Below are 124,077 nucleotides of genomic sequence, written 5' to 3' on the forward strand. Positions count from 1 at the left end.
TCGTGGTATTGCGCTTGAGGTCAGGTTCTAACTTCAAATTTGTGGGGTCTCCTCTGCTGCTGATGTTCCTGAGACTCCTGGGAGATAGGATTATCAGGAAGATGGCTGGCCTCAAGTTTTAGTTTCATTTATTTTTGTCAAAGTGGGCTGGTCAGCAGCTGTGTAAAAATAGCCTCTTCTCCCTGTCTGTGGGAAGAAGGGGGATATGATCTCAAAGAGCCATCTTGCAGGTATTGCAGTGAACAGACGAGCACTGATGCCAGATGCGCCTTATTCCTGCATTTTGGTATATTGATGGTGTCCAATTTGAAGCTTTTCCAGTCATGTGTCAGCACTTTAGCTCTCTGTCCCGCTCTCATTCATAACCAGTGCTGCCTGTGTGTTTCATATGACTGTGCCCTCTTACCTGGAGCCAGTCGTTACTCTCAAGAGCAAAGATGTTGCAGTCCTGAAGATAGCACTGTGATACAGGCAGTAAGTGTCCTAAAGAATACAGTTGTGTGAGCTTCAAGCTTTGCAGGATTTATATGGAGCTCTGGTCTCTGCCTGAAAGCAGAGACTAGAATTCTTCTCTTTCCTTTAATGATTAATAAGCAGTTACAAAAGGTTGTTTTGTTTGCTTCTTCAAACTGTAAACTCCACATTTGTGGGTTTTGTTTTGTTTTGTTTTCATACAGGGACAGTTTGAGGACCATATGGCTGTATTGATCAGAACTGCCACTCATTTTGCCAAGTTGTTGTTAGTTTGCATGTGGCCAGGCAGCATTTATGAAAAAGACCTGCCCTGCCCTCCCTGCTACTGCATTGTTTCCAAATAAAGGCATGTATGAAAGGGGAGTTAAGCTTCCAACTGCTGGACCTTAAAAAAAAAAAAAAAAAAAGGACCTTTTACCCATGCATTGAATAGAAGTGATTTATCTGCAACAAACTGTTCCTTCCCCATTGGCCCCTTTCCTTTCTCAAATGAAGTGAAAAAGTCATTTTTAAATTTAAATAATGCAAACTGGTTGTTTTACACTCATGCTCTGTAGCAGAAGTTTTGAAACCTAACCATCAGCCCTGGAGTCACCTAAAACTTATTAAAATGTGCAATCTTTCTCTCTCTCTCTCTCTCTATATATATATATATATATATATATTTATATTTATATTTATATATTTATTTTTTTTAATTATTTTTTTTTACATTTAGAGCAGTTTAAACCTAAAATGCTCAGTGTTCCTGGAAGGCATTAAATAAGTGAGCCTTTCCTTGCATGTAAACTATTATCTATGTGATGAGTGGAGAAGTTGAACAGCTACCTTTATAATGCAAGAGTAGTTTGAGTGACATTGTCTTTTATTATTTCTTAAGCCAGAAGTATTTATCTTTATCCAGGTTTAATACAAGTTTGAAGTGACATAATGGTGTTTTGCTGTGTATGATCTAAGGACATAGCTAACATGAGGTTGTTAGGAAGAGGTAATTTATTAGACCAGCTGGTACGGGGGGAAAAAATGAGACAAGCTTGCAGGCACACCAGCACTTCATCAGGTCTGAAATAGAAGCAGCAGATTTCAAGGTTAAACTGAAGTTATGAAAAACTACTCAGTTTAATCAGACATGCATTGAACTGTCAAAGAAAAGATTGCTGGTATGATATTCCTTAAGTGGACTGGGGAGGGTGGGAAGATATTTGTTTTACTGGAGAAAGAAATAAGGAGTTTACAGCCCGTTAAACAGGGGATGTTGTAAAACCAGTACTTGATGAGCCCGTGGCTGTTCTTGGTATCTAGGGGAATTAGGAAACTGTAGTTCTTTGTCTTCTCTTTGCAAGTTTTTATTTTTGTAGGGTTTTTTTTTTTTGTTTGTTTTTTGTTTTTTCCTTAGAATTACGATTGCAGGATCAGTCATTTGTAGACAAATTGGGTTTATTTAAGAATTGGGTTTATCTAAAGGAACTCTATCAAGCAAATCTAGTTTCAGGTGTTCTTCATCAACTGGTTGCCATCCTTAGCCTATACTGCTAATTTAAGAAGTTACCTAGTAGCCAGTGCATAGTTGTAAAGGTAATGGGAGAAAGAAAAAAAAAAAAAAAAAAAAAAAAAAACACCAAACTTTTTTTTTTTAAGTGCAAAGTATTTACTTCCAAAATCATATAAAATCTGTTCTAAGAAGTATCCCCGAATGCTAGTGGATTTTTTAATCTATTATTTTCCTTAAGAAGAAAACAAATTCAGAGTTGAAATAAAAAAAAAAAGTCAAGGTTTTGCAGAATGACAGATGTTTAACTTGGGCTGCTAACAGAGTTGGCAATGTACTGGTTTTAAGCTTTGAAATAGGATGTTTTATCAATGTGGTTTCAATACACATCTGATGATGCGCTGTCAGTGTATATTGGACTGTACACTGTGGAGAGCAGAAGAAAACTATTTGGTGCTCTTTTTCTAAAGCTTTTCACTATTTTTCTGTAGTGGTATATCCTAAAATGATTAATACTATAGTTAAAGTCAGATTAAACATGTTAAAGTAGAAGTCATTATCTTCTAACTTGCTCGTCTGACTTCTTAGTTCTTTTTAATGGGCTGTCTGTACAAATGCCCTCTAAAATAACCTCTGTATATATTAATAGCTGCATTTTGGGTTATGGTATATGGCTTTATCATGCAAATCTGACTTTCAATATCAATTATAATGCTCTAAAGAATTGATGCTGTTTTGAGTGGTGTCAGGAGTCCCATGAACCAGCCTGTTCATTTTTTAGTGAGTCCCTGCAGTATGTTAAGAGGGAAGATCTGTCTACTCAGCTCTGTGCTGTTAGTCCCACAGGGGCTGGATAGGTAACCCTTGCATTTAACCCAAATGGTGGAGGAGGTCAGAAAAGCTTAAGCTAATTTAGATAAATTACTTGTCAGGAAAGGGGTGTAGCTGTGCTAGCATTTGTCTTTCTCTCCCAGAAGACAGCTTCCTCCAGCCAATTTGAAAAAAGTTGTAATGTATTGGGAGCAGTTTAATAGAAGGTAGGATATATTGAGGGAGAGACTGCAGCATCTTCTGTGATCCTTGATGTTGTAGGATATGGCATATCCGTGTCTCTGATTCCTTGAAGACAGTTTTACGGAACCTGTCAAAGATTAAAATATGTTAAAATATCCCTTTCACGTAAGTCTTCAGTCATGTAAGTCTTCAGTCACCTGGCTATCATTGGAACCAAGATTTTTGTGTTTTGCTCTCAGATTTTTCAAGAAATTACCTGTAATTAGTTGTGAATGCCCTCCACCACTACCACTCTAGTAGTAGTACTACTGCTTTAGTAACATGTCTAATGGGTCTCAGATTTCCCAAAAACCTAAGTTGGATACCAAGTCACCCTAGGACTGGATTTAGGGCATTAGATAGCTTGAGTGTGGCCTCTGTGTAGCAAGTTCACAGGGAAGCTAATATTAGAAGCTAAAACTAATATATTCTTTTAGTATTTGACCAAAAAGAAGTAGCAACACTAGGCACTCGAATAATTTTTGATGTGGAACGAGTTACAGAAAAACTGTAATCTAATTGAAGTTTAATGGAATGTGGCAGCTCTGTTCTAACAGATACAGGCTTTGTTTGTGTATTGGCTAGACATTGTATTAGTAGCTTTTATTTATGGCAGAGGTAGCCAGCATGATCTATAAAGTTGGAATAAGAGTATTTATAGGGCTCCGTCCTGATGCATTAATACTACCAGAGCTTGGGAACAGAGAGAATAAACTGACATAAGACTTGATGGGATTAAAATTGGGGAAGGAAAAAAAGCTGTATGTTATTCTGACATAATGAGACCCAATATCTGTTCTGAGTCCTTATCTTATTTTCCAAACCCCACCTCTTAGTAAGGATAACTGAAAGGAAGTAAAAGACCTGCAGCAGTCTCTAAACTTGAAAACTGAAGCATCCTCAATGGAGCCCACACTTGTTTATTTTCTTCTTAATGTCTAACCTAAGACATTAGGGGGAAAAAAAAAAGTCTATGAACAGAAGTAGTTAAGCCTTTAGGTAAGAAAATAGAAATAAAATGTAAGTTGGGGGAGGGGAAGAAATAAATTAGTTACAGTATTTAACAATGTATGTTACTGGATGTTCCTGTTAAGATATTTGCCACAAAGTAGTGAGCATGGAACACCCTCAGTGTCACACTTCACCCATTAGAAAAAAAGTACCAGAACTAACAGTTTGTTACTAACACATAGAAACAACTGCTTTACTTATTTAAATAAAATAAGGCAATGGTCTACACTGATACAGATTTCTGCCATTCGTGGTGCTGTTTCACCTTGGCATCCCTTCATCTCTTCCTTTCTCTTCCCTGCCTTTCTATGTTCGGAAGTAATTTTTCAAGGTTATTTACCAAGCTACCTTCTTTCTGCTTCTCTTTGCTTCCTAATTACAGGGGTAGGACAGGTGAATACGACTCTTTCAATCAAGAGTTGTGTATTCTAACAGAAAATTTTCTTATAGTCAAGAGATGAAAGGAAAATAGTAAAAATAAAAGACAAAACAAAACAGACAACAACCAACCAACTAAACTTTTCACCTGTGGACCCTTTGTAAAATCCAGTTTCTTTGCAGATGGTTTTTACATACCCTCAGACCCTTCAAATATCAGAAACTGGATGCTTTCACACTGTTCCTCATAATGACTTGCAAGAAATACAGATAATTCTTGGCAAACAAAAAGCTCCCAAAAAAGCAACTAATTGAGAACTTACATATGCCGAAGTGTTTAATAGAATACTTTCACGCGCACATATAGCCTTGAGGGAAGAAAGTGAAAATTTTACTATAAAAATTAAATTTTGCTTTCCAAGTGAAATCGCTATGTCGTGTCCTCTGTAGGAGCAATCATCTAGTTTTGGTCAGCCTTTATTAAATAGCATTCTAGTGCTCTGGATCTCCTTGGATAGGATTTTGTTATTTTACTGCATATTGTGAGCTAATGCAACTCCTGGACTTACTCCAGTCTGTGCTATCTTCACATCTAGACTTTGGGTATAAGCTGCTGATTATGGTTTCAAACTTCCCAGGAAACAAAAATAAAGAGCTGAAGAAAATGCTGCAGCTTTTCACAGTGATCTCATGCATGGCCACATGCTGTCAGGATGTTTTAAGTTTCTTGTACAGAGTTTTAATGCAGGCATACTTTCCATGGGAGTTTAAAATACTGCTGTAGTTTGACTTAAAGCCATTGGCAAGCAATACACTTACAAGATAGTCTAAATGTCTTGAATTGTAGCCTTGACTGAGCTTTTTACTGTTCACTTGACTATGTAAGAACCTGATTTTTTAAGTCAAAACAAGATATGTATATGCTGAAATGCAGTACAAATTGTTATATCACTTATTTAGAGAAGCTGTTGGATTACCTAGCTCTTCTTCTGCTTTATTTTATTCCATTTTTGTATTAGCACTTCTAAAAATCAGGCCAGAAAGGCAGTGAGGAAAACAAGCATCCTGCTTGGACTTTGTGTGGAGTGTTGATATAGAACTTAAGAGTAAATGTGCCAGCAGTGCTGGTGTGCTGAAATAAAGTTCCCAAGTGGCTCCCGGAGGCTCCCTGCTGTAGGAAGGAGGACTATTTTCATGTCGTAAAAATACCTTTCTGCACACTCTGTGAGCAAGGCGTGGTGCTGACAATAAACTAGACGCATTTCAGTGAATTCCTTGTGTTCCTGTCCTGTACATGCTTGGTTAAGGTGCTGAAGCTCAGGTACAACTGCCATTTATTGCTTGGATCACAGATTGTGAGTCCAGATTTAGCTGTGGCTGTGGGGCCTGTGAGAATGATGGGGCATTTTAACAATAAAGCTTCTCATGGTCCATTTACCCCCAAATTCCTTAAAGCTTGCAACATCTCATTGCCCCTGAGAACTGCAAGGCCCTTGATTGGGAGAATGTGTGGTATAGGTAGCAAAGAGGAGTCTTGCTGCAGAACTTGCCCCGTTTCCCTGCTGGGTCTTGCAGCCCCTCCTGAGTTCTGTCCCCCTGCAGCAGCTGAACATATTGATGCTTTATCTGAGCTAGCTGAACATTTAGCTCAGCACTAGTCTGTGTTCACACATGACAAGCCCTATGTAACTGAGGATTTTGTAGCATCACCTGGCACAGGTCTCTGTTCCACTGTGTCATTGCTAAGAAGCATTGTACTGTGCGTGCCTGTGATTTTGATAATGCACTATTCCTCAGCAGTGATTTTGCTTCTTTTAGACAAATGTTACTGTAAGCATATTTTTAAAACATGGGTTGTAAGGCCTGCCTTGCAAAGACCTAGTGCAGCACCCTTCCTGTAACTGGTTGTTAGTGTATTGCTGGAATAACCAATGACCATCAGGACATCTAGGGAGTCCTTCATTCTTTCCAACTCTTATTTGTTCAAGCTGCCTATCTTTTCTGTCTTTTAAGGGATGTCTCTTTTCCATTACACACATTCAGTGACTCTCTTGAAACAACACAGCATTCCTTTGATCCTATTCATGGGACAAACAAGTTGACTGATGAAGGGAATTTACCTGCAAAAGAAAAGTGTCCAAGACTATCAGCATGCTTATACCATCACTCTCCAGTTGTTTGTCCTGCTCCACAGTGTGCTGCTGCAGTTAAGCTTTGTATGCTCCAGGTTGGTTCAGCTCACAAATGTACATCCTTAGCTTCCCATGTGCAGATCTTGTCTAGTAAAGGGGAGAATAAGTATCAAGTCTGCTAGATTTGACAGCCATGTACCAAAGCCTCCTGGAGAAGGAAGACAAACCCCTGCTCAAGAAGGTGGCCTAGTTTGGGAAGAGGGTGGAATGGAATGGGCGAGGGAAGCCACTGCGGTGGGACTGGGTCTCTAATGGGAGAGTCTGTAGTGGGAGCTGGAAAAGAGCCAGTGGAGAAGTGGAGTAGATTTGGAAACACTGAAGAATATAGGTGTGGCGGGATTACCTGTAGGATGGAATACAGGAGGAAGGTGGAAGTATGCAGAAGGCAGCAGAAATAAAATCAGAAGAGGGGGTTTAGAAAGGATGATAACTAGGAGACTAAAAGGAGTAGAGCTGGAACTGGCAGTTCTAGTCTTAGGAAAATGCGTGAAGTCTGGGGCAAGTACAGATGAGCTTCTCCCATGTGGCAGTAAAAGCTGTGGTGTGGCAGCGTGCTCCTTCCCAGCCATCAACCAAGCATCAAGGTTGCACCAGCCTTGGGGGCTGTCCTCTGTATTTTCCCAAGGCAACTCAGGGAGGCTGGACTATAACAAACCACTCAGCTCCACAAGCAACTGCCCTTGTTCTTTCAGTTGTAGGTTGTTTTCTCTGCTCACTACATTGCATTTGAACAAAGTCATGAGGTTTTGCTTTTGAGCTTGAACTGACCATCTGTACACCAGGGGGAGAACACCTCCCCGTTACCTCACCAAAACCCCATCTGTCTTCAGTGAATGTGTGCCTGCAGCACGTAACTGCTGATTACATGGTAGATGTGTTTCCTCTTCTGTGACCAAGGGCTGAGGTGGTAGTTGACTTTTGTAAGGTCACTACAGAAAGTGGCCTGTTTGGGGGAGTGTGTGTGGAAGAAATTCTTCAGCCTTGATTTAAAGTAGAGATCTTATGTGAGCCATTGCACTGTTCTTTCAGCATCACCTTTGATATGCATAGATTTTGCTGAAACTACTTTTCTACCCTCTTGAAGAATTCAGTGAGAACTTTACTCTCTGGCTCTGCACCGGTCAGGTATAACCAAGTACAATAACTGTGCTTTGTCCTGAGCAATGAAAAAGCCATGCTTCTTCGTGAGGGTGACTTCTCTACCACCTAGGTGTCCTTTTGCATTTAAGATATTCAGAATACAGATTTTAAAAATTCTTTTTAATTTTTCCCATCTTTAGCACAGTGGAGGAGATACTGCCATGTTTCTAAACTGTCCCAAAAATTCCTTCCTGAAGCCTGTCTTTTGGAATTCTTAATGTCTGTGAGCAAAGATGGAAAATGGGAGTGTTAGAATGGAGAAAAGTCAGCTGTTACTTTACCTCTGGTTTAAAATTAAAACTGCAAAAGTATGAAAAAATTTGAAAGCATTTCCTAGTGTGCAGATACACAAATGGTCCTAAATTAGTTGCTGTCAAATAAGTAGTCACCTGTGATGGTGTCACAGTGTTTTTTCTGGATGTGCCTGAGTTTATTGAGATTCTCCTTTATAACCAAATGCTCCCCCTGGTACTTTTGAGTTTGTCAGTGTGTATTCTGAGAGACTAGGAATGAATGGGTGAACCCATTTCCTCTAGCAGCTAGTGCAAGCCCGATAGGTTTTCTCTCATCCCAGCCTGGTTGTCTGTGAAGCATGACTGACTTCCATAGTTCAGGGCTATCCTGACTTCTTCCTAAAACTCTGTTATCAGGTCTAATACACTCACACCAGTCCACCTCATTCCTAGTGTGTTGTTTAGTTTCTTACAGCATTCATTATTGATACTAGATAGTCATAAGATCATCTTGTGCTGCTGATCTAAGCAAATTGGACACAAAGTGAGTTAGATTATTTTAGGACTATTTGGGTGTAATTGTGTCTGACTACCCCTTTCTTGAGTGTGTGTGCCCCATTTCTTTGTATTAGTGAAGGATATATTGGGTGAGAATATACTTTTAGCAGAAATTCAGCAGTTCTGAGCCAAGATCTGTGTGTGCATCTGGGCACAGCTTCAACCCAAAACGATAATGGCTAAGCTTACAAACTGCTCAGCATGATTCCCAGCTGCATTTTTTAACATGCACTATTTAAAGAGTGAATTGGCCATATAGGCTATCACTTCTAATTATAATAGTGTGAACACTGAGTTCATTGCAGGAGCAAGACGTAACTGTGGTAGTTTGGTTTCTTTCAGTGGGGTGATAATCATGGTTTAGTTTTACTCTCTCTGTGTTATAAGTTTTTCTAGCTGTGAGAATCATTTGGTAAATGTATCGTTACATCTGGTATACTAGATCGGTATTTAAGCCTTACAGGGTCGTGTAGTTTTTCTAGTACTAAGGCGCTATGATACGGCATTTACAAAATGCAAGAGCTACAAGTTTCGAGGGCAATGAGCAGGGTGCCCAGTTGGCTCTCCAGTGCCCTCCCACAGACCTGTGCTCTCTGTGCCCATCCCTGCTGAGCGGGGACAGTCTCTGCCAGCCCTCTGGCTGCTCACTGGAGATGCTTCATTGAAGGCAACAAAGTGCTTAGAAAATTGGATGCCAATTTTAGAAATATCAGGGTACAAATAACAACTGAAGTGTCCTGGTATTTTACCGTTCAGTGCTGGGCAGGAGGGGAATAAAGGACAGAAATGCACTGTCCCTACTGACCTGTAGGGAAAAAGCCGCTCTGATCAGCCCCTTGGAGGGGACTCACAGCAGCACGGCGGGAGGAGGTGACCCACGCTGCTTCCCTCTGTCTGCCGGCTCTAACCACAGAGCAGTCTGTGGCTTTCCTTGCAGACTCTGTGCTGGGAAAGAGGATAGGATGGTGCCCAAATCTAGCATCTTGAAATTACCTTGGGAGAGGTATAAAGGAAGAACTAGTCTGAACCACAAGAGAGGCAGCGAGCAGCAGAAGCAAGGGGTTTTTGCCAGATAGCTATTCTGGGGAGAGTAAATCATTACTTTTGAAACCATCTGCCTGAATTGCAGTGAGTCTCACCATAACTGATCAAAAGTGTTAAATAATTAAGTAGTAGTGTGCAAATGAGTATCTGTATGTTGCTTTCATCTAGTTCACGTGGTTCTGGTGTTCGACAAGTACTTGTCTGCTGTCTTGGAGCTGTGAAGGTGGCTGTTTATACACGCTGCTGGCCTACTTTCAAGCAATTCATGCAGTGAGAAACCTGATTACTTTTTCAGTCTAGTGGTCCTAAAACGTGCTGTGGTGAAAACTGTACCTGAACTCACTGCAGTTTCACACTGCCTGTGATAAAACTGAAGCATGTCTCCCTCAGCTGTGAGCTGTTGGCTGAGCTTAACCTCTTGCGTAGGAGCAGCGAGAGCTCCTGACCAGCACTCGTCTGCCGCGATTCCCACCGCTCTGCAAGCGCAGGAATGGCAGAGCGGCAGCACAGCTGCTGACAAGGGCTGGCTGAGCCCCCTCCGCCTGCCAAAGGGGTAGGTAGGCTCCAGCTGCTGCTGCGCTGCCGGCTTGCAAGGTAAACACCGGGTGACCTATAAGCCAGCCAGTCAACTTGCGTGTGGCCTTATTAGGCAAGCTGCGGCGGCGGTGTCTGGGGACAGAACATGCTGGATGGCGGCGGGGAGCGTGCAGCCCAGAACAGATCCAGCCCAGACCCCGGGAGATACGACCCAGTACTGTGGCGCTGACAGCATGCTGTCTGAGCCCAGCTGTCAGAGGAACCGAGGTCTGCTTGGCAAATATCAAGAATTTCGCTAGAGATGGCTTTAAAAAATAAAAATCCTTTTGTGTAAATGTTAGTAACTGTAGTTCTCTTTCCTGACGTGTTTTTCATGCGCTTGGTTATAACCTTAGGATGCCAGTTCACATTGTCAGTCCATATACTGGAACGCTTTGTGGTGGCCTTTGCTAAGGAATGTGTTTTCATTTCTTGTGCTGCCTGGTTTCAGAAACACACCTGAACTAAGAGGAATTAATTTTTTTTTTTTTTTTTTTTTTTTTTTGGTATGACTTCAGGACTTGTTTCTTCTCTCTTCTTATGCAGTTTTATGCCCTTTATTGGAAGACTGACTGTTAGTGCATAAAGCAATGAAACTAATCCCAGCAGAAGGGGAATATTGGCACCTGCTACCTGTGTGCAGACCAGGACTTGACTAGGTTACTTCATACCCACCTCATAAAAACTGATTTTCACATGGAAGAAGGCTTTACAAAAAAAAAAAAAAATTATCTTGTCTCTATGTTTTTCCTTTAGTAAAATCCCCACAGATAAATACAGTACAGGCAGATGCTCTGCAAGTTTTCCTGGGCGGATCTGGGAAAACTCTTAAAATCTGACTTGTGACTTGCCGTTAGTGATTGGTACCCTCTTGAGTATGGAGCATGTTTGTGATTTTTGCAGGGGCCTTGGGAATGTATGAGGGCAATAAAGAAAAGACTGTGGCTGTCATGAATTTAAACCTGCTCTCTAGAGAACTTTCTCCAAAACTGCAGCATCACTGTGCTAACCAGATTTTCTTTCCTCATGAATTTTTGCTTAGCAATGCTGGATGTAAATTAAGCCTGGTACATGTGCTTTTACGTAGTGACATTATTTTCAGTGGCAGTACTTGTAGTTGAGCTGTCCTACCTTGACCATCAGCTCTTGAGTAAAGCACATGATTTTTCTTTATATCTTTTACTAAATATTTAATTTTCTGAGAAGGCATTGTAACATGCTATAAACAGGATGGAAGCTGGGGTCATAGATTTGTTGTCTGCAAGGTTGCTGTCTGCCTGAGGCTTAAAAATAACAGTTATATTTCAAGGTAAGTATGCAGGGTTATGATGTGGCCTGTGAAATGTCACATCACAGTGGTAAACAAAATTGATGTTTTCCTTAGATGACTATTGCAAAGAGCCAAAGAACTTTGTTATAAATTCTTCCGTTTGGTATGCATGCCTCTCTCTGCTCCCTTATTGGGCTTTTACTCGTGTGGAGATAGCAGTGCAGAGGTGTTCAAGAGCATCTCGAGAAAACTCAGTAACGTGGCTGGGCTTTTTGTATTGATTAACTGCATGTGGCCACTTGCTGCTCCAGGCAAGGAGACAGCTTTGTGCTGATTGTATTGCACTCTGGTGGAAAGTTTTATGGAATCTGAAGAAACTAGAAGTGTCAGAAGATGGGGTAACCCATCCTAGAAACCCTAGCTGCTTGGTTGAAGGACAAGAGTTTTGCAGACGGTCTCTCCCAACAGCAGGTTTAAGCCCTCAGTTGTTGCAGCAGCAAAGCCCTCGTTCACTGCAGTAGTAAAGAAGCTGCTGCTTGAGTCATGACTCAAGGATGTGAAGGATGTCCACAGAGCCATGGCTAACCCTGTGCCTTCACAATCTGAACTGCAGCTGCTTTATGGTAGGCCATGGTGTGAAATGATCTCAGATGTTGTTTTGCTAGGTAAAAACCCATGTCTCCTCAAAGTCCTTGGGCTGTTTAATCATTTAAATTTTATGTACTGTTGGGAGATCAGTTCCTGCCTTATCCTTGTTTCCAGCCATTTGCTCAGTCCATGCCTAACCCCAGCCCTGTGCAGGCCTGACATCTTCTGTTACTGTTTCAGGCCCACAGACAAATAGGTCTGACTCTGTTTGGATAATGTGCCTCGCTGGTATATCTGATTACCGCATGTGAGAGGGGTGTGTGGCCTTTGAACTTCCTTTAAGGAGCTAGTCTAGACTGATCTTACCCCTAAAGAGGAAAACCTTCAAACTCTTTTAATTTGGCTACAATCTTGCCATACGGTTTTGTGAACAGTGATATGAGATGCAGGAATGTCAAGGGACATTACCTTCATGTTCCTTATTCTGAAAATGTGTTGTAAGATTGAAAGGTACCAAAATCTGCTTTTAGGAGCAATTCATTGCTAAAATTAATGACTTGAGCAAGGTTTCTTCAAATCTGAAATAGTAATCCAGAGACTGAGAGGTTTTTTTAGTGTGCGTGGAAAAACACCTGTTGTTCTCCCTCTTCCCAGAGCACATGAGTAAATAGCCAGTAGGAAAAGACCATCCATATTCTTTTAACACATTTGTCATCTTGTAGTAAAAAACTTAGTCGCATTTATAACACTTACTAATCAGCTTTTTTGATCTCTTTTCATATGACCTGTTTTAAAGTACACCACACAAGCAATGCAGTGCTGAAATTTACCTGAGGACTTGTCCAAAACATAATCACTAGCCAAACAGAAATGTTCTTGCTAGGATCATTATTTGAAAACTGTTGCACAGTGGGAGTAGGGAAAAAAAGCAAAGTGAAAAGGATTGCATTTTCTTTCCATTGGACGGATGATACCATGTCAGGAAACTTCATCCTAGTGTAAAAGTCCATACAAATGACCTCCATTTAGGAGATGAGAATATCATTTGCCCTCATACCTGGGGTTGGATGGAGAGACAAAACTGACTGGCATTTCCAACCCAGAATACATACTGTGTTTGCAAGCGAAGATGCTTGAACATGAAAGGAGATGATAGCTTTGTCAAGTGATTATACTACTGAAGTAATCTTCTGTTAGACTTTTGACCCGTCCTTTGGCTTTAGGCTAAATTATTTCTTGAACAACTTGGCAGAAATTGGTGGAGAGTGGGAGGAAGGGGAAATAAGAAAAGGGAAGCTCTTCCAGTGCCTTGCCACTTACCTTCAGAAACACATTCCTGTGTGCCAAAAACTGACAGGGTGGCTTGGGGTGGGCAAATACCCTGAAGCCTGGGAGGGGAGGCCAGATGGAGTGATGGAAGAGAGTGGTCTGGTTTAGCTCTCTCTTCTGACCTTCATTCTGGTGATCATCCACAGCATCTTAGATCTTGGCACAGCTCACTTGACTGGCTATTCCAAGGGTGCTGTCCTTGTCCAGAGCAGTGGAATAAGATTCATGACCTCCTTTAGATCTCTACCCATGAAGTGTGGATGAAAATCTGACTTCATCATCTTATACAGATCATCTCAGTTTTCTGTGCTGCTCAGACTTCTGTTTACCTAACTAGCATGTTTGCTGAAAGTTTCTTTGCAAACACTGTGGGTTTTCTTTCCTCTGCGTTCTTGATTTTTTTTTTTTTTCATGCTTTCTTCAAACAGCTGTCATGGGCTGCTTTGATTTTTGTTTTTATAATAACTGCAAGTCACAACAAAGTATCTAGTTCTCCTTATCACAGAGGAACATTCTAAATATAAATTTGTAAGCGATCAAAATTCAGAAAGAAAAAAGACTTGATCTTGGTGAGACCTGATTCATAACTCCTCAGTGCTTTGGGGTTGGCAGCCCTGTAAGTTGGGAACTGTTTTGCAAGCCATTTAAACTCCAGCTTTGATTACAGTGATTAGTTTGGCCAGAAAAAAAGGAAGATATTTTCCATCTCTTCCTGTGGGAAGCTTCAGAACAACATTTAGCTGCCAGATGGTCTTTCAAGAGCAGTCTCAGATTTGAAATGTATGCATGCTTAACCTCTAGTTCTTTGCCCAGATGACTGCAAACTTAACTTCCAGCTGGGCTGCCCCCCTTTCCAACGGCTGAACTGTTGTTCTCTCTTTGTTTGCTTATGTTGGAGGCTGTTAATGCTCAAGAATTAATGATGGCAGAGGAGGACAAGAAAATTACTACCGATTTGTAACACAGCCTTGATAATGTAGTTTGGCTGAGCATACTTCTAGGTCCTGGAGACTGGATCTCTTTGAAGGACAAAATATTCTTCCTCCTTCCCTCATCAAGTATTTGAAGATGGATTTATTTTCTTCTGGGAAAGACTTGCTCTTAAACCTGCTGTTTCCAAACAAGCAGCAAAAAGCTAAATCTAAGACTTCTTTTCTTTATGCCATGGCTTGACCCTGCTGACCTACTGTTTTTACCAAGATGTCTTCTCTTCTGCCAAAGCTGGTTAAGGGAAGGGACAGCAGAGACCTGTCTTGCTATAGGTGATCCCATTTTGATGGAAAGGAGAGATGTTGTCAGTTACCTACAATTGTATCTTCACAATGATCTGTGTGAAGTGCATAGCATTGGTGTAATATCTTAAGGCTCTAGCATTTCATGGCTTTCAGAGTTTTGAGATTGGAAACTGTGTTGGCACATGCCCCTTATCATGAAGCAATGCTGAACAAACTCTGGGGTCACAGATTCTGCACAGTAGCACAGTTTCAGTATTAACAGCAGTGACATTAATGTGGATTCATATTTAACCATGCACAGAGCAGTGATTGGTGATCACCTTCCAACTTAATATGAAGAGATCTTGAAGACAAACTGCAGAGTATGGGTATGTTTTTTTTTTTGTGAGGACCTTGATACAGATGTTGCTTTTAATCCATATTTTACTTTCCTCTATAATAATTCTCTTTGGTCCCATGAAATGGCCCCTATATTCTTGACCTGTCATCTGTAAATAGGAGGAAAGGAGTCCTACTTGGACCGAAGCCCATCACTAGTATTCCTTCCTAGGTGGTAGCCAGAGCTATGGGAGAAACTGACTTCTTAGTGTTCTGCAAGTAGAATTTGAATAGCACAAGCGAGAACCCATTTAGAAGACACACATTTGTGAAAGGCACTCTAGAGTTCTTCTCCAGCTCTGTCTTTGCTTTCTGCACCTTGTTCACCAGGAGAATGCTGAGGACAAAACATTGGAGATGATGTACAGGAGAGGAATATGGGAGCCTGTTCCCTCCCTCCACAAATACAAATACATCCCTCCTCTCTGTCATACAGGACGTTGGCAGACATGGGGATGATAATCGAGCTGAGCTCACCTCCTTTGTTAGCTAGAAGTTGATCCCTTTCCTGATCATAAGATCCTGTGCCCTTTTCTTTGTTCTGGCACCTCCTGAAAAGCATACTCAGCAAAAATGAAAGGGAATATTTACAACCAGTTTAGTCATCTGACTAGGTCACTAGGGGAGCAGGGCCTAGCAGAGGTTCTGCAGAGAGAAATGGGTAGGACTGTCTTTCTTGGCAGCCATAAGCTATTGCCTCAACTAATCTGTCAAGTCTAACTTCTCCTTCAACCTTGCTAACGGCTGCAGCCACGAGATTTATCAAATGAATGTTATTTATCTGCATTTTATGAAAAACAGTTCCTTACTGTGTACCAGATGAGTTACAGGTGCTTAAAAATGCTCTAGGTAGTAATACCTCTATTCACAAGACCAAGTAAGCAGTTTTCACACGTGAAAACTGAGCATCTCTTTTATTGATATGCCCACACAGATACTGATCCAGAATAGCTGTTACTAGCAGCTTCTTTGCTATTTCTGCACTGTCTTGTTTTTGTGTTTTAAGCACACCTGTGCTTATATCTAGGCCATAAAGTAGATTTTCAGGTTAATGGCGAGTTTGGGCCAGTGTTGACAGATCACAGTTTTTGTTACTGCTTTTGTTTGTACAACACTCAAGTACATAGAGGCTTTCACAGCTGGTCAAGAGAGAACAGCAGTGTTCATTTTGTATTCTGTGGGTAGTACTGTAAAGTGGTTAGAATTAAACACGAGAGCCAGTAAGGTTACAGGCAAAGAAAAAAATGTAATACATAACGTCAAATATTTCTCTACAGAGGATGTTACTTGATGAGTCAGAGGCTTCAATGTCATGTTCCTTGTGTTGAGTGACTCTCGTTCCAGGTAGCTCTGGACTGTTGAAAGATCAGCTAATAAAAGGTGCTTTGGTTAAGGTGACTCCAACATTATTCATGTTTAAAAATAAATAAATGACTACAAATAGCAGCGGTATTAGACAAGATGGAGTGCATATTCTTCTATCCATTGCAAGAACCTGTTAGCATGAAAAACAGTGTTTTGACGACCTAGAAAGACTAAATTCAACTTCATGGTGAGCCAACAGAAATTAGTAGGTTTTTGATAGATTATATTTTTCACTTGTGGTTAAGCAGTTTCTTTCACAGCATCATTGCTTATATTTTGCCTGTACATAGAAGTTCCCAGCATGGATCACGGTCCTGTTGTACCAGGTATAAAAAAAACAGGTAAGAACAGTCAAGAACTTCAGTCTTGTGTTTCTAGGCTACCTTTTCATGGTCCTGACAACCACAGCCTTGTGGCAAGTTTTCTACTGATACTAGTTGAAATCTTTTTTGCAGGGAAGCTAGTAGGAAATTACTGCCTTCGGTTGGATGGGGTTAAGTGCACGGACCTGTTTTGGTCACGTATGTGATGCTTCTTTGTGCCTATGTGTGTTAGATGATCAGGTAGTTCAGTATGGAAGACTGAGCTGGGGTTACTGCACCATTTCAAACAAATGCTTGCAGACTTTCAAAATGAACTGTAAAGGGTTCCAACTCTTCAATCCAAATTCTATCAAATCTGTTTAATAGAAAAATATGGTAGCTAGACAGTACTTTTGTGCAATTTTACACCTTCTGTCTCAGATTAAAATATTTGGAGCTGTCGTGTCTGTTCTTAAATCCCCACCCCCACCATTAATTTTGCTCATGTGTATTCCATAAATCTTGTCTGTTTTAAATGTTCCAACTAATCGTTAAGCAAAACGTTTAGCATAATGATATGATTAACAGAGTCCATTTTTTTGGCAGCCTGGATGCTGTTTTTCTTAAGCAAGTATTGCAGTTTATCCTGATTAGAGATATGAAGAAATTATTCCATTTCTTGGAGAGTTTTTTCTTCTTTCCTTTTTTTTCCCCCTTTTTTTTTTTTTTTTTAATACAAGTATTTAGGGGTTCTGCACTCATTTTGCAGGAATATAATGTGTGATTTGGCTGGATCTTTGAAGTGGTAATATTATAAATCTCCCAATCACCATTGCCCAATCTGTTTTAGCATTCATGTGCCTAATTTCTGTTTGTAATCTGATTACTGGCTTGAGCTGCTCCAGCTTGCAGCCTATTGCTATGCATTTACTGTACTCCCTGGGATGTGATAGCCTGACAGCTCCAGTCCTGTGCTATGAAAAATCTCTACGCGATATTGCTAAGACGGGCCTAGGGCTGTGGCTGGTTGAGAATTAGCTGCTATTGTAGTTTCTCTTTGCCGAATCCTTTGTTTGTGCAACCATGTTCAGAAATCCTTGGATCTCCAGCTATTTGGGAAATGTTAAATACTCTGAGGAACAAGGTAAGAGTTCCAAGTAGATAAAAGAAAATGCAGTTCATTTGTGTGTGTTTAATCTCTCTCATATATATATATGTATGCATGTGTAAATATTGTTTGAGTGGATCTTTTGCAGCTACGTTAGCAACTTTAGCAATCAGTATGCAGTTAGTCACCTAGGCTTTTTCATTATTTCCTAAAGGACACTTCTGAAAGATGCGATTAGATGGATCTTTTAATTAGCTTAGCTTGCCACCGACTTAGGGCCTTTAAATATACTAAGTAACACTGGAAGGTTGCATCTACTTTCTTTTTTTAAATTAAGCATTTTTAATTTCCTATGTATTAAATTATGGATATTGGTTTTATCTGGTAGTTTGTACCTAAGAGGGGATAAGACTGAACAAATGGTTAAAGTTATAAGCAAGTTTGATTTACACTTCAGTAAATACACTCTTAATTTTAAATACGGATATTTAAAATTGTTTTAATGTGGTTATGAGCATCTTTAGAATTCTTCAGTGAAAGAAGGAACAAAATGCTGTTGCAAAGATTTTCCTTCTGTATATAAGGTACTCTGAGGGTGGGGTTTTTTTTCTTTAACTATTGAATTAATGTTTCTTTTATGGGCATATTTATTTTCTTTTTAAGAAGAGTTGTTTTACTTTTCTCCTGTTTTTATTTAATTTTAAGACTTCCATATTGTAGTAAGTAACTTTTATTGGACTTTAATCCTCCCACACAGGGTTTAATTTGAACAGGAGGAAATACATAAAATATCAAAACTGTGTAACAGAATATGATTGTCTGGTTGGGTTTTCTGTTTTGGGAGGGGCTGGAGGAGAGGAACTTGCCCCTGTGAAATACAGTTTTAAGATGTTTTTGAGGCATTATACATGTGCTATGTATGAATGTTACTGAATGTGTTTAAAGGGTAGCAGGAGTCAGACCGGCTTGCGTGCCCTCTCCTAGCAGCCCTTCTCCCTCCTCCCAGAAAGGCAATGAAAACTACTTTCTTCCCTTCTCATATCCCCTCTCCAGTTTTGGCCAGTGTAAGGAAAATTTCTCTGTGGTCTACTTGTGGTTTTCAGGCTGGACAGCTGTTTTAGTGCCAAAAACTATAGGATGGGTTATATCCTGTTAGAACTGCTATAAATTTAAGATATGCCTGGTTCTGATTAGCTAAGCTGATACTGAGCTGGGTTTTTTAAGTTGCTGTCTACTCTTTTCACAGTAATGTAAATCTGGCCTTTTTAAAGGATACTTACACCATGGAGTATTCTTTCTAATGTTGTAGTGTAAAATATAATGTTTTATATACCATCCATACTGTTTTTCTTATAATGTTCTGGTTTAGTATAACAAGATGTTTCTGTATTATCTGTGTGCTTTATTCTGCATTACTTGGAAAGAGAAAATGAATGTTAACAAAAACAGGAAAAAGTTGCCTATTAAAGATGAAGAATGCTGTTAGCAAAGCTGCTTGAAATCTACAGTGACTTGTAGCAGATGCCTAAAAAATGCCTTTTTGTACATTTTAAGCCTCTTCATCAAGCTGTTAAAATGATTGTCTTCTACTTTTTTTTTTAATCTGTTTGCCTGGAGAGGTGGCAGAAAGAAGTGGAAGAGAGGAGGCCGAAGAGTTTTGAATGGCATAGACAAAAGATATATTCTCTAAATTAAGAACAATGTTGTCAGATATAATGAGTTTCATTAAACCCTTTCTGCAAAAATATGAAACATCCTACCTAGATTTTAACCTATTTTGTATAAGCAAAAAGTATTTGTTTACCAGTTAGCTCTTCTTTGAAACAGTTAAATCTCAGATCTGGGGTAGAGTAAGAGCGATATCACTGCTTTTGAATCATTCTAAAGTCCCAATTGTGTAATATTCATGTCTGTCTTTGAAAAATAAAACGAACACTGCATCAGTGACCAACTGTTTATTAATTTAGGGTGCTGGGGTAGTTGACTTAATGCAGATGGGAATGGAAGGCAATTTTCCCATTGGAAACAAGTTACTAGTAGCTTTGTGTGTTTTTCAACAGCAGTCAGAGACCAGGTGCTCCCCTGCCTCCTGACTAGTAGTTCTCTGAGGTGTCTTAATAGCATCCTCTTTGTTTAATGGAGGGAGCCAGTACTTGGAGCACTGGTCCTCCTTGCCACTGTTCATCATTTAGACCAGATGATGATGCTTTTGACTGTAAAAATGAAAAAGTTAAATCTGAGGGGAGAGAGGGGAGATTGCCTATGGTTCACACAGGTCTGGGAATCTAGTGGCTTTGTAATACATACTTGTTGAATATAAGGCTGTGTCTGACACAGTTGCTGTCAGTGTAAACACGTGTTCCTCTCTGAAAGTAAGCATGTTCTAAGGCTATTCAGAAAAAAAAAAAAAAAAAAAAAAAAGGGGAGCTTCCAAAAAGTAGACAACCTTCAGAAATATTTCTGTCATGGATGGCGTAATACTGTTGTTGCAACAGATCCTCAGCTGGGCATCTCTGACTTCTGCAGTGAATATGCAGTTTTTATAGTATTGCTAGGCTGCAGCCAAAAAGGCTCTTGCTACTTGCAACATTTCTCATTTGCAGAGTGCTTCATAAATATATCTGCTGCCCATTTTATAAGCTGGGAAACTGAATCAAGGAGTTTAAATGATAGCCTCAGGCTGCAGTGCTACACCATGAATACTGGGATTAGGATATAGCAGTTCCATAAAGTGTTGATGCTTTTGATATGTTTACTGTCTGTACTCATTTTTGCAAAGCTTTGGTTTATCACCAACTTGGACATGCCCGATTATGCTGCGTTGACTAGAGGGAAGGCCTTCGTACAGTCTTTTCCAGTGGAAAAGGACTGTGATTGGAAACTAAAAGTTCTCTGTTTATTAAAGCATCTTCACTATGGTGTGTGGTTTTTTTCATTTCACAGATTTTGGCAAAGAAAACTCAGTCAGATTTAAACCTTCACGATTGCTCCAAAGGAAGAGAGCGTTAAGGTAAGGTCAAGTTTTTCTTGCCCGGTGAAGATGTCCAGTTGCACAATTGTAACTTGCAGTCATTGCTTGCATCTACATTTATTCTTTTGTCAGGGAAAATGATTATTGGTCCTTTTGCAGGACCAAGGTTCAGCATAAAACAGATGCTCTGAACAGGTATTGAAAACACCAACTGCCTCATAAGTAATGTGAATATTTATATCTGGCGTTGCTAAGGGAAAAGTCCCACTCTACACTGAGCCTCCTGCCACTGCAATGACCATTTTTCTTTGCATGGCACAGACACAGTACAGACATATAGTGAACCATCTTGGAAAACTGATCTGTCTGAAAAAGAAGGTGGCTGAAGTGGGTGAATTAATTATACAGCCATGCAAAGAGCTTTGTCAGCACATGGGAGGGGACACTGCAGAGATGAATGGAGAGGTGACGTTGCTGCTTCTTTGCAGGGCCATGCTGCCTCATGCCTGCAGTCCTAGGGCACAGTTCCACAGAGCTGAGTAAGGGGATACAGTTCACAGTTAAGCAAGGTGGCAGGTCATGTTGCCTCTCGCTTCCCGTCCTCCTTCTGACTGCTCTTGATGTCTACCTTTGTGCTTGCTGGACTCATTGATAGTGACACGAAAGGAGGCCAGGGAGTTGGGAACTGACTCTTGCCCCAGCAACCAGCTGTTTTGTTGGCTCAGCAGTGCAGGAGTCCACCAACCTTAGGCACCCAGGCTTATGTTTGCAATCATCTTTTCAGTCAACGCACACCTTCTGGAGCACACCCAATTCCCCGACGTTGTTCCATAGATACTGTAGAGAGATGGAGGGAATAGGTGTACAAGACCGTGCTCACTTACGTAAGAGTCTAGGGAAGGAAATTCTCCTGGAGGTAGAAAAAGAGAAGAAATGAAAAATGAACACCAGACACCTAGCTGGCAGGTATACAAGTGGATTTTCATGCATGGGTTTCAATCACAAAATCTCAGTATATCCCTCAGCTTTAATCCAGATGATAGGGCAGCATTACCAGTGGCATTTAGATCAAACTTCTGCTTGCTTTTGGGTATGTAACTAGGTTAGTGGGCCAGCTATTTAGAAACTGTATGCTGCTGCTGCAGCAGCAGATGAAGTTTTCAGCCTGGAATCCCTGATGTATAGAAGCAGCCCATACTTACTTTGGAAGTTGCAAGAGCAGTATAACTACTGAGACTGTCAAATATTCTACTAATGCCACATTATACATTGTTTTTAAAGAAAAAATATTGAAGTTGTGAAATACTGTTGCCTGTGTTTTAATAGGAATCATATGAATTCCTGAACATTGGAGAATATAATGAGTTTGTTGGGAACTTGAGGCCAAACCGCACACAAATCCCGTGCGAAACAAACTTGTGGGACCTCATGCTGTTGGTTGTATTTCATGAACCGTGATCACAGGCTGTAGTTCAGGCAAGAATAGGAGGACAAGTTCCTCTTTCAGTATCTAGTTTTAACAGGGACTTTTAATAGGGAAGGAAATCTTGCAAACTTATAAATTTATCTAATTTTTCATGTAGAGAAACCCACATATGCCTTAAATTATTTTCATAATGAATGTGCATAGCCCAACTGTTAAGTGCAGAAACTCCTGGTGCTGCTGCTTGGAACCTGCATCTAAGTTTATAGCATAACTTGAGAAATTAAGAAAAGCAAAGCTGAGTAGATGTAGTTGTGATACTTCTAGAACAGGGTTGTAGATGAGTTTGAAGGTGCAACATACTTGGCAATCCAAGTCTGACTTCTCTGACTCTGCTTAAGTAACTAAATTGATGCTGTAACTGTTCCTTTAGCAGAGAAGCTAATAAAACAGGGAGACATCTGGATAGATCCCTTCAAGGAAGAATAGAAGTCTTGGTGAGGAATTACTTATGAGCGTGTTTTTTAAAAACCCTTATGAGTATTATCCTGTAATTTTATTTATTTATTTATTTATTACTAGTTGGAATTGCTTTAACATCATTCCAACTCAAGTTAGGTTCCTAATGAGTGTTCTTACTGAATACTGTGACATGTCCTAAATATGCCTCCTTTCATTTTTAGAACTAGTTTTATATATGTATCTATAAATAATGAATTGTTTGGCTTAACTGTATCATCTTCAGAGCAGTACTCTGTCTCTGAATTCACTGTGCAAGTGAAAGCAACGTAATTGATACATCGGCTTAAAACATTTTGTGTTTCTAATGTACAGATATTTAAAACAAGCAGTGCTGTGTACCTGAAGCTTTACAAGAGATGGCAAAAATGCCTCTGAAGAGGAAAAACTCCTCCAGTGTGGATAAAATAGTCAGTATATGAAAATGATTAATCATTTAAAAATAAACAAGTAAATAAAAGTTGACAGTCTGTCCAGAGGGAGATGGAAAATGAGACCATAAGGGAAACTGTGAAGGGACTTTCACAAAGCGGGTAACCTGTGATGCTATGTAGCCCAGCGAGGGTTAAGCTTAAGAAGTTTGTGGTTATTAAAAGAATTTTAATGAAATCTGCCAGTGAGCAAAGGTTGGAAGCCACCCTCAGTACAACGAGGGAGGGAGCTTACATTCAGGAAGAACTGGATGACCTTGAGGAGTAATAGAAAAGGATGTAATGTAATAATACTAAGTGCGCAGTTGTGCATTGGGGGCTGATAAATTTTTCTGTCACTTGCAACTGATGAAAGCAAAGCCTTGGCATATTAGTTTCTCATGCAGGATTGAGCAACCAGTATAATGTAGATATAAAAAGGCAAATGTGTTGTAGATCCCAGCATTCATCTGGCTAGTCATATAATTAATATTAATATTCTCTATTAAAATTTCTGGTTTTAGAAGATGCTGCTAAGACCCAGGTCTGTAAACAAGACTGTCCAATTCTGGTCACCACGAACAAAAAACATGACTTAAAACTGGAGTGGGTAGAGAGCATTTTTACAGATAATCAATGAAATTGAGGGCCTGTCTTGAGGAAGCTGAGTAGATGTGGAAAACTTCTGTTAAGAAAAATAATTAAGGTAACCGACAACACTGGCATGAGAACAAATGAATTGAAACCCAGTGAAAGACATTTAGACTGGATTTGGAGGGTCTCTGGCTTCAGCGTCCCTGGAGCTCCCTGGAGTTTGGAGGAAGGGACGGGAATGAACCTAACTAGTTTACAGTGTCTAAAAGTATGTTGAGGATTGTCAAGCAATCCAATAATGCAATTATTTTTAGAGCCAGCAAGCTAGTGCCAATCCTAATTCTGTACAATTTTACCCTTGGAAATTCATGTGGGACTGAGGCATAGTTGTGGATGTTAGTGCACAGTTAATTTAAACACGGATTTTTCTGTATGAGTGAATGCCCATGTTAATGGAAACATAAGATGCTGCACTGTCACAAGCATTATGGAAGCAACTGGAGATGCTGCCAAATATAGCCCAGGTATTCAAAAGTTACGAGCTGGGTCCCTCAGCACTTTTGAGACAAGTCTTAAGTAATCAAATTGATTTGACAAAACAAATTTTGGTTTTGATCTATAGCCTTAGGCCAATATTATTCACATTTTCTCAAACTCATCCTCAGCCAAAAGGAGTAGAAACTGCTTTCAAATGGAAAATGGGAATCTTTCCACCTAGGGGTTCTCCAGAAGCTGTGTCGATAAGAAAATAACATATTGCGAGGCTAATAGGAATCATGAGTGTTGGCAGTGTGGGGTTAGGCATGCAGAAACATGTGGTTAACTGTCTGAGTTTCTGCCTAGTCTCAGATGACACACGAACCCATTTGCTTGTGGCTGCTGCGTGCTATTTTTTGATTTTATTTTGTTTTTTGTTTAGTTCCATTAAAGTGTTTTCTCCCTGTAAGGATACACAGTTTTCTGTAATGGGCAACTTATTGCAGCTCTTTATCTTCTACTTGCTGTTTTCTGTAGGGGCTAGCATTGCTTTTCTTGGCAATCCCTGGAATAATTTCTGTAAGTGCAGTTGTTGGAGATGATTTGCAGCAAGTGGCATGGTGCCTGAATGTGACACAGCCCAGTTTCTTTATTGTCATTTCAAGGGCTTTATTCTCTTCCCAGTGTCTTACAAGGGAATATTATTTATAAACAATAAAGAAGCAAATACTTCTTGGAGTTCATATAAGATGTTATTAGTCATTATATGCTAAAACTCATTTCAATGAGAAATGTTCTTCTGGAATAGTGAGTACAGAGTTTTTCTTTTTTACTATTTTTTCTTTTCTAGCCAAATACCCTTGATGAAAGGGTATTCAATTTTTTAAAAAGCCTTTTAAAAACTGTCCTAGGGATGGATTTTTCCAACAGTAAGGCTGTGCGATTTGTCTTATAAGAATGACAGTAATCATATGGCACATCACTACCATGGCAAAATGAAGAGCCTAGGTTCACTGTGGGGATTTATATTTGTTACATCTGTCTACACAGTTTACTAAAGGTTTTAAGACTAGCGTAAGTTTTGTTATGCCTTGTTGGGATAATTTAGAAGTCATAATGGCAGAATACAGAAGTTCTCTATTTTTAATAACTAGAGAGAAAAATCTCACCTTGTTTTTCCACAAGGAGGATCACTTCCTCCAAAAAAGTCTCTGTAGACAGTAACTACTTTAAACCACTATGACACCTACATTTTACAATTAAAATCTGTATATTTAATGAACATATTTAAAGAAATATTTTGTTTCATCTGAATGGGCATTTTTGCTGTTTTGAAAAAACAAGGTGTAAAACTAAATGATCTGCTCATATTAGTGTTTTATAAGCCATATAAGATCCAGAGATCAGCCCAGTAACAATAGGGCAGTCATACAGAAGTGGAGGGTACATACAGTACTGCATTTGATGAAATATGTTTTAATATTTATGGAGAATCATTTGATACAGATTATTTCAAATGTAATTGCTAGTAGAGTGTTTTGAAGGCAGTCTCCAGTCAGTAATTTAATGCAAAAATGTGTCACAGTTGGTTCCAAACAAGTTTCAAATTATGTTAGGTTTGGCTTTGTGAGTTTCTTGGGGTTATTTCTTATTTTGTTCTTATGGAAAATATTTTCTTTGGTATCTCTGTTAGACTATCTTGCAGTAATTTGGTTACATCTTGGCTTTATTTGATTTGTAGCAGAAACATCCACAGTTCTGTAAACCAAATGTTACTTTCAGTTTTCAGAAGGAGTTTTCATTTGAAGATAAAGAAGAACTTGCAAACAGCACAAAGAGTATTGATGCTAATCTCTTAGCAGTACTTCCAAAAGGTAGGTAAGGGAGACACATTATCAACACAAGTGGTAATTTAACAGCACATGAAGTTTAGTCTATGCAAGTGCAAGGTACAGTTAAAATCACTTAGGCTCAGATGTTTTGTAAATGAGTTTTCTTTTTCCTGTGAAGTATGCATAGGGGATGAAACAGGGAATGAACCACAATGCTCTTTTACAAGGCCTTGTTACATTCCTGCTTCATAAAGTTCAGCTTTGTTTACCTAGTTTTCAATAGGTTAAAGAGTTGAAATTAAAAACTTCAGAGAGGTTTCTTTGTACAGTTAGATTAATACTGAATTCAAAGGTATTAACTTGGCTTGTAGTCACAGCTCTTTCCAGTCCCCTTCAGTGGTTGGTAGAATCACTGTGCTTGCATGACCAACTGACTACACACTGAATTTTAGTCTTGCATGCTAAAGGACCTGCACTACATATGGATTTGGGGATTTTTTTGTTTTTCTTAAATGTCTTAGTCTGAATAATATGGGAAGAAAACAGCAGTTCCATCTCTATCTTTTGACACAGTTGAGGAAGAGGTGAGAATTAATTCTCCTAAATTATTTGGAGGAAATCACAGTCTGCTTGGAAATAGTTCTTGACCAATAAAGGGTGACATTTGACTGAAGAACTATGTGTAACTGGCATAAAGATGTTCCCTTGACTCAGGGATGTTGTGGATCTTGGAACTTCGATTAAAATTGTGTGTGTGTTCTTGATGGTATTTACCCTTTTCAGACAAACTTCAAGGCTAGATCCACTAATCCCAATGTAAAGGAACTGGCTTGTTCTTTTAATGTCATTTGTTGCAGAGTTCCTTTAGAAAGGAGTCCTTCTTCCAGCATAACATTTAAGTGATCTTCTTGCTTTCATAATATAATCATTACACATGTTCAGAAAGAGACTTCATTGACACAATGGTGGAATAGAGTGATATGCCTTTATACAATACAGACTTCCTGAGAGCCCTGGTTGGTAAGAACACACAGTCCCTCATTATTCCATATACTTAACTTTGCAGTCATGCTGGCCAACAAGTTAATTGTGAGAGCCTTCACTTGAGAAACCTTCTCTGTAAGTTGCTTCTCATTGAACCAATTTCTATTCCAAGATGTTTCTATTTCATAAGGAATTATTCTCATAATAAAGGCATCAGATTTGGTGTGTACCAGACTTAAGAAAAATTAAACAGTGGGAGCTGATGGTTACATTCTGAGGAGATTATTTGAGGCCTAACACCTTCTGAAAATCCAGGTTATTTGTCCCATCTAGGGCCTAACTTTGATCAGATTTGCATATATTGGAAAATCAGAGAGGTATATATTTAATTTTCAACTGATACAGACTGAACTGAGGTTCAAAGAGTCCAGCTAAAGTCTCACACAGTGCTGCCTGCAGTTAAGCACTGAACATGTTAGTATGCCTCTGCTAGCATAAACAGAAGATAAATGCTTCTCCAGCCTGTTTTGTAGACCATCATCTTTCCAGGTGAGGAGAGGAGGAGGTAGAAATGAGGCTGGTAGGCTTCACTATTGTGTTAAATTTTCCTCAAAATGAAAATGTACATACCTATGTTGCAATGGTTATTTACCTGCTCTGAGAAATTAAGTCTCTGGCAGGTAAACTTTTGATTCACATCTATTCAGGCTTCACAAATTTATATGCTCACTCTCTACTAGGGACTTTTGGAACATGGATGTCTTTGAAATGGTGCACTTCCTGATGGTCAGGTGGAAAAATTGGTTAATTGGCACTAACATACTCAAATTGCAAACTAAAAAAGAGAAACCAGATCACCTAAGCTTTCAAGGGCCAACCAGTGTCCTTGGGAGTGAAATTTCTTCAACTGGCTTTCATGTTTTGAGGTCAAATATTTTATTCAGCAAAAATAAGTCACTAGAGTAGAAGACTTCCTGCATTTTTATCTTCTTTTTTGCCTTTTTTTTGTGCTTCTTTTTACTGCTTCACCAGAAGAATATTGCTGAAACTGCTTTCATAAAAATGCTCTGCAGATGTTGGCCAACCTAGCTGAAATTACTGTCTGGAATCTCAAGTGTGGAAAAAGTGTAAGGCAGCACAGAATAGTCCCATGCTATTTTTGTCCCATCTTGTTTGGGAAGGTGTTGGAGAGATTCTTCATGAGGCCAGTACTATTTTTTAGGACTGCAAAGCAGTAGTAGAATCTCTGGAACTTCAGCTAACATGTAGCCAAGAGAGTGTTGAGCTAATGCTGATGGGAGTTCTTTGGATGTTCCACATTTCTTGTATGTGGACGACTTATAGTCAAGTTTCCTTTTTGGGGGGAAAAAAAAAAAAGTCTTTAGTATATGAAGCTATGCTTTAGAGCTTTACTAAAGCTGTATAAAAGACCTGTTCTGTGATGATGGTTTTAAGGACTGTATAAATCGATCACTAGGGAAGAAAAATGATCAGAATTTGGATGGAATGTAGTTTTATTAACTGTGAACTGTGGAGGCCTTTGACCTGTCTGAAGTGGCAAAACAATTATGGGTTTTGTTTTGACCATTTTATGTATGTAGCCAACAGATGAAACAGAAAAACTCTAATAGCTAAAGGAACAAACTTAAACAGAAGTAGATTTGGCAGAGGTGAGAGCAAAGTATTTATGAGAAATCATTTCCTTTGGTGTGAATGTGAGACAAAGGCTGGATTCATATGGATGAGCTCTTTGGTTAGTACAGTTCCACTGCTAGCACAGCTTGAGTAGGCAGAGCAGCAGCAGGAACTGCTTATTCATTGAGAGAAAGGTCTATGAAAACACAACATAAGGGCTCATCTTTGCTTTGGTGTTGGTTCAGGATGCGAATTTTGTATTGCCAAAGTCTAGTTTCCATTTGTCTCCAGAGATCTGTGCCTGGAAGTTGCTGACTTTCAGTGGCTGTCTTGCACTGTCAACCTGATGAAGAGCATAGGCTTCAGTCTGGTTTGCAGATACTGAATCTAGGCTGGAAGAAGTGTGCCTTGAGTTAGCACTGTGAAGTAGCTGCATAGTCTCTGCACTGCTAATTGCATCAAATGTGCACGTATTAGATTTTTTTTTTTTAATGGAATGATCACAATTTAAGCTAACCTGGCTTGAGAAATTGAAGCGCATAGCTAGAGTATGCTTTCTGTAAAAATGTAGACTAAGGGAGTTGTTTTGGCCAGTGGCCCAGTTGATTTCTTTCCCCTGTTAATTGCACATTCTCAGTAGGTGCTCATCTGTAGCCCCAGACACGGTATTCATACCTCATTCATTTGCTTCTTTGAGTAGTCACGATCAGAATACATTCATTCTTGCTGATTCAAGACATTTTACCAGGAGTCCTAGTGGCTTTTCATCACGTAAGGCTGATATGACAGCCCGTGTCAATAGTATCTATCTGTGTCTGAGGTATGCACACTGGTATTGACTACAGCAAACTTCCTGGATATGTGTCAGCTAAGCTGAAACCCTGGTTTAGCTATGCCTGTAAATTCTTGCAGTAGAGGAAAGGAAGAGAAGGTGCATCTGACCTTTAAAAGGGTGGTGTTTCAAGAATGTTTATCTTCTAAATATCTAGAGCGATGAAGTCTGGTGGGGGAAAAAGCTGATAGATTTACTTCTGCAGTGGTGCAGAACTGTGTCTGCTAGACACTCCTGACTCATCAGGCATTTCTGATGGCAATCTGGGGCTGATTTAGCAGCCTGTAGACTTTAGCTTGCTTTAACTTTTGATCCCTGGGTCAATAGTGTCATAACTCCTGAGGTATGCTTCATCAGAGTAGGCACACACAGCTTTTAGCACCACATCTTTGCTAAGGCAGTCATATGGGGGGGGGGTGTGCGGTGTATGGTGGGGGATTGTTAGGCACACACGCCCCCCAGTCCACTGTGTCCTTCAACAGCATGGATGATTTCTCTTCCTGGTGGTAAGAAATCATGCCACAGTTGTTTATGTAGCACTTACTGCTCCAATGTGGTTTGCAAACATCACTGCTAACTGTGCACATATGTGTATGTACATAGGGATTACTTCATCTATCATGCCTCCTGTTGGTTCACTACTATTTTGTGAACTGTGACAGCTGTCTACTAGCGTGTAACACCACCAAACAGTTTAGGGTGAGAGAAGGAAAATGTGGCTGATTAAAACTACGAGGGGAAAATTAGCAAAGCAGAAAGTGATTAACCATGCAGGAATATTATGAGAGTACACAGTAATTTTCACTCCAGCCATGAATCACTGGGATTGTTGGGATTTGCTTAAGATAAGGCAGTGGAGGAAAGTAAGGAGTAGGGGACACTGTTTCTCTTTAAACATAGTCAGTCCCCAACCTTTGTGTAGACAGGGTAAGCAGTAATTCCATACTACCTGGTTTTGAAACAGGTTACTATAGCACATAAGTTTGCCCTCAGCTAATCAAAATATAACTTGCCCAGTTTATACTAGATCTTGAAAACTGATAGGATGGCATAGCAGATTCTAGTGTAGCCTGGAAGCACCTGGAGGGAAGGACTCCTTGCTGTCTATATGTATGTGCCTAAGGCACTTTTGACAATGCAAGCTTAATAAACTAGCAAAAAAGGAGCAAAATGCTTGTTACCTGACAAGAGCTATTTCAAACCTCTTAACTTTATTTGACTCTTCCTTCTTATTCTAAAGCATTTGATCAAGTCTATGTAGCTTATAAACTGTATAATTTTTTGTTGTCTCAGTTTCAGAATTAAGAAAACTGTTTGAACCAAACAACCAAGATTTTTTGGAAATGAAAAGGTAAAAAAAAAGTCTTTGGCCTGTAAAACAAAACACACAGTTTTTGTTACCTCCTCTTAGAAACTCTCCCCTCAAATCTTCAAATATGCCTGATTTCACATTTGTCACATCTTTTTAGAAAAGAGAGAATAGCTAGACGCTTAGAGGGAATTGAAAATGATACGCAACCTATGCTTCTACAAAACTGTCCAGGATCAGTCACACACCGTTTACTAGAGGAAGATACACCAAGATATATGCGTGCAACTGATCCATACAGTCCCCACTTAGGTAAGTAATATACCTCAAGCAATCTTGAATTCATGTTTAGTACTCTGTCATTTGTGCTGTACGTGGAGAGTTTTACAGAAGAGCTGTGATCAGGGGTTTCTTTTAACTTGCCTTTTAATTCTCCAGTTGTCTCATTGGAAAAAGGTTGATTATCTATATTGTTTTAAAACAACAATATTTGACACGAGACTCTTAAAGAATTATGACTAATACACATTTCTTAATATTTTGTATGTACTTTTGGAGACATAAGTGTAAAAAGGTAATGTGTCTGTGCAGTCATTAGTACACTTTGAATTGTAAGAAAATGGGAAGCTTGTAGTTCACTCGATGTGAATGGTGGGTAAAGTTGGAGTTTTGGGTGGACTTCTCATATTTGTTCCACTTTTGACAGGAAGGTCAAATGAAGAGGAGGAAACTTCAGATTCTTCTGTAGAAAAACAACCCCGATCATCCCGATACCGAGCAGAAATCACAGGAGGTAATATAGAGCCCTTGTATAGTACAGGAAACATGGATGTCCAGGAGCTAGAGTCAAAAGCAGAAAGAATAGCTAGGTACAAGGCAGAGAGGCGGCGCCAGCTGGCAGAAAAATATGGATTATCTCTTGATTCTGATTTGGATTCTGACTACTCATCCAGATATACGCGGGCAAGGAAAGATCCCGACAGTGTGGAAAGAAAGGGAGTGAAAAGTGAAAGGCAAGATGACGAAAACAAGGACTGTGGCTCCCTGTATTTGTCCAGGACTGAGACAAAGGAGTCAAAGAGTGTGATTTCTGAATCCAAAGAGTACTCCAGCCATGAAAAAGATGGTGTTCCAGATAAAGAAGACCTCTCAAATGAAAAGGGTGATAGAAAACTAGATGATGACAGTGCCATTAGAAAGGCTTCTGACCCTTCAGCAACCTTGGATAATTCTGTCTCCCTTTCCCTTTCTGGACGAGAATCTTCCTCCTATAACGAAGTGCCAATATCACCAAAGCAAACCCCCAGAGAGTCCCTTTCTTCACCAAAGCGGGCAGCCTCACCAATCCATTTGCAGAATGACCAGCCCTTGCACAGTAACATCAGACAAAGGTAAGCATTACTTTTATTTGGGGTTTTTTAATACAGTAGATTCCTTTATCTTAATCACATTCTGCAGCAGTGTCGACAGTACTTATGAGAATGTATTTATTAACCTTGAAGAATGTATTTAGTGGCTTTGGATGTCTCAGGCTGGATTGGTTGGGTTTATTGAATCACAGTGTGTTTCTGATACAAGGAAGTGAGTATCTATTTCTATGATTACACATGTCCTTGGTTTCACTTTATATTTATAGAATTTATGCTAAAATTAGGCCCTTGGGAGGGTGGCATGGAATAACTGATGTTTAAGATATTTACACAAACCAGAAATTGAAGCAGTTATGGTTCCAAATCTGCTTCTTTCTTTTTTTTTTTTTTTCCCCTCCAACCTGTTAGAGCAAGCCTTTAACTTTTTTACTCTATATCCTGTAATTGTTTGGGTGGGGGGTTCCAAGTAAAGGCAAGTTGTTTCTCGGTGAAGATTTTAATAGTTTCATGACAGCTTCTACCAAAATAAACCAGGTCTCAGCTAAAAGCTGATAAGTATTTTGGGTCAGTTAATGTAATAGTTGATTTGTTTCCTGCTGTGAAAGTGTAAAACCCTTTTGAGCTGTGATAGTTAATCTTTCAGATAATACCAGGGTATGTGTGTGAAGGAGCAGAGGGGAAAGTTAACATTCCATGCGGAAGCTGAAAAACATAGCCTTCTTCATGGTATGCTGAATTACTTCAAATTTTCGAATTTACTCCAGTAATAAGGTAGCCAGATCCTTCCAGAAGGAGGAAAAAAAAAAGAGTTTTCCCTAATTGCACATTTTAATTTCACACTGTAGTGCAAAAACAGACTGTCAAAGTGTTACAGTGACTGAAAACAATGCGCAACTAACAATTTTTGAAAAGTATGATTTTCTCTAAGTGTGATTCTTTAATTTCTAGGTAAGTGGACAGATGGAAATAAATAACTGTAAAAAGTTAAAATGTTTTGGCTAAAAATGATGTAATGAGAACTTAATTGTAAATATATCTGCATCATGCTGAGCAGTGCTGACTGTTTCTAAAAAACCTGAAATTAACTGTCATAAATGGAACTGTTTATACTTTTTGGCATTTTCTGCAGTAGGTTTAGAGAGAAGCTACCTTGACTGGACTTCTTTCTCCTTCCTATCAAAGTCACAAAACTTGATTCATATTTGTTGTGTCCTTTCTTACTAACTCTCATAAACATACTTAAAAGTTTGAATGAGGGAGCAATCTTCCACATCAAAGGTTAACCACCTGGTGGATTAAGTCATCTATTTCCAGTGCTTGTAAACTGCTCAAATGTACTTAGTCTTATTTTTTGTTTCACTTTGTTGCATAGGACACACCAGTAGTGGTCTCTTAGTATTTTTTTCATAGCTTTTCATTATTCAGGTAACTTCTATCCTGCTCATCTTCTTTTGCATAGATGCATGGCAATATAAGCTAACACTGGACTCCCTCAATTAAGCCAAATTTTGAAATACTGTAATTTCAAAAAAGCCGTCAGAGTCAAAGTAAGCCAACATACGTAGGAAGTATCATCTTCTATTTAGTTTATGTTTTAAGCTTACAGTTCTGCTGCCACAGTAAGGAAAATAGTCATCGCAGGGTCATCTGTACAACTGAGACCAGAGTTGTACTGAAACTCCCTGAGCTGACTAGGTTATTCCAGGCTCCAAAAAAACTTGTCTCTGAAGCAGTCTCGACTCAAATATTACAAAATATTATTGCTTATCTTCCAGTGATCAATTTGAGATAAATCTCTTGACTAATCCAATTACTGATAGGAAGGGATATTGGAGCATTGGACCTTTGGCAGCTTGTTTGCTTTGTTTTATAAGGTGAAGGAGGGGACAAAGTTTTCAGGCTTAAAGCAAAGAAAATAGCCCATCAAACTTTATAGCCAAAAGTGTCTGCTGCAGTGTAAAAAGGGGTTTTATTTTCTTTACTCTCATAAAGCAATCCTAGTCCTTGTTTCTGTGAGAGGAGACCAATGAAACACTGAACAATGACATGCCTTCTAGGTTGTTATCTCTTCCTACTTGGGAGAAGCTTTGCTGTACGCAGCAGTGGGGTGATGGCACTTGCCCTGGTGAAACAGCATGCTGGCTATAGAGACACCTGAATCCACTCCTTCACAGAATAGCCTTTACTGTGGAGAAATCAGGTCTCCTTATAAAGCTCTTTCATCTTTAGTTAACAAGTGTGGTTCTTCTAATGCAGCTCTATAAACCAGTTACAAGTTCAGACTGAGCAGGCTGAAGGCATTGTCAAATCATTCACAAATTCCAGCTGTTTCTTTTTAAAGCTGCCACTTCTGGCATTACCCACTTTTTTTTTTTTTTATAGTAAAAGATGCTACAAAAGTTGGGCAGAAGAGAAATGATTAAGGAAACTTTTTAATGAGGTATACTTTTTCATTTGTTAAGTCATATGTCCCTATGAGATCTAATGATGTGTGAAACACTGAGAGATCAGCTGTGTTTGGCAAGCACTGGAGACAGGCCCCTTCTGCAAGGTCTTCCTTTGAGAGTTAGTTCTTCTCAGTTTCCAGATAATGGAATGGTAGGATTGATTTTTCAGGTGGGTTTGATGTCAAGACAGTTCCAGAGTTTAAACTCCATCCCATTTGTGGTATGGTCATTTTTACTTCTCTGCTCTGCAGAAGTGCCATACTAACAAATGAGAGACTGGGGCTAAAGCAGCAAGAATAAGTCATAACTTAATACAAAATTGCTGGCTGCCTTATCACTAATTTCAAATTCTTTCCGGACAAGCCTTGGGTCAGTATTTATGTAAAACAGGTTTCCCACAATTACTTACTTTTGAAGGAAATCATCTGCATCCACCAAGATGTGGTATAGCTCTTACGGCAGCTGAGTTTAAATTTAGGATTTGGTCTCTTGTTTGGATACATGTGTAGGTGGTAGGTGGTATTTTAAAGGCCAAGTTGCCAAGAGCCCATTCTTCATTTTAGTACCCCTGACAGCTTCCAGTGCCAGGGCATGCTCACTGGTGTGGTATTCCAGGATTTAAGAGTAACCTCTCAGAAACTCATGTCCCTGTTTCTGAGTGGTAAAGAAGTCATTGCCTGTTTCTGTGCAGTCTGTTTAAAGTTACCATGTGGTAGTCTCCTGTAAGGCCACTTGCACAATCATAATAAGGGCTAATGCCAGCTTTCCAGGTGGCTGCCGTTTTGAAGCCAGTTCCACATTATATTGGTTGCAAAATTGTTTTTCTTAAATTTAAATTTGCTGAGTTCAAATTGGAAAATAAATGCATCTTGTTTTGGAATACATATGGAAGCTTTGGGCCTTCAGTCCTAAGAAGATTTAATAATTAATCCTATTATCCATCACTGAGAAGACAACAAAGTGCTGAGAAGGTATCATTTGACATTGTCTGCGTTTAGCTGCTGAAGTAGCTGATTAACTCTAAATTCAAAACATGGCTTGTGTTCTTCTGACTGCTCTCTTCAAAGGATGAATGATCAAGTACAAACAATTGCTGCTTGGGCCATGCCCTCTATAAAAATATGCCAAAGTACACATTAAGAGATGAGAAGGAAGTTTGCTTGCTTCAAAGCAATTCCAGCTACTCAGTCAGCTCCTGTGAAAGGTTTGTACCACCTAATTGGTCAGTTCCTTTAGGAATTCCAAAACATTTAGAAAAACAAAAGGTGTTTTTACAGTCGGTGTTTGACTTTGTTCTGAGCTTGATTGGGATAAGGTGACAACTGTAGGTGAGTTCTCAAATTTAAACTTATTTTCAGTAGATGCACTGTTATTTTAAGAACAGTTGTTGATTTGACTTTCTTCAACTATTTTTATTAAAGGATCAGCTAAGGAAAGTGGAAGTAGATGGCCTGGAGCTTAATTTGGCATTTTCATCCCAAATGTCTCCACTGCAATGCAAGGAGTTCTTTCAAATGTAGCTATAGCTAATGAAAGCAGTCTGGACACTTGTCACCTCCAGGGAGTTTGTAAATGCTGGTGTGGCCAGACAGTCTGCGCTTGCAAGGTTAAAAGTATTTGATGTGATTTACTGTTGCCGAGGATCTGTAGATGAAGGTGGGCATTAGGAAAGTATTTGAGAAATTTTGTGTAGGTAGTCTGCAAATACCCTTTCCTGCAGGGCTTTTAAAAGTTTGCAGTGTTCTTGTTCCTTTTTATGCTTTCAACTCCAAAATGGAAGCAGAATAGAGTCAAGACAAGATCAAATGGGCGGTTACTTTGTTTTTCAAGCTTTTCCTTTCCCATGTCACCCAGTGACACAACATTTTTTACTTGAGCTAACTGGCTTTGGATTTCTGAAGCTTTTGTGATACAGGGCTACAGGAGGAGAGGAGGTTTCCAGATGCTCCTGAGAATTTCTTAGGAACTATGATATAGATGTCTGAATTTCTAACTTTATTAAATTCATATTACTGCTTCGTTTTGGACCTAGTGGTCTTTGCCACTTTAAATCATAAATTTAGCAACTTTTCCAGGTGTCCTTATATAAACCCTTCAAACTGACCTGCAATAGCAAATAACAAAAATAAGATTGTGTAATTGCTTTCACTTCTCAAATTCTGGATGATGTACACTTGGTTAAAGTTACTTTTTCAGAATATTTAACATTCAGAACACTTTTTAGATGTTTATGGAATTAGTATGATAGTTTGTTTCACAGTTTATCACCTTTCAATTTGATTAATGTGCTGCGCTTTTATTTTCATGAACAGCCCTTTTTAATTGAGTAATTAGAAAACAAAAAGAAGCGGTGGGGAGGGAAGATTGGGAGAAACAATGGGAGCATGTGTTGAGAGTTCAAAAATTACCTGAAGTTCTGTTTTCTGTAGTAGTGCAGGGAAAGCAAAACCTGAATGGTTTCTTCAGAAAGATTCGGAAGGGGACACACCTTCACTTATCAGCTGGCCCTCCAGGTATCATAAAACATAGCTGTGTGGCTAACAGACTACAGACCTGCCCTTTCTTTCCCTTGACTTAGTCTTCATTTAACACTTGCCTTTAATTTTCCTTTAAGAGCAGCAAGTTAGAAAGTGTTGTTTCTTGTGGATAAACAGCTGTTGAAACTTTTCTGAAGCATCTGCTTTTATTGTAATTTATGACCAATTGGTATTTTGATGAAGAAGTACAAATGCCTGTAGCTTCTTCCACAGCTACTATCACTCTGACTTCCACTAATTTTTATAACTTCTTATTTTATCCCACTTTGTACTCTGCAAAGCAGGAGATTTTTATACTGCACACCAATTCATTTTAGCATTCCCTGCAATTAATTCCTTGAATTCCAAAGGAGAATGATACAAAAGAAGTAAAAAACATATATTAAAAAGTAAAGCAAGATCTTGATTAGAGCTACAAGCAGCTGCTTTCTGATAGTTTGGTAACACATACAGTTAGCCCACCATGAAAAACATTGCAAGAAGACTCTTTCCCATGTTCCTGACTAAAGTAATTCTTATAACCCAGTACTAACACTGTGGATGTTCTGGAGAATGCTTGGTACATGTAGTTTAAAGAATCACTTTCTCAGACTGAAAAGACTTTCTGTGCTTAAGTAACGTTTAGAAGTTTCCCTCAAAAGTGCACCAATTCTCAGAGATAAGAACACCAAAATACTGGAAAGGTTGGTGTTTCAGATGATTTTAGATATCCTGAAGTATTCTCTTAGATATTCATTTGCCGCCTTTTCCTAAATCTTACCCTTTTTTAATAATGTAAACTCAAAAAATTCTGTTGGTAACAAGCCTGGAATTGCACATACTTTGTTTGAGCTGGATTACTTACTTTCAAATAAAGAGCTAGTCTCCAATTTTACTTGAGTTTCTCTCCTTCCTCAGAATTAAAATATTTTTTTATACCCATTGGGGAAGGGAGGCAATACAGAGCTTTCATTTTTAATGCCATGTATGCAATATTTACAAATGTTCGACCTGCAAGCTGTCCAAACATTTGGTGGGGCTGTAAAACTGCTGGAGAACTTACCTGCAGTTGTAGTCATGGAGCAAAGGCTGCCTCCGGCTGCACAGGCTTGCATTCCGTTAGTGCAGTTGCATTAAGTGTCTAAAGGTAGAATACAACTCTTTTGCATGGATGTTACACAAGTCTAGAGATGCTTCTAGAAAATGTGCTGAAGTAAGATAACTTTTGGGAACATTCCTGTTAGTTCTGCATGTTAAAAGGTGATGAAACATTTAAAATAGAATGCCTGGTTTGAGTTTTGGGGGGCTTTTAATGCTTTCCTCCCCTGCAAGTCCTCTGAGGAACAGCCATGCCAGAGTTTCACTTTGGGCTTTAAGGCTTGCACTTTCAACATTTTTTCTCACTTACTGAAACAGGTTACAGTACATGTAAAGTTTTAGATGTCTTATATAATACACAAAAGCACAACTGAAAAAGTCTCTGGCAAAACATCTGAAGGGCTAGATGGAGATAACGTGTTTTTTCATCCCTTTCCCTAATGCAGCAGCATCTTGATAGGACATAAGCTGCCCAGTGTTTAGACGTCTTCAAAATCTGACTATATACATGGTTGCCAATGGAATTTGCAATTTCAGGCTGAACCCAACACTTTGTTAATATAAAAAGCAGTTTTGATCATCTTCTTTGTTTGAGACTATGAGTATGTTCTGTTTGACAAAAGCAGTTGTGACCTCATGGGAACATGCTGTATGTTTTCAGAGCTTACTCAGTTACCTTCTCAGGAGTCATGCATGTTTGAGGGCCTGTGAATCACTTGAATGTGTTTGAGCAGTGTTGCTGCTAAGATACAGGGGGAGAGGAAGGGGTTGCATCAGAAGATTGCTGTCTTTTATGTATTGATTGCTTTTTATTTTAATACAATGTTGCTGTCTCTGCCCACAGTAGGTGTCTCTGTTCCTTCCCAGATTGGATATTGCTGTTCACAGCTTTAATCCTTTTTCTTTCTTAAAGAGTAAAAGTTAGAGAGAAACTGGTGAAAGAGGAAAGTGCTCGTGCAAGCCCTGAACTTGTCACAGACAAAGTATCTCAGAGAAAATCCCATCCAGTGCCAGCCCACTACATGCCTCTTCAGACAGAAATGCCTGCCTTTGACAGGGTTTTAAATCAGCCCGTCAGTTCAGTCCGCCAACCAATACATGGCTATATTCAGCCTGCTGGCATTGCTCACACAGCTCAGCTGATGGCAACAGAAGAACCAGCAAACATCTCTGCTGGCAGCCTCCTCCTGCCAGACAATGTTAGCCTCTTAACAAAATCGTCAGCAGCCACTGCATCAGAGAGTGAAAAGAAAGAGGCACTTGGTTATGGAGCAAAGCTTGATGAAGAAGATTCCTTGGAGGGTGAGCAGGCTTCCAAAGGCCAAAGACCAATTTTGCCATCTGAGATTCGCAAGCAAGGGAAGAACCGTGAAGGCCTCTTTGGAGGAGGAGAATTGGATAACCCTGTGGGGAGTTCCTCTTTCGCGAGCAAGCTGAAAGTTAACTCGGAAGTTCAGAGCAAGCTGGAGTGCAATAAGAGGCAGGCTCCTGAGCAGCAGATTAAGACCCCTGAGAACATAGAGAGGAGTGAAGCTGTTATGTACATACAGAGTGGGTCTGTATCACAACCTGCCAAGGCAAAAGGTCCTGTTCGGAAAGTGTCGACAGCAAAGCATAAAGTCCTGACTCGCTCAATGTCTGACTATACTGTGGCTCCTAAGCTAGAAGCTTTTAAAAGTAAGGAGAGCATGGAAGCAAATGCACCAAACGGTGAGATTGGCATGGTTGACACAAAAGTCTCTGTTGCCCAGCTCCGTAATGTCTTTCTGGAGACTGCTAATGCCAACAAGAAAACGGAACTGTAGGTGACATTTCAGACATATTTTTGTGTGAAATTTGCACGTCCTTGGCAAAAATTACACACACTCAACAGCAGTTGTGTTCGGCACTTAAAGCACACAGCTTAGCTCTCACCAGTGTGTACTGGAGGCTGAGATGGTTTGAATCCTGCTTTTGTGCTTCTGCTTGCTAGTGCAAGTTGTGATGTGGGGTAGCTGGAATGTGTACGTCTGCGCATGTTACCGGAGGAGCATGCAGAGTGATCTCTAGTGAACCGTTGAGATGCTTACATCTATGCTTTACTTCTCTCTTCTATTTTCTTTCCTATGCGCTTTCTATCATGTGGTTTAAAAGTGTATCTCGGTTTGAGATGTCAACGGCAGGTAGCACTTTGTCTGCCAGTGGTGACCGTGAAAGAGGGCCACGAAGGCCAAGGCGCTATTTTTCTCCCGGTGAAAATAGAAAGACTTCTGAGAGATTTAAAACTCAACCTATAACGTCAGCAGAACGAAAGGAGACAGATAGGTAGGCACATATGTAGCTCTGTGTAGCATTCTGGTGCAGGTAGACATGAACAAGCTTGTGAAGAAACTTTGTTCATTTAATAAACAAACATTTTGCAAGGTTATTGTTTCTCCTTAAAAACAGTCATTTGTTATAGCTTCATATAAAATAGAAATCAAAACCACCGACAAAACCAATTCATTGCAAATCCCCCCTCACGTAAAATGGTGAACAATGAATCATCATAAAGTATTATAGCTGTCTGGTTCTGTCTAATGATAAACACTTTTGGTTGTATATAAAGACTTTCCTTTCCATCTATTCTGCTTTATAATTTACTTTTTCTGTAAACAACCGGAGCTATATATTTTATGTTAAAGAGCTGGCAGCAAACCTTAGATTTTTATCTTCTGCAAGATGAACTGGAAATCATTTTCCTTTACTGTATTTAAGTTTGGCTGCAATTGCTTGCCTTTCTGCTTTATTAAAGGATGTCAAAGTGGAAGCTGTTGAAACTTGAAAACTAGATAAAGTTTTCCCACTCTTAAGACTTTTGAGGTCCTGCTACTTCAGATGGAGTTTGACTTTAGTTTTTGATGTCTCATTTCCAACTAACTTCTTTCTGTTTGGTAATTTTTCACTAGGTCAATTTTGAGTGCAGAAATACCAACCCCTGAAGGTATGTCACTATACTATTTTCTAAGGAAGAAAAGGGAGAAAATGTGTTTTGTTTTAACTGAGGAACTATTTGATAATGCAAACAAAGTCCACTTGAAAATAACTATCATTACATCTAATATATTTGAAGTACCACTTTTCCTGGGGCCATGTCTACTACAGACTTGATTTCAGATTCATTTAAGTCCAAAAGTCTGTCTATGGATGCTGAACTTTGTATGGGAGGCAAGGTTGGGAATGGCTTGACGCTTTTCAACACAGGGGTGTTTTTTTCCTGATTTAGACAATAAATAAGCTAGCTAATGAATAAAAAATACATGTTTTAATGAGTGGTCTAGGACTAAAAAAGCCTTTACTATAGTGTAAAACTGATATTGGTAACGTGTTTTCTAGCTAAGGAAGTTGCAAGATGCTGGTTATTAAATTATATAATTCAGTCTGCCATCTTGCTTCTGTTTCCCTCTTGTCACTCTCGACAAGTCTGGCACAAATTAAGTAGGTAATCTCATGAGTAGCTAAATTTGGATGTAATGCTTTATGCTATATGAAAGCTGATATTCTCTGCAACTTTGAGATGCTGGCTCTTGGGTCTGGAGGATGCTGATTTCAGCTCCTAAGGGTACCAGTTGGGCCTCTGAAAACAGTGACACAATGTGGTAATCAGAATGACCAGCTTCCAGGAGAGACCATCTTGTACGGTCAGCTGGTAGAAAATGTATGTTCTATACAGCAGGATGAATACCAACCCTTAAGACACTCTTTCAGTCTAATTATTTTCTTAGTCCGTGTGTTATCATAAACTAATATAATGTTTGATTATTCATAAAAGGTTGGTTGGATAACTTGAAAGCACATGAACTGACTGAAGACAAGTCTTTTGTTCTCAAATCCTGTTAAGAATCTTCCTCTGAAGCAATACATGTAAATACAAGTAAAGTTTACACAATTTGGTTCATGATAAGTCTTTTGTTAAAAGAGATTAATGGCCAGCTTATTTGCTGGTGGTGCTTCTTGTCTTAGTAAAACATAATTCTTAAGGAGTTCAGAAATCATTTAGTCGAAAAAACCCTTGCACTTAATATGAGCTTGACTCATTGCATTCACCTTCCTTTATTTTTTTTTTCTATTCTCCTTTGTGTAGATGAAGAAAAATTAGATGACCGAGCCAAATTAAGCGTAGCTGCAAAGAGGCTGCTTTTTAGAGTAAGTATTACATTTTCTTAATAGAAGGCTGAGGTAAGCATTTCATATCCAAGCTGCTGAAGAACCCAAAGTGTGTTAGAATGAAGTGTAATGCAATTAACCAAGTACAAGCTACATAACTTTTTTTACTCCATCTCGCCTATCTACACAGTAGACCTATTGCTCCAAAGCCTTCTTTAAGGTCATTTAGAGAGATGTGTAGTTAGTTCTAACTCCATGGCCCCTACTGTGCAATTACATCCTGCTTCTAATTCAGAGATAGGCATTTGGGAAATTTACTACTTTGCCTGCAAGAAGCTAAAAAGAAAGTACTGTTTTAGAACTTTTCTTCCATGGTTTTAATTATGACGTATGTCCTCTTAGGAAATGGAAAAATCATTTGAAATGAAAAATATTCCGAAGCCACCTACAAGAAGTTCAGCAGTACAGAGGAGACTGCGGCGTTTGCAGGATAGGTCGCACACACAACCAGTTACCAGTGAGGAAGTGGTCATTGCAGCTACGTAAGTCTTGTACATATGTTGGCTCTAACTTTGGTTCCTGCTTTTAAATCTGGGAATAAATTCCATATATGTGGTGTTTACAACTTTGTAGCAAGGAAAACATTTATTGTTAAGGCCTAACTTCCTTGAGAACCACGGGGGAAACCATGTTGAAATTCCTTTTTAGAAGTAGAGGGACTAATAAATCATAACTTGTATGAGCTGTAATTTGTCAGAAACCTTGTGAACCTATAGATTATGTAAACAGGATTAATCATAGCATTGTTTTGTAACTCAAATGAAAAAGAAGCTTTGACCTGAGGGAAATCTGCATAATTTCTTATGGAATGTATTTGTATTGGGGAAGACCATTTACACTCTGCAATCTCAAATGCACATTTTGGAAATGCATTTCGTGCACTCTGGTCATACATCATGAAGTTTTCCTGAAAAAATGAAAGTTGCTTTTGGGCAAAATTAAACGAAGGTGAATGGACATTCACCTAATGATCTACAGAAAGATAGCTTATGTTATGGGTGATAAGTAACTTCAAGAGACAACCCATTTGCTTCTCTAGGTTTTTAGTTCCTTCAAGGTACTTGAAGTTTTTCTGCAAAGGATGCATCAGATAACTCAGTTAATTAAAAATCATTGCTGTTTGTTTTTTTTCTGTTTTGGTTTGGTTTGGTTTTGGTCTTTTCTGTAGTTAACACTTAATGTATTGCTTCTCTTAATGCTTTTTTCTTCTCTCTCCCTGTGAATTTTCCCTCCTTGGCAATTCTTTAAAGTGAATCTACCCCTGCTTCACGTTCTGTGAATACCCACACAGTAGTGACAAGAGTACCTAGTCCCACTGTAGTTAAGAGCACTGTACAACCTATCAGGTACTGGGGGGGATAAACATGCATGTTACATGGAGCACAAGATTCCTCAATAGCGGATGCATCTTTACAGTCTTGAATGTCTTTTCAATGTGTCAAGTCAATACTCATTTCAAGAATATTTAAAACATTCATCAACGTCATTTATGTTTGCATGATAAAACAGTGCAGCTTTTTTTTTTTGTCAAGTGTCTGTTTTCAGGACCTTTCTAACCACACTTACCTGTTCTAGAAGCATATTCTTCTTTGTAAAAGACAAGAATTTGCATGTGGGCAAACCTAGCAGAACCCTCTTTGCTCTTGTACTTTTTTTTTTTTATACAGCAGTCTAATCTTGAGATGAAAGTACCAAACCTGGGTACTTGATTTCACAAGCAGTACATATCCTCTTTGTATGTCTCTACATATATTTTTTTAGCTTGCAAAATTAAAGGAAAGATAAGAAATTGCACCACCTATAGGTAAAGTTGCAGAATATTGTTTGCCTGTTCTGAATGAGAATTTTAGCAGAGACCACGACAGAAAAAAGAAAAGAGAATACTGATAATTCCATAAATGTGACTGAAGGGGAAGAAATTATATTATTGTAGAGAATAATAAAATATATTCTTGTAGAGACGAATGCAGTTACAGCTTTTATGAATGAACGCGTCTGCCTTCAGCATTGGTCAAACAATCTTCAAAATCAACGGAGTATACTCCATTCAAAAATATTTTTTGTTGTTGGTCTACCCCAGATAATTCAAAACAAAAGACAATCTGAATTCTGTTCCACTTCAAATTATAAAAGGAATTACAATATATGCTAACCTAAAAGCAGCACTAACTTGAAATTTAAATCAGTCTTTTAAATGTTTTTATCATATATGCTCCACAAATTATTTCTAATAAGATTGAATTTTACATAAATTTCACTGTAGGACCCATGTTTGTTCTACAGCAAACACCTTAAATGTCTCTCTGTAGCTCTGTATTCTGTATAAAGAAATTGGTCTGAAAAGTCTCTCTTCAATCTTGAGTTTCCCTTTTAAAAAATTGTTGTGTCCTAATCAAATGAATTTGTGAATGAAAGTTTAACTTTTTTTAAATCTTCAGCTATTGAATTAGAATTCATCATGCCAATGTTGAACCACTGCATAACCACTTAGGCTGCTATATTACATTGGCTCTTGTGCTTCATGTGCAGTTCTGCTTCTATCAGGTTGAGATTTTAAAACTTCCTAACAGCTTCTTCAAAACTCATTTCCAGTTCTATTTCTTCAGCTTGCAGGCATCAGCACACCAAAAAATTTTAGCTAAAGAAGAGATAAGAGCAGCCAAAGAGGCCATGGGGCAAGATCAGTCTGATGAACCAGATTCTTCCACCTTAAGTTTGGCAGAAAAGATGGCTTTGTTTAACAAACTGTCTCAACCAGTATCCAGGGCCATCTCCACAAGGAGTCGAGGAGATATTAGGCACAGGAGAATGAACGCTCGTTACCAGACTCAGCCGGTCACTCTTGGAGAAGTTGAGCAGGTAAGTGCAATCTTAGCTCTTCTTCATTTGTTTCTTTTTATTAGAGAAAACAGCTTCAGTGTAAGATGCGGTAGCAGTCGGCCTTCTCTTTGCTCTGAGATGCACACGGGGTCATGACATACTCACAGGGAAAAGCTTGTCAGGAAGCAGTCTTCTGACATTGAGGAACAACATCCTCTGAAACGTTCAGCTTCAGTGTGGTTTTTTTTCAGTAAATCAAGAGTATATCATCTCTCTGATTAGTGCATGATGTACCTTTCACAGTGTTTGTCTTTTCTGGTAGAATATTACATGTCTTCTAAAAGTAAATTCCTGACCAAAAGTGTAAAAACTGTGACGTATCATCATGCTTCAGATGTATTTTCAGGGAATTCTGGAGCTTTGTCATGTGCAACTTTCAGACTCTTTCCTGAAAGCACTATATATTTCTATTATTAGTCAGGTCGTATTCTGTCATTTTCCTCTGGGAGGGGGGCATTGATCTTTATTCTTATTTTTTACCCTGAAAGCAGAATACTTTTGAAATTCAGAAAGTCACGATCAAAATTAAATTATGTAATATGTGGAGTGGAATTAGGCTTCCTGTTCTGGAATCCTTCATATAATTGGAACTGCAAAGGAATGCCTTTTTAGTGAAGTTTGAGCACAAGATGGCCCAGCAGTGGTCATTCAGAGCTGATGGTCACAATTGCAGAAACACTAGTCCCTTAGTATTACAGCTTTAAAAGAAATCACTTTAACAGTGAAGCACAACTCCTGTGCATGTTGTGTTCCTGGGCATCTGGATCAGTCTGAGTGTTAGAAAGTTTCTACCCTTCTCTTTCTCTATGCTTCATTCATGATTATATATTTTCCATATTATAATAATAGAATAGTGAGAAGACAGGATTTCTCTAACCACATTGGTTCAAACCTGTACAAATATATCATTGTACTTTATGCCTACTTTACTTAGGCATGAAATTGTAGTAAATATTTGGCAGGGTTTTTTTAGCAACATTTCCAGACCTTACATAGTCCTCTCTCCATTCATTTTCCCCATGCCAACCACTGTCACAGCCTGACCTCTTTAATGATGGTGTCACTAACTTGTCTGGGGGCCTGGAAGGTGATCAACAGAAATGGGCTGAAGCAGATGAGAAAGAAGTGACAGTCACATTAGTTTGCCAGACTTTTACAGAATGAACTTGCTCTTCAAGCAAGGAAATGCAGAGGAAGCATGTTTTGTCATCAATTTCTGAACCTAGCAAAAGAAACCAGGGTTGAATCTGAAACAAGTTGAATGGGAGTGGGTTTTCAAAAAGACTTTCTATAGTGAACTGTTCATTTTGGAGTGCTGGGATGTTTTGAGATGCAGTTACAGTTTTTCTTGGAAGAAACAAAAGAAAGGTATCAAAACAGATAATTAGAGGCTACATTACTTAAATACACAATTGCAAATGTAAATATTCTGTAAATAAAGCTGAAATCCTTTTGCTGATCTATAAATTTCTAATTCTGATAGATGCAATGGAAAAAGAGTAAACTGGTAATTATTTTCTTAATCTTTCTTTGGAATCTTTGAGCTAGCATAGTATTCTTTGCTCTGCTTTCCAATTTATTTAATGAATGTGTTGTCCATGCTTTATGGAATTTGCATGTGCATTTTAAGTTTTCAGTTGATTTCCCCCTACTGGTGTGATTTTGTTTATTCCTTTTGCATGCTGTTCACTAGTCCTGCGGTTTAAGAAAACAACAAAAAAAGCCAATCAGAAAACCTCTTCTGATGTGTATGGAGGCATGTTTGTGAGTCTCTTTCATAGCTTTTTGTCTCCTTTGGCGAAGACAAAGCCAAGGTCTGCATTTCATAAAAATTTTGCATCTTAACTGTCTCTAGGAAAACTTTATGAAATTATTTTGTTAGAAGAGTAGAAAAGATAATTTTTCCAGTGTGGAGGCTGGCAAAGCAAATTTGGAGGTTTTTTAATACGCTTCCTAGATTTAAATACTTTGCTCAGGGATGTACGTGACAGCCAGTGTTTATATTTGAGAAAATCTTAGACTAACAGTCCGAGGTGAAGGTGATTTATGTGGCAGAAGCATCAGGAATGTCTGCCCTATGTAGGACAGCACGGAGCAGAGTCTCTCTCTGGCACTGAGCTAGCTCCAGAGCTGGAAGCTGCATAACTGTATCAGAGCAGAGCTGTGCCAAAGCTAATTAGTCCTACTGAGATGCAGAGTTGATTAGCCTGGGCACATGGCATGTCATCCGGTGTCTGGAACCTGAACTAATTTCTTTCCCCAGTGCTGCGCAGTACCACGCCAGTATGAGTCTTTTCATGGAGCCCTGACACAATGTCATGTTGCATGCTACGCATACACCTTTTATTACTAAAGATGTTGCTGTTCACATGCAGTCGTTTCTTCCCTGGGTAGAATAATCCATCTGCAGCCAAATTATGGGGGCATTGTTGCCCTCCTTATCTCTTTCTGGTCTCTTTATAGAGCACTATATTCATATGGAAGCACACCTCTGAAGAACTGACGTGATTAGAGAGTTTGGGGGAATTGATGATTTCAGAGCTTTTAAGGTTTGGGGAGTGGTTTTTGTTTGTTTTTGTTTTTATGTTTTTTTTTCTTCATAGGTACAAAATGAAAGTGGAAAAATTACTCCCCTGTCAACTGCAGTTGCAACATCAGTTTCAACGATGGCATCTGCCCTTTCTCCGCTCTATGCTGGAGACCTGCACGTGAAGCCAGCTAGTGATGGAAGCATGAGTGCCACCACTAGAGCTGATCTGAGATTCCACTATTCAGCAGAAAACTCAGACTCTTCAGGAAAATGCACACAGATGTCAGAACAGTGGCAGCCGTCAATGGAAGCGTTAGAAAGCAAAAGAGCATCAAAGAAACATGAAGATGAGAGAAAGAGGTTTTTAGTACATGAAGCTAATGAAATTACAAAGTACAGCTCCTTTGAGGAAGAAACCACACATCCTGTTCCTGAAAAAACAGGAGACTATCATAAAGAGACAACATATGGCTTCCTGAGGAAGGGCAGCATGGAACTGTTTAGTTCACAAGCACTTTTTCAGCCTCTTGAACAGAAGGAAATCGATACTGGCATGCAAGGTAAGTGGGAAGTCAAAGGCGGCCAGTCCTTTGAAGAAAAGATGGATTTGGAAAGTGTTATGAAAAGCAAGACATTGCAAAGAGGTGAAGTATATGCTTGTTATTGGTGTAGTCTCATTCAGCAAATGGTGGTGTTTCTCTAGTTTTAAATGACTTAATTTCAAGCATTATCAGGGCTGGTTATGTTTCCTTTTTTTAACACTGCTTAAAAGTAGAGAAATACCTGTGAAATCTTAAGTTTTACAAATACAGTTTTCTCTTTATTATTCCTTCAATTCTTCAGTCTTTACAGATGGCTCATATTTATTCAGATTTTCTTACTTAAAAAAAGTGGTATTATATACTGAACCTAAGATTTATCCTTCCCTCTTTTGCCCTTGCCCCTGCCCGCCAAAATGCTGAGCAAACTAAATTTGCTGCTCTAGGTCAAGTGTCTGCTCTTAATTGTTGCCTTCTCGTGCATATATAGTTAAGTATTAACTACATATGTACATATATAGCTAGTAGTGGATAATTTTTAGGTAACTAATTTTGCAAAATTAGTATTATTTTCTCTTCGATATGATGACAAAATATAAACCAAGTAATTCTCAGAGCAATTACATTTCTATATGCACAGTGTAATTCAAACTTAATAAACTTGCCCACTTTAAAGAAAAGTGCTTTAGAAATAATCAATTTGGTCATTTCGTAAAGCCTTCTGTTGTGTTGAATTTAGAAGGCTGTTGTATTATTTTTCTGTTTTATTATGATGGGGTACAGGACCACAGTACCCTGTAGTGCTAGAAGCATTTTTATCTTCATCCTGTGAAGTTAATTTCTTTTGAATTTAATGGCCTTTGAACAGGCGTAGGGAATAAGGTATAGTTCTGCCTGTATTCCTCAAAAGTGGTGTCCGTTCTATCCAATTAACTTTCAGTGACTGCAGGGGAGATGGAGGCTGGGATAAAACAGGAGCAGTCATGTATCAGAGGGGTGTTGTGTTTGTAAAATTTCAGAAAGAAAAATGAAGATCACTTATATTTCCCTAAGGATAACTGTAATGGTGCATTTATCTTTCATCAAGGCAGTTTTTCCTGTGGTTTAATTGCTGCTTGAAAAAAACAAAACCAAAAAAGCCTCCAACACCCTCCTAGAAAGTACCACCTTTGTCAAGCTATTAAATGTCCTCCTAGTATGCTACTTATGCATTAAACTGCTTTACCAGTAAGTTCATTTATTATTTAAATTTTGTATGCTTTTGTTCCCCTCTCACTTTCATCTATGCATTTGTTTTCCTGTTGGAGTGATGACAGAAGCAGCAGTTTGTGCCTCATCCATACGAAGTCCAGAATTCTGTATTAAACATGATATTCTGTGGCTTCATATGAATTTCAGTCACAAATGGCCAGTCTGTGCAGCAGATAATATTGCACGATTAGTCTTTGTACTCTAGCTCAGCCAGAAATTTTTTCTCTGTTAGGATAGCATGCGATTTGAATGTTAGAAACCAGATTTGCTGCTTCAGTGTTAATGTAAAATATGTATGAGAATAACACTAAATCTAATTCAGCACTTCTCTTTTGAATGGACAGACCATGCTGAGCCTACTCCTGAACTCACCGGCACATCAGCAATGAGGACAGTTTCACAAACTGCAGCTGCAGCATCCTGTAGACTGCAGGAGCTCTCCGAACAATTGGAAGGCAAATTTTGTAAGAATTCCTGTGAGATGTTTTCTGTTGGAGAGAACAAAACACAAACAGCTGAGGATGTCCTTGATAATTCCAGCAAAACAATGTCAATTAAGGAAAGGTACTTAAGTTTCACTTTTTAAAAAATTATCTCTATAAATATAGTTATTAGACCGATGATATAAAAAGAAGCTTTCAACCTGTTTCTGAAAAAGTTAAGCAGTGATTATTAGGCTTCATTACATGTCAAAAACTAACAGCAGAAGCATGCAGCTAATCTGCCTGACATACTTATAAAGCAGATGATGGTAAATGAGAATTGCTGTTCAAGACAACATGATAATCTGATCTTGAAAGAGCCACCTGAATAATCAATAAGTAGTTCAGAAAATTAAAGTTCTAAAAATCCATGTTCTAGTTACATTTATAGTGATATACTCAGTATAATTCCCCAGGTTCTGCTCTCAGTTACAACAGGTATAATGTGACGATTTTCTTTTAATAGCCAGACTTTTGTTGGTCTATGGGAGTTTCTTTTAAATAAGCTGAGTACAGTGGGTCAGGGATAGACTCTGTGTTGTTTCCCTCTCTTATTTCAGAAATACGTGGTTGCCATTTTGACTTCTGAGAGCTTACTGAACCAATTTTAAAAGGGTAATAAGTTGGACAGGTTTGTGGGACTGTTAGAAATATTTTTTCCAACTCCAGATCATTCTGATCTGAAACAAAACATTAAATGTTCTTTGCTTGTGTGGACAGTAGGAGTTCATGCTGGAGCTCCAATAGCTGTTATAGTACTTGTAAAAGTCATTCTAATCTAGTTAAAACTTTGAGAGTATAAACTCAGCCCAAGACTGTAAAAGGATCTGGTACAGTGCAGTGAATAAAATTATGATTATTTGCTTCAGGTTGACAAATAAGCATATTTTTGCTTCAGTTTTTCTGTAGTGAAAGCAGAACCAACAAATGAAAAAAGCTGCATGATCAAACTTTCACTGTGCAAAAGTATTCCTTTATGTGGTAAGGTGGGTGTGGTATTAGGAGCTCCTAACTATTTTTTTTTTCCCCCAAAGCATGCTGCTTAAATTCATGTATTTTGAAGAGTCATGTAAGTCATCCTCATTTACAGAGCATCCCCACTCCCTGTTATCCTCTTAACATAAAGAGGGGGTGCAGGGACAGCTACAACAGCTGTGCAGTCTTAGAAGGATGTAGTTACCTTTTTCAGTTTACTGTTTTGTTTAAAGCAGCCTTCATTCCCCTGTCCCCGCCCTGTAAATATGTCAACTGTCTGGGCAGGTAAGTTTTAAGACCAGTAACATCTGGTTTATAGGTGGTAAATTATCTGCCTTTCCTGATCCTGGTGGAGGAAAAGAGGTTGGAGGGAAGGGAAGATCCAAGTATTAGCAGCTGTTTCAGTCCTAAATTTCATGCTTCAGTTGAGTTGATCTCTTGAGGATCTGATGTTGAAGACTATCAGTCACATTCACAATCTGGAATTGCTTTCATTAGGCCTCCAAGACTGTTTAGTCAGTTCCAAAGCTGACAAAAGAAAATACCTGCTTTCTTGTCAGTAATTTGTATATTCTGATTCCACAAATGTCTGTAAATGGCAAAGCTGGTATCAAAATGTTTTAGCCTCCCAAAATACCACAGTAGTCTACTTCTTGGCCTAAAATAAAAAAACTACAGTCATTTTCTTTTGCTTCACTATAGCTGATGCCAAGTATTCATAAACCTCAAAGAACATTTCTGCTAAAGATTAACTATTATACTTTAAATTATTTTTCTTTCCTTTTACATTCACTAACTTCATCTTCCCATCCAGTGGATTTTTCTGGCTGTGTCAGACATTCTTTCACCTTATGGAAGAACAGCTTTTCCACAGATGTAATGAATGATATTTGGGCAGGATGCATGCATGCTGGTCTGGATGAAAGTGATTTTCCACAAAGATTTACTTACCTGAACTGATATTATCCTTGTGGAGTGAGTGCGTGCCTGGCATTTTCAGCATTACCTATATTATATGGAAGAATTAAAATCATTTTTTTTCAAGGAAGAAAAGGCACTGATCCTCTTTTCTTCTGCAAATATGCAGCTTGGAGGTGAGAAGGAGCAAGGCTCATATCTTTTAGTAGTTTTGGCTGAGTTTTGTTTTAGGCAGACAAGGCCAATCCACTGATGTGTTATATATGAGTGTTAGAAATCCTTCTTTTAATTGTCTTGCCTTCAGGAAGACGAGAGTCTTTGAGAACTTCGAATGGACCATCAGCTGCATGTTACTACCTGTCTTTGTACGTTTATGGAGATCAGAGTTGCTAGAACGCCACCCTATCAGCTCATCTTTATAAGTCAGCTGCATGCCACAATCACCATTTAAAAAAAAAGTATGGCTAACTTAATTTCTGATGAGCGTCTTACTGTCATTCATTCCTTCTCGGGAAGAGCTCAGCCTAAACTTAATTTTCAACCTGTTTTGATGATGACTTGCCAGAACAAGTCTCTCTTATGCAGACTAGTCCCCACTATAGTGAATATATGAACTCTCTAACAGTCAGCTTCATTTTTGTAGTTACTTATCTCATATTGACCAAGAATTTATGATTTAGCTGAAAAGAACTGGTCAAGTGCAGCCAATGGAGTACGTGTGAAAGACAAGCCTACATCCAGTTCAATTTGTCTCAAGGATAACACTAGCAGCTAAGATACTAAAATATTGCCACAGAAGAAAGATGTGTCATTTTTGACATTTTTTGCCAGGACTTTTGCCAAGGCCTTTCATGCAGTGCCTCCTTGTTTAGTGTCCTGGTTCGGGCTGGAATACAGTTAATGTCTCTCTTTGGGAACTAGAATAGTGCTGTGTTTTGAATTCAGCATTGGGTTTGTATGAGAAGAATGCTGATAGCACACTGATGTTTTCGGCCTCTGCTGAGATTTCAAGGACTCTCCAACTCCCCGTGTCCTGCCCGTGCACTAGTGCACAAGAAGCAGGGAGGGAGCACGGACAGAGCACCAGACCCAAACTGGCCAATGAAATATTCCATATCATGGAACATCATGCTCACTGTATAGGGGAGGGGTGGTTGGGAAGGGGCTCTCTCGCTTCCGGGATTGCGATTGCGGGATCTTGGTATTTCGGGATCGCTGGCCGGGAACAGGCTGGGGATTGGTCAGCGGGTGGTGAGCAATTGCATTGTGCATTGCCAATTTATATTTTCTATTACTGTCACTGTTTTCATTTTATTACCATTATTAAACTGTTTCTACCTCAACCTGCAAGTCTCCCTTTACCCCTCCAATTCCCTCCCCCATTCCCAGGTAGTAGGGGAGGGTGGGTGAGCGGCTGTGTGGTGTTTGGCTGCCGAGCTGGCTCAAATCATGACATTTAGGCAAAACCATTGTTCAAATTTTGTTTCTATTTCCCTGCAGTATTAATCCAACATTTTGCCTTCAGCTGTGGAAGCTTTTGTTTTGAAACCATCCTGACACCTCTTTTTTTTCTTTTTTTTTTAAAAAAAAAAAAAAAAAAAGAGTAAAACTGATTTTTTTCAGATTGGAAAAGGAAATTTTGGAGGCAAAAGTGAAAAACTAGAGTTACTCAATGAACCTAGCAGGCAGCAGGCCTTAAACAAATCCAAGGGTTAGACCAAATAATTGCCTTATTTTTGCTGACTTTCCAAAGAATCAACTGCTACCTACTTTGAGGTAAGCTACTGAGCTAGTGGGCTTGCTTATATGAACCATTTTGGTAGATCTTGCATACTTATTCATACAAAAGGGTGCCCTCCAATTGTTCCCGAGTCAGGGCAGTCTGAGTTTATTGCTGTTTCTTTCCATCACTCAAAACGAATGTGTGGCTTTAGGTTTTACACAGCAGTGAAATTATCAATGGCATACAGGGCATACATGTTTCTTTAAGTGGTGATTTCATTGCTCAAAACAGACAAACATATGTTCTTACTCTAGGAATGAGTTGTTTCCTTACACATACAAGTAAAAAAGTAGAAGACTAGTATGAATCCATCCTTAGGACAGATGAGAAAACAAAGTCTTCAGAGACACAGAAGCATTCCTAGAATTAGAGATTTTTCTCTTCCTGATTAAGCAGTGGTTTTGGGGCAAAGGTCTAGAGTGAATAACCTGCAGTACTGCCTGGTTAAAAAAAAAAAAAAATTATTTTTCTGCCTGCTATGCTTAGCAGCTGTAGACATTTTTAGAAATAAACCTATCTTAGGCCAAAGCTGACCAAAATACCTTCCAGCTTTAATTACCATAGATCATTTTTAAGGATAGCTGACCTGAGAGATCATAACCACTGAAGATAATTCAACTGCATGGTGGCAATTCAGTCCCATCTTGGTCTCCTCCACAGTTTCACACATGCATGGATGCACTCCAGAAGATTAGTTCTGGGCAGTGAAATCTTGTATACATTCTGGAAACAATGACCATGGCCTCAACTCCTTATTGTGAGTCCTTCTCACCCCTACTCATCCTGTGCTGTGAGGTATGAAGCAACCAGGCAATGTGAAGCCTGCCACTGCTGCCTGCCTGGGCAGAAAGAGAAGAAATAACTGCTTTCTTGAGTACTAACATTCTTAGTGCCATTGTATTCTGTGGATTTACTGTTTTCTGCATTCTCGGTTTTCAAATGACTGCCTTAGGACCAATTGGTCATCCTTCAGTAGGTCAGCAGCATTGTTGTACCCTCTGGATTTTTGCAGGAAGCAGCTGCCTGAAACTTGGCTTCTGGTTAGGCCTATTCGGTCCTACCCTTCCCTTCTCCTCAGAGTTTCAAGACAAGACTTACTGTAAGGGTAACAATAATTGCATCTCTAAAAAGGCATCTCTATATCCTGTGGTCAAAATAGGTTTAACTACTGGACCTGTTCAGATATTAATACGGTTAAGGGTTTCGTATAATCCTTACTGAAATGCTTTAGATTAAAGAAAATTATGTAGTAAAACTTAATTCAACTAAAATAAAAATTATTTAGGGGACCAATACAACTGTTTGCAGAGGTACCACAGATACACGTTTTATGGATTACTAAGCATGATTTCTGAAAGTTAGAAAATTCATACAAATACTAATTTTTGAGGAAGGTGAGATGAAGATCATGCCTGTGTAGACCTTGTGTAGATCTATGACTTCCCCTACCGCCCAAAACTAATCACTTCAGGGTTTGTGTGGACAAACAGGTTCTAATTCTAGCAAAATAAATATACGTGCTCTCCCTACCAGAGTCAGTCAGAGTTCCTTTGTGCTATATTCAGAATTTTGCTCAAGGTTAGGAAATAACACTTTCAAAAGATCCTACTTACATGCAATTAATGGTAATCCACATTTTAAATATAAGACATCCTTTAAAGAAGTTGAATCTTGTAGATAGATTTCACAGCTGTAGTATAGTTAGCACCACGTTACTAGTGCACTGGTACTGCTGATTTGTGTCACAGAAATGACAGAGCTAAGCAAGGAGATACTAAGTAATTCCTAGGAATACCATAGTAACCTCAGTCACTGGAGTTGTAGTGAAAGTAGTAACTGCATAGTAGACCTCTTTCTTCTTGGCTTTTAAAGAAAGTAGTTTTTTAATCTTTTTTTTTTTTTTTTTTTTTTTTTTAATGAGCACAATAAAGACCAAAGGTAGGATTCATCTTATTAACTTTGGACATCTACAGCATAAGCATCCATAGCTGAACCTAGTCACGCTCTGTGCCTTAGCAGCAGAAGGGAGGGAAAAAAAACAGTGATTAATCTAACCTATTTATATGTCTACTTTAAGATGATTTTTGTTGTACCTTGGTCTCCCTTGACTGTATTGGCAGCTTCCACTGACTGTACAGATTAACTGCAGTGCCTGTCTCAGATCTAGATGTCTCTGTTTTGACAGATGATTCCCATTCAACGTGTTCAATAAAGGCTTGGTGTTTGTTTGTGAGCTTTGTATATGTGTATGAAATGTAAATAACTATAGTTAATGTTATAAAATTTCATTTCAAATTCTCTTGAATGCAGCATTAGTGAAACAACAAGGATAGCTTTTGAGGGTAGCAAGAAGTACAGTGTTTAAAGCTACCTGGCATGGTTTTTATTCTAGGTTGGCATTGCTGAAGAAGAGTGGTGAAGAAGATTGGAAGAGCAGGCTTGGCAAAAAGCAGGAGTACACAAAAGTATCTGTCACTGATCGTAGTGCACAAATGCAAGAAGTTGATCAGCTGTTGAAGAAGGTAACTCTATCATTGTTTGGAAAAAACATCTTGCTTGAAATGCTTCAGCTTTTTGAAAATGCATCCAACTAGACAAGCATGCCTAATATTAGCTACTAGCTTCTGCTATTCCTCTTGTTGTCAGGCCTGTTTAAAAAACAATTCTTCCAACATGAGAGATTTTTAAATGAGAATGTCTTCACTGTCCTGGGACATATAATATTGTTTAGACTGTCTTTACATCAGCAGATTATGATCCAGTAAGTGGGCCTGTAAGGCTTTTCGAACATTTACAGGTATAACGATTTAAGAGTTTTTTCCCTGCAGTGAAATTGGCTTAAGACTTTAATTTCAGATGTTTTCTTTATCATGAGCGAGCCTGTAAAAAGTTCAGATTCCTAAAGCTGTGTTGTGTCTGTGCATACAGATTTTTTTGAGCAATAATTTTGGTTCCTAGAAATACTGAGGAAATGCAGGTACCAGAGCATTCATGAGCTTATCTTGCATGATCTTTTGGTGTTTGTGGATAGCCAAAACCATCTGGACAAGGATTTTATTTGTCTCATCAGTGTTAGTGAGTAGATGGGTAGAAAGGTGTAAAGGAAAGGGCGGTTCATGTTGTTGGCACACTCTGGCTATGTCTATACCTGAGTAAGATATGTGGCTAAGCAGGAGTGGATCTGTAAAGCAGAATGATTACTGGTGAGAACCTGCTATCCATACCATACTTGCTTGTTTTGCTTTAGACTAAATTTAGCCTGTTCCAGTGGCCCTACTACTGTTAGCAGCCATGGAGTTACATGGTAATCCAAGAGTGTGCTTCAGGGCTTAATTTCATCCAAAAGTCTGTGCGTTCTGCAATGTGAACCAAAGCACAGAAAGTAAGGATGACTGAGGAGACTTGCTTCAAAACGGACTGCTGGTTCAAACTACAGGACCAATGCAGACTTGCTTCCCTTCTGAGTCTAGTATTTTGAAAATGCCAGTGTCAGATAAAGTAGGCTGTTTCAAAAGCCTTTAATTTTTGAAGGAGTATGTTCACATATTACAAATGAAGATAAAATTTTTGTTATAAAATTTACTAGTGGGGACAGTAATCTTTGGATCCAATTATTTAGTTGTGAAAACGGTGCTTCTATTAAATAGTATAGGCAAACAATAATAAAAAGTATCGTGTTTCATCAGTATATTACAAGTAAGTTGTTGTTACACAGTCTTTTATTATCGAGGATAAATCTGTGCCTGAACATGTGACTCATCAATGGTTGTGTGTTAACTGGACATAAAAACATTAAAGCTGATTTCTGCAGTTTAGTTTATGGGTTTTGTTTTGGCTTTGCCCTGCGTACTTGCTTAAAAATCCAGTTGCTAGTTTGAAAGCTGTCCTAAAGCAAAAATAGTTTCAGCGAGGAAAGCAAAATTGTGGTCACATTTTTAACAGGCTAGTCTCCAAAATGACAACTGTTGAGATCAGATAACAAATGCACTCCAGCTAAAGACAATGAGGTTGAGAAAAAGCTTTAAGCAGCTGCCAAGATTTAGGCAGAGGCAAAACCTTTGTTCTCCCTTCTGGCTCCCCAGCACCCATATCCTCCCTGCTGTGTTAACCATGTGCAGCAACTTCACTCAGCACAAGTTAGACTTTTAAAGCAAGTAAGGGAGCGTGAAGTGCTTGAAGGGTACAAGCTTTGAAGTGACAATGCTAGCAGTGGGAGTTTCTGTGACACGGGGTCACCCACTCTGTTGGTTCATGTTAACTCTTGGCTATTTAGAGCCTAAATCAAAGGATTTGCATGTCTGTCAATGGATGAAATCTTGGACATGTAAGAAAAAAATGTTCGTCTTATTAGATCCACAACTCCCTGAATTGTATTGATATTTGTGATGCCGATTCGTTATGTGATATATGATAAATAATGTAAAGCTTCACTGATTTGACCACACTGCTTACAACACACCATGTCAGCTGCCCTTGAATCTGTAGATACTGTTATTGATAATTAATCAATGTGATGGCTGTTATCCTCTGAGAACCATGATGCAGTGTGCCACTGAAGCCTCTATTTGTAAAAGAGCTTTGAGACCACGATGTATTTAATCTTAGTACTTTCTGTTGCTAGATTGCAATAAAAAAATCAAGAATTGTATTGATTACTGTGTTGAGCTAGTTAAAACACAATTTCCACACACGGCAGTCATGCATCAACGGCAAGGGAGTATGAATTTCTCTCATGCCCTGCTGGTTCAAAATAATGCCTGAGGTTTTCAGCTGCAGCATGTCATTCCTACTAATGTAGTCAGATACATTTTTAGGTTTTCTTTTGTGTGTGTGTGTCTCTTAAAAGGTTATCTAGCGTGTTCTGGAGATCTGATTATTGAAGCACAGCTGTGTAAAATAGAATTTATTAGAGTACATTTACATTTCTTACAACAGAAGTTGAAAGATTCATACTCTTAATAAAATAGTTACATTAAATAGTGCTGTTTGATCACTTCTCGTCAAAATGCTTCTTCAGTTGTCTGCACGGTGAGGTATTTCTCCAAATGTTATAGTCATTTATATGTAGGCTAAACTGTAGAAAAACCATAAAATTAGTGGAAAAGCTGACAGAACAACCTCAAATGGGGGGAAAAAAGGGACTACGAAATTAACTCAAGGAGATACAGATGAGGGGGAAAGTTGAGATTTACTTAGAGATTCAGCATCTGTTTTGATGATTGGTGCACATAGGAAAATTTGTTGGAAGTTGTGAGACTTCTTAAATTATTTATATGTATGGTAAAACATACTTGGACAATTCAAAGAATAGCTCTAACATCAGGGGAACAACTGTACACTGAGGAATGTCTTACTGGAAAAAAAATCCCTTTTATTTGGGAAAAACATTTTGGATTTAATATATTTGTATTCATCATCTTAGGTTGGATGGAAGACTTCCAGTTTGTTGGGTTTTTTTGCATGGGTAGAAAAATTAACTATAAAATCTTCCCTGAATATCAAAATAGTGAGATTTACTGGAATGAAAATTCCTATTTTATAGTCAGCCATTTTTAACAGGGTCCCTTATTAATGTGATTACCAGCTGCATTGCAGTAGCATTAAAGTAGTGAATGACATTTCAAATGCACTTAATTCTTTGAGCAAGTTCAGATTGCAGCTCAGCACTGTGTTAAGGGCTAGGGCTGAACAGTCATTTCAAAATAACTCAAAAATGGTGTGTTTAAATATCTTGAAAGGGGTAAGCCCTTAAAAAGTGACCTTTAGGTAAAATATTAGTCTCTTGCTGTGGTAATAGTTTTATCCATTTCATATATGGCATCCACCAAGTGCTCGTATCCAGCTCTAATCAAACCTGAAACTCTAATGCTTAGACTTTGTTTTGAGCCACTCTAATGAGCTACATTTACCCATATTCTGTGCAATGTTCCACATTTGCTTTAACCTGTAAAAACCTATAGATGACAAATCCATGTCTAATCTGCTTGGTTAAGCCCAGAACTGAGGCAGAGTTTATGCATGGGCTTTGTTTAGAATGATGAACTCACCTTTGCGGAGTGCTGTGGGCTTAGCAATTCCCTCCAGGTGGCTTTTGAGTTAACCCAGTTTTAGTAAGCATTCTTTCCCTTCATCCAGAAAATAGATGGATTGTTATTTAGCAGGGTCTGATTAAACTTGCAGCAGAACCATTCCCATTGTAGTTGACATGGTTCATCAGTTTAATGGTGCATGAAAACAGAAACGTATGAAAAGTGTATCTTTTGACTGTGCTGTTCCATTCTGTGTTGAGTTGTAGTGATACCATTACTAACTTCTTTAATTCCTGCATGGAATGACTTTGATAAACATGCTGTTGTATTATGACAACAATTTTGATCTCTGGCTTTCCAATAGGGAAAACATCGCTAGAAGATTAAAATACTCATTTTAAGAAATTTGGGGAAGATGAATTATTACCCCACATCTCCATTTCTGATAGTCCAGTTCTTCTCTAATTCCTTTGCTTTGCTTCTGTCCTTGTCATAGGAACCTGTATATGCTTCTACTTACTCTCCCGTTATACCTGCTCTCCATAAATTTCATCCTTTTCTACCTATTAATCAGGTGAGCAAATGTCTACACAATTTAAATGCTCAACAACTTCAAATAAGCACATTTTGATTGTTTGGGGTTTTTTAAATAGGAAATTAATAATCCTCTTAACTGATTAACCAGTTTAGTAAATGCTGCGTTAAAGAAATATAGTGTTATGCCACTGTGCTGTGTACTCTTCTTCAAAATACATTCTGCTAGTGTTTCTCTTATGGTTGCTTTTCTAAAAAGTCTGTATCTGTTAGACTGTAAATGTGAGAAAGTAAATAAAGGGGACATTGTTGCGTTCATTATAACACTGAAAATTTGCAAGTTGCTAAAAAGGGTATATAAACGGAGCAATATGTAACTGCACAGCATTATTTTAGAATAAAATGCTGTGTACCCTGACTTGTCTGTAATGTGCATATACAATGTAAGACATAAAATCATTTAAATTATTGACTGTAAAAAACAAGCTGCTTTTGTTCAGAGGTAACTTTCCTATAATGCTTCTCGCTACTCCCTGTCTAAAGGATTTTTGCCTTGGCACATCCTGCTTCTATTCTCTGACTGTCCCATCTTCCCACTTCTCTCTCTCTTTCTTCCTTTAAGGTCTGTAGTACTAGTTTGAAAGAATCAAGCTCTGTGATTTCTGATGAACGTCATCCTTGGAGATGGAAGGTGAAATGCTGTATAAGCTTCCTATTTAATTATTGGAGGGAGGAGTAAGACAGAAAATTACATTCAGACCTAAGATGCACATTTCCAAAGCAACTTGTGGCAACAGAGTTAACTTTGTGTTTACTTGGGAATAGAGTTCTGCTGCTGTTCCAGTAAATGTTAGAGAAGCTTCAGGTGAAGTGCTCTTAAAATCATGTCCATACCTCTGTAATTCCATCATAAACAATTCAAAGAATTTATGAAGAATTAATAGATAATGAGAAATATAAGCTTTCTTCAGATAGAGCTATATAGCAAACTTGTCTTTGAGCAGCAGTAGAATACTGGATCTTGATCTGAGCAAACAGTACCTGTTACATATGGTCAGAGGTACAAAAAAGCAAAGGTGGCAGTAGGCAAAGAAACAAGCTGAATTAAAACATGAGAAAACAAGGAGAGTTCACTGGAAGGTCTCAATAGATCTATGCAAATCTAATTCTGCTTTATTACACCTCGTTGTCCCTCATCTCACAGCTCAGATCTGTGGTTGTAGTACCACAAGGAATCCATTGGGTTCTTCATTCCCACACAAAATACAGTATGTGTTGCATGTGGGGAGCATTCTGATCAGCATGCGTAATGGCAGTGAATCCAAGGGGCAGATATTCACTGCTAGAAGAGAGGATGATGATTATGGCAGAGGTTACTGGAACTATGATAAACATTTCGACTACTTATAGTTACTATTTCCATGTTCACTTTCATAGCTGGTTTTGAGTATGATCTTTTACTCTGATTTTTTTTTTTTTTTTTAATTAAAAATTAAATTTGGGGCTAGTAACTGAAATGTGTTAGTGTTACCTCTTGTCTGTTTTTAATATAGCTTTTTATTTAATACAAGAAAGCTCTGGATTGAATATAGCTTTATAAGTATTTACTTCAGATAACCTATTAATTTTGTTATGACAGAGTTCACCAGCTCTATATATCTAGAAGGTAAATATATAGCCTAACTGAATAACATAATATCCCTCCCATAGTGAGAGGAGGCCCTTTAGTGGACTGCTCATCCCATCTCTTTTGAAAGGGGAACACTCAAAAAGTGTTCATCTTTCCACTGACAGTGGTGAGCTACATCCTGTCCTCTTAGAAGGCTGCTTCCTTCTAGCATAGTGTCAAGGTGCATACAGATTTGTTTGGGTTTTTTCCTGGCATATTAATCATTTTGTTGTTTGCAGTAAATATGAGTTCAGTATGTTCTATTTTGCTCAAACCACTTTTGAACAGAAAGCAGTGCATTTGTATTTGGGTTTTCTCCTTATAACAAGACCCATATAAAGTTGCAGAGGAAAACAATGCAGGAACTTTTCCATACTTGTACAACTGTTGGATTTTTCTTGTGCTTTTTTTGTCTTAGGAGCCTAAACTAGAGAAGTTACTTGTATTAAAAAGCAAATAGACAGCTTTTGGATTCTTCTTGTATTTAATTTGTAACCCTGGTTTTAAATGGTTTTGAAAAATACATTTTTTTTATGTTTATTCTTGGTTTGGACTCCCCCAGATAGGGGCAGTCTTGATCTTCCACATAGAAAACCATGAATTCTCTTATTTCTTGCATCAAAAACCAAAACAAAGCCCCAAACAACAAACCAGCATGCTAACAGACCAGTCTCAGCTGTGTTCTCATAACCTAAAGGGGACACTGCTTGCACTGGAAAATTGTAGGGTAAAAAATGTAGCATTGCCTAGAAGTGGGCCTTTTCTTCGCTGATGCTGCAAAATCAGTGGAGTGCCTCAAGAAATGTGTTGCATTACTAGAAAAGACCAATGTCATCACCCAACCTAGCCAAGAAGTGGGAGAAAATTAATCTCTGCCTCTAACTGTTCTTGCATCCAGTCTGTAACTCCTTCTCAGACTTAAACCAGATCTTTTAGAAAAATATACAGTCTTTATTCTAAATTTTCAACATACAGAAAATTCACTGCAATGTTGAGTAATTTTTCATGTGTAATTACTCTCACTGGGTAAAACATAACTCTTAACACTCTCTTCAGAAAATATAAATATTCATCTGGTTTAATCTGAGGTAGATTTTTTTTCAAATCTTGAAAAAATATTTTAGCCCTCTGAAAGCTTTCAAAATTGTCAGCATCCTGGATAGAAGTGTAGAAGCTAGAAATGGATGAGCTATTGCAGTACAGATTATCTGTTCAAAACAACCATCCCATGGGAATTTTTCTCATCTTTTTCTGTCTTCCTAATTGGCTGGATTTTGCTTGTTTCCCTTTTCAAATACAGTCCTCTTAAAAGCCTAATTTATCAGATTTTTATGATAACCTTTTTTTACCCATCTATGTGATTATTTCTTCTTTATCTTTGCCACTCTTCTTTATGTTGGTGTCATCCTGAAGGTCTTCTCAGTAGAACTGTATCTTTTTTCCACATGCATGAAAACATTTTGATCAAAGTTGGGACAAATCAGATCACTGCATGTCTCTCTTCTATTTAGAAATAATTTTTCAGTCAGTTAACTAGTTTGCAGCCTGTAAGCTGCACTGATATTTTTACATCACTCAAAAAAAATCAGATTGTTATCTGTGATTAACTCAAATATATTAAAGAAATCAGAGGTAACTGTTAACATATTTAATCATACTTGATCTCATCAAACTTACCATTTTGATTAAACCTGTTTTCCATAATGCCATGTGGAATGGCATTAATTACATGCCTCTGCTTTGATTCTGTATTGATTGTTTTACATCAGTCTTCCCATGAGTGTCTGGAACAGCCCACAGCTTATGTGACCTGTACCTACATGCTTTAGTTCTCCTTCCAACTACTGGCCCCATCTGAGCTTTTATCAGTCCTATACATTTTCTCATTTTCAAAGGCTTTTTTTAAAAATCACTGCTTGTGTTCAGGGCATTTCCTCTTCCAGTTATTTCATGTTGTTGGATGCTAATTCATCTGATCCTTTTTCTGTTTTGCTTCATTTTAGGAATTTATCATTAGTCTAATACAAGAGAAATTGATGAGCACTTGGATGTATTTTTTCATTACAAATTAGGATATTTCATTGAATGTAATGCCTTTTTTGTTTAATGGAAAAATAGCATTGGAACTGTTGTCTTCCTAAGCTTTTATTTATTCCTGATACACTAAAATAATTACTGTTTTGGCTTTTTATTGGAGTCTTTAGTTCCCCTTAACAAAGTGTCACAGCTACAAATTTGAGATTTATTCTTCTTTCATACCTTATTTTTTTTTTAACTTGGAAATAAAATTTGCACGTAAAACCTTGTCAAGTTTTACTTTTATTGCCATATTTTCTGCCAGCCAGAATGTGCTTTGACCAACTCATTCCTCTATAAATGCTGTCATTTGTGAATTGTGAAGGCTTTCTAAACTACTCCCAATTACCAGGTGTATTTGTTCTGAAATTTCTCTTGACAAATGTGTTGGCTCATGTTACTTTTCCGGCTGTAGAAAATTATTCTTTCTTTTAAGCATTGCATATACTTTTGTTTTTCACCAGGACTGTTATAGCAATTAAATGGGTGAAGGGTTGCTTGGTGTCTATTCAGCTTATAATTTATTTTACTCAATTTGTTTATTAATAGAGGAAGGTGGGAGTCTTCATGAATTACGAAGAGATCTAATACAGAATTGCTCAGAATTTTGTAACATACACATCCAGTCTGATTTATTATTTTTTTTTTTAGGAACTCCAAGGATGTTTTAACCAACAGAGCAGCTTGAAATCTCTTATAAAAAAAAAAAAAATGCTTGTTTCTACTGTTAGACAGCTATTTACTCTCTTTTGTCCTTTGACAAGGCTTCAGAATTACTCATGATTTTTCTTACATATGTAGTGATTAACACGTATGCGTGTGTCTTCAGAATCTCCAGTAGTCCTGCAGACTGGAGCTTCAGGTATTTGCTGGAGACAAAATTCAAAGTTAAGCCCTCTGACACTTAAAAAAATACATATAAATAATACATAGAAAGAATTCATATGACTCTACTTCTTCCTGCCTCTCCCTCATTTCCCCTCATATAGTAATCAAAGTCAGCATCCTCACTAAGTTAAAAGTATTTATTTTCTGTATAAAATTTCACCTGTGGTTTCATTAGGTATATATTAATTTCATGCCAAGATCTCCTTTAGTATGCTGCTGTGGGGTTTTTTCCTACCAGCTGTTCATCCCAGAGGTACCTGTGCTTCAGACATTGGAATGGGTAGAACTTGGTGAAAGTGAGCAGAGATTACTTCCAGTGTTTTTATTTAAAGTATTCAGATGCTTTTACAGAAGAGGAAGCAATATTGAATAGACTTGCATCTTGTTATTTCTACTGAATGTTTCAGAGTTCTAGGAAAGAATCAGAGGTTTTTACTGTGATTATCATGACTTGCAGTCATAGTGTCTGGCTGCCCAGCTATCTTTCCTAATAAATTGAGAGCAAGGCTGTAGAGTTACACAGAACCAGAGGAAGGAGTGGAGGGCTCTCATGTCCTAGTCTTTGTACAAGCCACTTGGTGGCTTGTCTTTACTCTTCTGGCTGATGGATACTGTTCCTGGTAAATGCTGAAATCTAAGAAATCTCTATTTTGGTGTGTCCTCTATAGTTACATGAGTTTTTATATAAAGTGTCTGATCTATTTAGTCTGTTTGGTTTTAAGAAAAGCAAAAATTAAGACTATCTGGATTTATATTTATTGCTTGTATCCTGAAACAGAGAACATTTACTTTATGTTCACAAGTTTTTGGGTCCTTTTTCATTTCCTCTCTGTGCTTGTATGAGCTAGAGATGAGATAAAGCTTTAGATTTCATGTGTTTCTTCAATTCTAGCAGCTAGGCTGAGAAAAAAAATGCCAAATGGCACACAACTTAGAAGTAATTCTAGTTAATAGTCCCATACACTAAAAATACTTTTATACTTGATTTCTTTGCAGAATAATCCCTAAAATGTTACTAATTTTTTAAGTGCATTGAAGCAATATTTCTTCAGTCTAACTACAGCAAATGTGTAAATTTGTTGGTTTTCCTATTTAATGTACCCTCATCAATTCTTTGTGCTAGGAGGGCACTAAGATACTTAGTGCTCCTAGCTGCTTCTAATTGCTCAAGCTGTTGGCTGCTACCCCCTAAAACAAGCAAGGAAAGTTGAGGGTGACCTAAAAAAAAAAAAAAAAAGGTGGGGGGGAGTTCACAGTCATTGGAAGAATATTCAGTAGAGCAAGCTGACATGAGAGTGAGTGGCCTCTGGGAGAGATAAGGCTGATTCTGCCTGGAGAATTGACTTACTGTAAGAGAGTGATTCAGAAATCACAAACTGAAGTTATACTTCTTCATTGTTATTCCCTGCGCCACCTGCAGATTTGCACATTTGGAAACATCTGCTGAAAGTCAGTTTAGTGATCTCACTAGTGTAGCAAGTCATGCTTCAAAGGAACAAGGTCTGGAAAATTATATCATATGCAGCATAACTTGTTTGCTTTGCTTAGAGGGATGCCATTTGCCTTGGCTGGTAGTTCCAAGAAAAGGTCAGAGAGCATAAACCAAAACCTTATCTTCACGGTGTAATGGGCAGCAAGACAATGAAGCTTGTCAGGGTCACTAAACTGTGTCTGTGACACTCCTTTAGTAGCTTGTTTTCCTATTCTCTTCCTTATGCAGCTAGCAGTTGAAATGTTCAGCCAGTCCTTTGCTATATACTGGTCAGTTTATCTATTTTTTAAACATCTCTTTCTCTTTTCCCCCAAAAAAGCAGAGAGTGGCAGATAACCAGGAGAGTCAGATGACCATTGAAGAAAGGAAACACCTGATTACAGCTCGAGAAGAAGCCTGGAAGTCCAAGGGTAAAGGAGCAGCCAATGATTCCACACAGTTCACTGTAGCTGGCCGGATGGTAAAAAAAGGTCAGTGATGAAATGATCCTAATACAAATAAGCCACGGCTTATCTGTCCAGTCAAAATAAAGTTAAGCTAAAGCTGTACAGAAACGGTATGCATGTTCAGCAAGAGGAGGACTCTCTATCTTCAGTTGAATATCCTGTTATGAGGCTGTTCGTTCTGGCTTCTAGTGGCCATTGGTATTGATCCATTTTGTTCTGCACTGTTGCACTACCATCCAGTTATTACTGGGCTCTGTCTGACTGGTGGTAGTCAATCACTTGAACAGTCAGATGTTTTGGTTTTCTTTCTAATACAACCCAGAGGGCACAGTGGATTATTCTTTCTTATTTATTCTTCCTTTGAAAACCCAGGTGCACTGTCTAGAGAAAAGTTGTGAAATCTAGTCGTTGCTATTGCTGGCACTTCCCCCGCTCCTAGGGTCACTGGGAATATTTAGCAAACATGTGTTACTTTTATGGATGCTGTTTTGGACAACAACTTGAAGTGTTGTGTTTGGCTAAAGAAATCACTGAACAGATTTCTGCATAGAACGAAGGATTAGAAATGACAAGGGAGCAATGTTGACATTTTTGGGATTTCTTGAATTCAGTCACTGTTTTCAGATGCAATCATTCTTCTGAAGTGGACAGGAGTCTCTGGAGTCTGTACATGATAGAAATATAGCTGTTCATGCAGTGTGCCTGGCAAGATGATAGCTTTGGGAAGAAGGCACCTAAACTGATCTCTTGTGGTTAATGAATGCTATCTTTTGTTTTGTTACAAGCACTTGATTATTAAACACAACAACAATGAACCTTGAGTTAAATGATAACCACCAAAAAAAATCATTGTGGGGTGAGGGCAGTATTGCAACAGGGAGTAACTATTTGCAATCCAAGCCACATTCTGTTGGCAAACAGATACCTCCTATTAGGACTTGTATCTATTAATAACATATTTCAGCTGCTCCTTACATTGTTTTGCTTCTAGGATCACCAGTGGCCAGTGTTTAAATACTAACCTGTTTTGGAGAGTCACCAAGACAGTGTTCAGTTGTCCACAGACTGCTTTTTGAGATATTTTTGTCAAATAGATTGTTCTATGGAAAGAAAGAGAGGGCGATAGCATTTGCTCTTCTTAATGGGAAAAGAAAAATACCTTGAAAGCATCTTTTTAGGTGCTACGATTGTTCTTTTGGAGAAGCAAGGTAATCCTGTGACAGTGACATCAATAAAAGTAGCCCAAGTGAGGTTTTATTCAGTTGTGTGCTATTTTTGTTGACTAAAAGAATAAATTACCATGATGAGTTTTTAATTTAAGACATGCAAAATTAAAGAAGCAATGCAAAATTAAATCCTTGTTACATACATGTGCACAGATGCTTCATTTTAATTGCTTCTTACGGCTCAAAGTGTTCAGTCCTAATTGAAAGATGGTCCTTTACTAACATCTGTAGTGGTTCTCATTGTGGTCTTGTGGATTAAGTCCTGGGAGAGCTCTTTAAGAGCTGTGTCCTCTCAAATGCAACTTGATGTAGGCTTTATCAGTTGATTTAAAACCTGCTGGAATTTTGAGTCTCTTAGGTAACAAAGAAAAAAATTATTTGTGGAAAAGGTACTTGATTATATTCTAAATCTGTCTTGGTGTTTGACAATTATGACTTGCTAGGAGTTGCAGTAAAGATAGTGGAAACATGGTTAGTATATATTCTCCCAGCACAATATCAGTTTATCTGATCAAAATAACTAAAGCCATTAACTTATGTGGCTCAGTAACTAGTAAGCTATGGCTAAGTGGAAAATAGATATTAGAGGCAAGTTTAAATGTCAGTTTCCCCATTTACTGTAAGTGTAGGCAACAAGATGTAATAGATGCAATTCATTGCTTCAGTATACCTTTCTACATAATAAAAACCGTGAAACCTATAGAGTGCCATTTCTCTTACTGGAGCAGTGCAGATCCACATGAAAAGAACTAAACAAAAATCTTATTTTATCCACTGGGTCCACAATTAATTGCTTTATAATAGTTACTAAAAATTAGGGAGGAGGGTACAAACAAAAGGAGGGAGTAGTGCTTACTATGATGGGGGCTCTGACTTCCATTTCTAGTTCCATTTCCATGTGTTCTTAAAAACACAACAGGGCCCAAGAATTACTGCTTAATCCAGGCACAGCATTCACAGGTCAGATGCATCCTCCTATGTGCATTAATAGAGATGGGTTTAAATTTAAAAAAGGGGATGACGGGGTGGTCGTGAAGGTGCCAAGCAAGATCTTGGTAGTTTCCTTTTTGTTCCGAACAGTTGCATGTTTTTGAGGTGTGGCTTGTCGTAGAACTGGAGTCCAAAATGAAGACCAAGTGTTCTGCTGCTACCTTGAGAACAAGCAAAATTACCGTATTCAAGAGAAAACATTTATCAAGGGTGCTTATGGACCCTTGGAAACAAAGCTTTGTCATTGTGAACTGTGTGTTGGGACAGCTTCTGAGGCTGCTGTTGATTTAAGGAGCAGGCAGGGCAGTACACTCTATCATCTCTAATATAACAGTTGTGGAGGCTGAGGAAGTATGAGGGACTGTAGGAAATGGCCAGGCTCGTCTGCTTTCCCTAAATAGCTTACGCTGTCATCATTGTTGGAAACGTGGACTGACCTTGGACCGCATTTCCTATGTTCTCTGTTCTCACACAGGCCTGGCTTCTCCAAGTGCGCTAACACCAGTATCATCCCCTTTCAGTAACCGGCAAAAGTCTACCACACCAGTTACAAAGCCCTTAGAAGGTAAGAAATAAAAATAGCTGAAATAGGCTCAGGCTATTTTATTTCCTGTCAATTAACAAGTTTTACTTTCTGGTTTGCTTAGAAATTGAAGCCAGGCCTGATATGCAATTGGAATCAGATATGAAGCTTGACAAGCTGGAGTCGTTCTTGGGAAGGCTGAATAACAAAGGTTGGTGGAGTTACCAAAGGTGGCAATGTATCCACTCTCTGACTTCAGTAAATTGCTTAAAGGACCTCTTAATTAAAATATCTGGTGACAGAAACTGAATATTTCTTTGTTCAGACTGCATTTACTGATCTCACACAGTTTATTTTTGTGATTTGGTCTTTGTTAAATTTTAACAAAAAAGCCTTATGCTGTTGTACTACAAATGCACAATAGAATAAATCACAAACGACAAAATAACTTTCATCTTTCTCTACACACAATGTACACATTCTAATTGAGAGCAAAATTTCTTAAAACCACACAGCCATTTCTGAACCAGATTGCCATATACAGTGAAACAGCTTTAAATGTAGTTTAATCATATTAAAATCAAGATAGGACACTAAGTTGCTCCCAAGCACAATTCACTCACTTTCTTGCTTTTTTGAAAACTGACTCTCTGTAACAGCTCGTACACCTTGTTGGCTACCTATGAAGCTGGCTAAAGTTCTCTGGTGTTTCCATCTCATATGTCTGTCCTCCATTTGTAAGACAAAAATCCTTTGTAATTTGTAGGGTGTCAAATACCACAAACAAATTTATTCACATTTCAGCAGGGGAGGCACTACCATAGGATAATGATTGTGCCATAGTCACTAGTCTGAAGTAGTGACTTTTCCACTTGGAGTTCTCCTTTCAAAGGAAGGAATAATGTGGTTGGAGGCAGGATGGAATGTGCAAGACCATAAAACGCTTTTATCACCCTACCAAAACAACTCATTTTTGATAGTGCCTAACTTTTCATTCAGCCATATTTCCCAACCACTTTGTAATAAAGCTTACTGCATATGAGTAGCAGTTACACTTCATTTTTATCATTCTTTTCCAACAGACTTTTCTATGATCTCTCCTTCAAGTTCCATTAATTACAAACAAACAAACAAACAAAAAAACCCCATCACCACTACCCTAAAAAAGGCAAAAACCAAACAAGCCATGTTTACCTTTTCTAGAGTTAGAAAATCTAATATGATTATTTATTGGGTGAGGTGTTTTTTCCTGCAGTTGCTGGGATGCAGGAGACAGTGCTGACAGTTACAGGAAAATCTGTGAAAGAGGTGATGAAGCTGGATGATGATGAAACATTTTCCAAATTTTATCGCCATGTGGATTTCCCTTCTTCCTCAATGCCTTTGGACCTTGATGAGGACTTTGATGCCATCTTTGATCCTTATGCACCGAAGTAAGAACTACTGTGTTGTTTTTTTTTTTTTTTTCCCACTGTTATGAATGCAGACATAGAGGCAGTGGTCTAAATGTTCAGCTTGAAGTCATCTTATAGACATCTTAGTACACTGGGCATTTCCATTTCTTCTACACAGTTCTGGAATCACTCTTCTGCCTGAATCAAGGAACTGATCCTGATTTCCTATCAAATGTCACATCCAAAATCAAAGCAAATCTCTTGTCATTAGATGATTCTGACTACAAAAATTAACTGATGATTATAAACACTGTTTGTTTTTCAGGTTAATATCTTCTGTAGCAGAGCACAAACGTGCAGTTAGGCCTACGCGCAGAGTCCAGTCCTCAAGAAACCCCTTGAAAATGCTGGCAGCAAGAGACGATATTCTTCATGAATATACTGAACAAAGACTGAATGTTGCCTTCATGGAGTCAAAGAGAATGAAAGTAGAAAAAAGTAAGCTAACAGGATGATTTATATAAGACACTATCTTGCTCTTTTAATTAAAAACAAAACAAAAAACCCCAACACAAAAACCACAATTGAAGGAATGGAACATACTCTCTGAGAGGCTATAAATTGATTGAGGAATAAGCTTGAATGTAGACTGTCTAGGAGGTTTGGACAGAGGGGCATATGTGACTCAGTCAAGGAAAGCTACCTACAGCTGCCTCCTGTGCATAGGTTTAATTATTTAATTTTAGCACTATCACCTTGTGCAGAGAGTGCCACTGCGCCTGCAAGGTGAAGACAGGAGATTAAGGAGATCAGATCTAGCATTACATTATGCTGGGAGGGGAGAGCTGGCAAGAAGAGATGAACTTTTGTTCAGGTACACTGGTCTCAATTTTGGGTCCTAGTTTTCTCTCAGAAGCTGCAATTATCCTACTTGACTTTGAAAGATTAATTTTCATAAAGGATCAGTGTTCTGTTCCAGGGCTTTGTGTTTTACATGTGATGTTACTTTCTCCTGACAATCAGACAGACAGGAAGAGACATTATTGTAAAATTTATTCAAAGGTTTGTCAAGCCACTTTTACCATTCTGGGTACAAGTTTTCCTTATTACATTTGAATAAAGGAAAATCAACTTTAAATATTACCTGTATTGATGAAAACACTAATTATATGTGTAATACTTTTGCCATTTGATGAGAAGCATTTCCCCAAGTTATAAATTCTTCAAGTGCTTTGTCTTTGGTTGAGAAATAAGCAAAAGTAGCCAAGGCTTCAAGTTTACAGTAAAACATGACTAAAACTTTGAAATGTAAATGGATGTTGCATCACACTGGCTGAGACAAATTTTAAGGGAATTTCAGTTAATTAGCCTTGACTACTCTGCTGTCTTTTATCATTGATCAATTATAAGGCATTGAAGATCTACACAGTATTTCACAAAACATTGTGTAAGACATGTTTCTTAGCAAAGTTGGTATTTCTGACAAATAATGTAATTCTGACACTGACAGTTTACTCTTGGATGACATCTAGAAACTTAAGTACTACTAGACCCACAAAGCTTTTGGGCTAGCAGTTAATGTGAGTTCAGCCTGGTATTGCTGTTGCTATTGAGAAGGAGAAAATGGAAATAATGAGGGGAAATAATTTTTTTAAATGCAACAACCAATTTTTTTTATACTTTTGTCTTTTGTGTCTTTTTTCTCCAATGTTTTTTTTATGTAAAAGTGTCTACAAACTCAAATTTCTCAGAAGTAGCACTTGCTGGCTTGGCAAGCAAAGAGAACTTCAGCAATGTTAGCCTGCGGAGTGTTAATCTAACAGAGCAAAACTCTAACAACAGTGCTGTGCCATACAAGAAGCTAATGCTGCTGCAAATTAAAGGTATGCTGGAACTGCTTTTACTTTCCATACTTAACAGGCTGATTGTAACATATGGGAGTTTCTACCACAGTTGGATGCGTAGCTTGTTCTTGATTTCCAGCTTGAGATTTATGTCCAAAACCTAAAAGAATAAGTGAGAACTGTGTGACAAATGCAAAACCTTACAAATAGGTTTGCAGTGTGGCCACTGGTGTGGGTTTTCCAAGGAAAAAAACAAAAAAAAAAACCAAAAGGACTTCTAGCCACCTCCTGTGGAAATTTTTAAACTGTCCCATTCTTCCAGTGCTCAGTATAACTTGGGAGTGACATGACAGTGTTCTTGCTCCACTTCCCCTTACAGTGCACAGTAATGTATTTGATTCTTCAAAATAATAGCTAAATTTTTTGGCAAAATAAAATTCTTAACTTTTTATTGCCTACCAAATCTGTACCATAGCTTCACTTAAACAAATGCAAGAGATTCTGGAATTTGGCTGCTGTCTGCCATTTACTTAATTCATTTCTTTCCAGAAGGACACAAAGTTGTTAAAGCAAGAACAGGAAATAATAGAAATATTAGTTGATAGGAGGAAACATTTTTTTTGCTTCCTGTGAGTAAACCCTTTTTCCACAGTAGTAGTCTTTTAATTCTTCTTTAACAGTCTGTTTCCATGTATTTTGCTAAATGTGCTGGGATTGTTTGTATTTCATTCAAAACAAATTAGATTTTGGCATTTGATAGCAGTAGTCAAAGGAATATAATTAGCTTTGTTTTTTCTTTAGGAAGAAGACATGTTCAAACAAGATTAGTTGAACCAAGGGCCTCGTCACTGAACAGCGGAGACTGTTTCCTGTTGTTAACTCCACATTTCTGTTTCTTATGGGTAGGAGAGTTTGCAAATGTCATAGAAAAAGCAAAGGTTAGTACTAGTAGGGTTTTTATTATTTATTTTTAGAACTGTCACAGCATGTCTCTTAGATGTAATTGAGCTAGTAATTACATCTCTTAGATATAATTGAGATGTAATTGGTGCTAGTTGTCTCAAAAAATGGCATGTAACCGATAGTCAGTGACAGGTAGATATTCAGGATTCCTGTAAATATGTTTTAGCCTGTGCACTGAGTGAAAGCTAACATAGAAATGTGTAGGTTGTGAAGCTGCAAGAGAAAAGAGGATATCCTCAGGAAACAGATTTGCACTCAAACAAAAAATAGTCTGAATTGCAGGATGTCCTTTTTATTCCCATATTCATTAAGATCAAGTCTTGTTTTAAGGCAAATGAAATAATTAATGTATTTCTGTAGCATTTTCTCTAGTGTCTGTTTATTTAGTGCAACAAATAATAATAATTTCTCCTGCTATTTGCTCTGTTATGTCCTAACTACTTTTGCCTTCTCCCTAAACAAGATATGCACAAGTATTCCAAAGACATAAGCAATCTTGTTCAGATAACTGTTAATCTCTTAGGCTTCAGAACTTGCAACTTTAATTCAGACAAAGCGGGAACTTGGCTGTAGAGCTTCTTATATACAGACTATAGAAGAAGGAATAAATACCCATACCCATGCAGCCAAAGACTTCTGGAAACTCCTTGGTGGACAGACAAATTACCAGTGTAAGCATTCTTACAGTTACAGTATCTGATGTTTTATCACAGTAAAATAGTTGAGTTGCTTCTCTTTAGTAAAGATAGTTGGAAGCTAACATTTTTTATTATTTTTGACAATCTTTTTCTGAAGCTGCTGGAAGTCCTGAAGAAGATGAAATGTATGAAGCTGCAATAATAGAAACAAATTGTATCTACCGCCTCGTAGAGGATAAACTCATTCCTGAGGATGACTACTGGGGAAAGGTGCCAAAATGTACCCTGCTACAACCAAAAGAGGTATCGTGCCACTTACTGCTCCTGTGGTAAGTGCAGGAACATACAGCTGATAATGACTTTCAGTAACTGCAAATGCCCATGGAGAGGCTTACTGACAAGTGGGTCCTCTGACCCACTTCAGGTTTCTGAAAAGCTTCTGAACACTTTTCTGTCTAAAGTGTGCTGCAGGTTTTGATAAATTAGATCATGTTATCTTTGAAGTAAAATGCTATTTTAGGAAGTGTAAATCTTTTTGTCAACAGTGGCTCACTCCAAAGTCATGAACTGCAAAACAGGTAGCACATTGGTAAAAAAATAAAAAATAATAAAAAAAAAAAACCTGCTTTCCCTTTCAAGCATTTTGATTTCTATCCTTAGCAGACTTTTCCCTTTCAAACAACTATTTCACCCATCTAATTAGAAATGAGAGCAGATTTCCAAAATAAAGACACAATCTGCTAGTGACCTAGCTACCACCTAAAGATACACTTCATAGCATTCCCCATACTTGCTTCCAGTCATCCTCAACAATTAGATGTTGCAGTGCAGACCCCTGCCCTGGATTTACTTGCATTGCAGTGCTAGTTGTTAGTGTCACTGCAGAAACTGCAGTTTGTGTTCAAAGCACTGTCAGCTTGCAGCACTAGGAAACTGGAGGATCAGAGTATCACCTAACCTAATGGTAGGTTATCTTTTTGTTTTGGTTTGGTTTTTAGGTGCTGGTGTTTGATTTTGGCAGTGAAGTATATGTATGGCATGGAAAAGAAGTTACTTTAGCACAAAGAAAAGTGGCATTCCAGCTGGCAAAACACTTGTGGAATGGTACCTTTGACTACTCCAATTGTGACATAAATCCTCTGGACCCAGGGGAATGCAATCCCCTCATACCCAGGTATCAAAACTTGAGTTTTGACTCAGTGCAGAAACTTAGTTTTCTTGCCCTTATTTCACAGGGTTTAATTTGGTTTTATTTCTTTTGTTCTCTTGTACAGAAAGGGACAAGGACGCCCAGACTGGGCTGTGTTTGGCAGACTCACAGAACATAACGAGACCATACTGTTCAAAGAAAAATTTCTTGATTGGACAGAGCTGAAGAAACTCAATGAGAAGAATTCTAGTGAATCCCTTCACCAGAAGGTACATATAATAAGCATGCTAGGTATTTCAAACTAGATGACCTAGCTGGGATGGAAGCCAGGGACGCTTGTTCTCAAGGATCCAGAGCACTTTCTTTACCTTGCAGGCTTTGACCTAGGGGTCAGAAAATCACCACCTGCAGTGAAGCCACAGAGTTGTTTTATATTAGTGCTGAGCAGCTTAATGAATACTGGCAAGGCATCAATTGATGACAAGATATCAAAGTTCTGAAATCTGCAGGAGTCAAACTGTTTGAGAGGAACTGTGGGGTAAGAAGAAAAATGTTATGCTCAAAGAAATCTCTTCTGTGTTTTTTTTTTTTGACAGGAAGAATCCAGATCTGACTCTAAGCCATATGATGTCATGCTAATGGTAGCTGTGCCCCAAACGACTGTAGGCACAGTCTTGGATGGAATGAATATTGGCCGGGGCTATGGACTTGTAGAAGGAGAAGATGGGAGGCAGTTTGAAATTATCACTGCATCTGTGGATGTCTGGCACATCCTGGAATTTGATTATAGTAGACTGCCTAAGCAAAGCATAGGGCAGTTCCATGAGGGAGACACATATGTGGTGAAGTGGAAGTACATGGTGAGCACTACAGGTTAGTGAACAATTCAATTTCTTCTTTCTGAAACATGGAGAAGTGCGGCTAAAACTGCTGCTGCTAGTAGTAAGATCCAGACCTAGACTTCCTTGGATGTGAAACAGTTTTAAAGGTTAGAAATGCTAATTTAGCCTTCCTAGGCGATTAAGATGTAGAGCTTATTATTTTATTTTGTTTAAAATAAAGAATAAAATTAAAAAATCTGTAGTTATTTTTCATACATAAAATGTAATACTGTCCATCTCTCCTTTTACCCAACAGTGGTGTTGTACGTGTTCACAGGACAGCTCATTAAGCCAGAATTGTGCCCACAGCTTAACACCAAAATAACTAGGCAGCTGGACTAATGACAATGTTCTGAATGTCTTGCAAAAGAGGTAGGCTTAGTAACAAGGAAAGCCTTTGCTGGGTAATGGAGAACAGTAACAACGACAGGAAGAGTCCTTGCCAACTCATTGCCCTTGCTGTCCTTTTTTGTGGTTTCTGGAGATTTCAGTCTCAAGTGGAAAACCTTAGCAGTGTTCTGACAAAGATCCTGAGAGCAGCAGGTAAAATGCTGAGAATCAGTCAGCTCAGTACGTTTATCAGAACTCTCCCTTCTAGCCCTAAACTAACAATAGGTGGCTTTTGTGGTAAGTAAAATAGAAATAGTCTAAAAATTATTGTTCCAAATAGGAAAATATTAAAATTGGTTGAAAGCAGTATAACAGCTATGCAGCTTCAGGCTTTTATCCAAAAAATGTAGGTAGGTCTTATTCAGGATTGTTGAGTTCAGATACTGGCATGTCCAAGAAAAATACAAAAGCTTGTAAGTCTTGGGAGAAGTAGGTAATACTAGTACTGAACTGTAAACAGACTCCTAATCCAAATGGATGAAAATATATTCCATCTCTCCAAAACAGAATAACTCTTTATGTAGGAGGCAGTACTTTTATCGGCTGAATGTACAGATAAGAGTGAAAACCATAAATTTTAGAAGTGACTAGTGGTTTGAGTATTGTCAACTTGAAAAAAATGGGATGCTTTTTTCTAAGTATTTCAGTACAATGCTGCTCAGCACTGTTGAAATCAAGGCAGAAGTTTTAATACTTTTTTAGGAATCTGGTTTAAAGCTCTTGGGGTTTTTTAAAATCTTTGATTTAATTATATACGTTTATTCAGTACTTACTGGAAAGTGTAAAATATTTCATAACTGGTTGTATTGTTGAATTTCACTTGCTGTAAACATTATTTGCTTATCATAACAACTAGATACTGATCCTTTTTAAAAAGAAAAAAAAAAAAAAAAGTTGCTGCTAACCCACTTTCCAGACCAACATGAAATACTGAGTTAATTTTTAAAAATAAATAAATAAAGCTTACCTAATCCTGACTTTTTTATGACTGCAAAATACTGCTTTGGTGTTCTTTTGTTCTGTAGTTTTCCTTTCTAATACCACTTTACCAAGAAAGACTTTACTTTTATGCCTGTAGCTTTCTCAACTGTTGCTGTTTCCAGTATCACTCAGCAGCCAACTACTCTTCCGCTGCCAAAGAACAGGGTGTAATGTGGAAAATGAGCCATAATGCACTCTTCTGGTAACATGACTGGACATACCGTTTCACATGCAAATTGGCTCAAGTGATGTCAGTTATTTTTCTCCAGACAGTACCAGTTCTTTCTACATCTCTTTCTCTGGCCAGCACAAGCATCTCGGCCTGTGGGCTTACATCCACCTGATGAGACAATGCCAGTGTTGCACAGGGACGTACTGGCTTGGAGACCTAATGTTCTTCCAGTTGAACATTTTATCTTTCCTGTTCTGGACAGGATAGTGCTGAGCTGGCAGATGAGATTAAACTACGTGCTGTTTAAACCTATAGCCAGAGTATTTTCTTCAGCATGTGCTTTCTGTTTTGCAGTTGGAAGCAGGCAAAAAGGAGATCAACAAGTAAGGGCTGTTGGAAAAGAGAAATGTGTGTATTTCTTTTGGCAAGGAAGGCACTCCACAGTGAGCGAGAAAGGGACGTCAGCACTGATGACAGTGGAACTTGATGAAGAGAGAGGAGCACAGGTGAGCTTCCTGCAGACCCAGGTGGTAGTCCTGGTAAAACCTGCCTGCCCAAGTAGCCACTAACGATAAACGTGGATTATCTTTTTTGCCTCCTCTCTTTCTTGTAAAGGTGTTCTTGCCAGTACAAATAGCCAGACCTCAAAATTACTTTTGGCTTTATTATAACTTTGAGACACATAAGCTCCTTTATGGCTTGTCATTCCCAAATCCCACTTCTAAAGATGATATTTCTGAGAATGACTGAAGAAGAATATCTTCTCTCCTTGCAGGAATAGGTGAAGCACAGTTAAGCAAATTTGTGCCTTCAGTTCAAGTACATGTTCAGATAACAGGACTGTCTTCCTTGTGCTGAGAACAGGAGAAGCACTTTCTGCCAGGTCAAGGCATGAAAATACATTGGAAATTTTAAATTTATTTACTCTGTAATTACATATCAGATTGCCTTGTTTTACAGAGATTCTAGCAACTACAGATTCAGCTAGTTTGAAACTCAGAGGACAGGCTAGCTTGAATTATCTTTAAGTGCAGTTGGGCTTTGCTGTGGCTTGACTATTACCAGCATACAAGATGGGAGGTTTAAAATTCGTTGCTGTACCTTGATAATGCTGTTGTTAGCTTTTTTAACAGCAGCATAAACATGACCAGTAAGACAGGAGTTCATAGAGGAGATACGTAAATACACTTGATCCAGAGTGTGGGATTCTGTGCAACGTAGCTGGTTAAGCAATTGGCAATATTAGTTTCATGATCACAATGCAATGCTTAATGAAGAACATGCCTGTTGTAATATTAACCAATTTTACAGCAAATTTTGAACCTACTTCAGTTCCTACATTATCTCCATAATAGTTTCAAAGAACATCAGGCATGCTGGCCCAGTTCTGTAAAGAATTCAAATAATGGCTGGTTTAAACTAATGCAGAGTTTATTTGATATTCCTTATCTTTTGAAACTCTTGATTGTTTCAGAGCTAGAGGTTTCTTTTTATATGGAGGTCACATATGAAACCCATTGCATGCTGATAGATATGATAATTTAAACAATAGTCAGCAGTTGTAAAGTAGAAGGAAAGCCATCTTCATGGGTGGCCATAACTATATAATTTTTAATGGTCCATAGAGACTAGTTTTCCTGAGTCTGTATACTTGCTTCATTTTTTTAATTAAGAATGGTGCTTTCAATTTCCAGGTACAAGTGCTTCAAGGGAAAGAACCGCCATGCTTCCTGCAGTGCTTCCAAGGTGGGATGATTGTGCATGCTGGAAGAAGGGAAGAGGAAGAAGAAAATGCACAAAGTAAATTGCTGTTAGTTAAGAGCTTCTGCCCCAAAATCCTTTTAAACCTATTGTGAAGGCCTTTAAATTCAGTCTCAACTGCCATACTCCATAGAAAAGGGAAGCGAATGCCATGAAACCCATGAGACAGCTTTGCAATGCTTTGTTTCAAGGTAGTTTGTTTCTTTGAGCATAGAATGGTTTTTGTCACCCTACAGCAAGCTAACTTTATTGTATTGATATGCATATAAATTGTTCTAGTTGTTTTTTAATCAAGCAAAGTGCCTGTTTGCTTTAAAATACATTTGTTTTATATAGTTTGGGCAAAAGAGTATATAAGCAGTTCTCCCACTCCAAGGAGAACTCTAAGCTTTTGTTACCTATTCATTACTTTTTGCAACACATTCCTTGAATGCTGCAGTTGAGGAAGGAGAACTCCAATGCAGGTGTAGTTTGGACGTATTCCAGTTTGCATCTAAATGTGACCTCCTGTGCCTAAGGTGCACAGGGAAAGAGGAGCTCAATAGAAGAACTACTCTATTTGTCTCCCTTTTTTCCTGTGTGAAACACAGCAGAAACTTGACTCTTCTGCTCTGTTAAGCTCTTCAGCTCTTAATACTTGTACTCTTGTAGCAAGGTTTCAGAAGGCATACTTTCTGCAACAGGGTTTCTCAAGCAGTGTTAGCCAAACCTGATCTTTAGCTAGTTTATTCTGTGACAATACAGGCATGCGATAAGTGAAATTCATCCAATGTGAAAACATCTGTTCCAGAGCAGAGGTCTTGAATTTTCAATCCCATGTGACTGTATAATACTGCTGCACTGTTCCTGTCTGCTCCAGGTGACTGGAGGCTATATTGCGTGCGAGGAGAAGTTCCCAATGAAGGAAACTTACTTGAAGTAGCATGTCACTGCAGCAGCCTGCGTTCCCGGACATCCATGATTGTCCTCAATATAAATAAAGCTCTTATCTACCTGTGGCATGGCTGCAAAGCACAATCTCACACCAAGGATGTAGGAAGAACAGCAGCCAATAAAATAAAAGAACAGTGAGTGTCTGACCTATATTTTGGAGATGTTTATACAGGCTACTAATATACTTAAGATAGTCTGCCTCAAAGAGTAGTTGAAATAAATAAAGCTGTCCTCTGAGTACAACTGCAGCATGTGCATGCTTGGTAAGGAGGAGGAATGACGGGTAGTTGATTTGGTGGAGTGGGGAAAACACATGTTCTGTAATCCCTTTCACTTAAGGTCAAATGCACTTATGCTTCCTGCTGTACTAATTAGAGTTGAAAAAAAAAAAAATACACAAAAAAGTTTCCATTTGGAGGGAGATGGTCAATATCTGAATAGCAAACTAAATCTTGGTTGATAGGAAGATTAGAATTGAGTCTTGTGAATAAGGAAATGAGTTTGGTAAAGAGTGCAAGGAGAGAAGAAGTAGTTACAAAAACAGGCAGGGAGAGTGCCTCCTGAGTGCTCATGTGAACGTCTCCTCCACTCTGGGTGTGTGATCAGAAATGGTATGGCAATGGTTGCTGAAATTCCATAGCTATTTTATTGATAATTTTTGTCATAATTTTCAGAGAGTTGACATGAAGTATGCAACAAGCCTCTATAGGTGTTTTTGGGTTCTTACAATGCAAGTGGCCAGCAGGTTTATGCTAGCTGTGTTCTGGGCAGGAAAGCTGGGTTCACTCTCTTTCTTTGTGTTTTGTAGATGTCCACTGGAGGCAGGGCTGCACAGCAGCAGCAAGGTGACAATACATGAATGTGATGAAGGGTCAGAGCCCTTGGGATTCTGGGATGCATTAGGAAGGAGAGATCGAAAGGCCTACGATTGCATGTTGCAAGGTAGACCTTCATTCCTGGATTTGGCACTCATGTTTCACTTTATTGGTTTATGGTACTGTGAGATTTAATGTAAAGCTTTTGAAGAACTTCTTGGTGCTTTGAGATGATCCCTTCAGAGAGATGCTTCCAAAAATCTACTGAGTTAAATAATACTGTTCTAGAAGGAAAGTACTGGAAAACGAAGTGTTTCATTTTGTTCTCTCCCCCTTCTGCAGCCCCTCTGTATTCTTGTAGCACAGAGCAACACTTAACACTGTTACCAACACATTTTGCTTCTCTTCTGAAGGGATTTAGGAGGCAGTTCTGCACGCATTCTTGTCCAGCTTTTGCTTTAAATCTGCCAACAAAGGTAGCAGGGGGATTGATTTACCAAGTGGAAAATTTGTCAGCTAAAAAGTAAACTCTGAGATGGGCTTGCTTCACTCCAAGCTCCAAAACAGCCAGTTATGAAATCGCTGATAGTAACTAGCCAGGATCAGATTCAAAATGATGGCAGCCAGCCTTTTAGTTGAAGTTCGTCACAGCTGTTGTTGTGACATCTGGTCATCTTCCTTGATTTTTAAAAACCAGAGAATTCAAAGTCACACTAAAAGTTGATTTTTTTTTTTTTTTATTTTTATTTTCTACATTCATCCCTGGCATTTTCTATTGGAAATCTTATTAATTTTTGCTCTTTAAAGATCCTGGAAAGTTTAATTTCACCCCCCGCCTGTTCAGCCTCAGTAGTTCATCAGGAGAATTCTCAGCCACTGAGTACGTTTACCCCTCAAGAGACCCTGCTGTCATCAATTCCATGCCATTCCTGCAAGAGGATCTTTACACTGCACCACAGCCAGGTATGTGCTTTAACATACTTAAGTAACAAGAAAACAGATAACTGTGGTTCTATAACTGTAATCCCTTTTAACTTGTTTTATCACAGGAAATTATGTGCATATGATGCTTTTACAGCATTTAAGCAATAACAGTAATTTTTCCATGACAAAGACATTGAGAACTAATCAAATGTACATGTATCCCAAAAGCTTGCTATAAAAATACTTCGTTTATATCAGAGAATCTGAGTTCAGCTGAGGTTCAGCTGGATGAATAACAAAAGGGATTGGTAAGCTTTGAAATGATCCGGTTCTGGTGCTGGCAAGCATGTAAGACCGGGCTTGTTTAGGGGATTCTGAGAACTAATAAGTGGCTGATGATGAATTCATTATTCTTTGGCTGCGTAGCACTGTTCCTTGTTGACAATCACCATGAAGTGTACCTGTGGCAAGGCTGGTGGCCTGTGGAAAACAAAATTGCTGGATCAGCTCGAATCAGGTGGGCTACAGACAGGAAATGCGCCATGGAGACAGTGCTCCAGTACTGCAAAGGTAACAGATTGCTACGCCTGGCTGTTGGGAGTGCGTCCTACCTTCCCATGCTTTACTGTCCTGAACTGAAAGGTACTCAGGTGCTTCCCCAGTGTTAACAATAAACATCAGTGTATTTTAAGATACATTCTCCACTCTTTCTTAGCAAACCATTTGTCTAGTAATGGCATTGTTCCCAAATTGCCAAGATACTCTGCTGTCTCAGTTCTCAGAGGAAAGGCTTTATTTCTCTTCTATGTCTCCACTGTGAGAGAACAGTTCAGACATCAGAACCCTAAAAGTGAATTCTGAGAACGCATCCTCTTAAACCTGAATGCTTTCTGCCTAGATTCTCTTAGATTTCATAAGCTTCTGTGTATCAAAAGACTGAATGAAGGTACTCTTTGCTAATGTAGCTAGGTTTTGATTTAGTGGGGAGGCGGAAAGACTTTGAAGATCGAGAACAAGTCTCACAAAGAAACAGGTGGCCAGTGGAAATGCTGGAGCACAGAGCCTCAGCTCATTTCTACAGGACAGTTATTGCCACTCAGTGTAAGAGTACACTGACCAGATTTTCTGCACTAGTAGAGTTTCCTTGAGACACTGTAATGTTTTCCTCTCACTTCATCTAAGGTTATGTGAGGTTGGGAACAGACCTTGCATCTTCTGATGGAGGATGAATAAAGAAAGGTGTGGGGTTCCCATCCACAAAAGAGGGCATAAGCAACAGCCATGTTCTGTTAGTTCAGAGCAGTTTCCCACTGTAAGTCACTAGGGCTTAATTGGTACAAGCTATGTCCTCTCGCAAGGAAAGCCTGACAACTTATAGACCTTGAGACCTCATGATGCCACTGATTTCTTCTGTACCAAATAAATTTGACAACTTGTGACACAGCTGGTGGTAATGGTCATCATCTCCCATAGACATTGGTGTATTTGAAGAGGGAAAGCGGTACCCTTGCTGGATTTCACCTTTATGAGGATAAGGCAGTCTCCCCTTCCCAATCTGCAGGTCGAATAGGAAAAAATGCAAGTGTTGTGTTTTCTACACAGTTGTGTCATGTCACTGAGGGGAGGTGGTAACACCTGGCAGGAGACGGCTGAAAACCAGTCCTGGAGACACTGAAACATGACTTTCATTGGACTGTGTTAGTGCTCTGTGTGGTTCATTTTCTGGTGTCCCTGGCACTGCCCTGCCAAACAGCAATTTGTTTTAAGAATGGGGTGCTAAAGATAAGGCAGTAATTGGAAGAGTCTTTGGCAGTGACTACTGAATTCCTAAAGAAGAGGCCAGTTACTTGCACTCCACCACCCGCACCCAGAGTTTTTGCCAGTCAGAAGGAGCGATAAGATGCATTTCTTTGAAATCATTTCATACAATGTGCTTCATAGCAGAAGTGAATGTCAGCATAGAGGAACAGAGCCCCATGTAATGAAGTGCCCAGAGTTGCTCAGCAGGCTACTGAGAGAAACGGAAGTAGGATCCCGGTCTGAGTGTTCCTGATGCAGTGCTGTAATCTCCTGGTAATGAAAATCATGTTTTCTGGCCCCAGCAGAGTTGGAATCAGATACACATGCTGATGTTTGGATACTTTTCCAGGTTTCTTGAACTTCATTTAATTTGATGAGGGGAAAAGGGATTAATACCTTCTGCACTGGTTTGAATTTGCTGCACCCAAGTTTGATGTACAGTGGAAAGCTCTTCAGTGATTGCTTATGGGTCTGAAGTTTAGCATGTGTATCATAGGACAAGTTTTTTTTTTCCGGATGCTCACTTCCTTACCATTGGCCATGACTTTGCAGCAGTTGTGGTTTTATCCTCTTTGCCATGGGGTAGTTCTCAACAGCTTCAGGCTATGTGGTTGGATAGGTACAGAGCAAGTTTGCTCCTGTTAAAGATTGATTCCACTTGTACTACTTCTATGTCAAAGCTGATGTGAACTTCTTTAGCAGTTTTTTACTGTTCAAACTATGCTATTCTGGTGGGCTCTCACTTTCATGATCTGGGATTCTGTCAACCACTTCAAAATTTCATTGCATCAAGCTGTCAGGGCTGACTAGCTGCTCTTCTTGTGTTCTAACTTATCAAGGTAGATAAACTGAATTTCAGGAGATGCCAATGCTGCTGCAGTTGTTTTGACCACCAGAATATAGTTGAGTGATCAGAAGCATTAAAACACTTTTGTCTTATTTTTCTCTTTCCATTTCTTTCTTGGTCTGTGTCCCCCTCTTCCCCGCTCCCCACCACCTTTTTTTTTTTTTTTCTTTTCCTGGCTTGCACTGTTTAACTACATGATGGTGTGAAAGAGATTCATTAGCAACTCAGATATCCCTTGAATATACCTAGCATTTCTCCTTGTGCATAATTCTTATTTAACTTGTTAAAACATCTTGAAAGTTTTTGTATGGTTTTATCTGCTAAGTCAGCAGTCTGGAGAGCTGAACTGCAGACCACTAGGAGAGGGAAGAATCTGGTTTGCTCTTCAGTGATTCTTAGTGAAGAGATCAGCTTGTGCTGAGGACAGAGTTCATGCAATGAAAATGTTTCTCAACTTACATACAAACTCATCATACATACACTAGAACGTCAGCAAATGCCACTCCTTTTATTTCTTGGCTGAATTACTGAGAGTGGAGCAGCACAACTAAAGCAGATTCACACTTTTTTTTAAACACAAAGTTTTTAAGTGCTTGTTGTGTCATTCATGGTAGAATGAACAAATAAACCACAGTGAAAATATGTGGAAGAGAAGGATTAAAATCAAGTATTCAAATGATAAATCTCCTGTCTATAGTTAAAGCACTCACATTCTAATATGTAATACTTCACAGAGCTTTTATCTCTAGTATTCAGAGTTTCATGTGAACATATTCTCTCCAATCAGTTTGTTCTCAACGTCTGATGTAAAGACAAACCTGTAACATTCAGGTTTTGCAGACCTAATGCAACAACAAGGTCCAGCCAGGCTCTCCGTTTGCATTCAGCACAGGTGGTGCATCGGTTCCCTGGGTGCTCCTCGGCAGTGGGGAGGAGGGGGCTGTGTTCTTTTTAGACTCTCTTGCCTGACAGTCCACATACATCAAGTGCAGGTAGGGACTAGAGTAAAAAACAGGGTCTTCCATAATGGATTTATATGCTCTGGAGGAAATCTTAGTGCATTAAAGATGCTCTGAGACTGAATGTAGGGAATAACAAAATTTTGCAAGAGGCAGGTTTGAGGGAAGCTACAGCCCTCAGAAGTGAGGTGATGTTATGTTGCTGTTAGTTTCACCTGATTTTGGGCTATGCAACATCTTCAGCTTTTCCATTGCTTATCTGGAAGAAAGATTTGATTAGACTGAGTTGTTTGAACCCAAGTAAGATGAAGGTAGAGAATTTTTTTTGAATGATAGCTCCTCCCAGTGCCTGACTGCCTGTCTACCTCTTTCCAATAATATTTGGAATTTATCAGTGCCTTTGAATTCTTGGGGAATTAAATCATTCAACCAACAGGGCCTTTTTTCACCAGTTCTTGGCATGATGACTTTAACCACTTCAATCTGATACGGCATCACTCCTAGGCTGGGTTATGTCCACGTCCTAGATAGTGTGCACACATACATGTTTTAAAGAAGTAGGACTGTCTTTGAAAATCATCAGTAATTACCATGAAGCTGTTGCAACACCTCTGTTAACTTTCAGATCCCATTCCTTTGAATTTTTAATAAGAAATTGATTGTGTTAGACCTCAGTATCCCAAGTTAAGAACAATTTAAATATTCTCACTTAAGCCTCCAATCTTAAACTTTATTTGCTGCTGACAGGACACTTCTGTTGAGCATACCAGAAGGTTTCATTTGCCTGAATTTGACTAATTTCAGACCATCATACTCTGCTTACTCTATTCTAACTCTGGTTTTGTAAGGTAAGGAATACATTGGGTTAGGAAGTAACTGGGGGGGATTTTCAGCGTACGTGGTTTGATCTTTGTGGTCAGATGTAGTAGAAGGCAGATTTAAGAATACTGAAAAACATGTTAAAAGGTGCCATGCTGCATTAAAAAAAAATCCTGGTGAAATTTATTCCTACTGCCTTAAATTACTTCAGCTGTTCAGAAAAGGGTCAATTAAACATGCTTACAGGGTAGCTTTGGATAGTGGGTGACATTGCATAATATGGTACTGTTTATAATTTATCTCTTTTTTTTGTATTTTGACTGTTTTTAGGAAAAAATGTAAAGAAGCCCCCAAAATCCTATCTAATCCATGCTGGCCTAGAGCCTCTGACCTTCACTAATATGTTCCCAAGTTGGGAACACAGGGAAGACATTGCAGAGATCACAGAAATGGTAAATCTTTTCATTGCACAGACTGCTTCCTATTGCTAGTAGTTGTGTCCTGTGTTGTCAGTAACATTGCTTGTTTGTGCTGTCAAGCCCTAAAATCCAGAGGATGAACTTAAAAAGTACAGTTCAGGAGCCTGCACAGGAAAACATTAACAACATAGCTGAATTCTGACTGGGAGTGGGATATCAGAAACATTTCTGATTGTTTTTATCATGTAACTTCTTATAATCTTTTTTTGTTAAAAAATGGAGGAAAGCATTATCTGAATCATCTCTTAGAAGGAGATGTGCTAGAGTTGAGCAGAACAACTGTTTCCATCCTGTGAAACAGGCAGCAACGTGCAGTTCTGGTCTGTCCTCCAGGCTCGAAGTGCAGGGGAGCAAAGTGTCCCATGAAGGATCAGCTGGCTCCAAGAGCTCCAGCGCTGACTTCCCCACCTGGGAAGCGGAGTCACAGACGAATTACATGTGACTGCTTTAAAAGCCTTCAGTGAAGGGGCATATCAAGGCAAATGACATTTTGTTTTGTAAGTCTTCTGCAGCCGTCCTTAGTGGAAATGCTGGCTTCATGACTAAACACAGAATTGAGCCTTAACCTGAGAGTACAGGATGTCCTTCTGCTAAGTGCAGACCTTTTTTTAGCTGGGAAATCGTTCAGGGCCGGGCTGTTCGCCTGTGTGTGGACCTGGATGTGTAGCTTTGTGCTCCATGGGCCAGGCGGTGCAGGTTGATCCCGTGCCATCTGCAGAGTGCAGTGGGAGCAGTTTGTGCTTTCAGCATTGTGATCGTGTTCTCTCTTTCCCTTTTCTCCCTTACCAGGATGCTGACGTTTCTAATCAGATAATCCTTGTAGAGGATGTGCTGGCCAAGCTCTGTAAAACGGTGTATCCATTAGCAGATCTCTTAGCTAGGCCTCTACCTGAGGGAGTTGATCCACTGAAGCTTGAAATTTATCTTTCAGATAAGGACTTTGAGGTAAGGAGAGAATAGGTGCACTGTTAATCTCTGCGTGTGTGTCTAACCATACTGTGAAGTCATTTGACAGTTTTGCTGCTTATAAGTGTTTTTACTAATGGCATATCCTCTCATTTCAAATGCAGGTTGCCTTAGAGATGACGAGAGAAGAGTACAATGCACTGCCATCTTGGAAGCAGGTTAATCTGAAGAAGGCAAAAGGACTTTTCTAAATTGTGTTTATTGGAGTGAGCACTAAAGGGATGTCTGTTTTCACTTGTTATGCCCTTTAGAAGAATTGTACCCCACATTTACAAAATAAATAGAAATAATCCGAAGTTATTAGTGACTACCTATCTGGAGGTGTGTAATATTATAACAGGCCAAGAGAACTCTTTAGAAATGGAATTCAATTTCAACTCTTAAAGGTAATGTGTTTAAGCTCTGCTCTCCTATGCACTTAAACAGTAGTTTCTTGAGCTACTGCTGCAGGTGTCCTTTGGCTATATACAATACTTGCCATTTTTGTTTTTGAAGAAGTTCTCTTTGTAAAGTGTTATTTTGTTAGTTTGTGGATTACAAAGAATTTATATTTATATAAACACATAGAACAAGTACGTATTTAACAATGCAATATATATTCACTTTGAAGACTTTCATGTCAAAACTACAGAAAAGTAGCTGGACAGCAGTTGCTTGTACTGAATTAGCTATACCACCTATATTATCTCCTACGTGTTCTGAAAAGTTTCTCTTGCAATAGTTAATGAATTGTTCTCAGTGCTGCTTCAGGTGCTAAACTGAACAAAGCATTTGTATTTATAGCATGGATTTCTTGAGAAACTATGCGAATCAACCTTTATACTTTATTATCCAAAAATGTATAGTGCCTTGTTTTTTGTGTACAGTTTATATACAAAAAAAAAAAAAAAAAGATTGGTCTGCATTTTGAAGATGGCTTAGAATGGTCTCCTATGTTACTTTTATAATAGTAGAAATAAAAGCATCTCAGTTTCTAATACTTGTTGTAAACATTAAACATGTCTTTTGTGATACAAGAACCGAAAGTAAAAGCTTCTGAATAAACTTGTAGCGATGCTCTGACTTGTCATTATTTTGTACTGTTATCTGTACTAAGTCATTGGAACCTTCTATAACATGGTATTTTATCAAAATATTTTAACCTTGGATATCTGTCGGTGTTGTACAGAGTTATATTTTGAGAAGCAGATAATGTAGAAAATAATCAATGTATGAGATAAAATTAGGTTGTGCAACACTTTAAATGCTGAACATCGGAACAATCACACAACTCCTGTATCCTTTGGGTTTCCCTGTTTTATACATGAAATCAAAATTATTATGTTGGTTTTCGAACTTTGAAAAAATCTTTTCAACCTTTGTGCAATTGGGAGTAAAACTTGAACTTAAAACGAGTATGGCATCATGTCTATTCTTTCAATAAGCACTGGAGTCAAAATAGTTTTCATTCAGCTAATTAAGACACTGAATAGAGTAATCGTGTAAAAATTTTCTATTGTTTGAAATGTTTTTCAGGCTTGTGGCATTTCTGTTAACAACTTGTGTGGTTCCCCTTTGGCAGCCTAGTGCGTTTCACATTTTCATTCCTGCCAGAGTAAGATTCCTTCTGCCCTGCAGCCGTCCAGAGCTCCTCCTGCCTCCGGAAAAAGTGATGATCGCCTGCAGTGGTGCCTGCTGCTGCTCTTGTCGTTCTCCTAGGCCCAGGGAAATGAAGCAGGATCTTTGAATGTGTGAGGTGTCGATTTCGTCAAGATCTGCAGTAAATACTGCTCCATAGATAAAATTAATCTTGTCTTGACAGATTGGTTACTAAGTTGTAAGCTAGCCTTTAAATAAATAAACAAAAAGCCTAGAAATTCACAAGTACTGTTCACCTGACCTGAGATATTAGAGGTAAATTTTCAGCACTGCTGTATTTCATTACTGGTTTCTGTCAAGAACTGAAATGAAATAACACAAGAAAATAGTAGCAACAGTATTCGAAGCCAGGATACCTCTTGCATAGCCGCCAGCAAAAGAGATGTTTAGATGTCTCATAGTACCTCAGAGGTCCTCAGCTATGTCTTCTGCATGGGATACACTATTAGTTTGAAAATGCAGGGCTTTATAGCAACAAGTTTATTTTTTAAGTACTGAGAGGTTTCCAAGTCACTGCTATATTAATCTAAGTATTTTTGCACACATGTATTTTCTTCTTTCACCCTCTATGGTGATAAAATCAAGCAGGAATTAAGTTTTGTTTATTCATGTTCAGTGTTTACCGTGGGGGTAGCATGTTCCTCTATTCTGATTTTTCTCTCCAGCAGAGAGCTGATTTGCATAGCATGATTGACCTTGGTTTTCCCTCTGGCAATGTAGTAGCATTTGTTTTTGTTTTTTGAAAACACCATCAGTCCTCCAAGTGCTGCTGAAGGGCAATATCCACCCAACCTTAAAGCCTTTAGAATCTCAGTGAAAAGACAAGACCAGCCAGCATGGAGACCTGCAGGCAGTGAAACTTAATTCTGTGCTGTCAGCTCTCAGAGTTCCCATAATTTTTACACAATTTTTTATCTTGTGTTCCAGTTACAGAAACCCAGACACAGAACCCAACTGTCTACTTAAGTGCTTTGCTTATAGTGTTGCCTAGGAAAGCTTCAAGGTTTTGCAGAAAATATATTTTATTGGTCTTCATATTATTTATAAAAATGGTTTCCTGAAATGTGAAACTGACAACAGAAAGCAAGTCAGTGTAGGACCTCAGACAGAACCGTGGGTTATGTTTTAATTTTCTGCTAGCTTCCCTCTCCACTGTGGGAATGCCATTTATGGTTGGAAATTGGAAAGAGCCATTAAAATGTTCTTCAACTGTTTTTACAGCCCTGCATGGGGAATACAGCTGAAACAGGGTTTGTCTGGGTATGGGGGTGAGATAGTTTTTATGTTTGCATGGGTTATCTAGTGTTGTTTGCTTGTTTCAAATAGACCCCCAAGAATGCACTTAGTATCTAGGATGAATTCAAAGGCAAAAGGTCTGGTACAGGGACTCTGTATGTGAAAAAGTCGGTACCTTGACGATATCATTCTGCATTTTCTGTCAGTCTTGCAGCGTCTAGGCCTTGAGTCATGATTCTTATCTCCTATGGTTTTAAACTACTGGGTCCTGACTTTTAAAAATAGCGCTCTGATTACACAAGCATTCCTGCACACATAAGGATTTGTTAGCAGTGAAATGGGCTGCAAATATGAATACGTTAGTATGCCAAACCATCAAATAAAACTATGTCTGAAAAAATGTGCTGCTTGTATGCTTCAGCCAGAAGAGGAGGGAAAATGGAAGGTAGGCAGGTAAGAGGAGAAAAACCTAATCTTTAGCAGTTTGGGAGAGCTTGTTCCTGTCCACTGCCATCCCACCCATCTCCCAAATGGGTATTTAGCTGAGCAGTTGTGGACCCGTGTGCACAACTGGTGAAAGCTGATTCTGAGCTGCTCTGAAAGCCTGGGGTGCTTTCGTGGGAGCAAGGGCAGCAGCAGGCTGGTGCAGTGGCATCCGAATGCTGCAAAGCCCTGCGGGAGAGCGGCTTTGGCTGCCCCACACGCTCCCCACAGGGCAGCATTAACCCTGCCTGACTGGAGCGGCAGGAGCACAACGTGACCAGTCGCTGCTACTCAGTCTAAACTTCCCTTTTGGATTAAGTAGCAGATGAGGAGAAATAACTCAGTAATATTTCCCAAAGTGCCTGCTTTCCCCATCCCCTTGTGTGGAAACTAAAGTAGGTTTGCAATAATAGGTTATTGCTGCCCAGAAGGAGGAGAAAGCAGCCTGTACCCTCACGCGTGTGAGGCCCCTGTTCACCTGACACGCTCTCCCAGTGCGGTGCTGGGAGCCGGCAGCTGCTGCTGCAGGGAAATCCCTTTTGGGCACGGGGAGAGGATCGTGCTCAGCCAGTCAGTACCGGCTCTGGGGACACACCGTCCCCTTCGCTTCTCACACGGCAACAGCACGGGGTTGGTCATACAAGCCCGAGATGCTGCCATGGGTAGATGAATACTTTTAACCTTCCTCCTGAGATTGAATGTGTGAATGATGTGATGAAGGAGGCTGGGGTTCAAGTGCTTGAAATGTCAGCTTGTTTCTCCTTCCTCTGGTCTTGTATTTCTATGCCTTGTAAGGTTAATGCTGATTCTATGATTTTCCTGTGTTTTGATCAGTGGAGTAAGACGGACACCTGGAAGAAGAGCTAATTGGGAGTAACTCCTCCTTCTGCTGCTATCCTGGTGAGTTGGAAGCTGAAAGTGCCCAAAGAACCATCTGGGGAGTCAGTGCAGTTTCCTCATGCACGCTGGCTCTGTGGCAAAATTTTGTTAAAGTCTGTGACTGTGGGGTAGTGTTGTCACAGTGTTATTTTTTCTCTAGCTAATCCAACTATCCTGGTCCTATAGTAATACAAAAAACCTGATAAAATATTTTAATAATGTTTTTTCCTTCACGTTAAGCCTTAGCATGTGTGCTGTACTGGCCTCTTGCTAGCAGTTGTTTTCTGGGAGCTGACTTCTGAACTTGGAAGTGAGCAAGCGCAAAACCTCTCCACGGACAGAGGCACGGCCCAAATACCCTAAGTATGTAAGTGTGGACAACCCCAGAAAGAAAAGGATAAAGCATCAGGTCTTCCTGCCAGTGGGCAGGAGGGCAATCCCAGGATTATGCTGGTCAGCCACTGCCCTACCTGTGAGGGAACCTGCTGCTCACACACATGGTACCTGCCCACAGGGTGACACCTCTCCAAAACCAGCATCTCAGTTTAGCAAAGGTGCTGGCTGCAAGGCAGCCCACTTGCTGTGACTCACAGGTCGTCTTAAACTCCCCATTTGGCAGCCCCAGGACCTGCTCTCGTGTGGGATTTTCCAGTTTGGTTTTGTGCGACTCGGGGTTAGATGGGGGGAATATGCAGACAAGTGGCAGTATATCTCGTGGGGAGGACAGCCCTCCACATTCCTCTCTCCTCTCAGGTGGCTGAGAGCAGCATGGACTGGGAGCCAGTCATGCAGGGACTATTCCTAGAGCTGAAGAAGCAACCCTAACCAACCGGTAAAGGTGCATGCTCAGAGATGAAGCGAAGTAAATCTTTATCTTGGGCTTGTGCTTCTCCTGAATTGCAGCATATTTCAAAGGAATAGTGAAAAAGAGGGAGCAGCATACACTGTGTGCACACCATCAATTCTCCTGCAGCTGGGCTACTTGGCCTTCAGGGGCTCCCTGCCCTTTATTCCTGGGGGAATCGGTGCAATGTGCCCAAGCGCCAAGGTGGGAGGCCCATGAGATCAGCAACAGGGACTGCATCTTCACACTCTTTCATGAAAAATCTTGTGCTCTCTGTAAGGATGTGCAGCACTCCTGCTCGGTGTAGCCTCTTAGACTAGCACAGGAATGTATTTCCACAGGGAGGACTGGACTCTGGACAAACTTCTTACATTCTGTTGCTAAAAGATACAATATTTACACAAAAGAAACAGCTTTGTTTTCAGCTCTCTCATCACAATACAGAACTAGAGTTTTTGAAGAAAACTTTCCTTTATCTTCTCAAATTGAAGGTAGAGTCAGTTGTAGAGTTTCATGGCAAAAGCTGCTGAATGCGCATCTGAGGTCCCCGGCTCTGCTACCCGAGTCTGCACGCACACAGGCCAGGCCCTGTGCTGGTAAAGCCTGGCCGGCATGCCTTTCTACACTTGTGGCTCTACCAGTCCAACCAAGCTGGGATGGGCCTTGAGGGGCTATTTAGCCTGGCTGCCTACACCACTGCTGCAAACATCACCCAGACCACCCCAAACTTCGGCTCTCTCCTCTGTGGGGACCTGTCCACAGAATCACTCACTAAGTTACTGAACTAGAGAACAGCTCTAGAGCACAAGCACTGCTGGAAAAGCAAGGGGGGAGAAGAAAGCAATCTGTACTGTCCCCGTTTGCTATATTACTAGCTGATACCTGTTCAGCTTCAATTTTACACTCCCCTGAAGCGTGGTGTTCGCTCAGCCTCCCCCTCTGCAGCCTTCGGGTTCCAGCTAACCAGCACATTTGTTTTCCACTGGCAATTGCTGAGCCACTTGTGCTGTGATAGCAGCACTCCAATATTTAATCCTTCTAGTTTAGAAATATGCTGTATAAACTGGTAACCATTTACGTGTGGGGCTATTAATTGTCTTTATGCAGCCAGTAAACATATAGTAGCCTTGATACAGTCACTACTCTTGATAATGGCAACTTGCTGTGAAGAAAAGCACCTGCTTCCTAGCTCCAGAAATTGGAAGCTGTATACAATAATGTTGTTGAAGTGGTTACACTTTAAGTGCCTCTGTTCGTTCACTCTATGCTTTATAAATTGCTCATGACTTATAAAGAGAAAAGTAATTGATTTGGCTTGGTTTATTTATGGGGGCCCAGGCAACATTTTATCGTTTCACTTTTATAGCTTTTTTTGAACTTAAGTCATTTATGTAAGTAGTTTCCAAGTAAAATCTCAGCTAGTTCTAAATTTTTCTTTTTCCAACTCTGACTGCTACCTTCATTTCACTGATGTCTTACAGTGTAAATATGTGGGGTTCTTTTTTTAACAATTCAGACTTTTGTATTTCAGGAATGTGATTGCTGGTGGCTTACTGCACAGTTGGAGGTGTGTGTATTTCCCACCCCCACCCCGGGTGCTTTCCAAGTGGTTTAATAGTGATCTGGTCAAGATGATTCTCTAAGTGAGAAAAGATTTTCAAAATCTGCCTGCAGACCAGCAGCAGAACCGTGCTGCACCATACCATACCACACGAGTGGAATAAATACCAAGGAACACAGCACGCTTCACAAAACTACCAGAAAGAGTCAGGTTTTGACTTTATCCAGAAGCCTCTGGTTTACTTCAGTATCAAAATTTCCAGCAAAACAGACTTATTTTTTGCAACGCTTTTTGATTTAGAGACATGCATTCTGCAAACACATGACTGCTGGATGAGCAAAGACTTGCAAGATGGACTTTGCAGACGCAGGTGCAGCACTCAAGGCTGGGAGCAAGGCGAAGTACAGAAGGATCAGCCAAAATTACCCAGGGCAGCAACAGGAATGAACTTCAAGAGTCTAGAATGTGAGCAACAGAGGGACAAGTTGGAGCCCTTCAGGAATGACCTATGAAGACAAGATCGTCTGGAACCGCCACTGGTCTTGGTACCAGTTTGGACAGAGTAGATACCACAGCAGAACACCTACAGTTGGTCCTTAAAATATGTGCAAAGGCTCCGTAAGATGAGGTTTGTGAGAAGCCTGTATCGATTGGACAAATAAAATAGCTTATCCAACACACCACACTTGCTGATGTTCATACACCACAAGACCAAGTGTTAGAATATGTGGGTTTGTATTTGAGGATCCTACTGCAACTGCCTCATTTCTGATGACATAGAACAGGCAGTGATCTGTGAGAGCCTGGTAGTAGCAGACTCGCTTCCAGGTTCTATCTCTAGAATGAGCTGGCCCTTGTTAGACACAGCCGAGTGTGAAAGTGGATCTTCTGGAAACACACTAGTGCATGTGGCCTCCTCGCTCTGTTCCCCGAGGGACCTTTTATGGGTTTGTTTCTTACTGAAGGATATATACCAAACCTTCCCCTTTCTTAGCCAAACTCATTAAGAAAAGTTACAAAAACCCTTAAAGCGGCACTTTCCAAAGAAGGGACAGAGCCGTGAGTGGGGAGGCAGACAGCCCAGTGACGGCAGGTGGAGGATGTTTGCTAATGAGGTGGTGCTCCTGGTAAATGGGATAATGATTGAGGCTTCTTGGAAGGGAAAAGACAAGTAAAAACTATTGGGAAAATGCCAGCAGAGAGTGATTAAAATGTCTTTTCATTTTACATTAAGAAGTGGCTGAAGGCTGCCAGCCTTGTTTGAATTTAACAGGAGCTTGTCCTTGTTCCACGTTCACGCTGCATTGTGTGAGCCACGGCCGTTGGATCTTGCGAGGGCGGGCGGCCGGGCAGATGACTGGCTACCGCGCTGCACGAGGCAGGCACGAACACCAGGCCTTCTGCTCCCCGTGAGTAACACCGGTGACACAGGGCACGTCGCCGTGCTCCTGCCCGCTGCTGGCTGGGACAGGCAGCCTGCTCCCGCCGGACTGCCGCCCTCGCTCGCCATGAGGATGCCATCCCCACAAAGCCTCGTGTCCTTCCTCTGGCTAAACCTGAGCTGGGCGCAGGCTGCTGTGTTGCCTCGGGGGGTTTCACCAGGCTCCCTTCATCGGGACAGGCATTTAAAAATCCCCGGGGCGCAGAGGTGAGGCGGGTACAGGAGCTGCCTGTCCTCGGGGCAGCCCGGGCGCCTCTCCCCGCAGAGCCGGGGGGGGTCGGTCGGTGTTTGCGGGGTGAGCAGCCACTTGCCCGGGCTCAGCGCTGCCAGCCTGCGCGTCCCCACACGCCCGGCCCGCGGCGCCTGTAAGAGCCGCCGGTCGGGCGTTAAACTGCGAGCGCCTGCGGGCCGCAGAGGTGTCCCCTCTCCCGCCCTCACCCCGCTCTGAACTCCGTCCTCTCAGTTCAGCCGCCCGCGCCTCGGGCCAGGGCGTCCGTCGTCCCCCTCCCCGGGCACCCCCGCAGCCGCGGCCGCCCCAGCGGCCTCCCCCCAACGCTCCGGGCCCCGCAGCGAGAGGCGGCGCTCGGCAGCCCGAAATCCCGCCTCGGCCGCGGGCCCGCGGGGCCGGGCCGCCGGCAGGGAGCCGGGCCGCCGGCAGGTGGCACCGCCGCCGCGCCGCCCGCGGGGCCCGGCCGCCCCAGGCTGGGGGGGGGCACCGGGCCGGACAGCCCCGGTCACCGTTTGCCCCAGCCGAGGCCGTAACGCTTCGCTCCGCGGCTTCGGATGAGCGTTGCGGTCAGCGACGCTGAACTCTTGAGCGAGTCGGTACTTGACGCCGGTGCTTGAGGGAGCGCCCAGAAAACGATCGCGCGGGCTGCCGGCCGCTGCCGCTTTCCCAAGAGGAGCTGCTCCCGCACCAGCTCCTCGCTGCTGGCGCAGGGCTTGGGTGCCTGGCTCGCACCTCCAGGCTGGCGGGGTTACAGAGGAGTCCCGCGGCCCGGCACTGCCGGCCGTGAGCCCGTAGCGCTCCCCTACCACGCTGCACAAGCGCCTTCACCAAAAGCCTTTAGCAGCCGCGTTTCTCCCCCTCACAGACACCCCGCTGGGGGTGTTAGAGCTGTCCTGACCCAACCCGCTTCCCACGCGGGCAGTGCTAATCCCAGTTCGGGGACAGTGGCTGTGGTTGACATAAACCACGCTCCTCCATCCAGAAGCACATGAAAAGGGCAAAACCGGCCTTTGGCCGTGAGAACAGGAGTGGCCCCTCAGGGAGCGTGGCCCAGGGGACACGGGAGAGGGACTGCCCTCTCTGCTGGTGCCGGCGCCTCAGCAGGGGCGGTTTTGGGGCCGCACCTTTTCCCTGCCAGCTGATTATCTGATAGTCGGTCTAAGCAAGCTAGTGCTGAGGTTCCATCCCTGCGGCAGCTCAGGGAGTGACTCCCTGGCACACACAAGCTTGGGTTTGCGGCTCTCCCTGCTCGGGGACAGGCGTGGGGAGCACGGCCGCCCTCACCCTCGGGACCCAGCAGTTTGGGCCGGCCAGGCTGCGGCTGTGCAAGGAGCACACCCCCAAGGGAATCCGTGATGGCTGCGTGTCTGTGGGTATGAGTAAGGTAGATCCACGCCGCCCTCCACCCAGCCCCATCAGCCATGAACACACACACACACACACACACACACGTCTAGTGGCTCTTTCTTTTCTACTCCAGCAAAATAATTGGCACATTGACTAGAGGAGCAGTGGCTCGCAGCTGGCACAGATCAGCCACGGCTCGCTGGCCCCAGCCGCTTCACTTTGAATCCACTCACTTACTGTTGTCTCTTCCTTCCCCCCCCCTTTCCTCCCGGAGCCTCACAAAGAGAGCTGGCAGGGCCACTCGCCAGCCCGGCGGGCACCGCTCACCTTGCCAAACGGGGCCCCCTCCGTGCCCCCCCCCCCCCAGCCGCCCCCCCAGCTGCTTCGCCCCCTGTCACCATTGTGTGTGCTTGCCTTTGAAATTGGCAGGAGACATCAGCTACGCTCAGATGATGAAAACAGAGGGAGAAGCACCTGCTAGCGTTTAGGGCTTGGGTTTAGAGCAGTGCTTGTGCTGAATACATACACCCTTATTTAGGTTCTTGCAGACAGAAGAGTTGGAGAGGGGCTTTTATTCCACTGCCGAAATATTCAGCCAGATCACAGCGCGGCAGTTTTCAGAGAAACCTCCTTCCCTCCCCCCCACCCCCCAAAAAAACCCCACTGTTTTGAAGCAGTTTATGTGCTGAATACTCAAGTGTTTTTTACCTTGCAATGGGAACACTGTTAGGAAGGGCTGAATGGACTAACCAAGAGCAGCTTTCTTGGCCTGTTACACCAGTGACAGCGTGTGTTGTCACCTGCATGTCTCTTGAAAGCAATTTGGGACCACAAGAAGTTCAAACTGTAAGACACATTTCATACCTAGGAGGTGACAGGTAGTCTCTAACATGAAGTGAGAAATGAAGGGCATTTTTCCAGGACATGGGAACTAACAGAGTGAGGGTAAACTACTTGTGCTGGATGGTTGTTGGCAGTTCACTCATTTTCAAGGCATAGACCTAAATGAGTGACCGAAACCAAGCTTGGCCTTTCTTCTCTCTCACTTGTTATGACTTTTTTCGTGGGGTTTATTACTCTATATATAGAAGGGGGAGGGAGGTTGGTCTTGCACATTTGGCCTGAAGCAAGTAGTGGTTATGAGCCCTGTTCCAAACCAGGCAGCAGCCCAGGGCTGCCTGTGCACAGGGAGCTAGTAACGACATGAGGTGCAGCATGGTGTCACACAGATGTAGCAGTGGGTCTGATGGCAGTGCTGACGCATTTGCCTGGCATTGCACCTGAGCTAATAAGGTCTGGGGTTGTTAGCTTGGGCACAGCACTGCACTGACATCAGGGAACCTGCACTGGCTCCCAGCCTGCCAACTGGGATGCCTTTGGGCTGTTTCCCCTGATTGCTGTGCTGGGTAAGCACAGACTACTTGAGGGCCAGGACAGCTACATCATTCAAAGCCTCCCTTCCTCACTTTTTGTAGCACTTACCAAAGCTGAAGCCCTAGTAGTTCTCAGCTTTTGCTCCTGCCTACAAGAGGAGATGACCAGGAATAGGTAAGCTAAGGGAGGGCACAGAAGCACCTATAAATGGCTTTTTCACTATGACCACTGCAATGCCCTGCCTGCCCCACTCTTCCTTTTGTCCATTTTCAGCCTTCAGACTTGCAGAGCATCTTGCACCTGAATCCACCTCATAGCTCTGCACAGGGACTAAGAGGGGGTTCTGGGGAAGCAATCACCACTGCTCAGATTTATAGTCAGCAGATGTCTACTTGGTTCAGCCGCTGGATTCTAGGATTGGAGTCACCTCATCCAAAAGGAAGCAGGTATATCAAGTCAGGTGAATTGTATCCAAAAGGTTTTTCCTCTCCCTGCTGACTGGAAAGGATCTTGGGGTGTATGGCTCCACTATAGACTGAGGGGAGAAGAATCTCACTGTTGCAGTCTAGAAGTGCTTAAGTTTTCCCAGTAACCCAGGGCTCTGCTCAGGAGGTCTGCCCTGAGCCCTTGATATTGCAGCAGGACTCCTCACCTTCCTGCCTAGAGCTGTGCGGGAGCTTGGGGCCCTCCTCCCCTCCCCGAGGGACTGCAAGGCACAAGAGTCTCCACTAATGATCTCTACACAAGGCACACCAGACCTGGCTGCTGTGAGGCTGGTGGAGGCAGCACTAGCTTGTATTTACCCCGTAATACTATAATTGGAGCTATGGAGAGATTTGGGGTTGGTGTCTGGCCTGAAGGGCTGCAGAGCTTTTATCTTCTAGGTCATCTCTCTGAGCATCCGATGCCAGCCTGCTGGGGCAGGGGGAGAGCAGAGGGGACCAGGATGAAGCAGGGGGAGCTTGGGCAGGTGACTCCCATGTCGTCTATCAGTCACTTCAGCGTGAGGAGGTCACGTCACATCAGCCATGCCGTGGAGCTGGCTCTGCCTGCGCAGGTATTGGGCAGCCGGGTACTGGGAATGCTCCACGGGTTGAGTCCGACTTAGTAAATATTAGTTTACAGAATCATTTGCAGTCTAGTGAAATGTTTCCCACTAAAGAACCATTTTTCTAAAAGCTGAAGGCAGTGAAGTTAGGGACCCTTGCTTCACGTCAGCAGTCATGATGCCTCAGTTGTCGAGTGGGAAAAAGCCCCGAGGAAGTGAGAGGTGCAATGATGAAAGGCCATGAACAGCTGCTGAAAGTGTTCGTGAACCAGGAGTAACTTTACATAAAAAACTAAAACAGAAATAAAGCCTGATTTGATTAAATGGTTGGATTCAGGAAAGCAGGTCACCTCCTGGAAAGCAGCTTATGTAGGTGTGAGGTGATTCAGGCTATTTCTGAAGAGGGAAAACATGCAGCAGCTTGCTGGCTAAAGCACAGGCCACCCCACTCCCACGTAAGTCCACAGACTTCCAGTGACCCTTGTCATCGCCCCTTCAGTCCCTGTGCTCTTGGGGAGTACTAATGTCCCTCTGCCCTGTCTCTGCCTCCAAAACCAGCACACACACATACACAAATGCACACACATGCATGCAAACAATTCCAAAAATGCTGAAGTTCGTTCACCTACATGAAAGCGATTTCAAAGGTGAAATTCAGAGGTGGTGAACCTTTCCGCTCTCAGTCAAATCCTGCCCAGAGCTCCATTCTTTAGGTAGCACGATGGCCAAAATCACCGATGGAAAACTATAAGCACTTGGAATCTGAAAATCAGGACACGTTCATTTTTGTATCTAATCTCAAATAACTGCTTGGAAATAATACCCGATGATCTCCCTGAGGACCCAGGGGCACCTTGCAGGTCACTGTAGGAGTTGGAAACCTTCAAACCCCTGCAATCACGTGGGTCAGCTGGTGACCGCAACCAACCCTGCCCACGTAACCAGGTTGGCTGGAAAAAGAAAAAGCCATTTGCTAACTCACAGTTTGTTGCTGTGACTTGCAAGAGGTGGGATCTTGTGGCCTGGGTGATTTCTTTGCAAAATGGCTGGCAGAGCGCCTGGATACACATCCTGGCTCATCTCTGCTTTCTCTGTAATTTGGCCCAAACAGTCGAAAACAAATGAAGGAGGATGTAGCGATAATATGGGGGAAGCTGGAGAGGTTAGGAATATGAGCAGGAAATAACCAAATTAGATTGTGCCTGGGAAAACTGGACTTAATACAGGGGGAAATAATCTGAAACACTTCTAGTCAACAGGACAGAGACACCTGGAGATCAGGCACACCAGTTAGCAGCCTCTGCTGCAGCGTGGGACAGGAGAAGCGTGTGTGCTCGGGGGCTGCCCACTGGGGTATCACATCGCAGAGCGAGGACGTGCAGGGGCCACAACAGGGCTCTGCCAGAGCTGCACCTGGGCTGCCGCGGTCGTTACTGTGCACCTCGGGCCCGGGGTGATGCAGACAGGCTGGAGGGCTCTCAAGGAGCACCGCCACAGATGAGAGGTGGGAGGGAACGGCTGGATGAGGAAAGCCTGAAAGAATTCAGCATAAACAACTTTTCCAAATGATGACTAAAGGAGGAGGATATGATAACCCTCTGCAAGTATTTGAAAGCTATAAACACCAAGGGTGGCTCATTTGGGATAAGATTAGATGTAATGGGATAAATTTACTGATGGGAAAAAATGTGTTTTATGCAAGGACACAGGTAAAAAGTAACAGAAGGTGGTAGAGTTTCCCAAAGTAGGGGTGGAAGTCCCCTTGGCGTATACAAAACTGCTCCGGGTATGAAAAGAAAACAAGGCCGTGTGCTGTTGGAGTAGTCCAGCAAAGGAGAAGCAGATGAGGCAGCTCCTCTACCTTCAGGTCTTATGCTGTGAGGCTTGCTGTTCTGTAGAAAAGAAAAACTTATATTTATCACCTTGTTTAAAATTCCCACCAGAAGCAAGCTGAGTACAAAAGTAGGTGACAAGACTCTTTTCCCACTTTCCTGAAGGACACTGATTATCATAACTTGGAACTTTCCCTGGTTGTACAGCAAAGGAGGTGTGACGCCCTGCTTTGTGTGAGTTTTGTTGAGGATGGCCAAGAGGACATAACAACAGATAGTTAGCTGCAGCCAGCTATCACCTGCGTCACTGGCAGCATGCCAGCAGTGGTGAGATGATTTCATCACACACTGCATTCTCCCTCGAAATGAAATTCAAATTAAGTCAGGGTGATAGTGACAAAATGTTTCTCCTACCCCATGTCAATTAATTGCCCTCTGGGAAATGAGGTGAACGGGCTTTGCACATTTCAAAAAGAAGCTTCCATACTTGGGTCAGTGACATAAAAAATGAGTTTGCAGCCTTGTTCCTGCAGAGAGCAAAGTCTGGTCGGACCCCTTCCCATCCATGGAGGCAAAAAGATCCTTATACTGAAGCTTTTCCCAGCATGGCTGGACCATTTTAGAGAGGCAGGAGACACATACACCACTGTATTGAGAGGTCCACCCTACTTGGCTGTCAGCCCACCTTGCATGCTGCTGTCAGATGTAGGATGTTGTAGCATTGCAGGTCCCTCGGGCCAGCACAGCCAACAAAAATAGAAAAAAGAAAAAGAAAAAGAGGTTCAGAGAGATTTGCTTCATCTTACAAATGCTGAGGTGGCTCATGAGAGGAGCATAGGTCCCTTCACCTCCCACTTGAATTGATACAGAAGGTGAAATCACACCTCCTGACTTATAACACCTATCTTGGATGCCCTGGGTCACCCTCTGGGTGTCATTTGTGAGCCCGTGACCATACAGGCAACTCAGGTGCTCAACCTCAGGTGCCCTGAACTGTACTGCAACGTGACTGCCTAACAAATATAGTACAAACATCCACTGTATTTCTTTATTTTCCAAATAAATAAAACCAATGGCCAGGCACTCTGTGATTTAAATGAAGTACTTTTGTTAGGAAAAGATGTTTTGAGACAGTTATACAGATCTAGAAATAAATTTTCCATACACTAATGGGAGTGTTTGTTGGCCAAGTACCCAGTGGCTAAGCTGTAATTAATTCCTGGGATTGCAGCAACAATCAAACTGGGGAAGGGGCACTCCTGTTCCATTGCTAATTTTTTTTCACAGTAAAAGTGAGACACAATTTTTCACCTCATGTTTTATTCAGATGCTTTGCAGTCTTTGGCTTTTACAGACATTTTTAAAGAAAAAATCAAGACTTGGATGCAATCCTATCACCTGCTGATGGCTCTCTCCACTCCAGCCAGTGTAAAGCTAAGCAGAATAGGTTTTTTTTTTTTTCCCCCCTCTCTGTTCCTCTTTTCCACTCCCACTCCCCTAAATCTGTGTAATCTATAGAGGCCAGGGTATTCAGTGTTGCTCAGATCCTGTATTGTGGCTCATTAAAATGTCAGACTCACCACTGCACGCCCGGGGTGCTTATTCCTATTGACATCAATGGACAATGAAGTTGGTGGGAGTTGGGGAAGTAGGAAAAGCCCACAACTTTATGATGAGATTAGTGATCAGAGTAGCTTTAAATTAGTTAAACTCCTCTCGTGTTTTTAAGCGGAGTTGTCAGGCTGTCCGGTCCAACACAAACACACAAACATTTCAGTAAGTTTTCCCTTCTTGTGTGACTTGGGAAAGAACCGTGTGTCTGACACTCACCCGTGCTCTGCTGATGGACTGTGCCAAGGCTTTCATGTCGCTGCTGATCGGCAGTACAAGAGGAAAATGGATTTTAGTGCTGTGTTTTCAGCTTTTATAATGCATCACACAAACCGTTTAATAAATACAGAGTAAAGTGAAAAATAAATCATTCTGAGAGAAGCCCGAGGTGATCTGAAAGCCAAGCACAAAGCTGTCACTCTGCTTCTCCCAGACAAAACCCTTCCGTCCCTTATTTTCAGACTACAGAATTGAGTTAGCTACTACAAGCACAGTTGTTCTTTATCTAGTTGCTTCCAAACCTTATCTATTTCTTAATGGGAAAACAAGGCTGCTTACAGAAATAATAATGCAGAACCTGAAAATAAGCATTGGCCAGAGCTAAAATTTCAGTTTGGAAAGCTGAACCATTGCTGTCTGTCACCTCCCTCACATTTAAAAGGATCTTTGTACTTTCACATTCAGACAAATACATGCCTTTCCCATAGATGAGACTTCTATATCCCCAAATATGTCTAATAACATTTCCAGTTTGATTCTGGAAATTATTTTAATGAGGACTATCGCTGTTCTAATAAACTGATATAACGGAAGCTCATTAAATATAATCGAAAGGTTTCTCATGTAAAAAATCATCATAATATTTTATCATGTATGAAAGCGTAGGTGATTCTCAGCAGTGCAAAACATCTCGTACATGAACTACTCTTCCAGGATATTACTGGGGAATTATTTTTTCCCTGGGTTTTCCTCAGAAAAAAAAGTAAAGAGTTAACACTTCTACTTCAATTCTCATTTTCTGTTGCACCAGATGTTTCTCAGGGAAGCAGAGGGGACCTGACAGCGGCCGCAGCTCGGGCTCGGTGCGCGTTGCCCCGAGGTTCAGTCCCAGTGCGAGGCGGCAGCGGGCAGCGGTGCTGCTCCAGCGAGGGCACCAGCACCGGCACCGGCACCGGCTCCTTGGGGAGTTTTCAAGTAAGTGCTAAAAGGGGCCAGCACCTGTGTGGCACAAGGCATTTAATTAGCATGTTAAACACTCACATATACGTGTCAAAACAGTGCCAGCTGAGCAGGAAAGCAGTGTAACTCACAGTTTGAAGGAAACAATCATATTTGCAAACATTTTTTTTTTTTTTCCCCCCCCTGGGTCCATTGTTGCCATTTGAATAGTGAAGTGGAGTCTGTTTTTTTAGAAGCAGAACATACACTGAAGTCCCTTATTAAATCAGCTGGCTGAACTGCAACTGCTGAAGGCAATGGTGAGAACTCGCCAGCTTCTTTTGAAAAGCATCCTCTTTTTCTGGGCATGGTTTAGGCTATGCAAGTTCATTGCAAATGCTGAATAACCCCCAGAGGGTAGGGGCACACACTTCAGCATACATCATTACATATTTCTGGGACACTGAAAGGCTGCCAGAACAAGTTATCTTGCTCCACCTGGAACCAAGTGAAAAGGAGATTTCTTTTTCTTTGATTCCTCGGTGTCTCAGCCAGATGAACTTGGAAACTCAATCTGCCAAATTCACAGTTTGGGAGGGTTCAGATTAAACCTGTGGGACCTTACTGTGGTTTCCAGAGCTTTCTCCTTGCATTCTTCCTCTAGCAATCCCTTCCAGCTCCATCGGTCCGAGGGCCTGACACAAAAAAAATCCTAAGGAAAATGCCGCAGTCCCAGTCCTTTAACTGCCACCTGGCACAAAGTTGGCCCAGCACACACACGTTCATTTCTCCCGTTCGGGCCATCCTCACTGGAGGTCCCAGCAGCAGAGGGCAAGCAGGTATCTCACCTGGCATCGGTTAGAAACAGGCATGGTCCCACTGCAGCCTCTGTTGCCCTGCAAACATCTGTACCTGGGACAGAAAGCATTCACACTTAAAAGAAGCCAATACAAAAACAAACAAACAAACAAAAAAAAGCCAGACAAACCATCATCCCCCACAAGTCCTGTTTTAGAGACCCTATGAGTTGATTTTAGTGTAAAGGAGTAGCATTGACATTCAAACCACCAGTCTAGGAATTGCAAAGCGTGGCTTCTGCGGCCCTGCTCTGGTTAGAGTAGCAGTGGTCAGGCGGAGCAGGAGTGTGGCCTTGCTGGTAGGTGCTCCGGGTGCCCACAGAAATGGAATTAATGCTCCTTTGGGCATTACATTCTGCCACACTCCCTTCCCTGTTATTGTGGAGATGCAGCCAAAAGAAAAGCTGCTGCCAGCAGAGAAGAGGGGCCTGTAGTGACAGGACAAAGGACAACAGTTTTAAACAGAAATAAGATAGTTTAGCCTGGACATAAGGTTGACATTTTTTACAATGGAGGTGGTGAGACACTTGGAGCAGGTTGCCCAGAGAAGTTGTGGATGCCTCATCATTGGAAATGTTCAGGATCAGGTTGGACTGAGCTTTGAGGAACCTTATCTAGTGAAAGATGTACCTGCCCATGGCAGGGGAGTTCGATCTTCAAAGGTCCCTTCCAACCCAAACTATGCAATGATTCTAAGAGCCACCTGCAGCAAAGTGCCAGTGAGGGGGGAGCCGAGGGTGTTTGGCATATTGCAGTATCAGGCCAGGCATAGAAACAAGACCCTGCAAGGCAGCCTTGATCAGGTGTGTTTTGGTCATTGAGTACTGGTCATTTGCATTCAATACACTCTAAAAACATATTAGATGACAAGGTCCTGGCCACTAGGAGCTGATGAAAATGAGAAGGCACCTGGGGAAAACTGGGAGCAGCAAGAAAACAGGAGGTTGGAGACAAAACTGCAATTTTAAAATCCCTTTCTTCTCTAGAGTTTCACAGTCTACTAGATTTGGCTTAAGCTGACATGAAAGATCTGGTGTGTTTCCTGTTACACATGAAAAATGACATACGCATCAGTAATATCAATATTATTATAATTTTTTTAATTGAACTTCACACATAATTTTTACTAAAAATATGTATTTTGAGATTTATAGTTCATCTGAGCCTGGCTTTCCTCATTGAGCATGACTGGAGTTTTGGGAAGAGTGATGAGATATCGCATCTCACAGACAATGCCCATCACTGCCCAGAGCTGGGTCAGTAGTGCCAAGGTGCCACCTGCATCTTTAATAATGTCAAACGGCTTCAAAATACTGACATCTGCTCATGAAGTTTGCAGATTAAGTGATTTCTCAGATATGCAAGTCAACACTCTCTACCTGGAACCTTGCTCGGAAAATGTTTGACATTTCTATAGCAGGCATTTTCTCACTTAGGAAAAATTTATCCAGAGAAAATAAGGGCTTTGCTGCTCAGCCAATTCTTATGCACACCACAAGTGAGCTCCCCTATTCTCTTTTCTCAACGCTGTCGTGTTTCTACAAGAGAGACGCACCATGGCCATCAATCTGCTTGCAGGTTTTTCCTCTCCTTCAGGAACTGTTTCACTGCTTATACACTGACACATTTTGTTTTATTTTCACTTGACAGCTCACTATCAGAAGACCAATAAAACTGATTTCGGTTTTCGGGGTGGTTTGTTTTTTTTTTTTCATTATTTAACTAGGGATACTTATAATTGCTCAATAATGTAACAAAACCTGTATGGAGTCTTCAATTTTCACCCCAATAGCAAAATCCCTGACAGAATTTCAGCATTTCTTACATTTTAAGCAGGCCTTTTTAAAACATAACTGTATTTTAAAATGTCTCATCATTTTTTTAATAGCTTTGTGTACATACTGTGGGGATTGGGCTGTATAATCACATAAAGACTTGGATAAAATCCAATCCAGATCAGCTGTTATTACAGGAACAAATCAAACAGGGTTGGGTTTTTTTCACTTTACTCAAAACAAGAAACAGGGCTGGAGCTGTGTCAGCTGCCAGTGAGTCGGAGGTTAACCCCAGCATGCCAAATCTGCGGTTGGGTTAATCTCTTCCCACAAGGCATACTGGCCAAGACGGGCGCGCGTGTTGCAGTCATGCACACACATACATACATGGAGAGATCATGATGGCCACGCACGGTTATATACTAAAAAACCCCCAAACCTGCCCCATACACCAAAATGGGGCTGGCTGTTTGCTGCTGAGGTGGTTATAAAGCCAGGCTGGGGTCAGCACCCTGCTCACTCATCAACTCCAGGCGTATCCAGGAACTTGCCGAATCCGGCCCTCGTGCTTAAGTAGATCACAGCAGCAGCACTGGCAACCCCGGCGCAGATCTGGGGGGAGCTCCCAGCCCTACTCTCCCCAGTGTGACTTTCCCAGCCTACAGCCCTGCTTCAGCCCCCGTACATCAGCACTGGGGAGCAGAGCCTGATGACACACCATACTTCTTCCTTATAAAACCACAGAACAAGACATTTGGCTTCTCTTACCAGAGGCCTGGGGTATAATTAATCCAACCTATCTTGCATTTTTAATTACATCTGCACTCAAGTATCCAAGTCTTTCACAACCCCAATACTTTAAAGATACAGGGAAAATATTACAGCCCTGTTTTCACAGGGAGAGAGGCTGTGGCATAGAAGCTCTGAGTACTTAGGGCAACCTTCAGAGAAAACCTGGAGCACGACTGAGAACAGAACCCAGATGTACCCAGGCTTATGCTTTGCTTTAAATACAGCACTAGGATCCCTCTCGTTCATGATGCCAGTATAATGGTATTTCCTCTCCTGGAATGGTGCATTCGGCTTTGGCCAGCACCTCTCTCTCTCTCTCTTGGAAAAGTCTGAAGGAGAGAGGGAGAAAAAGGCCAGAGAAGCACAACCAAAACAATTTTCGTTGTGCAGAGGACCTCCATACAAGGCAAGGAAGAGGTGCAGGAGCCCGTGGAGTACCGTGAGGTGCTCTGTGCTCGGGGGAGCAGCTGGCAGACCGGCAAGCTGGCAGAGTGGGGCTAGGCTTCAGCCAGCCCAGGGTACCAGGGATCCACGTCAGGGAATTCAGGCTCACCTGGGGCTGCTTCTATTTTCTCTGTGTCCTGGAATGAGCCATTTAACACTTTGGAGCTTATCTACCAGGATGGGGGGAACTTTGGCAGGGTGTTTTAAAGTGGAAGTTTAACCTGTGCCAGATACCTTGAGCTAACTCCCCAGGTCAGCCCAGATGCAAGGCAGATTGCTGCACTTATGAGTGGCTGCTTCTGAAGGCGCTCTTAGACTTCTTGTGTACAGGCAGTTTGTGCACAGTATCATGGATATATGTGTCATGATGAATGTGCTCTGACGTCCCAACTTAGTACTCTATACAGTGGTCCTGGCAGAGGTAATCCCTTTGTCAAGAAGAGCAAAGCTCAGCTTCACCAAACCTGAAGACTCTCAGATGCACTGCGGTGGTAGAAATGTAAAGTATTCTTTTTTCAAGCATTTATTGCTCCAGCATGATCTGTCTCAAGTATCTCCCACCCTTAACTATGCAATGGTAAAATGACATCTACCCAAAGAAAAAAAGAAAAAAACTCCAAAGACTTGAAAAATAGACAAGAAAATAAGTTAATGGGGCCAAAATGGACTCTTCAGTGTGTTATGGAAACATGGTCTGAGAGGATTTGAGAATCCTTTAACAGAGCTTTTGACACTGTATAAATACTTCATGGAGCTCTTCCAGCTTATGTGTGCAACCTATAGAAAAGGGCATCTTGTTTAACAAATACCTTGTTTTTTAGAAAGCTGTGTGGCTCAATAGTAGAGTGGGGAAGATGCACAGTTTTACTAAGGACACTGTTTTTTACTCCAGGCCTGTGTAAGAGCCACTAAAATGCAAGTACATTACGTGCTCTGCTGTAAGGTAGCTGAGCAAGGCTCACAGCCCAGGCTTGGAGGATGGCAACTGCCTCCACAATGCGGCCAAGGACCTGATGGGCCCCCTTGCCCAAAGTGGCTTCAGGGCTGTGTCCTCCAGCCAGTGGTGAGCCTGTGGAGGAGCAGACAACATGCAGCCCATGCCACAGCTGATGTATGAACAGTACACATGACACCTTGCTCCTCTTCCTGCCCACCTTGCAAAGTTTTGTGGCCACTGCCTTCAGCCACACATAAGGAATTAAATGAAGAAACCATGGCTGACATCCCAACAGAGGCTGTGCTGTGCTCTGTGCAGAGCTGTCAGACAGAGCGCGGTGCGACGGCGGCATTGTGAAAAGATAGCCTTCACCTAGCAGGCACAGATGCAGACACCAGTGAAGATGCGCTATGGCCATCTGTAAGGTGAAGCTACCCTGGATGGTACCCAGCATCGCTATGGGGTTGCAGACACACATGCCAAATCAGATGATGCTGCGGTGTCAGCATTTGTGCTCATTCAGGCATGCCTGCCTGTGCCTGTCCTACCCGCCTGATGAGCTGTTGGAAGACAAAAATGAAGTTCTCCAAAAAGTCTGGCCCCCAAATGAGTGGCTCTTCAGGGCATTCCTCCCAAACACAGGCTGGGAAATGTAACCCCTCAGTTCCCAGGTACTTTTTCTGGGTAGCCCTTCAGTGTTCTTGTGCCACTCAATAAGGGTCTAATGAACCTGGCAATAGGGACAATCATTATACAAGCAGGATGGATGCCTTACGCACAAGGCCGTTGGGCAGAGATGGTTCAGCTCTCCATCAGCAGAGCAGCTCAGAGATGTCAGCACCTGCCTCTGTGTTTAGAGATGGGGGTGGCCAGGAGAGCTCAGAGCTTCATCGGAGCCCAGGGCTGCCTCAAGTCTTTCATCCCAAACACCACAAATCCCAAAGACATCTTCTCCTCCACTGCATCCAGATTCTTTATTGCCTCTGAGGGCCAGATGACCTTGCCTTCTTGATACCACATCCTCTGACTCATACCTTCATCTCCAAGAAGTCCCGTTTTCCACCTAGGCATACACAGTGGCCTTAGCAATTTGTTCTCCTTACAGCCAGGGGCCTTCTGTGAGAAAGCGTCTTTTCCCACATCTGCTGGTCTTGTACTACTTTGAAATCTGAGATATACTTATGGTTCTGCTCCATTGCTTTGTGCATGTGTTAATGTGGGATTTCCACGCAACTTGAGACAGAGATTTCCCTTGGTAACCACATCCATGATCTGCCTGAACCCTGTTGCTTAGGGATCCCTTGGCAGCCTCTATCACCCATTTTTGGTTTGCACAGCTCTCTCCTCTACCATTTACCCTCTAGTGCTCATGAGGAGCCTCCAATAAACATTTGCCAATTATCCCTAAAAGTCTTTTCTGTCATGATGGGTATGAAAAGCTTTCTAAAGACCAGTGTTTGCTGTTTATGATGCTAATCCTGCCTCCCTGTTCCCTTAGCCCTGGGGCCTGCCTGTACTGTAAACTGCTTGAGCAGGACCAGTGCTTGTCCTTTCTTTGACACAAGGAGATGGTGGCCCAGGATGAGTGACACTCTGTAAGACAATAACAAAAGTGGTAAACAAATAATCAAACCAATGCAGGGAAAACTACTTATTGGAACACTGGTAGGAGAGATCAAGCAGTTCCTCTAAAAAGCAAGTTATTCCAAATACCATCTCCCTTCACCCAAATCAAGCCATCAGGACCTATACTGGTTTGACTGACCATGTTTGCCCTCATCAGAACCTGCTTCCCCACTAACTCTTCAACTTCTGATACTCTTTGCTTTCAGAGACCACAAACATAAATCAATTAGAAATAAAATTCAATTTACAACATCAAAAACAGTCACATTTGGAAACAGTCTAATTCCCTGACGCTCAAAAGCACATCACATTATAATTTATCAACCATCACGTTTTTAATGATGTCAGACATTTGTCATAAAATCATCGTTAAATTGGTATCTAATGGCTTCTAATAAATGTCAAAATGAACTTGCAGGTGCCTATTTGAAATATATTAGAAGCCATTAAAGAGCAATTAAAAGGAAGTTTCACAAATAATATTTTATATTATATACGTTGCAGAGCCGTGCAAGCAAGGGACAGTGACATTTTGAGGAACCTCTGAAAATGCTCCCTTGTGCCACATATTTCTGCAATGATGGACTGTGTATGTCCCTGGAGAGCAGCCCAAGCTTCCTGGGCATCCAGAGCCCTCCCTGCTTTAAGGCCCAGCATGGATGGTATGTGGGGTAATGACGTTATCCCCCTCTTTCCCTCATCCCCTTCTGCTCCAGAGGCAGAAAGGTGTCCCAGGCTCTTCCCCAGAATTTCCCTCCAGGGTGTCAGGAGTTGTGGGGGCAGGCAGAGACATGGGGCAGGAGGGGAGAGCTGCCAGTGTGGGGAGAGATAAATGGGCAGTGACATTTGCTGGTATTTGGAGGGGACGGGCAGCAGACAGTCTCCAAGGGGGGGTGCAGAGGATTTTGGGGAGGATGAGTGGAGAAGGGGATATAAACAGCCATTCTGCCTCTGCAAATGTGAGGTAAGAGGGTTATGAAGTTGGGTAGGGGGACAACCCGAGGCCATCTAGTACTGAAGTTTTCATATGCACTAAACCCTGAAGTGTGCACAGTTTACTACTGGCTTAAAGAAAAGAGCTCACACCACTAACACTACCCTCCCTACCACCTTTTTCTCCAGCCCACACATTGACAGAACTGAACCTGTGTGGCTGGTGCAGTGTGGTATGAGCACATCCCGGGCTCTCTCAGGATGGCACTGAAGATCACCTTTGCCTTCTGGCTCAAAGTTCCCCAGAAATAGCTGTGCACTGAGGGGCACCAGTGGTCCATGTTATGCCCGTGTGAACATGCTCCTTCTGTTCTGGAGCTGTGGTTTAAAGGGTACATTTTAGGTAGATATTAAGTACGTGTACACATGTATGTACGATTTATATAAAATATACAGCTCATTAAAAATACACCCAGGCATGATGCCCCTAGTTGCTTTTGCAGCACAAAGATTACTTTCATCTGCTATAGAATCATAGAACCATTTAGGTTGGAAAAGACCTCTAAGATCATCAAGTCCAATCACTAACACTTCCCAGTCCACCACTAAACCATGTCCCTATACCTTGAAAAAGACTGACAGACCTATAACCTTTAAACATTAGCAAGAACTTTATAGTATTCACATGCCCATATCAGTCCAGCCACAGTTTAGAAATAGTTAAAAAGAACTTAATCCCAGCTTGCTCTCTTCCAATGTCAGGTTCTCTTAAAAGAGCAGTCTGTTTCCCCGCCCCCCCCCCCCCCCCCCCCCCTTTTTTTTTTTTTTTTTCCACATTAGCCCTCACAAATAGGAGGGAGGGAGATACGGGACTAGATGTGACCATTAATCCTGCTGGGACTCAGGCCAGTGCGGTGAGAATTAGGTAAGTGGGAGGCTGCAGAGCCCGATGGGGACAGCACGTTCTGGCGTGGTCGGGAGAGCGAGCAACAAACCAGCGCCTTACACAAGTAGGTATCAGCAGCCAGTAATAGATCCATTGTGTCACTACACAAATATGTTGTTATGCTCCACCTTCTGTCCTATTTGTTTCTTACAGTGCTATGGCTACTTTCCTCTCCGATTTACATAGCTGAGATCTGGTCCTGACACAGAAAAGCAAGAAAAAAAATCCCATTCCCCCCACCCTTCCCGTCACTCATGCTATAAAGGACCTGTTTATACAAGTGTGGAAGAGGGTGTGTATTTGCATATTAAATGGGATCAAGAAAATATGTAACATATGTTGCAAACAGAACTAATGTCTAAACACACATGTAAACCTGGGCTAACGGGTCCTGCCAAAATATTTTAACCATCTGTTTTTACTTAGCTGTTTTTGAACAAATTATGTTTATTATGTTAATTTATTTTACTGTCAACAACACCAAATGACAGAGTTGCCGCTAAACAACATCATTATATATCACATTCTGGCATAATACCAGCAGGTTTTTTTAATGCGACAGGAATAAATGCATATTAAAATGTCAATTTGTTTAAAATCTAGTTCAGGATGGTAAATACATCTGCACAAGTTCATCATGTTCCAATAGACACTGTTTGCACAGAGACAACTTAAAGATAAGGTGCTTCAACAAGTCTTGAAGAAAGAGGCAGGAGCGCAGAGGTCCTGCCTGGACTCCTGGCTCCAGCTTCGAGGTTGGTCACAAGAATAGGGGAAGGGAGGGTGCGAAGTGAGGGCTAATTCACGTTTTAAGAAGTTGTGATTAAACTTCCCATGAGTCTATCTTCATTTGCAGCATCCAGGAAATCTCCTTTAGATGAAGAAAAACTGAATTTGAGATCAAAATTATATTGATCTTCATCCCAGGTCCACTTCTTATTCCTCAGCATACGAAGTTTGTGTCTGGGCAGGCGTCTCTGCCCCCAGGCTCAGCCCCTGGCGTTAATGCAGGGCAAGGACCCCCAGTGCCACAGGCAGCTGCTGCAAGCCCATGTCCAGCATGTGAGGACAGTGAGGGATGCTCTGGAGGCCCCAGCATCCTCTCAAAAATCCCCTGGTGATTAAGTTGCGTGGTATCTTTCGGATTGGCTCCTCTCTTTTGCTGAAATAATTTTCTGCTCATTGCTCAAAAGAAAATATTTGTTTCAGCAGAATGTTTTTTTGCTAACCCCCATAAGAAGATCTCCTCTGGAAGGGAGAATCCATCAGTGGTTTCCTCAATCTCTTGGCTGTGCCCCCTTCACCATCCACAAGTGTAAAATCATTCCTCTTCCAGTTTCCAAAGTCAGTACCTGTTCTCCTAAATCAGTCTGCTCCCCAAGTCCTGTTCCCATGTAGACAGTTGCTCACACCTTCCCTAACAAAAGCAGCCTTTTCTCCAAATATCTGGTGTTAAATCCCACCTTTTTCTCCCATGCAGGCAGTGTCATCTTTTCCTCTGGCCATGTTTCCCTTCCAGTGCCATTCATGGGACAGTGTGTGCTGCTTTTGTTGCCTTATTCCCCTCTCAGGGCCACAGCCGTGGGTGTGACCTTCCCTCACACTGTGAAAGGACCCTGCTTCTTCCAGCTCTGGGCCTGCATATGCTTTCACACCACTCTGCAAGCAGATTAGGGAAGTGGCCAGAAAACCCCAACCTACCTCAATTCATCCATTGAAGCAGTGGGAAAATAGACTATGGCCCCATACAGCTGGAAACAGAGATTTTTATGTGCTCCACAAGACAACTAGAAAAATGAGAGAAGTGAGGAGTCCTCTGGGTTTTGAGCCAAAACCAAGAAAGGAGTCAGGCTGACTTTCCTACCCAAATATTCCTCCTTTTTCTCTTGTGCCCACATCTGAAGTGCTGAATCCCACACACCACCCTCACCTCCATCTAGTGCAGCTCTCTGGATCTGTCTTGATGATGGCCAGGTAGTATAAACGCAGCAACTGGAATGTGGTAGGACAGGCCATGGCATTTTCCCTGGCAGTTTTATATGGACCTCAGAGAGGAGAAGAGAGAGCAAAATGATCCTGCAGTCCACTGAAGAACCAGAATGGAACAAGATGAAAGCGGAAGAAGTGGCAAAGCCCAAGATGAGACCACGAGCGCAAGGACTGTTCCCTGGCCATCATGGACCACCCTGTTTCCAACCATTTGCTCTGGGAGCTGAAGGACTCGTGACATATAAGCCAGTGACAATGTGATATATTACAGGATATGGTACAACATAAAACAATCAGACCATGGTCCTGCAAAGACCGATGTATATGTGTAACAATACACATGAATGGTCCTGCTGAGGCCTGAGGAATTACTCTGGCACAGATGGTTGAACGCATGGACAAAACCTTGCAGAACCAGAGCCCGGGAAAGGTATGGTCAAGAAGGAACTCTCCTGCCCCGAGAAATTCTAACACGGCATAACACTGCCTCTGATATTGAATCAATTAGCTGAGAAGCAACCAGCAAAGATATATGATATTGCTTTCTGGGGATTAGGGAGCAGGCATCTTGGGACAAGATTTTGTTTAAGACAAGGAACAGGCTCCTTTTGATTAACCTCAGCCTTTTGAGAAGTATAGCAAGGAAATACTGTGCACATAAATATTTTGATATCTCTCTAATAAATATTATAAGCCATGCCACCTTTGTTTAAACGTCTTTCCCCATCATGACATGGGCTGTTCATGCAGGATGGTAAAGCAATCATTGTTTATAGAGTCCACTATAGCACTAGACTTTGTCAAATGCAGTGACATGTGAGAGGCAATGCCACACAGTGCAAAGCTTGGGGGAATTCCCCCTCCCCTCTCTAAATTCTGGTTTTATGAAGAGAAAGGTTACATGGTTTATATTTCAGGAGTTGAAGTCCTGAGAAAATAAACCTCAGTCCAAGTACTTGTCTAGCATACAACAGATATTCCATAAAATGTATGGGCTGATTTCACGCATATGGCTGCTCATTTTACAAGGGGATGATTAAGGTGGTCATGGTTATGTTGGCTTTTAGTCCACAAATGCCTCAGCTGTTCTGGATTCATTTAAAATCATAATGTACCTCTGTGTGCAAAAAAGCAAGCAGCCAGCACTCCTCTGCTCTCGCCATCCTGCAGATCCAGCCCTTTGCTTTTGATGGTGTTTCCAACATGGTTCATTAGTCGCTATTGACTTACACAGTCCATCTCTTTCTTCTTGCAGCCTGCCATTTCCCTCTGCTCTGGCACCAGAGACCCATGGAGTGGGCAGGGCTGCCTTGGGGAAGAGATGAATTTTTACTGCAGTTTGCTGGCTTCCACCCCCCTTCCTGCTGCCTTTCTTGCTCTTTGATATCTCCCAACTGGCATTTCGCAGCCTGCCTCCTGAGGGATGCCAGCCTGCCCTGCCCCGGCCTTCCAGCCAGAGCGCACCGAGCTGCTCTGCTGGCACGTTTGGAGGAGTCATTTGTTGAGAAGTGTTACCAGTAGGAATGCAGTTCAAAAGGGCTTCCCCCCCACACGACCCTGGACTGAAGCTTCAGCACTTGCACCCCAATCCAAAAGAGAAACGTGCCTGGCACCATTGGGACAATCAGCTTCTCACCCCTGGGAATGGAGAAGACTTTTGAGGTATGGTCTGGGTGGTGCAGCATCACGCAGTGTTATTTGTGACGTACCCCATCCCCTCCCCAGGAGTCACGCAGAGAGTGATTAATATGGCAAGCTGTGACTCAAGAAACATAACCACCTTTTCCCATTTTAATCTGATTTGGTCATCTCAGGTTTTTCATGCACACTCTATTTGATACTTCCTGCTTCAGAGATTTTTCTTGCTGCAGCTGCCCAGCATCCCTTCCCCTCACCCTCCTCCACATCTTTTTCTGCACTTGGTTTATCTCTTCACTGTAAAAAGGAAAGGCATTTATTGCTTCATTCACATTAAGTGATTATCATGTAACAGAAATAAACTGCTTGTTCCTATAAAATCATAGATCGCTTTGTAGAATGCAGGCTTCAAACAGCAGAGGTAGAAGTCTGCAGTGTTTTCCTCTGAAGCAATCTTGGTTTCTTAAAAAAACCCAACAAAACAAACCCTAAAACCCCTAAGTCAGTATCTTCTCGCAACTGCAGCTGATTTCCTGTGTAAACTAAAACCATGTGATATTCCATAAATGCTTCCAGCTCTAAATTACAGGAAATGAAAACCATCATGGAAAAGGAAAGCTTAGGACTAAATTCCCAGATCAGATAGCATTATAACTCCATTTCAGCCTGATTACAATTTGGATGCTTTCTAAAATACCTGTTAGTAATTAAAGGAGCTGATAACAGCTGATAGAGGGCAATGTCACCCAGGGCCGGGCTGCAGGACAGAGACATCTTCCACACCCAGAGCAGTGCCTCTGAGATGCCACAGCTGAAATTATGAGCTGAGGTTGATCAAGGGAAGCATTTTTATGTAGCCTTTGTGAGGGTCAGGCTCTGAACTTTCAACTGTATTAAATTGTGTGTGCCGTACACAGTCACAGTTTGCAATTAGCTAGCCACACACCCACATCTGCACATGTACATGCTGTTTCACCATCAAGGGCTTAATGGCTGTGCAGCTCTTCATTTCTCAGTACCATTTTTTGCAATAAGAAAGAGTTGTGGAAGGCAATATGAGCCAGAGATGGTACAGAGCATATACATTACAAGAACATAGGAAAAGAGAGGAACTAATCTCCCCCCATCCCACCTGAACTTGGAATATATGCCTGGTCCTTTGGGAGTGGTGCTGTCTACCACTATTTAAAGCCTGAGGGCTGTTTTAATCCCATGGAAAGCTGTGGGAGAGACTTAAACCATGTTTGCATGCTGCTGTGGTATGCACCAGGCACTCTGAATGTATAGGAGATCTCTGTGTTTTCCCCATAAGTCACTTGACAGAGAGCACCCCCAGCCCCCCACAGCTGCGACAAATGCACCGCAGAGTTAACAGCGCTTTCAGGTGGATTCTCTGCAGGTCTGACTTGCTGGCAAGTCAAGTGGCCAAGCTGAGATTTATGGACACTTGTCCCAGTGTTCTCATCCTGTAAATGACTGCAGAAAGGGAATTTTCATTCCTGTGACCAGTGCATTCTCTTCATTTCTGCAGAGTATCTGTGTCCTTCAAGGCACTAAATCAACCTGGCACTGCTAAGAAATAGGGACTTCAATTAAACAAATTAATTGCAATGCTCTTATACAATTTGTTAATTGATATGCTAGGAGATTTTTTAGTTTGTTCAGCCAAGATCATGATAATTTCCTTTTAAACTGATGCAGTGAATAATTATCAGACTGAAAAGAAGTCGAGGCAAAGTACTCATTTTAAGGACAGTTCTTGGATACACTGTCATTCATGTCTTATTTCAAATGTCACAGGAGTAAAACATCGCTCTTACTAGGGAAGGGGAGTCTTGCTGGGTGTCAGACCAATGCCTATATGCCATGGTCATCCTTTCAGATGTTTTAACTGTTGCTGTCACTTCTTCACACATAAAAAATTTGGGGCAGTCCCTAGCACCTCTGGATGTTAAATTCTAGGCTGTCATGTTCCTGGTGTTATGAAAGCATTTCTATAAAGAAGAATATCTCAGCCATTGATATATCATTCACATTTAGGCCTGCATTGATTTCTGTCTTGTTACCAGAATAAGGCAGATGCTCCAGTGAGGCGGAGGGTCACACATCCGATGCCAAAGGAACCAAGGCAATTTGCACAAATTGAGGACTTCAGCCAATACTTTTTATAAGCTGTTCTTGCTGAACATCCCAAATGAGAGGCTTCAGTGCCAGCAAAATCATTAAAGTGAACAGCTTTGCCTTGTTCCTTACCCAGCAGACATTTCTGTTAGGGTAGGTCATTAGTTATTCCTGAGGTTGTTAGGTTATCGCATTGAATCTTAATCCATCTAATTCATCCCAGTGAACTCCCATTTGTTTCTAGTGCTTGCCTTTTAAAATACCATTAAATCATGTCAAAGGCCTTCTCTGCACCTGCCAAGAAAGCTGCGTGCATTCTCCGATTTTCTTCGCCAGGTGAATTCTATTTAGTATATTCTTGGAGAAGACAGCTCATTGCAAATCCTATTTCTCCTTCTCCTATTTCTCCTTCCCAAGCACACTTCCTCACATGCATTGGGGGATTTTAACTTTAACATACCCAGCTCATCCTGGGATCAAGTCAATCTGTTGTCCCGAACAGATGCTTGTGGGTTTCCATTGCCTCGAGCTAGCCTCCGTGTCCCAGTTTCTCTTGCTGAGATAAGAAGTTTTCAGGAGGAAGAAAGAGGAAACTATATGCCTTTGATAGTGTAATGCAAAAATAAAGAAATCCCAACAAAACATGCCCTTCTTGTGCATAAAACCCTTTGGTTAAAAATTCTTAGCCTGATACTAAAAATAGAGAAACTCCACCGAGATCAGTGCACAGCTTTAAACCAAACATATAAATTAGTTAAGAAATGGCAGTCTCAGCCCTAGATAGCTTGTAATGAATTAGACCAAGGCTTTTGCAGAACAAAGAAACCTAAAAACCCCCTAATCTCACTTTGAAGGAAAAAAGTCTCTGATCATTCCACCTGCCACTTCTCTCTGTGCCAAGAAAAACTCTAATATATACCAAAAATACTGAAGGAGAGTTGAGTGTTGTATTAAATTTATGTACCACTAGAGACTAGAGTTGAATGTGCTGACTGAACTTATTCTAATAACTTAGATGGGAAAAATCCATACTGCAAATCACCTTACTTAGGTTGGTTTAACAAGAACTATTTACCCAAGAAAGAAAAAAACCCTGCGTGCTGATTGCTTGCTTTCTCACCCAAGAAGCAAGAAATACTTGCCAGAGCCTGGTAATTTTCCTAGCTGCAAAATACAACAGAAGAGGAAGGGGAGTAGTTTGTTAGACCAGGTTAAGGATTTTCCACAGAAAACAAGCAGGATTTGCAGAGAGCTTGTGTTTGTGCATGTGTCATGGATTAAACATTTACAATTGGTACAAGATTTGAAGGCCCACAGGGAACCAGGACATGCTGGAGCTGTGCTAATGTTGCCTTAGTCATCATGGTGAACCTTAGGGAGTGAGTTGGACCTTGTATTTCTGAGTTCACGTCATTGGGCCAGACTTCCATGCTCTTGGGCCATACTGTGCCTGTTACCTTATGGCAAATGCTTGTTCATAGTTTCTGACCATACGGCTATGCCTACGCTGTGGATCTTGCTTTGGAGGAGTGGGCAAGGGGCACAGGCTGGAGATGGATGAAGTATAAAAATGTGGGGGGTAAATGAGTTGCTGCAGCTGAATTCAGTGCCAGAGATTGTAGGGCAAAAGTCACCTCCAGCCTAAATTACATTAGCTGAAGAGAGCAGGCCCCTAATCTCACATGGCCAGGCCTTGTCCCCACACTTTTCCCAGTGAGCCCCATGCATGAAGGTCTGGTCTGACATATATGTGGGGATGAGGAGTTAGGGAACACCCTTGAGAGAACCTGGGGAAGGGGGGAGGGTGAAGTGGCTAGAGCTAGAGCAGGTCCCTGGGGGGGCTCAGCACCAAAGATGGGCAAACCTGCTGTATTTGAAAATTCAAAACTTCAAAACCTTCCTGGGAAGCCTCAGTGTCTAAGGGCAACCTTTGCTGCAGCAAAGGTCTGTAGCAGCTTGTTCAGTGCCTGTGCCCACGCAGGGATCTGTACTGGAATTGCCAGTGAGGCATCCAATTAGCACCAATTGAGTCAGGCTATTTGGGGGTTTTAATCAGACAGACACCCCTCCCCTGGGAAGCAGTGTAAGACCACCCACTCACATTGAGTGAGCCACCAAAAAAAACATTAAACTTAGAGTAACCATTCTCAATCACTACCAACCCATACTAGATTTGAACCATCCACTGAAAGGTGAAAGGTTAATGTGAGCTAATTTTTTTTAATCATTGCTGTAACATTAGGAAGAAGCTCTGTTAACCTTTTGGGGACTGCTGACTTACTGCCTGGTGTTCATTTGGCTGATCCTACTGGCTGCAATCATGATAGGGTAGTTTCCCAAGAGAGCAAATAAAAACCAAGAGGTACATTTTTCTTCTCAGTGTTTGCCTGCTATAAGACTGAACCCTTCATTAAAAATGTGATAAGCCATGCAATATATTTTCCTGTATATTATAGCCTTTAATCTTTAATGTTAATGACAGAAATGTTACCATTAGCAGAACTGTATTTTGCTCCACACTTTATACATTCTTTTGTAACTATGGTTTCCTGTCATCTTTCAGGCAGATGGTAACTATTTCAGCTTGAATTCCTTTTTAAATTAACATAAAGAGAATTTGAAAAAACAAGCTAAATTTAATAGAGCTAAATAGAAGAATTTACGGCAGCGAAATGTCAAACACGTTTTTCCTAGCCGTGGCCACCCTTTGACTTTGCTGTTACTAGGTGTGTGCCTTGAAGCTGAAGTCAGTTTTGTAAATACTGCTGATGAAGAGGAATCAATCCACCTCAATCCTCAAGTCATGCTGACTTGACTTCTGCACAAATCTTAGAGGACAAATTATTGGCTGATCAATTGGAAAATTCCTGTGTTTATGGGGTATATAAAAGCTATGTTACGTTGGAGAGTAGGGCTTGATCCAACAAGTAATAATAAGGCTGATAAATGAAGAATTCCTCAAATCTAATCCCAGCTACATGTTTCTCTGTCCCCCACACAAGTCTTTGCAGCTTCCCTAGTAACTTTGACCTTTGTAACTGTTAAATGCAGATAATAGCAGACACCTGTGTGTCACATCAGTTTTGCAAGGAGTCGTTAACTATGTTGCATCTACTCACAAAGTATCATCACATTTCAAATACAGTTACAGCCAACACCCAAAAAATGCTATGGGATTAACCCCAACTCTTTTCAAGGTAGGAAAGCAGTCATGAAGAAATACATCAGATCTGAGATGGGGACCAGGGGATGGGGGCACAAGAAACATCTCTCTTTTTATGTGCAGGGTGCCAAGCATAACGGGCTCCAGTCTGCTGCATGCAATTGCTGCACCCATAAAGATGTGGGAGGAATGAGGAAAGATTTTAGTCCTCACCTTAATTCAGAGAGGGGTTCCTTCAAAAACAGTCTTTCAAGCACGAGGCCTGGGGAAGTGCAATACCTTCCCACCTCTGCCAGCCCTTCCTGCTGGTGGTTCCTTGGTCCTTGATGGTGGCCAAGGGGTACCTGGGGCACCAAGGTGTGTGCTGGCCAGGAGGCACCCATGGCCTTGAATAGCAAGTCTGGGGGATGGCCAGGGAACAGTGATCTGCACGACAGGCAGCAGTCTTCACAGCTCATGAGCTTCCTGGAGATGTCAGATCAGGGATAGATTTTGAGGAAGATGGACATTAAGGCATTATGTCCTCCAGCGACTTCTGTTCCTTCATTAAGGTAAAGGAAGGGGATGGGGCACCCATGAGATGATAGACATTAATGACACTATCACAGGCAAGGACAAGTGATAAACCGCTGTTAGCAGAGCAGAGAGGAAAGGGTCTGCTCCTGCAGCAGCCCTGCTTTCCTCTTCTTCTCTGGACACTGGGCCTGTGTTCTGAGACATCTCCTTATCATGGTAATCTGCAGGAGGAGGGCAAGAACAGTTTCTCCTGCTCTGAATCATAGTTTAATCCTCTTGGCATAGGCTGAATGTCTTACCTGTGAAAATCATTATGTCTTAGCACTGAAACCTTTCTCCAGGCACCTCAGCTCCCTGGAACAACACTCCTCCGTGCTGTGGCTGTAACATGAGCTCAAGCCACAGCGCACAGGGGAGCAGCAGGGCTGTGTAGGGAGCCCAGAGCTGTGTGCTGCTCAGCATGAAGCCAAAGGGACAGGGAAAACTGAGGTTTGAGACCAACTCTTGCCTGGTCAACATGTGCCTGGTGAGCCATGGGCTCTGTGTCACAGGGAGCACTCTGCCAGGCAGGATGCAAGGTAAACTGGTCACCAGTGATCCACTGGCAATGAGCCTTTGTCCTTCCGATGGTGGGTTTGGGTGACAGGGACAGGAAAAAGCCTTTCCCAAGCCAACAGCACAGGCAAAACCCGATGAAACTCTTGAATGCAGGAAGGCACAGGATCACCTCTGCTTGAGGAAAGCCCAGCTGCTTTCCAGTCCCTTGGCCAGCAGTAGGATCAGGATCAGGACCAGGACTGCCCTGCCCAGCTGGGGGGAAATCCAGTGAAATGGAGATGCTGCCAACAAGCAGCCCGGTCCCCATGATCGAAAGGCACAGATCCCTGCTGAGCTGCATAAACCTGAGCCCGGTGCATTTACCCCACTGAAAGCAGGGGAAGCACTCTGGCCAGTGGGTACCATCCATGCTGCTGTGGGCTATTTTGCAGACTCAGGGGCCTGAAAGGCTAACACAGCCATCTGACGGGAGCAAGAACCACCAAGAATAACAATCCTCCTTGCCCTAACTAAACAGAAAAGTGCATCTTTCACAATCTGGAGTAATCTAAATCTAATGGAGGATGTCCAGCTCTTTTGCAATAGTTTAAGTCTTCAGAAGTGTTTCACCTTAATGTTACTAATGACATCTTACTAAGCTGGATCACACAGCACTCACATTTTACTAGTTTTTATGTCTTAAGTGTGAGCTCTGCTTTTGATGTCTCTACTCATAGGCGTGTGCATGTACACTTAGCTATAGAGGTGTATCCATTACATGTCTACATGATCTTGGAGGGAATACAAAATTAGGCAGGCATGGATTATTAAGAATCTTACTTTGAGAAAT

At 40.9% G+C, this 124,077-nt stretch overlaps 1 protein-coding gene and 1 long non-coding RNA gene across 9 annotated transcripts; both read left to right on the forward strand.

Moving 5' to 3' along the window:
• Positions 1-17,560: 17,560 nt before the first annotated feature.
• SVIL (supervillin) lies at positions 17,561-89,341 on the forward strand. Of its 8 annotated transcripts, none has more exons than XM_032982596.2 (39): positions 17,561-17,759; positions 20,667-20,733; positions 25,900-25,991; positions 30,694-30,751; positions 30,870-31,021; positions 31,416-32,100; positions 36,956-37,039; positions 39,054-39,941; positions 41,068-41,102; positions 42,243-42,304; positions 42,668-42,807; positions 44,932-45,184; positions 46,689-46,712; positions 47,809-48,295; positions 49,870-50,089; positions 56,076-56,205; positions 60,209-60,286; positions 60,869-60,937; positions 66,691-66,841; positions 69,509-69,598; positions 69,681-69,767; positions 70,812-70,989; positions 71,276-71,448; positions 72,678-72,833; positions 73,596-73,732; positions 74,281-74,428; positions 74,553-74,698; positions 75,394-75,569; positions 75,670-75,814; positions 76,142-76,418; positions 78,324-78,475; positions 79,664-79,769; positions 80,590-80,797; positions 81,472-81,605; positions 82,286-82,441; positions 82,829-82,972; positions 87,158-87,279; positions 88,096-88,251; positions 88,377-89,341. In XM_032982596.2, the coding sequence occupies exons 1-39, from the start codon at positions 17,699-17,701 to the stop codon at positions 88,461-88,463; spliced, it is 6,714 nt and encodes a 2,237-aa protein (XP_032838487.2). In that variant the 5' UTR covers positions 17,561-17,698; the 3' UTR covers positions 88,464-89,341. The 8 variants fall into 8 exon arrangements, with proteins under 8 accessions (XP_032838487.2, XP_032838489.2, XP_032838491.2 ...); XM_032982598.2 differs by lacking the exon at positions 39,054-39,941 and adding an exon at positions 40,274-40,444; XM_032982600.2 differs by lacking the exon at positions 39,054-39,941.
• A 2,238-nt stretch (positions 89,342-91,579) lies between these two features.
• LOC116959063 lies at positions 91,580-95,362 on the forward strand. Its single transcript, XR_004405616.2, has 3 exons — positions 91,580-91,599; positions 92,464-92,529; positions 95,216-95,362. It is a non-coding gene; the product is annotated as an uncharacterized LOC116959063 (long non-coding RNA).
• The last annotated feature ends 28,715 nt before the right edge of the window (positions 95,363-124,077 follow it).

Source organism: Tyto alba, unplaced genomic scaffold (assembly GCF_018691265.1).
Source record: "Tyto alba isolate M040663 unplaced genomic scaffold, T.alba_DEE_v4.0 Super-Scaffold_38, whole genome shotgun sequence".
Classification (NCBI taxonomy): Eukaryota; Metazoa; Chordata; class Aves; order Strigiformes; family Tytonidae; genus Tyto; species Tyto alba.

Coding starts and splice junctions, on each gene's coding strand:
- SVIL (XM_032982596.2), top strand. CDS start 17,699: ATGTTCAGAAATCCTTGGATCTCCAGCTATTTGGGAAATGTTAAATAC. Junction 56,206..60,208: donor TTGATCAGCTGTTGAAGAAG/GTAACTCTATCA, acceptor TCCTTGTCATAG/GAACCTGTATATGCTTCTAC. Junction 80,798..81,471: donor GCCAATAAAATAAAAGAACA/GTGAGTGTCTGA, acceptor TGTGTTTTGTAG/ATGTCCACTGGAGGCAGGGC.